Source organism: Nelumbo nucifera, chromosome 1 (genome assembly GCF_055504915.1).
Source record: "Nelumbo nucifera cultivar China Antique chromosome 1, China Antique-T2T, whole genome shotgun sequence".
In the NCBI taxonomy this organism is placed as follows: Eukaryota; Viridiplantae; Streptophyta; class Magnoliopsida; order Proteales; family Nelumbonaceae; genus Nelumbo; species Nelumbo nucifera.
The window spans coordinates 164,780,161-164,923,853 of record NC_142649.1 but is presented as its reverse complement, the minus strand read 5'-3'; the positions used below and the strand labels follow the sequence as shown (position 1 = coordinate 164,923,853).

The 143,693-nt window shown below is 41.0% G+C and overlaps 9 protein-coding genes and 1 long non-coding RNA gene across 10 annotated transcripts; 6 read left to right on the top strand and 4 right to left on the bottom strand.

The window, feature by feature from the left end:
* Window positions 1-11,164: 11,164 nt before the first annotated feature.
* On the top strand, window positions 11,165-14,177 carry LOC104612447 (auxin-responsive protein IAA16-like). The gene is made up of 5 exons (XM_010279863.2): window positions 11,165-11,679; window positions 12,573-12,796; window positions 12,998-13,133; window positions 13,360-13,421; window positions 13,885-14,177. Exons 1-5 carry the CDS (start codon window positions 11,384-11,386, stop codon window positions 13,920-13,922), a joined length of 756 nt encoding a protein of 251 aa, XP_010278165.1. The 5' UTR covers window positions 11,165-11,383; the 3' UTR covers window positions 13,923-14,177.
* Window positions 14,178-30,060: 15,883 nt separating this feature from the next.
* On the bottom strand, window positions 30,061-30,962 carry LOC148804104 (uncharacterized). The gene is made up of 2 exons (XM_088899488.1): window positions 30,895-30,962; window positions 30,061-30,784 (listed from the first exon to the last, which is right to left on the bottom strand). Exons 1-2 carry the CDS (start codon window positions 30,960-30,962, stop codon window positions 30,061-30,063), a joined length of 792 nt encoding a protein of 263 aa, XP_088755614.1.
* Window positions 30,963-33,999: 3,037 nt separating this feature from the next.
* Window positions 34,000-34,773, top strand: LOC104612446 (pathogenesis-related protein PR-4-like). The gene is made up of 2 exons (XM_010279862.3): window positions 34,000-34,345; window positions 34,435-34,773. The coding sequence occupies exons 1-2, from the start codon at window positions 34,040-34,042 to the stop codon at window positions 34,624-34,626; spliced, it is 498 nt and encodes a 165-aa protein (XP_010278164.1). The 5' UTR covers window positions 34,000-34,039; the 3' UTR covers window positions 34,627-34,773.
* A 4,248-nt stretch (window positions 34,774-39,021) lies between these two features.
* LOC104612444 (uncharacterized) lies at window positions 39,022-40,654 on the bottom strand. The gene is made up of 2 exons (XR_016084187.1): window positions 40,047-40,654; window positions 39,022-39,918 (listed from the first exon to the last, which is right to left on the bottom strand). It is a non-coding gene; the product is annotated as an uncharacterized LOC104612444 (long non-coding RNA).
* A 6,420-nt stretch (window positions 40,655-47,074) lies between these two features.
* LOC104612443 (pathogenesis-related protein PR-4-like) lies at window positions 47,075-48,753 on the top strand. The gene is made up of 2 exons (XM_010279861.3): window positions 47,075-47,396; window positions 48,465-48,753. Exons 1-2 carry the CDS (start codon window positions 47,121-47,123, stop codon window positions 48,633-48,635), a joined length of 447 nt encoding a protein of 148 aa, XP_010278163.1. The 5' UTR covers window positions 47,075-47,120; the 3' UTR covers window positions 48,636-48,753.
* A 13,072-nt stretch (window positions 48,754-61,825) lies between these two features.
* LOC104612442 (pathogenesis-related protein PR-4-like) lies at window positions 61,826-62,681 on the top strand. Its single transcript, XM_010279860.3, has 2 exons — window positions 61,826-62,142; window positions 62,275-62,681. The coding sequence occupies exons 1-2, from the start codon at window positions 61,876-61,878 to the stop codon at window positions 62,443-62,445; spliced, it is 438 nt and encodes a 145-aa protein (XP_010278162.1). The 5' UTR covers window positions 61,826-61,875; the 3' UTR covers window positions 62,446-62,681.
* A 1,628-nt stretch (window positions 62,682-64,309) lies between these two features.
* On the bottom strand, window positions 64,310-109,606 carry LOC104612441 (P-loop containing nucleoside triphosphate hydrolases superfamily protein). Its single transcript, XM_010279859.3, has 12 exons — window positions 109,448-109,606; window positions 109,051-109,184; window positions 108,925-108,968; window positions 92,242-92,319; window positions 80,421-80,613; window positions 80,065-80,095; window positions 79,923-79,981; window positions 79,648-79,721; window positions 66,017-66,103; window positions 65,354-65,415; window positions 64,782-64,810; window positions 64,310-64,675 (listed from the first exon to the last, which is right to left on the bottom strand). Exons 1-12 carry the CDS (start codon window positions 109,512-109,514, stop codon window positions 64,589-64,591), a joined length of 945 nt encoding a protein of 314 aa, XP_010278161.1. The 5' UTR covers window positions 109,515-109,606; the 3' UTR covers window positions 64,310-64,588.
* On the top strand, window positions 103,132-107,414 carry LOC148804103 (uncharacterized). Its single transcript, XM_088896253.1, has 4 exons — window positions 103,132-103,931; window positions 104,051-104,907; window positions 106,221-106,550; window positions 107,033-107,414. Exons 1-4 carry the CDS (start codon window positions 103,773-103,775, stop codon window positions 107,412-107,414), a joined length of 1,728 nt encoding a protein of 575 aa, XP_088752379.1. The 5' UTR covers window positions 103,132-103,772.
* Window positions 109,607-113,953: 4,347 nt separating the features above from the next.
* Window positions 113,954-118,647, bottom strand: LOC104612440 (F-box/LRR-repeat protein 17-like). Its single transcript, XM_010279858.3, has 11 exons — window positions 117,951-118,647; window positions 117,198-117,299; window positions 116,103-116,247; window positions 115,788-115,972; window positions 115,517-115,621; window positions 115,257-115,354; window positions 114,907-115,151; window positions 114,758-114,824; window positions 114,586-114,671; window positions 114,370-114,468; window positions 113,954-114,268 (listed from the first exon to the last, which is right to left on the bottom strand). The coding sequence occupies exons 1-11, from the start codon at window positions 118,541-118,543 to the stop codon at window positions 114,206-114,208; spliced, it is 1,788 nt and encodes a 595-aa protein (XP_010278160.1). The 5' UTR covers window positions 118,544-118,647; the 3' UTR covers window positions 113,954-114,205.
* A 5,777-nt stretch (window positions 118,648-124,424) lies between these two features.
* LOC104612439 (phospholipase A1-Igamma1, chloroplastic-like) lies at window positions 124,425-130,080 on the top strand. Its single transcript, XM_010279857.3, has 2 exons — window positions 124,425-125,842; window positions 129,581-130,080. Exons 1-2 carry the CDS (start codon window positions 124,509-124,511, stop codon window positions 129,822-129,824), a joined length of 1,578 nt encoding a protein of 525 aa, XP_010278159.1. The 5' UTR covers window positions 124,425-124,508; the 3' UTR covers window positions 129,825-130,080.
* Window positions 130,081-143,693: the final 13,613 nt, after the last annotated feature.

The window sequence follows — 143,693 nt, the reverse complement described above, 5'->3', positions numbered from 1 at the left end:
ACCGTACATATTATACAATACACGCAGATACATTGCAATAACTTGAACAGATATGTACATCAACCCAAGGTTCAAAGTATCTGGATCTAGGGTGATATGCCAGTATGGTTTATCATCCTCTATTGGTACTCTTTTTTTTTGTTTTTTGTTTTATTTTTTTTCAAATCTGGTTTATTAGGGCCGATTTAAGGCTGATCTACCCCCTGAACCACTTTCTAACTTAAAACACCCTTTATAGGGAGATATCAGAAAGGTTCCGATACGATACATATATCAATACTTTAAACCTTGCATCAACCAACACATAATAGCTAGCAAATTAATAAAGGTAGTTGAGGTGAGAGGAGGAGGAGGTCAAGAAAGATGGATGACATAACCACATGACAAAAGAAGAGGGAAAAATAGATGAAAAAGATAGCTCAAATACTTGACAAACATACTAGTAGTAGTAAAAACAAAAGGAATTTAGTCCAAAGTGATGGCTGTAAAAGCAAAAGGCTAAAAAGAGAAGGGAGTGCAAAAAGAAATGGGTGAGAATTGGGAAAGACCATAACAAGACATTCTATTTCTAACAAACAACTACTGGACAAAAGTAAAATGAGAAAGTTAGGTTTGATCATGTGACACCAACACCAAACACGTGGTACAAGGCTTAATTGGGCCCATGATAAACTCAAAAGCTTCTCACCATCTAAACTAGGCAGAATGAATGAAAATGAAGCTTAACAGAGACCAACTCTAGGCTATAGCTAATGTTGAATTTTATCAAATCTGGTGAGGATTAAACGAGTTAAATTAATGAGCCCACTCAACAAATGCTTACAAAAATTCAATTTAGGGTTTCTGTACACTAGCTAGCTAATAGCCTCTTGTCTTGCAGAGTTGCACTCATGGGACCAAAGGGAGTCCTTGATTTTTAATTTTCATGGGAGAATTGAACACTGGAGTTTTAATGGATACATGGAATATGGAGCCCAACATGGATGCCTAAACCCTACACACAGAGATATCCCTATTTAGAGGGTCACTGACTCACCCATTTGAAGAAATAGTTCGCCCATGTCATTCCTCTCAAGGCTTTAAATCTCGGAAACTTGACTCTCTTCTAACGGTGCTGCTGATAGTCACTGACTCTTTACTCGGAAACTTTAGTATATGTTTGGCATCAATACTTCAGATACCACACTGTTTTCTAACGATGCTGCTGATGTGTGGGTTGGAAGTATCAAAATGGTGTCTTTTTTTGTTTGAAAATGTTGTTGTCAGGTAGAATGTTTCTTGGAGCAACAGCAATGCTTTCTGTTTAGTACCAATGCTCCAGAAAATATTTTCAGCACTGGTACCTATTATCTAGTGCCATGTCATGCCCTTGTCACTACCACCTCATGTCCCTGATGGCAGCAACAAGCTGTAGCTCCAAAAAATGCCAAATTCGACGTTTCTCCAAGCCACAACTTCCCGATTTCCACGACATGGCTTGGAGCACTGTTTTTTATGGAAAAACGGTTCCAAACAAACAAACGTTTCTTAGAGCACTGTTTTTTCTGATGTGGTGTTGATGTGTCGTCGTTTTCTGGAGCAACGACATCGATGCCAAACATACGCTAATTTGCTCCATGATTAATTATGCTTTTTTATTTTGAATAATTTTTTCAATAAATTTTGTAATTTTTAATATGTATAGTTACTAATATCTAATATTATTTTAGTAATATTTCAAAAATTTTGGCTGGAATAAATGGTCAACATCCTGAGATTTTTGGCCAAAAATAAATTCACCCGAAAATTTTCAGGTGTTATATATCTAATTGTATCCAAAAAGGAAATTTGGCAAAATTTCACCGACATTTAAAACCACAAATATCAGAGAGGGATTGCTTAGTGAGGTCGATAATGACTTAGTCCTATAGAAATAGGATGCTAAATAAAGTAGAAAGATGCAATTTATCAACACCTTGTTAGGACAAAACCATCTTTTCCTTTTCCTTACCTTTTTTTTTCTTTTCTTTTTCAACAAGTCTGTGTTGTATGGCCTAGAAGGAGTACATGACCCTCAAAGCACAAAATGGTGAATTCTTTTATTACAAACTAACTCTAGCCAAATAAATTAATTTCAATGGTGAATTCATCAACACACTTATCAACTTTTGTTTTTTGTGCTTTAGGCTGAGTTTGGAAGGAGTACAAATGCAAATATGTAGAATGTAAAAATCTTATATTTTGTATTATTTTGTATGTATTTATGCTGTACATATTTGCATTTGTACTGCTTCCAAACTGAGCCTTAGTTTTTCGCCTTTCTGACATTTTTCTTTTTGGCTTTTACAAAACCCAGTTCATGGAAAGCCAAACGGGCCCTTAATGATAATCAAAGACCTTTTTTTTTTTCAAAATTTCCTATCAAAGAAAATAAGAAAAATAGATAGAAAGAAGGAAGATTACATAAAAGCAAAGAAGAAAAGTCATTTAATGAAAAAGAAGGAAAAAATCTTTATCTTTGAACCGATGACCCGGTAATTGAGATGGTCACTCGCATCCCTTCGATTATAAAGGCATGAGATCAAACCCGAATAAATGCAGACTCTCCGTGGTAAGGCCAATGGAGCTCACATGCACCCTACTATCCCTGCACCTTAATCCTCTTATTATTTGTAATATGTAATACCCTAGAAAAAAAGGGATTTTTGAAATCCCCTCAGAAATCTTTATTGCAGCTCCCTACTAGTCTTCAAGTAGCCCCCCACCCTATAAATCGCATCCTACCCGTAAATTTGACATCAATCCATGGTCAGGATTCAATCCACCCTAAAATGGAGCTCTAGGGTTCTAGGAGTGGACTGACCTATAAACCCCACCCCACCCCCGCCCCCCAAAAAAAAATAGAGACCTGGCCCAGTGAAGGTGAAAGCCTCTTGAATCACAAAAGGACATGATCTAACACCCAAATAACTGTGTACTTGCACAAAACTCCTTATTTATGCTTGTCCTCTTGTAATTTAAAGCTCTCCATGGGCCATGGCTAGGGACATTCCTTTGTAAACAAACTACTTGCCGGTGGAATTAAAAGGAAAGCTTTCTCTCCTCTACTTCTAATTAAAGCTTTGAAAAAAGCCCTAAATTTCATATACTGGTTCTCATATTTGTTACCAAGGAAAGAGTGTAGTAGTTGGATGGAAAGTTCATATAGGTAGGACAATTAACTTGTGCCAACCCAAATAAATATATAAATCTCTAAAAGGAAAAAAAGAGAAGCTCCTTTTTTATGAGTATTTTAACATATAATTAAAAAATTGTGAAAACCATTATTAATATCAACATGCCTTTATGAAAAAATTAAAAAAAAAAGAAATTTTTAATTGGATCGGATCATCAAAAAGCCATCTTGGAGTAAGCACTTCTGATTTCTGCGTGCAAAGTTGAAAAAGTAGAGCTAGGGTGGCTGGGTATTGCTAAAAGATTGTTTTCCCAAAAGGCAATCCACATCGTGGGCCAAACCTTTTGAGTCCACCCATTACTGCTCATGGACAATGTCTAACCGTCTAATAAATGGATCTTTATGGATCCGCTATTGATTTTTGTCTTGCCAATTGAAACCAACTCGATTCACTGCAACGGTTTATTGGACTGCTCAGTTTTGCACCATTCATTAAACATATATATGGGGATTATTCTTTTTCAAGTTGCAGTGCTAATCATGACCCTTGTCCTTAGAATTGTTTGGGTCAAGAGTGGCAAAGGGTCGATCGGGTACCATTGCCAACCCGACCGGCCCGACCTGGATTGAGCTGGTTCAGATGCTAGGGTTTAGTCATTGTTTTTGAATTTTAAAGAAACCCACTTAAGGAGGGATGGGATTATTCTTGGGTGCAGCCTGCTTTAGACAAAAGTTTGTACGGTTCTATTGGTAATACTAAGCCAATTAAGATATACTATATGTCAGCTCCGCACATGTGGCTCTTAATGCCCGTTTGGGAGGGTTGAGTTAAACATTCAACTGAGCTAGTTCAGTTTTTGATATCCCAAAAAACAATGACCGATTAACATCCGGTTTGCTCTCTCTCTCTCTGAATTTTTTCATTAAACATAGCTTAAAAACTATTTATGTAGAACCCACGTTGGAAAGCCAAACCCAAAAGCCGCTGAGCTTTAGCCCTTCCAAACAGACTCTTAATGTGTACCCAAAAGCCGCTGAGCTTTAGCCCTTGCCAATGTTATCCGATTTTCTAGGCAGCTAAGCCAGCTGAACCAAAGCTTAGCTTCAGCTCAGCCCTCCCATACGGGCCCTATATGTCAGTCTGATCAAATCATAAAAGATCCTCCAAATTGGCGCCATATGATCTGGATTCTGGACCAAACCGGAGCAACGGTCCAGCATGTAGGCGTGTAGTAGTAGTACCAAACTGCCTATTTACAATTGATTGACGGTTGGCGAAATAGGGACCGAATTGGTTGGAGTCAAAACCATATACAGTGGATTGAGCAACCTATCACAAGTGAACACGTCAGTCTTAATATGTATAAAATGTGACTCCCACGTGGCCTAATATATGCACATTATTGACGTATTCACTCCTGATAGATGCATGATTTTGTCATCAGCCAATCCGGGTTCAGCCAAACGGTTCAGAATAGTGATTTTTTTTCGGTTAAAGAAGCTCGGACAGACTTCAATCATTTAAGACACCAAGTTATAAGGTTTACTTTATTGCTTAATAATTACGATGTAACGTTTGACGAATCGGACTGACCCACCCATGAAACAAGTTGTTAGGTGTGTTGTAGACTTGTAGTGTGGGACACGTCTAATCCATTTTGGTTGGACCAAAACCAAGCTTGAGCCGAGAGAGAGAAGCCCTTGGTTTGGTGGCTGACCTGCCTGCCGGGCAAGGGGCAAGGACTAACAAGGTCTAGATTCGGGTCGGGTCGACAGTTGCCAATGCCAACGCGTCCACCATTCCAATCCCTTTACATAGAAAATTTTAATAATATGGACACAAACCGCGTGGATTAGAAAGAAGGAGAATGATGGGTGGGGCCGGAGTCAGGAGGGGGTCAGTCCAATCTTGTAATTAAACATTGGAATTTGGGTGGGCCGGTCAGCCCCCACCGGCCGGGCTCCATTGTCCCATTTTCACCCAACATCTGGAATATTATCAGTTTGGTAAGCTTGGTCCCAAGATTCTCAGCCCATTGCCTATTGGTGGGACCCCGCCCAACTAACCTTGTTTAATTATAATCAACACCCAGATCCCCATTTAATTAATGCGGCATGCACCCCCCTTAACTAGAAGGAGAATATACAATAAGTCAGAACAAGAAACGATGTTGGAAATATGATTAATTAATTAATTTCGGTGAACCGGACTACGATATATAGATGCTTTTCTTCATAACATCTGATAGTGATGGTGTATGGGCTTTATTATTTGGTTTGGTAGTTCAAGGGCATGATCAACTGTGGGACCACCATCAGATTAAACTATAGGGGTCACTTGGATTTTTTCGGGAGATGATTCTTTCATTTTTATGCCACGTGGAAAGATGATGTGGTCAATCCAGACAGACTATCAGATAGGGGGACCATCTTGATTGTTATTTTCACTCACCACAGTCCACATCCCCACGATGTTTTGGACCTTTTTGAAATTAACCTAGACCCTTGAAAATTCAAATATTCTCAATTTCAAAAGAAAAAACAAATTGGGGTTCTATCAAACTTTGGTTAAAACTTGCTCTTGATAGATGGTGATGTGGGAAACACGCGTAGCCCTTCCGAGCAGCCACGTAAGCTGCCACCTGGTGATGGGATCTGCTGTGACAACATTGGTCAGCAATGCTTATCTTTATTGGGGTTTTATTAGAATTACGTGTAATTAAGACCTCAAATTACATGGCTCAAGCTATCGCCAGCTAGGTGATGACCAAGTAGTTGAGATGGTCAATCAGCATCCCTCCAAAGCAATCGTCAATTCATGGAACTGTAGATTCTCTATGGTATGGTCAGTGGGCCTCACGTGCACTCTATTTTGTTCTTATCCCCGATTTTCCTGTAAGTTGAATTATATTTCACAAAAAATAAAGAAAAAAAAAATACAATGACTAACTAGAAAAATATAAACTCTTAATTAAGATACTTAATTTGTTGTGATTTTATTAGGCTTAATTAGTGGGGATTAACATCCCAAATTGCATGGCTCAATTGCCAGTCAGATATTCACAGAATGATCATCACAATGTGATTGACAGAAATGCTAATTATGGTCTTTTAATCACAGTCACTAGGCCCACAAAGCAACTACTAAACCTAAAGTCTTTATAATGATAACAGCCAGATTCTTAGTGTCAGTCACTTTCATTCGAGATTAGCAGTCGTTTGGTTTTCCAAAATATTTGTTGTGTTTACATGTTTGTCCTTTGAATTTTTGACTCAAGGTCCAAACAAACAGTTGAAGAAGAAGAAGAAAAGACATTTTTGTGCAAGCATAATTCCTTTGAATGCTGAGGTCTGATTTCATTAGGAGGAATTTGGCTTGATGGGTTTATGCAGTTAAGGCTGGAAGCTAATCCAGAATGGGGATATTGACAGGGGCGGGGCACAGCTAGGGTTGGGGATGTTTCCTTCTAGTGGATGTGACTTCTGACCTGCTTTTTAGTATCCACCTTGGCCTATAAAAAGCTAAGCTTAATGAGTTGTGATAATTTTGGTGGTAAGTTTGCTTGGGCAATATCCAGAAATTGTTGATGGGATAACTATTTATCATGCTCTAATAATAATACAAGTGGTTGGCATATTATAAGCCGTTTGATTATATATCTAGCAATTGAAACAGGTGTGTTCTTGATGAAGTCTGTTAGTTGCATGGCCCCCACAATGTGGGTTGGTCCTGATAGAATCAATCCTTAATTGATTAGCTTCATTCTTTTTCGTAAAAAAAAAATGATTTAAGCGTTTATAAGTTGACAATAAATAGAAGAGAATGACAAAACAGGATTCAACGTAGCCCATCTGTATCTGTTATACTGGAAACAAGACTTAGATGATAATGATGGTGATTCTTTTCATTACCTTTTGATTGAAAATCAAGATTATTGGCATTGTTAATCAAATGAATTGGTTCATGGTTGGTGATATAATAATGCAAGTCAATGTGGGCATTTCATATCCATAATTAATAAGTGTGATTTGATCTTGATTGAATTTACATGGTTATCGAAATGTCCTCAAAAGTACTTACAACGTGGGCTTTTCATCTCATACCTAGGCAAAGATCAAACGGTATTTATTTTCGGTGTTGGAATCTACTGTAAACACAAATGTATATAGCGGGTTAATATAATAGTGAACATGCCATGCCAATCTTTAAAATCTTGTTTTTGCTTTCTAAATTAGATAACAATTGTGGCCAGGGTTATGTTAAATGGATGGTGAAGACCCAATTTTGGCGAGAAAGGCTTTGTCTGACCTTGATGGGAGCATAAAGTGGCATTACCCATGTCGGCCAACTACTTGAAAAGCTAGAACTTAAGATCAAAATTTTTTTCCTTTTTTTATGTCAAGGCCTCACTCCAACCTTTATACAGGCCCTCCGACTAGTAATTTCTTGCCCAAACCCTAAGAACTAACACCCTTGTTTAATCCACATGCCCTGTTCATTCGAACGTGAATAACCAGCCCACAGAGAATACTTGCGTGACAGGGGTGATAGCGCCAGCACCACCCAATTCACAACCCATCGATAGTGATAAGGCTCTACAGTCCCCACGTCCAAACAATGTTTTTAAAAAGAACAATTGATTGAAAATTCCAGTTCCAAAATTGATCATTTACCAAATTAAAACCAAGTTGAATCATGCAGAATAGCTGATAACTAAACCAAATCAAGGGGCAGTCTTTTCTTAATTCTCCTTTTCTCATTGTGCTAGTCATTGGTTTGACCCAATCAACCCACCGACTGATTTATCTTTAAATGGGGTTTCAAGCAAGGGTTAAAGTATCGATACCACACCATATCATATTCAAAGCTCTATATATTCATCAAGGAGAACAAAGATTTCAAATCTGGTTCTGAAATGGTGTCATTCTAGGCAATTCTTACGTCAGCGCCCGTTTCGATACTTTGATCCTTGGTCCCAAGTCATTGCATCATAAACTATTGATCCAATAATGAAGATCATGACCGTAAGATCTGTTCTTCCTCCACCATGGCCCATAATTGCAAGCATGGTTGACAAGTTATGACAGCTTTAGGGGGTTTAAAACTCACAGATTTGCAATTTTATAACCCTCGTTGATAGGACATCTGTCATGACAAGTGTTTGGCCAGTAGTAGTGAGTCTAGTGATGACTTAGCCCCTTTAATGCTAAGATTTTGGCAGCTTCACTTAATTTCCTATTGAATGTTCTTTTCTTGGATCCCTTGGACCTAGTAAAGATATGATCTCTAAGATGCCAAGCTTTTTTTTTCTTTCATTGATTACTTCATCTCCTTCTGCTTCAACAAATCTCTTCAGTTTCTGTTTCTGATACTAAATTTTGCTTCCCTAGTGTTACTAGACATAGAATTGAAGATATGAATTGTCCGGCACCGTACTCTTAATGCAGAGGAATGTGATATGTTGAAAACATCTAATAATACATATTGCAGACAAGGATGAAACCTCAATCACAGATTACAGAATGAGAGCTTTTAAGAGCTTGCTAGAATAATGTACCAGATTGTGCTTTTAATAATGTACCGGATTGTGTACAACCGTGTTTAGTGCAAAATTGACTGGTTTTGGTGCTGTGTTTCTGCATTATTTTTTTATGGGTTTTATCCAAAATTTCTCCATCCGGATCCAGTTATAAAATGGGTTGAGTTTGCCAATCCAAACCCAGATACTCAAATTGGAAATTATTGCTAGAAGCCTATAGGCGAGAAGATAGGCTCTAGAATGATAGAAACCTTTTAGAGAAGCCTGCCCATAGTCATTTGATCTTGTGGGCTCTTTCAAGAGTGTTTCAATAGAAAATTATGGAGAACTCATGTCTGCTTTATTTTGACTAACTGTCATGAATTTATCTTAATAAGAAAGAAAGAAAGAAAGAAAGAAAATTTTTAATTAGAGTAAAAACTTTATCCTTGTTAATTTATGCAGACAAATCTTGATCATATTAATAGATTCATAGAAGGTTCTCGTTAAAAATGTAGGACTATGTTAAAGTATTTTAATTGAATAATCAATAGGTAAAAAGCATAAAATTACTCTTTCAGTTTTGGTTTTGGGTTTTGCCTCCGACCACCGACGCCATTAATTGAGAAGTAGGGACATTGTATGTGTTCACACTGGTTCCAAGGGGAGGTAACATTGAACAGAGACACCAAGGGCGTTTTCGTCCATTAACTCCATAACTGTAAGTCTGTAATAAATTAGGAGAAAATGCCATCTTTATTTAGTACTAGTACTGGTCAATATTGTACATATTGCAATTTCCTAACATTGCTGATGAGTTTATCCACATGACACGTGGCAATGTATGGGCTGTATAGATGGAAATGACCAAAATGTCCCTGTTGGGGTTGGGTTCCATCCTGATTGCACAATTAAGCGTGAATAGACTGGGCCACGTGGTGATTAGGGGGGAGGTATTAAGGAGTGTAGACTGTAGAGGGGTTGTATTAATTAAACTAAATATAAGTTAAATTAATTAAGAGAGAGAGAGAGAGAGAGAGAGTAGACTCCCTGAAGCGGCGCACATGGGAGAGGGGTTAGACGCTAGACGACATGCCAACAAAGTCACATGGAGTTGATGGGCCCCAACATCTCTCTCGAGTCTCGCCCCCAATGAATCTCAGCACATGCTTCCAACCGGTTGACTTGTCCGACCCCTCCAACACCTGGGCCCCACTCCTACTTCCCTCCATGGGCCTCAGCAAACAAAAGCACACAATCCACATTAAAAAAAAATTAAATTAAACTAAACTAAAAATAGTGGAGTGATCTGGGCACATCCCATTTTTTGATAAGATGACAAATTAACCCCTCCAAGCTCCCACTGCAAATGCAAAGCAATATAATGCTCACTCTTGCCCATCTTTTCCTACTTTTGAATCTCCAAAATTACTTCTAACAGCTTTCTTATAAAGATTATTTCAACTAAAATTGTTTTTATTATAAAGAAAAAGAAAAGCTTTATTGTTAATGATCATGAAAATATTAAAAGGATGAGAGAGAGAGGGGACATGTTACCTGACCTTCAAAGAGCAGAAAGCTCTATTCACTAGCTTATAATTAGAAATGAAGATTTTTCAAGAAGAATAATGAGGGTGAAAACCATTTCAACTAGAATGGCATAATTGTTTCAATCATACATTCTTTAATCAAGACTAATGGACAAAATAAAAAGCTTTTTTCCACAAGAAAATGAGAAAGAATAGCCAAAATTTCCTCTATTTTTCCAAACTGAATCATTATTGTTTAGAAAGTGAATTGGGGCAAGCATTAGGTCCAACCATTTTCTTTGGGCTCAAAAATGTTGCTTGATTATGATTAGGGAATCATGGGGAACCAGTTCAAGTAGTTACTTCAACTTCTTTCAAATGATTCAGAAAACTAATAAACAGGAATTATGATACAAGAAATTAAGAGACGGTGGTTCAATAGGGCCCCTTCATTACAGTTCATTCTTATTATAAAATTTAATAATTCACAAAAATTCTCATCTTAATTAAGTGAAGTTCAAACTCATCAACTTACCATTAGAGAGAGAGACAAGCAAATTAATTTTTTTTTTTAAATAATTCAAGAAACTGTGAATGTTGAAAATAATTTATGTATGAAAAAGGGTTATGGTTTAGTTGGCGATTAAGAAAGAGAAGACTTATCAAAAAAAAAAAGAGATTAAGAAAGAGATGGGTGGGACTGATGAGAGAGAGAGAGTACAGAACTACTGAAGGACTAAGGCCAGAAAGGGAGAAGGGTACAGAAGACAACTGGGCTGTCCACTGGCTTCACCACAATCATTCGCGTACTGACGTAAACATGTTGTCAGCTTCCCAAGGCCACGCTTCAGAAGATCCAGCTAACATTATATGTCCACGTGTCAGGATCTGCTCGGTGGAAACCCAATAGGACAGTGCGCACTCATACTCATCCATATATTAATTCACACTAAGCCAAATACACCTTCTTCCGAAGTTTTATTTCACTTCTCTTTCTCTCTCCATCTACACTTATCCACGTTTCTTACTCTGCTTCTATTCTCTCTTCATCCCTTTATAGACCTCTCCTTATATCCATCTCTCTCAACCACACCACCCCACCCAGTAGACGAAAAGGTAGAAAAAAACCAAAGAAAGTAGAGAAGACGCCAAAGTTGAGGCTTCATTGACGGAATATTTTCATGGAAGTTTGCCGGAAAATGGCGAACATGCTCGGCGCGGAGCGCGACGAGTATAGCCTGAATTTTGAAGAGACTGAGCTCCGTCTCGGGCTGCCTGGTGGCGGAGGCGGAAGTGAAGGCGAGTCGACTCCCTCCCCGACTAAGAATGGTGGCAAGAGAGGCTTCTGTGAGACTGTTGATCTCAAGCTTAACCTTCCCTCTAAGGAGTCGGTTATGGACCCATCCGAGAAGAAGAATTCACCCAAGGAGAAGAACCTTCTTCCATGCACTAACGACCTAGCTAAGCCCCCGGCCAAGTTAGCTCGCTCGCTCGCTCTCTCTCTCTCTCTCTCTCTCTCTCTCTCTGTCTCTTGTTGTGTTTGTGTTCAATGAATTTTTATCTATTATTTCCTTCTCTTAACAGTATTTCCTATTTCGTGTTCTTGTGGTGGTGAATATTGAGGCCAAACATCTTTTTCCCTCCAAAAGAATATCTTCTTTTTCTTTTTGCGGTTTTTTATAAACATTAAAAATTAGAAAAAAAAAATAAAACATATACTTTTCACTTCCCTTTTGAATTGGAAAGCTAGTGCCTAGTGGCGATGATTCAAAAAGGAACTAGATCTTAACATAATAATAATGATACTTATCATCATCATCATCTCAACTCTACTTGAAACCAAACTAATTAAAACAGAAAAAGAAAACTCAACATGTTTCTTAAAAATTATCACTTTTTTCTCTTGTATTTCTTAATGAAGTTGAAGATACATGGAAGTCAGGAAGGTGACTGACCACATTCTTTGCCTTGCAAAAGTTTCTGATAATTTTAAACAATGAAAATTGTTAAAATTTGAGTAAATATCAACCACAGGAAAATACAAGAAGACAAAAGAGAACATATTAAAAGTACAGTCTAAACAAAGAAACTTTTTTCCAACCATGAATATGTAGAATTAATTGAAACACATTCCATCCTCTAAGCCTAAAATTTACATTTTTCCTACACATTCCAAGAATAATTTGTTTTCTTTCTTCCAAATTCCAATACCATAAGCTTTTATATTGATTTACAATACATGGGAAGCATCTTATCTTATCAAAGTTTTTCTGTTTTTTTCCCCATTTTTCTATAGTTTTAATTAATTTGCATAAAGAGTAGAGCTGTATAGAAATCAGTATTATCTTAACGTGAAAATGGGGATTTCAGGGCACAGGTGGTGGGTTGGCCACCAGTCCGATCGTTCCGTAAGAACATACTTTCTGTCCAGAAAAGCAGCACAGAGGAAGGTGAGAAGGTTAGCAGCAGCGCAGCGTTTGTTAAGGTTAGCATGGACGGCGCACCTTACCTACGTAAGGTGGACTTGAAGATGTACAAGAGCTACCAGGAGCTCTCTGATGCTCTAGGAAAGATGTTCAGCTCCTTCACCATTGGTACGCAATTAGCATTTATTATGATATATTAATTAATTCCTTTTAATTCATTTTTCTTTAAATCAAATCATTTTTTTTTTCTTTCTTTCTTTCTTCCTATATATAGCTTTACGCTGTAATTCTTTCTCTTACTGTTGTTTTATCAAGACAAGTAATCCCTGCTGGTTCTTGCTCTTCTGTGTGTGCTGTTGTTGGGTGAAGGTAACTGCGGGCCCCAGGGAATGAAGGATTTCATGAATGAGAGCAAGTTGATGGATCTGCTGAACGGCTCAGAGTACGTGCCCACGTATGAAGACAAAGATGGTGATTGGATGCTTGTTGGCGATGTCCCTTGGGAGTAAGTTCCATCTTTGTGTTCTTCTTCCAACTGTTACAGAACTAAAAATGGTAGAATCCAATTCTCAGGTGCTCTAGTCACAGCTTTGTGCCAGTGAGCTCTCTAGCTAACACAGTCTTGTGGCCATGGCTACCAGAAGTTGATGCAGAATTGCAGATCCAATTCAATAGATCTCCTTAGAAATTAAGCAAATTTTGCTAACTTTGATCTCTTTGGTTTCAACCAGGATGTTTGTGGATTCATGCAAGCGTTTGCGAATAATGAAAGGATCTGAGGCAATTGGACTTGGTGAGTTCCTTAATACACAAGCATGGGTAACCATAGATCAAACAAAGGTTTTGGTTTTGGGCTTTCTGTCATCATTTCCATCAGAGGAATTTTGTTTTATTTTTCTTTCTCCTATTCCATCTTTAAGATGAAATTAAGGACCAAAAACATTCAGACCTCGAGCTATTTATTTACCATATTAAAATAGCTTAAGAGGTGGAAGCTAGCTAAGCCTCCTTCTGTCACAAAAGCTGAAAACGAGACATTTGTTTGCAAGTCAGCTCCAATTACAAGCAGCAGACAGTGGTAAATACCCTTTCTCAGATCAGTATTGTTTCTACCACTAGAAACAAAGTTACAACAGTAGTACCATTATTTTCACAGTAGGGCACTGTATACTTTAAACTATTTCACCTCTGTCATGGAGGGTTCTGTCCAGACACAATATTCCTTTCCATTGATCTCTGTCATTTAAAATTTTCAGCGCCAAGAGCTGTGGAGAAATGCAAGAAGAGAAGCTGAAGAGCCCCACACCAGAGCCTACTGATCTGATCTCCCAGTTTCTACGAGGAACAATCAACAGAAGAAAATGGGTGAGATGGGTGGAGCAGGATGCTTTGGTGTCTGTGTAGTACTGTGGTTTGTTTTATGAATATATAGAAAGACGGGATATTTGTTATGAACATGAAGCAATAACATTTGAGACCTGGCTATGTCTAGCTTGTTTGTTATTAATGGTGTGCTTAATAATCAAAACCTTATTGTCGTTGTTGTTGCTGTTTTTGTCGTTGCTTCTGCTGCTGCTGTAGTTGTAGTTGTTGTTGCTGTGTGTGTTTTTAATTATTCCTTCAATTTTAATTAATGCTACTTTTCTCAAGGGATTCTTTGCATCATGCCTTATTTTTTTAATTAATTAATTATTATTATTTTTTTTTTAAAAAGAGGGATAGATATAATTAACAACCTCAATGACCCAAGAGAAGTAGGGAGCATGGCCATGTGCATGCTGATGGGGCATTTATTCATCCCATTAGCTTGTTTTGTTTGTTTATTAGTTAGTTCAGTTATTGTTGAATAATCAATTTGATATTCCATTAGTGATCATGGTCCTGTGTGTTGAGCAGATGGGTCTTTACTCTTTTTAATGGGGCTGGAATTCTATATTGCGCTTGGTGGTTAGGAACACATCTAGCTAGCTTCCGTATGCTGTTTAATTTATGCCAAACATGAATATATAATTAAATGCTGTATTTGGGTCTACTAGCATTCAACTTGGGCCGGGTAACTGAAGATTATCAAATTCAGAAAATTAAGGGGGTGTGTGTTGGATCTGACACTCTAGGAAATTAAACGATTATCTTTATAACAAGTTGGTTAGTTAAAAAGAATCATGCCTTGAAGAAGCAAAAGGTCTTTGAAAGATATCCAAAGAAATTGGAACCGTCAAAGTAGCTAGCAAATTAAATGACATGATGATGCTTTCATTTTCGTAAGGGTTGGGTTTATGTGAACAAACCGAGAATATTCTATGTTTTAAACCTTTGAGGCTTTGACAAGGAAAGAAAGGCTTTTATAGTAGAGTTTCTTAATTACCAATCTTCTGTTTCAAATCAGGGAAAATACATGTTAACCCCCTTGAGGCCTTGATCATTTGGGGGGTGTTCTCCAAATGTATACAACCACATCAGCACAAACAATATAATTTTGCTGATGTGGCAACAAAAAATACATGTGGACGAATACCCTTTTAGGCCATATTTGGTTTGATAGGAAATAAGAGAGAAACAGAAGATCTTATCAAAATTCCTTTAACAACTTTCCTAGAGGGATGTCATTGGGTTGGGTTACGTGGTAAACTTGCACTGGCCCAACCCTATCGGGTAGGGTAGGGTCAGCCTCAATCGGATTTTAGGTTTGGTTCATTTTGAGGTGGACCCAGTGGATCTATAGGCTTTATTTGTTGAATGTGAACCTATTCCAAATTGAACCTGTCCCATTGATATCCCTATTTCCCTCAATTTTATATCCCTTAAGGCCACGTAAGGATTACCGCACTAGTACTGCAATGCATTGAGATTAACAACCAAATTCAATTAGTTTTTGTTTTGGAGTTTTTATTGATTCCTCCACCATATAAATTTTTATGAATTTGTAAAGTTGAGAGTAGTAACAGATGGGGGGAATCAATCATGACTCAAGGGGGTACTGTAGCTAGACCTATTCACGGGCCACCAGGCTGAGCCGATCCTGAGCCTGAGCCCAACCAACATTAAAAAAATGACTTTTATCTTTTTCATTCAATAAAAAACTATTTTATTTATATTAAAAAACCTCAAAACTCAAAAAAGAGAATAGAAATGAAGAAAAAATATTATATATATCATATATTATCAGTCGAGCTTAGGTGCAGGCCGGGTTTTTTTGAGAAAGCCCAAGCCCGACCCATAAAAAGGTTGAGCCCAATGTTTTAGGCCCGAGCCCGAGTCCATGGGCCTAAAATCATGTCCAAGCCCGACTTAGAATGGACCGGGCTAGGCTAGTTGGTCCATCAGGCTACCCGGCCCATGAATAGATCTAACTATAGCATAGGTGGGGATTTGAAAACAATACATTCAGTAAACCAATAAAAATTTTCGAGTGGGAACAAACCATAAATATCCCTTTTGTTTTTTGTTTTTTGTTTTTTTTTTTTCTATTGAGATCCTGAATTAAAATAAAGTGAAGGAAATAGTGCAAACAGAGTATTAATACACAATCTAATGTGGTTTAGGCATGTACATAAACCCTCCTCCGTCAACCATGCGAATGGGGGACTCAATCCCAGGTCTCCGCTACAACTAGCTAGAGACTTTACCAAGCTAGTTGGCACCTCCCCCTTTTAAATGCAAGACACTTTCATAAGATCCAAATACATAGATCATATTTTAATTTATTCATTTATTTTCAAGTTTTAGTATTGTACTAACGGGGACCCATGCGATACACGGGATTTGTTAAGCGAAAGCTAAACAATAGAAACACAAAAGATTATACAATTGTCTTATATTTTCAATTTTTTAATAATTAATATTTATTTATATTTTGAGTTCGACTATGATATGGGAAAGATATGATATCCGAAATTTTTTTACCAATCAATTAGTATCATAAATGTGGTAGCCAATCATGTGTTATTTATCAAAATTCATGGGCGGATTTTGATTCGTCAAAACTCTTCTGATACCATATCTTTCTCGCATCATAGATTTTCCCTTATATTTTATATACTACTTTTAATAATTTTTTTACAAAACAAAAATAACAATAATTAATTTTGGCTAGGGTTGTTCATCAAACTAATGAAACCGGCTAAGCTGATCAACTCGACTTGAGTTGGTCAATTTCTAGTATTTTCCAATCTGCTTTGGTTCAACAATTTCCAAACTTGATCAACTTGGATCAATTTCACTTTGGCCATTTGTAAATCGACCAAAATCGAATGGCCTGACCATAGATATATATTAATATTTTATATTTTTAATATAATCTTTTAATACGGGAAAGTGGAAAAGTTCCCACATTTCTTAGTCCAAAATATTTTATATCACAAATTTATGTTTTAATGATTCCATCATAGATTTTTTTAATTTAAATATAATTTTTTAAGTTTAAATATTTTGAACTAACCAACCAAACCAAAAATTGACCCAAACCGATACAACCCGAGTTGGATGATTTTCACTAATGGTCAATTGATTTTGAGTGACCAACTCCCCAACCCAACCAGGTCGCTTTGGTTGGCCTAACAGCCTACAATTGAACCGAACCAACTCATGAACACTCCTAATTTTATCTAAATTAATAGTATAATCTCTAATAATTAACAATAGCTTAATATCTAATAATTATTGAAAATTTATAGAGAAAATACATAATTATTGAAAATATGTTGATAATGAAAATAAAAAATACAATAATTACAAAATTACAATTAATACTTAAAATATATATTAAATTAATCAATAAATAGTGTAATATCTAATAATAGTTTAATCTTTAATAAATATTAATAAATAAATTATAACAAAAATACAATAAATATAATAAATTAAATTTAAAAAGTTAAATAATAGTAGTTTAATATCTAATAATTATTGATTTTTTTGTTAAATAACAAAACAAAAATAGATTTATAAATAATTATTAAAAATACAATAAATATTAATTTTAGTATAAAAATATATATAATAAATATAGATTAAGATATATATTATTAATAATAAATATTTATTTTTTATGAAAGTTAGTTTCTAGATTATTAAATACTACCATTATTTAAAATTTTAAATATTAATTATTTATTGAATTTAATAATCTGTAAAATTATAATTTATATTATTATTACATGATTTTGTTATTAATTTTGTAAAATATTAAATTATTATTACTTTTAATATTATGTTATAATTGTTTTTTCTAGTTTTAAGATTTTTTTTTTAAATTTATTACATAATTTCATTAATTTAACTATTTAAATCTAGTTATTTTAAATATTTTGTTAGTTAAAATATTTAGTTATTTAAATATTGCAATAATATATAAAATACTTAAAATTTTATGTTATTTGAAATTTATTTTAAAGTTAATACATAATATTAAATATTTTTCTATGTAAATATTTAGCTACTTTTAATATTTTGTTATTTAAGATATTTAGTTATTGAAATTTTTAAATAATATTTTATTTTTTTAATGTTAATTTTTTATTATTTAAATTGAATGATCCAGAAAACCATAATTTATATTGTTAGTACATAATTATTAAATCTATTATAACTATTTTTTTATGTTTTTAATAAATATTTTAAAGTTATTATATAATTTTGTTAGAATATTTAAATAACTATTAAAATTTTTTAATTCAAAATTTTGGTAGAAATAGATAAAAAGTGGGGGAATTAGAAATAATTAAGGAGATAAATAGGAATTAGAGATAATTAAGGAGACAAATAGGACTTAGAGATAATTTAGGAGAAAGTGGGGGAGATAGTTTAAAAGAAATTTTAGAAGATGATACTATTTAGGTTATTAGGAACGTGTGGTGAGGAGAGAGAGAGAGAGATTTTAGGTAAATTTTTATGAGTCTGGATCTCCTGCCCACAAGAACTCTGCCAACGTTTATCGGAACCATACATGGAGAACATCTCATCATCTACATAGTATTATGCAAGGGGAAATGTTTCCAATTCACGGGGGGTAGTGTATTGTGGATAGGCATGGGTAGAGTTCTTGTGGGCAGGTGATCCGGACTCAATTTTTATGGGGAAGGAGAGCATTTCATTGGGTGGGTTTTAGGTAATCTTTTATATAGATTATCCAACTTCATCTTTCAATTATGATAGTCATGATTTTAAATATTTCCAGTACTTTTCTTGTTTATTTGTATATATGCAAAATTTTGTAAAAAAAAAAAGGAACCATTGTCTCCAATAAAACCCACCCAGTTTCCCTTGATAATGCTCTTCTATGTGCTATTCAATCTGTAGTTTGTTGATTCCATATGATGAAGATGGCATTTTCCTTTTTTATTTTTTTGAAAAACAATAGGGAGGGAGAGAGAGAAAGAGGACTATCATCGAAATAATAAAGACCAAGGCTTTTGTCCAATCAAGATAAGACACCAGATAGAAACCTATTCAATCTCCCAATCCGACTTAGCCTCAGAGTTCACCATTACTGGAGCTTTGGGCATGTAATAAGAGTTCTGAGATTTTAACCACATTGCCTAGGTTCTCAAGTTAATATTTAAACTATGAAGTATAATATAATATGTAAAGAGTAATTGAAAAATATTAGTCAACCCTATTTAGGTTAGGTTAATTCGTGAATACAGAGAGCTGCATAGTACACAAATACTTCATTTCGTACTAGATAACCTTACTGAGAAGCAATGCAACAGTACTATGATAACCTACGCAATAGAGATGATGGGTCAAAGTCATTACCTTAAGATAGAGATGATGATACCTTGACCCATCCTAGAACTTCATGTCGCATTGAAAGAGAACTATCAATAGGCAGAAACCCTACTTGCCTGAAGGAAAATGAAATTGGGATAATAAGGGAGATTACTTTATAGTAGTTTTTCCTTGGGAGAGAGATGTAAAATTTCATATTTTTATTTATATATTTTTTGTATTTTTATCTTTTTCCAATGTTTATAATTTAATTATAACACCAAAGGTTGACACCTCTAATCTAGTTGCCACTAAATAAAAAAACGACTTCATTTTGGGTCAATATCAATTTTTTTATTTCATTTCTATTATCAATAAAAATAATTATTATTTATCACACATATTTTCTTTAACATGATTAATATAATTAAAGTATCAGAGATACCTAAATTCTTTACACTTTTTATTGTTTTTATTTATTTATATTATAAAGTTTTATTATTTAACTATGACATCATAGGTTGACCCATTTGACTTGGATGGTTGAATTCCTTATCTACTGTCTAGATGGAAGAATAGTTTTGTTTTTTGTCAATTTAAAACAAAAAACATGCATGGGTTTTATATTTAATATAGATCTAATTAATAAAATTTATTGGTGAGAAAAAAATACCTTAAATATAGGATTTAATGAGAGAAAATGAAAGTTAATACTTCAAATATAAGACTCAATGATAGAGAATTGAATGAGGTGAAAGGTAGTAATTCAAATTACATTTTTTGTCATCACAATTAGAGTGTGACTAAAATAAAAAATAGGGTTAGTTTAGTTAAGAAAAGTTTCATATGTTCATAAGTCATACTTTTAATCATAGAATATATATATATATATATAATCAGAGGTGAAACTTGGGTCAGCTTGAGTTAGGAATTTGCTAAATTTGCAATGGGCCCAAATCCTAACACAAGCCCAATTAATTGAAATTCTTCAAATTGGACAACTCGACTTATAGCCTTGTGCATAAAATCACATTTATTTATTTATTTATTTGTCTGTTTTGTTTGGGACTACACAATGGAGATAGTCCATCCCCTAGACCCACAACCCCCAACCCTGGTACCAACTGGATTTGATACCAAGTCTCCACTTCGACCAACAAGAGACTACCAATTGGGCCTGTTGGCACCGTCGCATAAGATCACCTTTAAATGGGATTACTATACCTTTATACTGGCCATACAATCATAAAATCTATCAAATCTTTTTTACTGATCCAAACTGTCTAGATTTTTGTCCATATATTGAATATTTTTTTCAAGAAATCCAATATAATTTAATAAATCAATCAAATACATGATTATTTGGAATATCCAATCAAGCTGGTTTTTCAGCTCAGATATCACCTGCAGAGGAAGGCATTATTTGCACCTTTTTCTTTAGTTTTCTTTTGGTTTTTCCCCCCCAACATAAGGCTCAGTTTGGGAAAAATGCAAATACAAGGCTTATTAGAAATACTGTACACAAGGTTTTGAAACTCAATTTATAAATATGTAGAGCATAAAACATTGTATTCTGAATTATTTTATATATATTTGTACTATATATATTTTGCATTTGTGCTCCTTTTAATCTGAGCCTAAAAACCTAAATCATCAATAAAAATACAAATTTTTAATGCAATTGGAGACTTAAAAAGCCATTACCAATGATGAGGCAAAACTAGAAATATCCATATTTCCTTCATATTCTGTGAATATAAATAATCGCAGGAATAGGGGTGTTTGTCAATGTGGATGCTTTTATTTTCTGAATCAAAAACAATTGCCATGTGATAAAATTGAAAACATTTTCTGGTGTTGCAGTTGTTCTTTTTTTTTTTTTCAAAATACAAAATCATTCAATTTGGCAAACACCCCCTTAATAATCCATGGACTTAAAGTGGTTTTGGTAGCGATTGAGATGGTCTCTGGGTCCTGATGGGTACACTGGGCTTCGTATATGTTTGTTAAGCTGGGCTTTGGTGTAATTTCTAACGCCCATCTTCGAATTAGATCAATGCCCTGAATCCTGGCTGAGAAAATTGGTCCATTGGCCCTCATTATGTGTTCCCCTAACAAGCTTATATTCACGCGTATATGTATAGGTCTCCTAATTGGACTAAGTAGGCAAGCATGAGCGCACGTATGGGCTTTTTCTATGCACATCCAACCCATACATTGGATGGGGCCCCACTGGACATGGGCCGGATAGAAACAACCAAAAGTTTCAGTACCGGTTCGGGAGGTTTTTTAGAGATTGATACCTTAATTTAGCTTTGCAAAAGCTTTTATAAGAAACGTTGGCAAAAATCGTGGCTGTTTGACATCGTTGCTGTTTTCTGGAACAATGGCGCAATATCAGCGCCATGTAGAAAAAACGGTGCTCTAGGAAATAACTATCTGTTTGGAATTGTTTTTTTATAGAAAACGGTGCTCTGAGCCATGTCTTGGAAATCGGGAAGGCATGACTTGGAGCAACATCAAATTTGGTGTTTCCTAGAACTGCAGCTCCTTGTTGTCAACAGGGTAATGATGTGGCACTGGATAATAGGTAGAATTGCAGAAAACGTTTCCTGTAGCATTAGTACTAAACAGAAAAAATTATTGTTGCTTCAGGAAATGTCCTATTTGGCAACAACAATTCCAAACAAAAATAGGCAAAAAACAGTACTTCCAACCACACATCAGCTTTACCGTTTTCTGACTGCAACTGCAGCATCAACGCCAAACACTAGCCTAGATAGCCCAAACTGACTATTTTCAAGCCACCTACACAACTCTCTCTGGTGGCTTCTCAAGAGCACCTTAGCAAAAGCAACTCAACTAAAGCTTGAGCCCTCCCAAAAAAAAGCATAGCCATTTGCTCATATTGTTTCTCTTGCGCTGTTCATAATTTTTTTTTTTTTCTTTTTTCGTAGGAATCAGTATTACAACAGCAAAGAAATATAGAAACAGAAAAACAGAAAACAAGAAAAAACCAAAAACCACAGACAAAGAAAGAAAAGAAAAGAAACTAACAAACTAAAACCTAGATCATTAAGGAGGTCTTGGACCTTCCCACTACAACTCATGGGCTGCAGTGTTAAAAACCCTGTTCACAAACACCACAGAAATCATCCAAAGCAAACAATTCATGCATTAAAGGCCAGACATCTGGAGAGCAATAAAAGACTTTTCGGTTTATAGCATTCACCAGAACTACTGAATCACTAAACAAAGTTGATCTCTGGATGCCAAAGGTTTTAGTAGTAATACAGCAAACCAAAATAGCTCAAGTTTCTACATATTCTGCTGAAACGGCTTTACAAGGACTACAAAAAAATCTTTTGTTGTCATCTACTCAGACTGAAAAGACGATTGATTCTTGAGGGGAAGGCAATGCTTAGAGTTATAACTAGGTTCGGCATAGAACCTTCAAAAATTTCTGGCCTTCCAAATAACAATGACTGCAAACTCGAGCATAGACAAATATGATTCTGTTAAATTTGAAACTTGATTTAACTACCAAATTAACCCACCAATCAGCAAAAGAATTAAAAGAAGCCATATTTTCAACATAAAAGCTTAGACTACAACAACACCCGGTAGCTCTAGCATGGTCACAAAAGAAAAGAGAATGCAGGATATTTTCACTCTCTTTTTCACAGATTGAACATTTCTCCTGTCTTTATCTTCCTTCTAATCAGAATTTGATTCACAGCAATACTATCATGACAAGACAACAACGCCAAATTAAATGTTTTAGCTTTGCAGGAACTTTAATGGCCCAAGATTTTCTTCATAGTGGGCCTGATAATGGAGAGGAGGAATCTTCTTCATGTAAGTAGAGATTTTTGCTAACAGCTAAATGTTAGGCAGACTTAATAGAAAAGATTCCTTTTGAGTCAGGGGTCCATATGAGTTTATCAACACCACCAGCCCTAGGTAGGTCCATCTTATTGATTAAGCTTGTCGTGGCTTGGTCAAAAAGGCTCTGGATTTTTGCAATATCCCAACATTTGCAATCAAGTCACTAACCAACCTTCCTTGGTCTTGACTAGATCTAGGGCCTATGGGTTTAAAATACGGCAACCCTAGAACCCAAGGGTTCTCCCAAATGTCTTAAGTTTTCCCCGTTTGCCGCACTCCAGCAAATCCCCTCCTTTAAAATATCCCTTCGCATCTCTGTCCCACAACACATCCCTGCTGTGTATTGAGAACATCTCCCAAAGATAGTACCAGTCCCGATGATATCATCATCAGGAGATGTTTCTAATACAAGACGGGGATGTGCTGTGGAACGGATATGTGATCTCCCTTTAAAACCCTAAGAGCTATTGGGGGGCTTCTTAAGTACCTTTCTTGAATAACTTTAATCCACAGGTTATCTTTATCTAAGCAAAACCTCTACGCGAAATTTGCCAAGAAGGCTAAGTGAAGATCCCAAAAACCTAGTCCTCACATGGACTTGCTTTTGCAAATATTGGTCCACCTGATCCAATTGATTATTCTTTTGTTTTTTGATTCTCCCCATAAAAATTTCCTTTGATATCCCGCTAATTGTTTACAAATTCCTACTGGTAACAAAAAAACATAACATTGCATAGGAAGGAATGGTCGAGAGAACAACTTTAATCATTACCTCTTTTCCTATTGATGATAGGAAAGCAGATTTCCACCCATTAGTTTTGCTCTTCATTCTCTCATTCAGGTAATTAAAGATGCTTTTCTTTGATTTACCCAAAGATGATGGGGGGCCAAGTTGAAAGTTTTGAGACCTTCTTTATGCCCATTACTCTTGAAATAATTTTCTGATGTTTTTTATGAAGTTTTGGATTAAAGAAAATTTTAGATTTAGAGAAGTTCACCTTCTGACTAGATGTCTCCCCATATTGCTCCAGAATTTCCATGACTACTCCTCCTACATTGTTGGCCTTTGAGAAGATATAGGAATCATCTACAAAAAATAACTGAGTAATTGCAAGGCAATTTTGATTCATTTTAATTTCGGAGAGAGCCAGATGAATTAGCATGATACAAAGCAAGGGATAATACTTCAAACACAATTAAAAATAGGTAACGAGATAGAGGACCCCCTTTCCTAGGCCCCGAGAGGGATAGAATTTAGGACTAGGGCTTTCATTCATAAGTAATTGGTATGATACAAAGGAGATGCGCTGCATAACCCATTTGATGAATTTATATCCAAATCTCATTTTTCCTATCACATTTTTAATAAAAACCCATTCCACTCTATCATATGCTTTGTTCATATCTAACTTAACTTCCATGAAGTTTTGTTTTTTTTTTTCTATGTAGTTTTCATGTAATGAATTATTTCATTGGAGATTAGGACATTATTAGATATCAGCCTGTCGGAATAAAAGCATTTTGGTTTTGGATAATGATATTTGCGATGATGGGTTTTAGCCTATTCACAATGATCTTGGCTATGGTTTTATATATGTATCGCAAAAGCTAATGGTACGGAATTAGGAAGCATTCTTAGGGTTTCTGCATTTTGAAATTAAAGCAATGAAAATCATGTTTATGTCACTATGAAGGGAACCCTTTTGAAATTCTTTTATTGCTTCCTTGAAATTTGTGCCAATCTCACAACAATACCTTTAAAAAAAAGAGTTCAGATAATCATCAGGTCCTGGGGCTTTGTGGAAGCTCATTTGAAAGAGGGCTTCCTTACAAGGTGTTTGGTTCTGTGGACATTTACTCAATAAACACTACCATATAGGCACCACTTCAGCAATTCACTCTCATGCTCTTCCATACACATCGAGAATAGCAAAAATAGACTTCGGTTTCTATGCACGCCTACCACTTGGGGAAGTTATTTTTTAAAGCTTCCTCAAACGGTTAGGTGTTTTTTCTCTATTACGCTGATGTAATGCCTAGTGGCATCTAGTTGTCATAAACGGTTGTAATTATTACATTTCTCAGTTTTACAAACAAATAAAGCACAAACGTTGAATGAAAAAACATAAATGAAACCAAACAACTACTTAATCTCTTCATCTTCAACATATTTTTGCAAATCTATGTTATCTTCCTCACTAACCACCTTCTTACTTGGGCTAAGATTCCTTCTCCAGTTCTAAGGTCAGAGGTTTTGAACAAATCCTCAAAATGATTAACTAATAGCTTATTAATTTGTTCATGATCCGTAATCCAACTTTCATTCTCATCCTTCAACATTACAATTATATTCATTGCTCTCCTTATACAGGTTGCTTGGTGAAAGAATATAGTATTCTTGCCCCCCAAGGCCCCAACTATAATCAAGCTTGCCTTGACTTCTATGCCCATAGAATCTCCTCCCTTTTCAGTTCTTCATCCAATTTCTACTCTAACTTAGGGTATGTTTGGTTCAAGGAAATATGAGCCTGGAATCAGAATTGGAATGGCCCATTCCCATTCCAAGTGTTTGGTTGATCGGAATGGGAATCCCATTCACATTCTAGGTGGAATGGGAATCCCTCATATGGGGGAATGGCCATTCCCGACCCCTTCTAGGTAATGTGATTCCAAATCTAGTTTATGATTTCCTTTTTTGTTTTTTAGACAAGAATGCCCTCTCGTCGAACAGAGATTGCGAGTATAACTCGAACCCATCTTCCATCACCGAACAAAGAGCCGAATCAACCTCCGACGAGGTAAGACTGCTACTGAACCATTCTCCTCTACCTCTTCTTCCTCCTCTCCTTCAAAATTAACCGCCCATTTTAACCAAATTCATCTTCTTCTTCATTGATCTTCTGATCTGGCGTTATTGCTCGAGGGAGTTACATATCCCTTTCTATCTGTGAAAAGGGCATGTAACAGTTGGTATCAGATCCGATTGATCTTATAGACTCAAGAAGAGCAAATCTAGAAGCTCATCTCAGTCGTATCAAGAAGAACCATGAACAGATCCTAGCACGAATGGCAAAGATCGAAGACAAGTTGAAACAGATTTTGCTTCTCGTGGATAAAGCAACTGCAGCAAAGACTCCCCTTGGAGGATTGTTGAAAGGGGTAGATGTTGTGAATCCAATATCGAGCTCAGCAAGTCCCGTTAGTGAAGCAGCAACTGATATTCGGATGAGTAGAGTGAAGACTTTTGCATCTTAGGCAAAAGTTCACTTGGAGTGTTCCATGGTCAAAGTCACACCCGATGAACAACAAAATCCCCATGCCATAACCACCATCTCTCTTCACTTTCTCTCTCCTTCACCATTCCCAGTCCCTTCCTTGCCTCACCAATGGCTTCCTCTAAAACCCAAACCCTAATCACTACTTCTCTTGTCTCTTCACAATCTTGGCTTTCTCGCCCCGTCAATGGCTCATGATTCATTCAAGTTCACGCCAGGGAAGCAAGTTGGGATGAGTGACATTTGTGTTGAATATTTTGCAATTATAACAAATGGAAGGGAAATCTTTATTGAATTATAGAATTGGCTTTAAATAGCCTCACAATTGGAGATAACAGAAGAGAAACATGCAAATCCCATGAATAACAAACACTACGATCATGGGATTTTCCTAAGATAATGTTGAACAGAAAAGACTTTCAAACTCTAACTAATTCCCTAAAACTCAGGGATTATTCAACTAAACACAAAATTAAATAAACTAACAATACTTTTAACATCCTCCCCTAAACTGAACATGGTTCAGTTTACAAATGGGTTTAATTTGACTTCGAGCATATTGCGCATCTTCAAGAAAGTCTCCAGCTTCAATGGTTTGGTAAAAATATCTGCTACCTACTCCTAACTTTGACAATGAACCAACTCCACCACACCATTTTTAGTAAGATCACAAAGAAAGTGAAATCTGATGGCGATATGTTTGCTCCTTCCATGTAGCACAGGGTTCTTTGATAAATTGATAGTGGAGCTATTGTCACAAAATATCTTAGTAGCCTCCCTCTGTGTACAACATAATACTTCAAGTATTCTCCTCATCCAAATAACTTGACAAGCACAAGAAGCTGCAGCTATGAACTCAGCTTCAGTTGTTGTTAATGTGACAATAGGTTGTTTTTTAGAGAACCAAGCAACAGCAACAGAACTCAGTATGAAAACATATCCAGATGTGCTTTTCCTGTCCTCCAAATCTTCACCATAATCATTGTCACTAAATCCCATTAGACTTGATTCTGAATTTTTCTGATAAAATAGACCATAATCTACAGTTCCTTTTATGTACCTCAAGACCCTTTTTGCTGCCTGAAAATGAAGCTCCGTAGGGGACTCCATAAATCTGCTAATCAAGCTTACCACAAACATTAAATTAGGTCGTGTGGAAGTTAGGTACATCAAACTTCCTACTATTTGCTTGAAATATGTACTGTCAACCTTTGTTCCATTGACATCTTTAATCAACTTAGTTCCTGGAACAATAGGATTTTGGACTGAATTGCAATCATTCATTTGAAATCTCACAAGTACTTCCTGAGCATACTTCTTTTGTCCAACAAAAATCCCATCAGTTGTTTGTTTAACCTCCATGCCTAGGAAATAATGCATCTTTCCCATATCTGTCATCTCAAACTCAACCATCATAGACTTCTTAAATTCAAGAAACATTGCCTCACCATTTCCAGTATATATGAGATCATCTACATAAAGACATACAATTAAAATTGTACCTTATTTTCCATGCTTGATGAATAAGGTATGCTCATAAGAACACTTCTTGAAACCCACCTTTGTGAAGTAGGACTCAATACGACTGTACCAAGCTCTAGGAGCTTGTTTCAGTCCATATAAGGCCCTCTTTAATTTGTACACCTTCTGTTCTTCTCCTTTCTTGACATACCCTGGTGGTTGCTCCACAAAAACTTTTTCATTCAAGTCTCCATGCAAGAAAGCTGACTTTACATCATGTTGATAAATTAGCCAACTGTTTTGGGCTGCCAATGACACCACCAATCGAATTGTAGCATGCCTAGCCACAGGTGCAAAAACTTCAGCATAGTCTACCCCATATTCTTGTGTGTAGCCCTTAGCTACTAGCCTAGTTTTATACTTGTCAATTTCTCCATTTTCCTTGAGCTTTTTCTTGTAGAATCCATTTGACTCCGATAGTTTTTTCTCCTGTTGGTAGCTCAACAAGTTCCCAAGTATTATTTTTCACAATGGCTTCAATTTCTAAGTCCATAGATTTCCTCCATTTCAAACTTTTCATGGCGTCATCAAAAGTGATTGGATCACTGTCAACAAATAAGGTTATTTGAGCAGTATTTTCATTATCAGATAACTCATCCCCATTCACATAATCTGTCATCCAAACAGGAGGTCTTCTTAATCTTGGTTCTCAGATTCTGTGCTCCTCCAAATTGTCTCTAGTTGATTCATTTTTCGAAGATTCATTTTCACCAACTAAGTCTTTTGAACTAGTGTCCACCACTGAGTTCTCCTCATTTCCTTCAAGATTCATAGTTATCTTTTCTTCTCCTTTATCTGTCCAATTTGAACATGCTTTTTTGTCAAAAATTACATCCCTGCTGATTATGATTCTTTTAGTGAGTGGATTATACAGCCTATAGGCCTTAGACTCCTCACTAATCCCAAGCAAAACACATGGCACACTATTGTCTTCAAGTTTGCTTCTTAGCTTATCATTAACATGAGCATAAGCTAAGTAACCAAACACTTTGAAATGAGCAACTCCTGGTTTGTTCCCACTCCAAGCTTCTTCTGGAGTCATATCTTTCACAGCAAATGTTGGACATCTATTCAAGATATGAACACTCCAACACACAGCTTCAGGCCAAAAGGTCTTAGGCACCTTTGTTCTTGTGAGCATACAGCATACCATATTCATAATGGTACGATTTTTCCTTTCTGAAATCCCATTTTGTTGTGGAGTGTAGGCTGTTGTTAACTGTCTACGTACACCATTTTCTTCACAAAAGGTAGTGAATTCATGTGAAGTTAATTCTCCTCCGCGATCACTATGGAATGCTTTATTAAGTACCCCTGCTTCTTTCTTAACCATAATTTTAATCTTCTTGAAAACAGTTAGAGCCTCAGATTTTTCGAATAAGAAATACACCTAAGTCTTCCTACTAAAATCATCAGTAAGAGTCAAAAAGTACCTCTTGCCACTGTTGGAGATAGGATTAATAGGTCCACATATGTCTGAGTGAACTAGTTGAAGAATTTGTGATGATTTCTAGATGCTTTGTTGAGGAAATGACTCACGGTGTTGCTTCCCAATCATGCATTCTTCACAAATTTTTTAGGGAGCTTGCAGCATTGGTAATCCAGTAATCATTTGCTTCTGTTGCAAAGTTTTCAAACCATTGAAACTTAGATGTCCATACCTATAATGCCACAGCCAGCTTGCATCCTCTTGAGTAGTAGATTTGAAGCACTTAGGATCACAAGATGAGGCATTTGTTTGCAATGCAAACATTCTGTTTGGAGTCATCTCAGCTTGTAACAACAAACCTTTCTCAGAATGATGTATTTGACACACATTCTTTTGAATATGAATTGCAAATCCCTTTTCTTGTAATTGACCAATAATTATCAGATTGCTCTTCAATCCACCCCATTTACTTTAATGTTGATGTCTCCTTTCCCTTTGACACACATGCTAGAGTTGTTTCCCAGCTTTACATTCTCTCTGAAGCTTTCATCAAGTTTTGCAAAAAGCTCCTTGTCTCCACTCATGTGGTTACTACATCCAGAATCAAGATATCACAGCTTGTCAACGGTATCTTCTTGCATAGTCACATAAGCCATAAGCAACATTTCTTCTTTAGCTTCAGCAAAATTTGCTATGTTACCTTGCTCTTTGTTAGGGCACTCATACTGAAAATGCCCAATTTCATGGCAATGGTAACACTCAACAGTAGACTTATCAAATGAGCCTTGTCTCCCTCTTCCTCTTCCTCTACCACGACCTCTATAGCTTCCACGACCTCTTCCTCTACTAGGTGAGTTGTTTTCTTGACTCACTTTCAGCACTTGTTCCTCCATTACATGACCAATAATTCTTTGCTCATGCACAAACAGGTTGCTTTGCAATTCATCAATGGAAAGGTAATCTATCTCATTAGATTCCTCAATGGAACAAACCACATAATCAAATTTAGGTGTCATAGATCTCAGAATCTTTTCAATTACTATGACATCATCCATATTTTCTCCATGGATTCTCATCTTGTTGACTACTGTAAGCACTCTTGCAAAGTAGTCATTAACTGATTCTCCCACCTTCATGTGAAGCATCCCAAACTCTTTACGAAGAGCCTGCAACTGTGTATGTTTGACTCTAGTTGTGCCTTGATACTTCTTTTTCATCGAATCCCATATGTCTTTTGCAGTATCCTTTTTCAAGATTGTCTCCAAAATGGCTCGATCTATGGCTTGGAAGAGGTAATTCTTGGCTTCAAGTCCTTCAGTTTTTGATCTTCCAGAACTTTGTTTTGAGCATCACTTAGAACAGTTCCTTCAGGATATTTTGTGATCCTATTCTCTACCAGGTTCCAGTATTCTTTAGAGTGCAAGAAATTTTCCATGAGAATGAACCAATGATCATAGTGTCCGTCGAAATGTGGAATAGCTAGTTGCACAAAATTATTTCCTTCTCCTACCATTGACTCTTGCTGTTGCAAGTCAGAAAGCTACTGCTTTGTTGAGTATTCAAGCCCTAGTGAGGAGCTCTGATACCATATGTTGAATATTCTGCAATTATATCAAATGGAAGGGAAATCTTTATTGAATAATAGAATTGGCTTTAAATAGCCTCACATGAATAACAAACACTACGATCATGGGATTTTCCTAAGATAATGCTCAATAGAAAAGACTCTTTCAAACTCTAACTAATTCCTTAAAACTCAGGGATTATTCAACTAAACGCAAAATTAAATAAACTAACAATACTTTTAACAATTTGTTACTCTAGGAATATTTTTAATGTATGCTATTGTACCACCAAGGAATCGACTAAAGCTATGATGGCTGAATTGTGGTTGTTTGATGAATTGCCACCAACCAACCCACGCCAGGGAAGCTAGTAACATTAACATATTTTGCCACTTGGCACCTCCAATCATGGCTGAATTGTGGTTGTTTGATGAATTGCCAACTAGAAGGAAGAATTTAGTTCTTCATGGGTTAGGTCAATTAACTCAGACAAATAAGGCGACAAGACTCAACTTGGGGGCAAAATCAAGTAATGGGATTGAGCCACCTAGTTTTATTTTCTACTATTTGATATACACGTAGTGTTTTTGTGATTTTTGTTTGTTTATGTGTTTTTCTTTTTTTTTTCATATTTTCTCCTGCACTTGGTAGCAGGTTGCTAATGTGTGTATAAGTTGAAAATATATAATTAGATGTTTTTGATGTTCTTTTAACAGGGGAAAATTGAAAACTTTGGCTGATTTCAATTCCAACTTCTAGTTGAACCAAACAGTGACAATCGGAATCTGATTCTGATTTCTGACTAAACCAAACAGATGTCAGGAATAGGTGGTTTCAATTCCGGTCCTGTCCACGAACCAAACACACCCTTATTAACTTTGCTGCTGAAAAGAACATTCTGGAGCACTTCTCTCTAGGCTTATCTCCTCTTGCAAAGATTTTATTTTATCTTATACCTTCCCAAAATACTTTCTTATTCCATTTTCTTAATTCAACTTTCAGATTTCTACACTTCTTTTTTATGGAATCTTAGGAATTGCTTTCACTGGTTGAACTCCACATTTCCTTAATCATCTTTGAGCAATCTTCATGGGTAGACCAAATATTTTCAAACCTGAAAGGCCTTCTCAACTTCTTTTGCTCTGGAGAGGTGTCCATAACAATAGGGATATGATCAGAGCCACTCAACAACAGATGCAAGACCCCCTGGATTCTTGGAATAGATTGAGCCAATCCTCATTTGTTACAGTTATATCTATCCTCTCTTACATTGTCTTGACCCTCCCTCTTGTTATTCCAAGTGAACTTCCAGCCATGACTGATCAGAATTTTGCATCCAATTTTCCTGAGAGATTTTCTATTTCTTGCAAGAACTGAATTGCCGATCTGCTTTCCACCAATCTTGTCATCCTTAGTAAAGTTTAAATTTATGTCTCCTATACACACCCAAGGTCCTGAAACTTTCTGAGCTAAACACTTCCACTGGTGAAAGAAAAAAAAAAGAAGTTAATGACCCTAATTATTTAACTTATTCTGAGGACTGTTTTACATACCCCAAAAAGAGGCCCATTCTGGTGCACCACTTTAAACCAGTTGGTTCAACCTCACAACTGGTTGGTTCAGGTGATTTTCATTTAATTGGCCAATCGATCCAGTTTTTTATAGAAACGGATTATGAGAGTCACCTTTGACCCTTCTTTAATTTTGCCTGTATAAACTAAGGGTCCGTTTGGTTCACAGTTAGAATCGGAATCAGAATGGTCTATTCCCATAGTCTGTTTGGTTCAGACAGGAATGGGAATGATAATTGGAATAAAAAAGAATGGGATTTAATTCCCAAGAGAAGGGCAGAGAATGATCATTCCCTCAAATGGAAGAATGTCATTCCAGCAGGAATATTGAAAATGGGATTTCAATTCCACTCAACCAAACAATTGGTTCAGCTGATTCCAATTTCAGACCCCAATTCCCATGAACCAAGCGGAGCCTAATATCATTCTTATGAAATATATAGTTGATCTTGCCCCTAGACGACCTCTCTTAAACCTCCTTTAGCTAGATTGTCCTTTCATTCATTTTGATCATTTCAGAAACGAGGGCTCTTATTTTAAACGGGTGGACGATCTTCCACTGAGAAGAAGGTTGTGTACATTTTAATTGAAAAAAAAACATAAAATAAAAAATTGATAATTCAAGTAAGAAAGTTCATATTTTTCAAAAACAAATCAAATCCCTTTACCCAAAAGAAAATACAACAACAGATCGAATTTTGTTTCAGTTTCCCAACTCAAATATAAAAACGCAGCTTCTAGATGTTGTATTAGTGTGAGTCTCATTCTTCTAGATAAAGTAGGTTATCCAATTACATATTAAATTTAATTTTTAGGCTTGTTTGGTTTACCAGAAAATAAGAGAGAAAGAGAAAGTAAAAGAAAGTTCCCAAGAAGTTTTATGAAGTTTCTTGAACTTCCCCTCAACATTTTGTTTCTCTCATATTATCTGGTAAACCAAACATGTCCTAATCAAAATTCAGCCTGAATTCAAGCCTCACCTCTTATATAATGGTTTTCAAACCAATTAAGTACATACCTATAAGAGTTTTTGCTCTGGCTTTTGCTATGTGCCAAGCGGCTCTATGCTGAAATCTGCCTTTGGCAATAGACCTTGTGGGCCCTAAATTATATTGCCCGTCAGAAACTTCCTTCATAGTATGTACTTCTTACTTAGCAAAAAAAAAAAAAAAGTTTATAATTCATCACCAAACGACCCTTAACAGATAAGGAGCTTTTGAGCTTGACCAGTGGAAAACATGGCCACATCATCCATGTCGTCATGTGAACCTGTGAAGCTAAAAGATTCACCCAAACACGCAACTCATCCAGCCAGGTCCCACCCCACCCATCCTCAAATAAAAAATGTTTCCTTGTGTAAGTACATTTGATTTAGGCCTCCGCCCTCCAGTGCTCTCTCTCTCTAGATCTATATATTTATATATAGATAAATCAGAGCTTTCCAAAACCATTTTATGGAGGTGGATCGAAGAAAAAAAATGAAAATGGGGAGTTCAAATATGAGAACTGGGTTAGTCATGCTGCTATTGTGCTGCCTGACGGGTGGTGTGAGTGTGAGCGCCCAGAGCGCAAACAACGTGTATGCATCGTACCACTACTACAACCCCCAGCAGAACGGCTGGGACCTGAACGCAGTTAGCGCCTACTGTTCCACATGGGATGCCAACAAGCCCTTCTCATGGCGAAGCAAATATGGGTGGACTGCCTTCTGCGGCCCCGTCGGTCCCAGAGGCCAGGCCGCCTGTGGCAAGTGCTTGCTGGTAAGTCCCATTTAACATTAATTATATATTCTGCATGCATCTAAACAATTAAACTTAATTAGGATGAATGGATGGATGGATGGATGCAGGTCACAAACGTGAGAACAGGCGCTCGGGTAACAGTGAGGATCGTGGATCAGTGTGGCAATGGTGGTTTGGACTTGGACTGGGGTGTGTTCCAGCAAATTGACACCGATGGCAGCGGCTACAACGCCGGCCACCTCACTGTGAATTACCAGTTCGTCAACTGCGGCGATGGTTATTATGCTACTGATGAATGAGGCCACACTCTTCCATGTAATAAAATTGCATCTATATATTTATATGTATGTATGTATTTGATCCTTACTGCAAATCTGCAAATCTGTATGATTTGAACCCCTCCCCCTTACTGAAATAAAAGAGTGGATCAATCTGATGTGTGCATACATTTACTCTCTCTCTCTCTCATTAATTAAGATAAGCCAAAAATCATGAAGATAATAAGTGGGATGACGTTGATTCCCTTTTCTTTGACTTTTGGATTGATTACTTTAGACTTTGGAAAAAAAAATAATAATCAATTGCTTACAGATAAAAAGAAGAAAAAGAGTCCGGCCGGCCATCATTTTGATTAGCAAGTTCATAGCATTTAAGCCATCCGATGCATTCATCAATTAAAATTGGATGGTAGGGACCAAAACGGGCTTAATTACAGTAACTAAGCAATTATCATTATCATCCAAGCCTTATCTCAACCGGCTTCATGAATCTTGTTCCTTTGTTTAATTTTTGTGATCAGTTTCTAAATGGAAGCAATGGCAGTAGGATGAAAGAAATTGAAGGACGTCATATCATATAATTAACAAGTTATCACTATGTCATTGATCCATGCATGCTCATCAGAATTAATTCTATTTCATTAATTCCTACTATTGGTTCTCCAAAGCAATATCTCCTACATGGAAAGCAAGTAGAAACAATAAAGATATTGAGCCCGTGATTTTGTCTTTGAGGCCTGTCCCAGTTGTTTTCAATTTTAGACTCTTGGGTAGTTGGGTATCTCTGGATGAGTAGATATTCAGGTTGTCACTGAATGTATCCGGATCCATGTCCGATTGCCTAAACAATTGACTGTCAACCATTTCTTGTGTGAATAAGTATTTAAAATTAGAAGGATATTTTCTGAAACTCCAAACTCCTCTTACTTTGCCATCTCTCTCTTTCTTCTGAGGTATCACCTCTTTTAATTTTATTTCATCATGATTTTTCATTTTTTTGGCATCCGTTAGGAAACACATTCAGTGAGTACTTTATTTGATAAAAGTTGTCTTCAATCTTTTTCAATGGTAGGTTGGAAGTATTTGAAGGGACAGGTGTCAAAAAAAAATTGAAAGTATTCATTTAACATACTTACAATGACGTACTCATTTATGTGGTTTGTTCTTATTCATGCCACTTAGCAAATTATGAGGACCTCACATGGCAACCTGCTATCTGTCCTTGTAGTCGAGCTGTTTTTCATAAGAAAATAAAGGGATCGGATCCAATAGGCACAACATAATAAGCACATTCAGTGACCAATTTTGATGAATAAAATGCATGTCTAGAGATCCATAATGAAAGCTTAGAAATTTGCTTAGGTTTTTTTCTTAACTATGCACCAATTTATATTTTTACAGGAGATGATTGTGTATCCATACAAACTGGGTGTTCCAATGTTTATATTCACCACATCAACTGTGCCCTGGACATGGTATTAGGTAATAAGTTACATACATACTGTGAAGGAACCATCCAACCAAAAAGCTTAAGTTGTTATGTGAGGTCCTAAATAGGTTTTTATTCTCTAATACACCCCCTCACACAAAAAATACATCGGAATTTAAGCATGGACAAGCACAAGCCCACTCATACCTTGTGCTGATAAAATTTAATTAATTATAATGGGGGCAATGGGGATTGACTACTTGGTCATATAGGCTCTGATCCTGTGCATACATACCTTTATGAAGACCATAACTAGACCATTTGGTTTGGGAAATAAGGGTCTGGAATCAGAATCAAAATGGGCTATTCTGGTTCCAAATGTATGGTTGAGTGGAATCGGAATCTCATTCCCATTCTTGCTAGAATGGCATTTTCCCATTTGAAGGAATGACCATTCCCTACCCTTCCCTTGTCCCTTGGGAATGAAATTCCATTCCTACTAATTCTAATTCCCATTTCCATTCTTGTCTTGAACCAAATAGACTATGGTAATAAACCATTCTAATTCCGATTCTGATTATGACTGCGAACCAAATGGACCCAGATATACAACTGAATTTCATTTTCATTTTTCTTAAATTAATGAGGTGAAATATATCTGATTATATATTAATAATCTTGTCTATTACTGTCATTTTCACTCTCTTTACAGCTTAGAAGGGCTAGGGAAAGATAAAGCATGTCATGTGTATCCGGTATCATTGTAGAAAACATTAATGTGCAAAATGCTTTATATGGAGTTAGGATAAAAACTTGGCAGGTAGAAAATTGTCAAAGCCTAAATAGAAATTAATAACCAATTAGAAAAATAAAATAAAACTTTAATTGACATACTCAAATTTTGAAAACTATATTATTTGTATTGTTTCCATGTGTACAATACAAATTTATAAAAATATAAGGTTTTGCACTATACATAACTATATTTGTACTCCTAAACTGAGCCTTGAGTGCAAAACCCAGATGCTATTCCAATATGATTAGAACCGCATTTGATATCTCATTTACTTTACATTCTCTAACAATTTATATGTTATTATTTGCAAGTTCAACCATTATGTTAAGTGGATTTGCATTGGAAGATGTGTTACGTTATTCAAGAAGTTGATTTTTTTAAATTCCCTATACTTTTTATATGTCAATTGGATATTATATTTAAGCAATTTGTTTTGGATGTTATAATAATTAATAATTCAATTTAAAGATTTTATTTTTAAATTTCATTTTTTTTATTTAAATTGATTTTTATATATTAATTGCCACGAGATTTGTATTTAATAGGTAAAAAATGTTGAAATCAACTTGATATAAATAAAAAAAAAAGCAAAATCGGTGGATGTATGACTGCCACCTTAGACATAAAAAGCACCTAACACGGCAGTCCAAAGGATATAAGGCAGGGGTCTAAAGAGGTCTAAGCCGCTAGTTCAGACTGCCACCTAAAAATGGAAGTAACATCCCAATTAACCTAAGGTGGCGATCCAAAGATATTTACCCAATGGTTTAGACCGCCACCTTCATTAATTCTAAGCTGGTGGTTCTGATATACCGCCGCTTTAGGGATGATAGAACCGCCTTGGACCAGTCCTCAAAGGCAAGTCTTTTCTATCTAAGTCGATGGTCCTAATCTAGGCTGGCAGCGGTTTAGGGGGTGAACTCATGACTGTCGGTAGATTTATTCATGGGCCGGGCCGGGCCAGGCTTTGACTCTTTATTAATAGAAAAATGTTAGGCCTGAGCCCGAGCTCGAGCCCGGTCCGACCAACGGGCCTACAACTTGGGCCCGAGCCCAGCCCTGATAAAAAGCCCGAAGCCCGAGCCTGAGTCCGAGCTCGAAGCCCGACCTAATAAAAGAAATTCAAAATTTTCCCTATTCAAATGGACATTTTCTATTTTAATTTAGATGTTTTTTTCCCATATTTAAATGAACAATGGGCCTACAAGTGAATCAACAACATTCTCAAATCAAAAAATTTATTCAAATGGACATCACATAGGGTTTTTTACTTAGGTTTAACTATAGGTTGAGCCGGGCCGGGCTATTTTGACAAAGTCCGAGCCCGGCTCGAATTTTATACGGACCGAGCTTTTTGGCCCGAGGTTAAGCCTACGGGCCAAAAAGCCTGTTCAAACCCATCCGAAGGTCGGGCCGGGCCAGGCCAGGCCGACCCATCGGGCCACCTGGCCCATGAACAGGTCTAACTGCCGGTTTACCTCTGAAGCGGTGGTCTAAAGGCCTAAGCCAGTGGTGGTTCTAATCTAGGTCGTCATACCACCGCCACCTTAAATTATTTTTCTTGTAAGGCTGAGTTTAGAAGGAATACAAATGCAAATATGTAGAGTAAAAAATCTTATATTTGCATTTGTACTACTTCCAAACTGAACCTAAAATTAAGTGAACAAGATCTGTCACTTTGTGTAATTGTGAATTGGCTGAACTTGATGGCTGTGTCATGGATGTGGGACCAATCATAATGCCTCATGCAAGCCAATAAAATGCATATCGTCATAATTATTCAATCTCTCACTTTGCATTTATGGCTGGCACGGCACGGGAAGTTATTATCGGACCCACAGCTACAAACACAGCCATCTACTCCCATCAAAAACTGCTTCACGTTCCAACATGATATGACACTGCACATTTCAAATGATACATGATCTCCTCCCCACAAAAACCTTGTACGCATCCCGAGAGTTTTGGCATCCATCCGCACATCGGAAACAATGTTTCAGGGTGCATGCAGAGTTTTTATGGGGATGGAACCCAGACCCATCTCAAACATGATAGGCCGTGATCTTTTAGTGAGATGTGTGGTACCAGATCATGTTGAAGTGATTTTTTGTTGGGAGTAGATGCGGTCTCAGCCATCTAGTTCAGTTAATCATCCGCTCTCTTTCAAGTGACTCAATATAACAAGATAAGATAAGCCATGGTCCACAAAATAGATTAATTATTTAGGCAATTGACCCAGATACATCCAGTGATAATTAACGAGAACATCTACTTATCCAGTCTGATAGCCAAAGTCTCAAAAAAAAATGAAAACAGTAGTCAAGCCTCCTTGTTTCTATTTCCTTCTCATGTTTGAGACATTGCTTTTGAGAACCAATAGAATGAATGAGACAGTTATTGCTCTTTAATTTTCGTTCATCCGACTTCCATTGCTTCCATTCAAAAAGCACAAAATGAGAGGCAGGAATGAGTACTATTCATCCATACATGGCGAATTACATTAATGGAATTAATGCTTACTGTTAAGCCCATCCTGAGAACCATCTTCTTCTTGGCTAAAAAAATATCCAATTGTGAATCCTGATGAATGTATTGGATGGTTGGACTTTTTTTACCTGTAAGCAATTGATTGGATGGTTTAATTCTAACTCTATAGTATTCAAGCCAAAAGTCAAAGAAGAGAAAACCAATTCCATCCCACATGCCATCATCTTCATGAGAGAGAGAGAGAGAGAGAGATGAGGTTGATGATGCATTAATCCCTTCTTTTAATTTATTTCAGTAATTAAGACTATAATTAAGAGGGTTCAAATGAAACAGCTAGATGGATCATGTTTGCAGTAGGGATGAATATATATAGATGCAGGTTTATTAGGGAAGATTGCTTCTTATTGGGCACTAGCATTAGCATAAGCATCATTATTGCCGCAGTTGACGAACTGGTACTTGACAGTAAGGTGGCCAGCGTTGTAGCCGCTGCCATCGGTGTCAATTTTCTTGAACACACCCCAGTCAAGTCCAAACCACCATTGGAGCACTGATCCACGATCCTCACTGTTACCTTAGCGCCGGTTTTCATGTTTGTGACCTGCATGCATGGATCATGTTTCATGTCATCCAATTAATTTTCAATCAGTAGTAAATTACACTTATTGTTGAAATTAAAAGATAGAGGATCGAGATCGAGGAGGGTTCTGTTTGTTGGGACTTAATTACCAACAAGCACTTGCCGCAGGCAGCTCGGCCTCTGGGACCGACAGGGCCGCAGAAGGCAGTCCATCCATATTTGCTTCGCCAAGAGAGGGGTTTGTTGGCATCCCATGTAGAACAGTAGGCGCTAACTGCGTTCAGGTCCCAGGTCCCAGCCGTGCTGCTTGGGGTTGTAGTAGTGGTACGATGCAATACACGTTGGAAGCGCTCTGCCCGCTCCCGCTCACGCTCACACCACCCGTCAGGCAGAACAATAGCAGCATGAGTAACACGCTGCTCAAATTTCTTGAACTCACCATTTTCATTTTTTCTCTTCCATCTCCAACACCACCTGGATTTATAGCGTACCGGAGGACTCCTAATTAAACGCGCGTAAACTACTAAATAAACTAACTTTTTTTTTTTCAGAGTGGGACAAGGCGGCGGAGGCCGGAGGAGTTGCGTGTATGCATCGACTTGTCTGAGAGAGCTGTAGTTCAGCTGCTTTGAAGCACTCCCGGATAAACTATTAGTATCCATTTGAGAGGGTTTTCATATAGTGGTGTAAACGGTATCCGAAAATTCGAATTCAAGATTCAACTTAAACAAATCGAATTCGAATTATTCGAATTGAATAAATGGTCGAATTCAAATATGATTTTTATACCGAATTATTTAATCGGATCGAATTCAAATATATATATTCAAATATATGATTTTGATCCGATAAATATTCGAATTCGATAATATATATTATTTTAAAATTTTAGTTCAAGTTACACTCTTTTACACGATACCCAAAGTGTCCAACTGTTCATTTGTTATTACAAAGACAAATAAAAGTTATCTGACTGACGGATAAGACTAAACTATGGCGGTTACTTTTCAGACTTCAGCTTTTTGCAGTTACTTTTTCAGGTTTCAGCCTTTTAATTTATCGAGAGAGGCTTTTCTTCTCCCGTTTCTCCTCTTCCTCTTCCTCTTCCTCTTCCTCTTCCCGTATTCTAAACTTTCTAACCTTTGCAAGTACGGCAATTCATTTTAGCTCTCAAGAGAATCGGTTGCTGCCTGCTATTGAAGTTAACTTCTGTCGATGGTTCAAATATTCTTGTTCTCTCTTTACTTCTCTCTCTCGTCTTTTTCTATGTTTTTGTTTTGGATTTTAGATTTAGGGTTTTTTTCTATAAAATCGAATTAAATTGATTATTCAAAATTTTAGTCAAAATCGAGACTTTTGCATATCTGACGGATCTTAAATCGAATTCGAATCACTTGTTTTATAATAGGAATCGAATTCGAATATGGCTTGATTCGATTTGAATTCACTCCGATTTTATATGATCAGATTCATTTGCTTCTGTACGACCATGATTGAAAAAGAATCATAATGTAAGCTAAAAATAGTTTGAAATAATAATATAAAACAATAACGAATAAAATAAAAGGTGAATGACTAATCAACCTAGATCAGAATTTTAATCCCTTAGTACAGGGGGAATGCATCTTGATCATGAATTGATGCCAAATTCACGGGGAGGATGTGGTTTATAGGGGGGAGAGGGCTACTAGTAGGGGGGGTTGGAATTCAGAATTTTGCATCAGGTGTTTTCGTACTTCTCCGTAAAATAAAACACCAATCCATAATTATTAATAAATATAAAATAAATATATTTGTCATCATAATATTATCTTCAATAATAAATAATTTAAAAAATAATTTTTATATAAATTAAATTATATTAAAAGATTAAATAAAATGATAGTAGTTCGACCAATGTAACACAAGTGCATTATATCGAATCTCTTTTACAAATTGTCCATGTCATAGTATGGGCCATCCACGAGAAAATATTGTAGACGATGGATTGAGATGTAACCAGTCGGCTATTTTTACACTATCAAACACCTTCTTAGGCTCTCCAAATTTTTCATCTATAATGTCGGTGCACTCAACCCACCACAACAGGCAAATGAGTGAAGTTGTCAACATATGGCAAAAGTGGATTTACTAAATTATAATGGTTGTGAAATCATTAATAAAGAAATTGGATTTTACCCACACAAGACGTCCTCACAGTCCATCGTACTTGTGTATTGGGAATATCTCTCTCCCTCAAAGAAAAAACAGACAAGTATTGAAATGTTCTCAATGCACAGTTACAAAAAGGCTATAAGGAAAGTGTGAGGAAGGTTCCGTGAGGATCAAATCTGAACTCATTAATAAAACCCCACCCCAGCCAAAAATAAGGCAATGGGATATCCTCCAAGTAAACTCTACACTCTAAATGGAGGCAGGGCATCCAATCACATATTGGCAATATCTCCCTATAAATTTAACATACATGTAAGGAGATATTCCCAATAGATGTTGTGGGTCATATACACTTTTTAGTTGGTTTGGGATGTTATCATTGGTCTCACAACCGAAATAAGGAGGATTAGTTGAACTTGATGGTTGTGGGCCCAAATTCCCTTCCCAAATAGTTCTTCATGCTGTTTGAAACATTGGCATCCACCTTCTATCCATACAATGGAAATATCTCCGGTACATGTATGTTTTATTCAAAGGGAGATGTATGTGGCTAGATGCAAATGCTTTCAAGATGCCTACAAAGTTTTTGTGAGGAAAATTTGAATAATGGTTGCACTTTTTGCTTAAAACTCTAAATTCCCTTTGTTCTGCATTTTCTATTAAAAGAGAAAATTTCTTAAACTACTCTTATAGTTTAGTTAATTGACTAATTATATCCTTATTGTTTATATATTGTCTTAAGTAACAACAGAAAAAAAGGAAATGTCAAATTTACCCCTCAATTATTCTTCAAAATTTTTAAATAAATCCCAACTTATAAAAATTTTCAAAAACTATAATTTGCTCCGCATTCGCCAAACTACTACCAGAAGTTGCATTCGACGATCGGTTTATTTACTTCCAATGGCCGGGAAACATTGTTGTCCAAATCAACCTGTTTAATCCTTCTTGTTTGGTTAGGGGTTGGGTCGGTCTTAAAAATCTCCTTCTTCCTTTGTGTATAGGAGCAAATAACTAAGAGCCATCCTTATAAACATCGATTGCTTTGTCGTTTCCAAATTAATGGCCAGATTTCTTGTTGTTAACAATTTAACATGCTGTGGGAAATCACGGCTAAGATGTGAACCACCATTGTACTTGTCCCAGCTAAGAAAGCCCTTAGGCTCAGTACAAATGTAAATTTGTAAAATGTGAAACCTTATATTCTATATTATTTTGTATAATTGTACGTATTTACATTGTTGTACATATTTGTATTTGCAACCTTAGATTTTTTTGACACAAATCAAAAAGCTACTCCTGTTTACATTCTGCCTTTTTCTGAGTTAAATTATGGAAACCATCCTATGTAGTCAATGAAACAAATGTCCCAAAGCCATACCATAAACACCCTTGACAAAGAAAGATTAATCATGAACGGCAGTGGATTGATGTAGCTCAGCTTGAACATCTCATCTGATTGTTCCATCAAGCTATCGAGATACCGAAGCCCAAACCATCACCCAAAGTAGTACTAATTTGTATAAGGCAACGCAGAATAAACGGTTTCCTACGATAAATTGAATCAATCTTTGGCAGATTGTAATTTGTTAAAGAATCTGCCTCGGACGTGCTAAGTTCGAGTATGTAACCAGAATACTTCGTAAATGTATTGATATCCTGATTATTCCCCAACAGCAGCTGAAACACGCCATTTCTTGGAGCGCCGAAATTGATAAATCACCAGAATCCTAAAAGGTTTGCGGCAGAAACTGCAAAGTGTAGTTGAAGAGAGAAGAGACTCAGAGCTGTTAGATTTGGAATTGGCCCGGAGTGGAGGCGAAAATGGCGGGAGGAGTATCATTACTGAGAAAGCCTAGAATGTCGTAAAAACCAGAGCTGCAACGCAATTACAATGGACGTTAAGACTCTACAAAGATTCAAGTATTTTAAGTTCCTGTAGAAGCCCATAAGATATACAAGAAGAGAATCATAAAGGCAACAATTGCAGGGTCAAAGATCACCGCGTAAAGCATTGGAGATGGAGACGAAGCCCCGAGACACAGATGGAGACGGAGCAGTAATCTGTTTCCTCATCTGCAGGTTTTGGGCATTTTTTAGGGCATATTAGGAATTTTTGAAAAATATAACAGTCATATAATGTCACATGTGAACGATTTACGACAAAAAATTTGCGGCAGGGAAAGTTTTAGGCAATTGTTAGAAACAATATGGGTGGTGCAAGACAATAATTAAACAACAGGGATATAATTAGTCAATTTGCTAAATCATAAGGGCAGTTTAAGAAATTTGTCCTTAAAAAATAAAGGGTCATTTACTAGAATACCCCTTATAGTTTCACGAATTTATTTAAACATATTCCATAGTTTTCATTTTACTAAAACACCCATATAATTTGCACTCTACTTGCTTAATCCACCTTTCAAGAACGACTATTTGTTTCGCCATCTAAAAATAGTAACATGAACACCTAAACTAAGAGGAAAATGTTCAAGGGCATGGGCTCATAGTTGTTTATTCCAAAAATACCCCTAAACTGAATGGAACATATTCATGGGTATGAACCCATATTTCTTTATTCCAAAAGTACACCTAATACTTCTTCCTATAGAAAATAAAATTGATCAAATAGGGTAAAATAGAGTGGTTGTTTGTGTCTTGTTAGGGATAAAAATGATATTTTCAATTTTAGTTTCTTTTGATTAAATTTATTTGAATGAAAGTTAGAGTTAAAATTGTCATTTTCAACTTTCATCTAATAAAAGATTGATTAAGTAAATTAATTGCGAACTATAAGAAATTTTTTAGTAAAATGCAAATTATAGGATAAGTTGTTTTAGTAAATCCATGACCCAAAATTAAACGTTTTCAAGATTACAATAATGTCCCTCTATTTAACTCTATCCTCTCAATCACATTTTAAAAAATGGGCTTATCCGTTCATGCAGATTGAACCAGGTGGGTGAATTAAACAGTTGGTCGGTTAGTGTTAGTTTGACAGGGTAAGTTCAAGAAGATAGCATTCAACAAAATAAATTCTTAATATATAAAGGGTATGGAAAAAAATTGTAACAAGGACCTGGCTAGCATGACAATATACTATAGTCCAATAGTATTACAGGGTTGATGGTGAAAGTAAAATTTTGAAAATTATCAAATGATGAAAATAATCATTCTCAAGTTACTGTTAAGATGAACTTTGTTGAAAGCAAGAGAGAAAAAGATGTGAGAATTAGAATTTTAGGGAAGAAAACTAAATTAAAAGGACAAAATAGTCTCATAAAATAATATAAGGATAGTTTGAAGTTTTAGAAATGTTTAAAAGAATATTACAGATGGATTACTAATGACATATTGGAATCCAGAAATTCAGAGGGAGTGTTTTCTTGAAACGTGAAACGTGAAAGCCAAGCGGGTTTGCATGGACCTGAACAAGTCCAATAGATACAACTTACCCATAATCAGATGTCGCACAATCTGGAAGCTCCCTCGTGGTAGATGATTCAGACTCTAAAGTGGAGGTTCGTTAAGCCGAGGCTTGTTGAGTTGATATTGATGTGTTCGAGCTGAAATATACTGTAGATGACAGAGAGAGATGAGAGTGCCCGGGTATCTTCTACCCGGGAAGGGCACTCCGATGCTTAAGTCAGTAAATGTATGAAGATTTCTTTGAGAGTGTGAGGGAGCTCGAGAGTGTTAGTGTGTATACATTTCCAGGTGGATTTAGACATCTTTTATAGTCATCAAGGGCTCAAGGCCTCCTGGCAACAGCCCTGTGCTTCTGGCGGAGCTGTTTCCGCAATATTAGGCATATCAATTTGTCGGTTGCGAGTTCCATGCAACGGTTACAGTTCGTTCAAGTAAAATCTCGTGTGTGGTATGGCAAGCTGTTCTAGGGGTCACAACACCGGCACCCTTAGGTAAAGTGTTGGGAATGGTTAGTGAGCTCTCCCTTGCGGGTTGTCTTAACTCGCCTCAACTCGGCCAACTCCTTGGGCAGGTCGCCAGTAATCTTACGAGATCCGCCAATTCACCCTTACCGAGGTGGAGTTCGGATTGGGCAAGATGCTCCAAGCTAACTTACCTAGTTGGTCTGTTGACTCAGCACTAAGATGTTGATAAGGGCTACGTGTCGCAACTTGTTTGGAAAAACCAAATTACCCTTCATCAAAACCTATTTTACACCCATTAAGCTGCTGCTGAATCCTGAATGGTTGTGAGCCAGCCCATACCTAACCCAATCATCCATTGAATATGAGAAAAAAAAAATAACAGATTCTCTCTCTCTCCAGGTCTTATTAAGTTTGCAAGCTCCAACTTAAGGTATTTGCTCAATTGTTCATACTAAATTGACCCGGTCCAATTTTTAGATTTCCAATTCAACGTCCAAAATCATTCAAGTATTCATGACCAAACACTCAACATTTAAGAAAGCTGGATCCCACCGAGCAGATGAAGTGTGAAACCAATCGGCCAATCTGAAGCTTGGACAATAGTTCAAAACTTCAAACAAATATCGAACCCTCATCTAGCTAGGATTAGAAATGGAAAAACACGGAAACGTACGTGATGGATATAAATGATATTGGTAAGGCCAGGCTTTCCACTTGGCAAATTGCAGGGTCAATTCAAGCGTGTTGACCAGACTTTGGGTCTAAAAGTCTTCGGGGGGGGGGGTCCATCCTTGCAAATCTTAACTCCATCGTACAGATAGGTACGATGAATCTTGACCATGAATTGATATCAAATGTACAGGCAAAATGGTAGACTAGGTGGAACCTACAATTTCAGATTTCTGAAGTAGAATTCAGTCTACTTATCCCAAATTCTTTTATCAATTTTTTATTTTCTCTGATCCATTAATTCCTCTTCCCAAATCTCCATCGGATAGAGTCGTTCTTACAATTATTATATATCAATAAGCAGTAACTTCTGTCATGGATGATGCAAGTTCAAGTTTGCAAGACTACTTATTGCCAGCGCTATGGGCTATGGCCTCTGCTCTATAAATTCAAGGCTCCTGGGCTAAAACCATATATGTCTCAACATTAATTCTAGCTATTAGGAAAATGGGGAGTTGGAATGTGAGCTTTGTGTTGCTCCTGCTAGTCTTCTTCATTGCAGGTGCAGGTGTGTCCGTGTCTGCCCAGAGCGCATCCAATGTCTATGCATCCTACCACTACTACCAACCTGAGCAGCATGCCTGGGACTTGAACGCAGTCAGTGCTTACTGTTCCACATGGGATGCCGATAAGCCCCTTTCTTGGCGCAGCAAGTATGGGTGGACTGCCTTTTGTGGCCCTGTTGGACCCACTGCCCAGGACGCTTGTGGCAAGTGCCTCTTGGTAAGATTAAGATTTGAAAAATCTATGATGTCGGAAAGATATAATCGATCAATCAAAATTCATCCCTGAATTTTGATAAATTCCACCTAATTGATTAATATGTTTATATGTTGGTTGATTGGTCACAAATTTTTCAGATATCATATCTTTCTAGTATCATAGTCCAACCCTGATAGGATAGATGCCTACTAACGAGAGCGGGATTTCCTAGAAGCAAAAATCATGCAAACATCCTGAGAGATTGGCATTTAACATACATGTAGGGGAAACATTCCTAATGCACAGTTAGATCCGTGATCTCAAGAGTGTTCGTACAATTTTTTGCTTTGAAGATTCACTCTAAAGTCTAAACACAAAAACCTGACTATTTCAATAAGAAGGAACACTAAGCTCTCAAATGGTGCTCCACATCCACTGAGCTCAAGGCTACCCTTTGAAATTCTTTTTCCTCTGGAAGAGGGCGTCTGAATCTGTTAAGTGTTCAACTTTGGGCCAGGTTGGCTCGGGTTGAACTCAACCCTAGCCAACTCAATGTGTTCAAGGGCTTCATACCTCAACCCTAACCCAATTCAGTTTCATGTTTAAGTTGATATAGCCTAATAGCCCAATATTCAATCCAACCCAGCCCAACAGGTTACCTTTAAGTTTGCTTGGGAAACCCATCAAACACTTGGACCAATAACGCAACAATTTGCAACCAAAATATTGTTAATGTAAACAATGTTCTAAAATTCCATCTGGAACCAAAATTGCGTTGGCCATCAATTTCTGGGTCAGTGTTTTGACCATCTGATCTAAACACAACAGGCTAAAAAATTAGCCCAAAAACTATTGTTTGGGTTAAACAGGTAAATATTTCGATTACCCAGATCAGTGTGGGAAAATAATGGTTCAGGGTTAAAATGGAAGCGATACCCTGACCAATTTCTAAACTGAATAGTCTGAAAGGTCCAACCGTGAGGAGCAACTGCGATTTTAAAAGCTTGGATATGAAGAAGATTAGAGGAAGCTCCCAACCCAAAATATATAAATTCAACTGACTGGGTTTCCAATGAAACGATGATGCAGGTCACAAACACTGCAACAGACGCTCAGGCAACGGTGAGAATCGTGGATCAGTGCGGCAATGGAGGCTTGGATTTGGATTGGGGTGTATTCCAGCAACTGGACACTGATGGCAACGGCTACAATCAGGGCCACCTCACTGTAAACTACGACTTTGTCAACTGTGGCGATTGATATTCTACTAATACTTGCTAGTAATTGTTCCAGAATCCAAATCACTATCAATAGACACGAATAAAATGTATTTGGCTTCCCAAATAAAATGCATTAATCTAGATATCGATTTCCACAATCAAGGCCACCTTCTCAATAAACTTCACCGACCTTATTGGACTACCAGTTTTCTTCATTTGTTGATTGTTGATGAGGTAGGTAGGTATTCATTGGACTGTGTTGTCATCATAACTTGAGCGATGGAAGTATGAACATATTAGCTCTGCACGTTACATCACGTCTAACCTGAGAAACTGAATGGAAGGGGGGAGGGGTGTTTTTGAATGGTAAAACAAGTTTATTTTTATTTTTAAATTAAAATAAATTTTGTAATATAAAAATTATATAATTTATGTAACATGATCAAGTTTGGGAAATTTTCTCATTCAGGCCACGAGCAATTATGAATCTCAAAATTTCCCTTTTTCTTACAGTGAGGTTGCTACAGGGGGGATATAATGAATAAAAGAGATGGTAAATCGATCCCTTGTGTTTCCTTACTTTGTTTCATATATAAATTTTCTTTAGGGGTGTTCTTTTTTTAGATTTTGAGAGGGGGAAAGTTGGTCAATGAGATTTTGGTTCTCATTGACCAAGAATCCCATGTTTATTTTTCAGATTAATGTGGGGACTAGGGAAAGTTTATTTTTCTGGGTATCGCTTACCCAGGAAAATGATACCCATCTCCTAGGTGGGTAAATAACTTTCCCACCTAGGAAAAAACTTGCTAACACTTGAATGGGACAAAAATGCCCATTTTAATAATAGATTTTTATGACTAAAATGATTATTACCTTATTTACCTGAGAAATAAAAGAACATGGGTAAATGCACTTACCCGGGTAGGTGTTTCCCAGTAAAAACTTACCCAGGTAATTGCATTTACTTGGGTAAGTAACTTACCAAAAAGTGAACAAAGCCTTAAGGGTACATAATTTAACAATGGATAGTGTTTCACCGTTATTATGATTTAAACTTAACCTTCTATAATTATATTGTCCAAATTCAAATAGATAAATGATTCATTATTAAATACTGATGAAGGAAGATTTGGCCCGACCTCGCAAATCACGGCACGTGGCAAAAAAGGCAAGTAGCTCGGCACTCAAGACAGCATACCGAGGGTACAAACACCAAAGGGAAGGGACCAACAGGCCCGAACTCCCTACTTAGAGCTCGAACTCCCTACTTAGAGCTCGAACTCCCTACTTAGTGCCCGAGCTCCCTACTTAGAGTTCGAACTCCCTAGCAAGAGGCCCGAGCTCCCTACTTAGTGCCCGAGCTCCCTACTTAGTGGTCGAACTCTCTGCAAGGGCCCGAACTCCCTACTTAGTGGTCGAACTCTCTGCAAGGTGCCCGAGCTCCCTACTTAGTGATCGGACTCCCTACGAGGAGCTCGAACTCTCCCTTTTGACCCCGAGTCACACAAAGCAGAGACCCGAACTGGCCCGTCTTATGACAGTTCGGGGCCTCCCCTTATCCGAACTCGAGACTTTGCCTCACGCACCGCTCCAGGCACTTTGCTTCCGGAGCATTGAACTGGACGAACCACGCCGTACCTGACACCGAAGGAGTCCGTATCCAGGGGCAGCGCACCTGACTGACTTGGGATCTGACGCTAGATGGCCGCATTTCCAACGGCCACTTGCCACCGTCACCTGTCACCACTACCTCCAGTTACAAAGACGACTCTGACAAAAGGAGCAGTGACGGTTCTGCCCCAGCAAAGGGGATGACAGGAGTCTAGGAGTGAGAGTGCGAGGTGGTTACAAAAGGCTCTCCACCCCCAAAGAGGAGGTATGCAAACTTTGCGCTATCTGGTTTATCTTGCCTTTGAAGGATTCTAAGTTAAGCTTCGGAGCATTTACACCGGGCCCTCCCCGGAGCTTCCTCATCTCCTCCATTTCAGGTTCTCTGTTACTCGGTTCAGAGGCAAGATCGCTAACAGCTAAGACCGGCCGGATTGCGCATCATCAATTGGTGTCGTCTATGGGATAGCTTCAAAAAGCCTCCCTCCAAACTCTCATACCCCCTTTTCTTCTTCAAAAAACCCAACACTCATGGCCTCTTCCAGCAATGCCGGACGCGGCTCAGAGACAAACACCACGGGGGAACAGCTTCAAGTTCCCGTGGTGTGTGTTGGACAGTTCACCATCCCCCTTTCGGTGGATGGAATCCCCAGTTTGAATGCACCACAAGCAGTGGCGCCCGTAAACCTTCCTACCACAAGCATCCCCTTTCCTCCCCCTATTGAGACAACCTTTACTGAACCGACTGCCGTTCCCCTGGCAGACAGCCAAAACCGGTTGGACGACCTGATGCAGTGCATGCGGGCAATGCAAACCCAAATGCAACAGTTTCAGCAACACCAGCTTCACCAGCACCAAGTGCTGCACAACATCTCCCAGTATCACTATCAACAGTAGTTCCCCTAACTGCCACTGAACCAACCACTACTTCCACCTCGCCACCCTGCTCCGAAGCCGGCCAAGGCCTCCCCGCAGGATGGACGCCCCCACCAAGGCAAGGCCTCCAGGCCCCAGAACCCCCCTAATAGCCAGGCCTCGTCCCCAGGCCGAAGAGAAAAAAAATCATCCCCGCCTCGCAGCTCGCAGGTGGGTCGGGCACCTCGCCCGCGAGATCGGCACCTCGGCGCTCCAAGCCCGAGTTCCCACTCACGGAAAACCGATTCGGCGCACTGGCAGCAGCAGACTACCACCATTCCGGGCCCATCGAGCTCGGCAACACGGAGGCCAGCAGCGCAAGTACAAGGCCCATTCAACAACGAAGGTGCCGGCGAAGTCGCCGAACCGCCACCCGTGTCCTGTCAAAGCTCAGAGGCAAAGAAGAGACGAGCTCGGACGAGGTAGGAGTTACCCCGATTCTCTCAGTTCCCTCCCCCCTCGCCTCAGAACTCCTGGCGGTCCCCTTGCCCAGAGATTTCAAGCTCCCACCTCTGGGCAAGTATGACGGGTCCTTCAACCCCAACGATCACGTTGACGCTTTCCAGTCCCAAATGCACCTCGCCAGGGCCAGCGAATCATGCATGTGCATGGCCTTCACCACCACCCTCCGGGGGGTAGCCCACACTTGGTACAGGAACCTGGCCCCCGGGTCGATAAAGTGCTGGGCTCAGTTCGTGCAGGTCTTCACCGCACACTTTGTCACCAGCAAACGGTGCCCCAGAGCAGAGGAAAACATCTTCGGAGTAGTCCAAAGGGAAGGAGAATCCATACGGGGCTACATCAAGCGATTCAACGAAGCATGCTTGCAGATACCGCGGTTAGACCCCGCGGTGCAGCTCGCAGCAGCAAAAAGAGGGGTAACGCACAAAGAATTCAAATGGCACATGGTAGCTAACCAGCCCGCAACCGTGGCCGAATTCCTCAAGCTCGCGGACAAGTTCATGAGGACAGAAGAAGAAATCAACCAACGAACTAAGGGCGGAAACGAGAAAAGAAAGAGGGAAGACGAGCCCTCTAACCCAGTCGACCGAAAAAACCCGGCCCGAGAGCCGAAGCCGAACCAGTCGTTCCGAGCTCCCCTAGCAGTTCGGACGGATTACACGCCACTGAACACAAGGCAGACCGAGATCTTAATGACAATCAAGGACGCCCCATACGTGAAGTGGCCACCTCGCCTAAAGGGAAATCTGAATGAAAGAAATAAGAATTTGTATTGTAGTTTCCATAGAGACCATGGTCATAGTACCGAGCACTGTAATAATCTCCGGGACGAGATAGAGGGGCTCATCTGTCGCGGATACTTGAGAAACTTTGTACAGCACAACAATAATAACAATAAGGCAGATCGGCCAGGGGAGCACGAAAAGGTTGCCCCCGAATCTAGCAGCAGACCTACCGAACCATTGCAGCGACAGCCTTCGGTGGAGAGGCCAGTTCGGGGAACCATCCATGTAATTGTGGGAGGTTCGGTGGTAGCAGGGTGTACCTCAGCAGCAGCCCAGACTTCAGTTCGCGAAGCGGCCCTCGAGGAGCGGAACCCTCCAAAGAGACCAAAGACCGAAGAACCAATCTTCTTCACGGAGGATGACGCGCGAGGAGTCCGCTACCCCCACGATGACGCGCTTGTCATTAAGCTAAGGATCAGCGACTTCGAGGTTAGACGCGTACTCGTAGATTCGGGCAGCTCGGCAGACATCCTCTTTAAATCAGCATTTGACCAGCTACAGTTACAGAGGAGCGAACTGAAGCCCGCGAACACTCCCCTGGTGGGTTTCAGCGGAGAGGAAGTCAGGCCCCTCGGAAAAATAACAATACCTATGGAAGTTGGCACATGGCCTTGTGCGATCAGACTCAACCATGATTTCCTGGTGGTCGCGACCCCCTCCCCATACAATGCCATAATAGGGCGGCCGATCACGCATATCCTACGGGTGGTGGTCTCCACCTACTATTTGGCCATGAAGTTCCCTACGGACTTTGGTGTGGGGGTAGCGCGGGGCGACCAGCTCGAGTCCCGCAAGTGTTATGTTGCCGCCCTGAAGGGAAAAACCAAAGCAGCCGACAACCTCGAACTGGAGCGGCCTGCGGAGCAAGGCGAGGAACGAGCTTCGCCCACAGAAGAAACAGTCGCAATCCCGACTTCGGCTACGGACCCAGCTCGCACACTCCAGATCGGTGCTTCCGTCGAGGAACCCCTATGGACCGAAATGGTGAATTTTTTACTTCAAAATTTAGATATTTTTGCGTGGTCCGCGGCCGATATGCCCAGTATTGACCCTGGCCTTATAACTCACAAACTTAACACTGACCCTGTAGTCAGACCCGTTAGACAGAAGAAACGCAACTTAGCCCCAGAACGCTGGAGAGCGGTCGACGAGGAGGTCGAGAAGCTCCTCGCAGCAAACTTCATAAGGGAAGTCCATTACCCGAGCTGGGTGGCCAACCCTGTGCTAGTAAAAAAGGCGAATGGCAAGTGGCGCATGTGCTTCGACTACACCGAGCTTGCCCGAAAGATTGCTTCCCCCTCCCCAGAATTGACCGCCTAGTAGACACGACCTCGGGACATGAGTTGCTAAGCTTCCTGGACGCCTACTCAGGCTACAACCAAATCCGAATGGACCAGTCCGATGAGGAAAAAACCAGCATCATAACTGAGTTCGGCCTGTACTGTTACAAGGTCATGCCCTTCGGATTAAAAAATGTCGGGGCGACCTTCCAGAGACTTGTAAATAGGCTGTTTCGACCCCTAATTGGCACGAAGATAGAGTGTTATGTAGACGACATGGTCGTCAAGACACAATTTTCACAAGAATTAATACAAGACTTAGATTCTGTCTTCCAAATCCTACGTCTGTTTAGCATGAAATTGAACCCCAACAAATGTGTCTTTGGCGTCACCTCGGGCAAATTCCTAGGCTACATTATCAAACGGCGCGGTATTGAGGCCAACCCGGACAAGATAAAAGCCATCCTAGATATGAGACCACCTCGGAAAGTAAAAGAAGTTCAGAGGCTAAACGGCCGCATGGCCGCTCTAAGCCGCTTCATGTCCAAGTCAGCAGACCGCTGCCTACCTTTCTTCAAAGCAATCAAAGGCAAAGGGTTCGGGTAGACCCAAGACTGCCAGCTCGCGTTTGATGAGCTAAAAGGTTATCTCACCAGTGTGCCAACCTTAGCTCGGTCCGAGGAGGGCGAGGTCTTAGAACTGTACCTCTCAGCAAGCGACGAGGTGGTCAGTTCGGTACTAATAAAGGAAACAGACCGGGTCCAGTGATCCATATATTATGTTAGTAAAATTTTGCAGGGAGCAGAGACAAGGTACCCGCAGATAGAAAAGCTAGCATATGCACTGGTGATAGCAGCTCGGAAACTCTGCCCGTACTTCTAGGCTCACACCGTCATCGCCCTGACCGACAAACCTCTGAGACAAGTTTTACTCAAACCCGAGGTTTTCGGTCGACTAACGAAATGGGCCATCGAACTCAGCGAGTACGACCTCCAATACAAGCCAAGAACTGCTATTAAGGCTCAAGCCTTGGCAGATTTTATCGCAGAATGCACGTTTAGCCTCGAAGTCCCTGAGCCGGTCGAGCCCGAGATCCCTAGTTCGGGTGAGCTCAGATCTCCCAAGCCAATCGAGTCCGAACCCCGTGAAGTAGCAGCCAGTGTAGCATCTCTCCTGGTTAGACCAGGCGCGAACTGGGATGAGGAGCCCTGGATCCTTCACATAGATGGCTCCTCGAACCAGCAAGGCAGCGGGGCTGGAATAGTGCTACGTGGCCCGAGCGGAACAAAGTTGGAATACGCACTACGCTTTGAGTTCGCGGCATCCAACAACGAGGCGGAGTACGAGGCACTGATAGCCGGGCTGAACCTAGCGCACAAGGTTGGAGCAAAGCACGTAGTTATCTGCAATGATTCCTAGCTCGTGGTCAACCAAGTTACAGGCGAATACGAAGTGCGCGAGCTCACAATGATTGCATACTTGGCAAAGGTAAAGGAGGCTCTGCTCAACTTCCAGTCACACTTCATCAAGCAAATCCCGAGGTCAGAGAACACTGAGGCCGACGCCCTGTCCCGATTAGCCAGCACGAGCCACAACGCCATGAGAACCGTGTATGTTGAGGACTTACCTCGGCCCAGCATTCTCGGTGGGGCAGAAGAGGTCACTCTCATCTCTGAAGCAGAGCCGAGCTGGATCGACCCACTCGCGAGCTTCCTGCTAGACGAATCCCTCCCCGCGGACCGCAACGCAGCCAAGAGGGTGCAGCGCCAGGCAGCCAAATATGTCATAATAGACAAACAGTTGTACCGACGATCCTACACGCTCCCCTACCTGCGATGCTTGCGCCCTGCCGAAGCCGAGCTCGTACTCTGCGACACCCATGAAGGCTTGTGCGACGGACACCTGGGGGGCAGAGCCCTCGCCCAAAAAGCACTTCGACAAGGATACTACTGGCCAACGATGAAGACAGAGGCCATCGAGCTCGTCAGAAAATGCGACAAGTGTCAGAAGCATGCCAATATCCACCATCAGCCCGCTGCCGACCTCAAATACCTCACCAGTCCATGGCCCTTCGCCCAATGGGGCATCGACCTTCTGGGGCCATTCCCACCAGTGACAGGCGGGAGAAAATTCCTAGTGGTGGCAGTAGATTACTTCACAAAGTGGATAGAAGCTGAACCTCTGGCAATAGTTACAGCCCGAAACATACAGAACTTCTTTTGGAAGAACATAGTATGTCGTTTCGGGCTACCTTGGGTACTGATCTCCGACAACGGCAAACAGTTCGAGGATATCAAGTTCCAAGAATGGTGCCAAAGTATGGGAATTAGTCAGAACTTCACGTCGGTCGCACACCCGCAGGCAAATGGCCAAACAGAAGTAATGAACAGAGCCATCCTCCGCGGACTGAAAGCATGACTAGACCGAGCTAAAGGGTTGTGGGCAGATGAGCTACCAAGTGTTCTATGGGCTCACCGAACCATGGAAAAAATTGCCACAGGAGACACCCCCTTTAACCTCACCTACGGCACCGAGGCGGTAATCCCGACGGAAATCGAAGTACCTACGCTGCGACTAGAAGCATACGACGAACAGACAAATGAAGGCGAGTTACGCACCAACCTCGACCTACTGGACGAAGTGAGAGACCTCACGCACATCCGAACTACGGCCTACCAGCAAAAGGTAGCTCGGTACTATAATGCTAGAGTAAAGAAGAGGACCTTCCACGTCGGCGACCTGGTTCTCCGTAAGGTCATGGTGCCCGAACCCGAAGTAGGGAAACTTGGACCAAATTGGGAAGGACTTTACAAAGTAAAGAAAGCACTCGGGAGGGCATACGAGCTCGAAACCCTAGAGGGAAAACAAGTACCCCGAGCATGGAACATTGTCAACCTAAGGCGATACTACCTATAGACCGCCAAGCGAAATGGGTAAAATCACCACCAAAGCCTACGGGCTAGGATGCCGAGCTAACGAAGGAATCTCGGCACAAGCAAGCAAAGAAAACAGTCCGCGCGAGTGCGGTTAACTCAGGCAGAAAACAGACCGAACGAATAGTCAGTTCAGCAAATACATGAAGTTCGGCAAATATGCTCAGTTCGGGAGAGGATGCTCAGTTCAGCAAATATGCTCAGCACTTAAACAAATCCTTCCATTCCAAAAGGTAGAGCAGTACAAAAAAAAATGTTTACAAGCCAGGAGCTATTTCATCATCGTGAGAAGGCACTTCGACAAAACTCGAAGGCCCCGCCTCGCCCTCAAAGTCTGGCTCGGCGTCAGCAGCATTAGCCATCTCCTGAGTTATGCGCGAAGTGGATATGGCGCTAACATCGAGCTCGGGGTACGTATTCCGGATCATCCACCGACTTAGTTTAAAACCCCTCCTATATGAATCGACCATCAGATCATCAAAACTTGGCGAAGCGATGTACTCTTCGACGGCCTTCTTCTTGGCATCTTCGATACCTTGGGAAAAGATCTGCGTCCTCTCCCTGATGTCCTCCTAAAGATACTCGACTTGATGCTGCAGATCCAGCCTCAAGTCCGCCATGTGCTTCACCACCACTCCCATGGCCTCGGCATCTCTCTGAGACCTCGCCTGCCTGATCCGGGAAAAACGAGCAGTCTCTTCAACAGCACGAGCAGTCTCTTCAGCAGCACGAGGGACCACCATGGCATGGGTAACAGCACGGCAGGCCACTTGATGCAGAGGGAGATCAGTCCATGCCGCGACCTCCTCGGGGAAGATGGCCTCTTTACTCTTTTGAAGAGCATGGGTCGGCGTCAACACGCTCCTGAAATCCCCCGGGGCCCCCGAGCCCGAGGGACCAGCTCGCGTATGAGTAGACCCGGAGTATGTAGGAGCCCCTGTGTATGCAGTCTCAGCATAAGGGCCCCCCGCCGGCTCCTGCATTGGAGGGACCATCTCGGGCCCCCTAGGCGGATCTTCTGGCTGGTAGCCCGGCACCTCGGGCTCCGCATCCTGAGGCACCTCGGCGCGAGTTCGCTTGGCAACCCACTTTCTCCTCTTCATACCTTGAAACAAGTGCCCACCTCGGGTCCCTCGCGAATCCATCACACCTACGAAAAGAAGTTTGCCATCAGTAAAAAGCAAGAGATAGCAAGATAAGAGTCTCTAAGTGAAGGACCTACCCGAGCTCAGGCCGGCCGCAATGAGCTTGGCCTCCGTCAGATACTGTTCACACTTCAGCCCAAGCCACGCCCATTGCCGGAGGCCCTTTGCCGTCTCCTTGTCATGCATAACCCCGGAGTCGGGAGCGGCCATCCCCCACCCGGTCTGAAAAGGCCACCCCAGCACACTTCGCACCCCGAAATAGTCCCGCTTCCATGCTGGGACATTGTTGGGGAGCTCGTGTAAAAGCTTAAAACTCAGGCGAGGAGACAGGTAGTAAGCCCGCTTGCTTCTTGAGCATCAAGATTGAAGAAAAAATCTCCAAGTCCAACGGAAAGCTCTCGTCACAGAAAAGGGAGATTGTCCCCACCAAGTTTCGAATGGAGTTCGGGTGAAGCTGGCCGACTGTCACGCCAAAGTGGTTCAAGACTTCGACGAAGAGGGAGTGGAAAGGCAATCGCAGCCCCGCGGTGAGCTGCTCCCGGAATATTACGATCTCATCAAGACCGTGTTCCCAAGGAAAGCTACCCGAAGGTATGAAATAAGCATACTCCTCGGGCAAGTTATAGTAAGTAATGAGGGATTGGAGCCCCTCGGGCGTCATGGTCGAACGGCCGAACTTGTCTAACATCCGACCCCGGCAAGAGGAGGATGCCAAACTACCCGAAGCGCCACAGCCTACAGGCCCGAACTCTTCCTCGAGCTCTACCTCCGGCTCGCTAAGGCTATCGAGGGATGCAACTTGGTTCGTAGAACCTGCATCAAACCCGCTGAAATGACTATCTGAGCCATCCGAGCTAGACATTGGGAGTGATGAGACCTAGGAAAGTACTCACCCGGACGAAAGCTGTAGACCACAGGAGCTCGGACGAACGAAAGACCTTGAGCGCGAACTGAAAAAAACTTGGACGCGAACTGGATGCGAGCTGAAACTCAGACGCGAGCTCGAGAGAAATACAAAAGTGACAACACACCGGGGTCCCCCCCCCCCCCCCCGCTATTTATGCTCACAGTGACCAAAAGGCAACGGCTCAGATCAAAGCCAATCCGAGACGTGATTGGCGCACGTCTTTCTGAAATTGACAGCGACGGCGCGCATCTTTTCGAAACTGACGGAACGTCAGCACACGTCTCAGAAAAAACGGCAGCGGCACATCTTTTTCAAATTTGAAAAAACACCCGCTTTCGTGCCCCCAAGTGGCGTGCCCCTTTTTTTGAAATTTCGAAGCAACGCACGCGCACCGCCACATCTATCAGCATTTAGACAGGCCAACACGCTTCCCGCATAAATGAACACTCAAAGAAACCCAAGAAACCCTGACAACGCACCTCGCGCCAGCAGAACCAAGATTCAAAGTGCAGGACAAATCTACCTGACACCTTGCGAACTCCCCGCACCAAGGCAAGACCTTAGCACGAGGAGTGGCGGGCAATTGATGAAGGAAGATTTGGCCCGACCTCGCAAATCACGACACGTGGCAAAAAAGGCAAGTAGCTCGGCACTCAAGACAGCATACCGAGGGTACAAACACCAAAGGGAAGGGACCAACAGACCCGAAACTCCCTACTTAGAGCTCGAACTCCCTACTTAGTGCCCGAGCTCCCTACTTGGAGTTCGAACTCCCTAGCAGGAGGCGCGAGCTCCCTACTTAGTGGTCGAACTCTCTGCAAGGGCCCGAACTCCCTACTTAGTGGTCGAACTCTCTGCAAGGGCCCGAACTCCCTACTTAGTGGTCGAACTCTCTGCAAGGTGCCCGAGCTCCCTACTTAGTGATCGGACTCCCTGCGAGGAGCCCGAACTCTCCCTTTTGACCCCGTCACACAAAGCAAAGACCCGAACTGGCCCGTCTTATGACAGTTCGGGGCCTCCCCTTATCCGAACTCGAGACTTTGCCTCACGCACCGCTCCAGGAACTTCGCTTCCGAAGCATTGAACTAGACGAACCACGCCGTACCTGACACCAAAGGAGTCCGTATCCAGGGGCGGCACACCTGACTGACTTGGGATCTGACGCTTGACGGCCGCATTTCCAACGACCACCTGCCACCGTCACCTGTCACCACTACCTCCAGTTACAGAGACGGCTCCGACAAAAGGAGCAGTGACGGTTCTGCCCCAGCAGAGGCGATGACGCCCGAACTGGCAGAAGCACGAAAATACTCATTCCCGACCTGACAGGAGTCTAGGAGTGAGTGCGCGAGGTGGTTATAAAAGGCTCTCCACCCCCAAAGAGGAGGTATGCAAACTTTGCGCTATCTGGTTTATCTTGCCTTTGAAGGATTCTAACTTAAGCTTCGGAGCCTTTACACCGGGCCCTCCCCAGAGCTTCCTCATCTCCTCCGTTTCAGGTTCTCTGTTACTCGGTTCAGAGGCAAGATCGCTAACAGCTAAGACCGGTCGGATTGCGCATCATCAAATACAAAAATATTAAGGTTGAACAAACAAAGAAAAAATAAAAGGATCATTTACTAAGACATACTATATAGCTTTACATAATTATAGACAATAAATAGCACAAATGATAAAAATAATAAATTAAAATAGAAAATAAAGGAAAATAACAGAAAATAAAAAACAAAACTATTTAAAATAGACTAAAAATATTTTTCTATGATTGGTTATCTTATATTTTAATTTCTGTTATCTTTCTTTATTTTTTGTTTTTTTTTTTGTCTTTTATTAATAAAATAATATGGGGGTGGGTTTTGTTATCATATGAGACTTTTTAGGGGAATCTTTGGAATAAGAAAACATTCCTAGACAAATGTATAAATGATTACTAAGTAAGGTGCATTAAATAAAATTAGGGTGCAACTTGGACGAGTTGGATCGGCTGAAGGTCAACGCATGTCCAACCTTTGGATACCTCGGCCTAAGCCCAAGTTTATCAACCCAGGCCCAATGTGAGCTTAACCCTGTACAACTTGAGTTAGCTCAGGCTCGCGTTGAATTGGGCCAGGTTAGTCGAACTGATGGAAAAGTATGTGCATGTATATAATCATCTTTTATTGGGTTTTCTGGCCCAATTTAAATGTAGAAGTGATGGAAAATTATGTACAAATTATCTAAATTTTCAGGTGTAGATTCCACAGCCCAAAATCTTAGGCCCAATTCATGCAAAAACTCGGGTTGAATCGGATTGGGCTCACATTGGATCCGTCCAAGTTGCATCTTTCAGTAAAATGCAGTTAAGTAGGTAACACACAGACTATAGGATATGGGTCTAAGATCGTGTCTTGGTACATGACTCAAAACTAAAAACCGAAGAAAAAAAAAAAAAAAAAACGATTTCATCTCTAAAAGTCTAAATTGATGATGGATCTCCTCCCCCTTAACAATAAAGACAAGCAAGCCATTGGATGTCTAGAAATGAGGTGAAGTAGATGGATGTCAGCTTCGATAACTACGATCAAATATTCATCGCCGTCGCCACGTCTCATACCTTATTTTCCAAGACATCACCATCTACCTTTGGAAAAAAATTCTCACATCTTTCTCGGGCAGAAAACAAAGAAACCAATAAATGGCCAAACACATGGAAATTACAGGACAGAGTCGCCATGTGCCAATCTGCCAGCAGCCCAACTTGACACGGAACTCGAAACGCCCCATTAGGGTTTCTGTAATGTGTAATCCGTACGTAGACTAGATAGTATATATCACTCTTGTAATTTTCTTCCCTCTCACTCTCACCCATCACCCATGTGATGATTGACTAGACTTTTCAAATCTATATATCCAATCCACCATTGGTCTAGTTAATCATCATCTCAGCCAGGAATAGGATTTCCCATGTGGGCATGTATTGTTAAGCATAGAACTCCGATCAGTTCTGGTGAATTAGAGCAAATTCCATTATAAAAACGATCAAATCAACGTTTAATTACTTCCAAATCCCAGCTGATTCTAGATTGTCATAAGGTGCAGGAAGTAGGAAGGATGATTTGAAACTCCCCAACTGTTCAAAGGCTACATCAGTAATTAATTATTCTCATACAGCTAGGGCCTCCACTCAAGTACTCTATAAATTCAAGCCTTGTGGGTTGGATCCAACACCATCATATCTTAGCAAGAAGAAGAGAAAGAAAGAAAAAATGAGGAGGAGCTCTAATGTTTGCATTGCGTTTCTTCTACTCATCTGGCTGGTAGCAGGTGCAACAGCACAGAGCGCTTCCAACGTGCGAGCGACATACCACTACTACAACCCCCAGCAGAACAACTGGAACTTGAACGCAGTGAGCGCTTTCTGTTCCACATGGGACGCTAACAAGCCCCTCTCATGGCGTAGCAAGTATGGATGGACTGCCTTCTGTGGCCCCGTCGGACCCACCGGCCAGGCCGCCTGTGGCAGGTGCTTGCGGGTAAGGATTTACAAACAGACACAACCCTTTTTTTTTCTTTCTTTCTTTCTTTGTAGAGACTAGAGAGAATTAATATTGATGAAATGCTCACAAATTTATTCTAATGACTGATGATCAAATTAATGCATGCAGGTCACAAACACAAGAACCGGCGCTCAAGCAACAGTGAGGATAGTTGATCAGTGCTCCAACGGTGGTCTGGATTTGGACTGGGGTGTCTTCCAACAGATCGACACTGACGGCAATGGCTATAACCAGGGCCATCTCATTGTGAACTACCAGTTCGTCAACTGTGGCGATTAAAGAGCGTCATTCCTCATCGCCCTCCTTCTGCTGTGATCTAGCTAGTTCAAGTGCCAGATTAATTTTCTAGTTATAAATAATTAGAGTACTGAAGTAGACTATATATACCCAAATAAATAACAAGGAGATAAGAGCCTCCCTATGCTAATGGAGTTTTGTGTCATCAAATAAGGAAGGAGATAAATCTTCCCTAATAAATGAATAAAGATGCACCCAAATCTTCCTTTTTTTAAGAATTGCACATTAGTAGACCATCAGCGTTACAGCATAAGAGATCTTTATTCTGAGAAACAAAAGTAGACCATCACTAAACCTCTCCTTCCTAAAACAACAAGCTTAATTTTATCCTCTTCGATCTCTTGGTTAATATATATACGTTCCTCGTTTAAGAAAAGATGCATGCATGGTGACTATCTTTGATTTCAGTGTCGTTAAAACCAAGTAATATTGATTTTCAAAAGCTATGGTTTTAAAAGAATGGTTGTGTTAACAAGTGCATACCCTATAATCCAACCTAATATTTCTAATTTCCAGACTTATAGAATTAAAAAGAAACCCAGATCTTTTGTCTTCATTATTGTGAATAATAAATAGGAATTTCTTTCATCTTCTTATCACATTACACATGGCACATAACCCAATTTTGTCAAAAGCGAGTACAATGTACAAATCATCTAAAATTCTACTGGCCCAATCACACAGTATACCCCGTCAGCTCTAGACACATGGGACGGACCACCCACCATCAAGCTGCTGTTTATGAACATGGCAGTCACATCTCATGCTCTCACATGTTATTATGTATAGGAGATGTTTCCAATGCACAGATTTGTGGGTAGGTGTGCATAGAGTTCAAGTGGGTATGAGATCCGGAATCTTGTTTATCATATTCATTTGGTGAGTGGGCAGTACCTAGTATCCTCCGGTTTTCATGGAAGAAAAAGAAAAATGTGCCCCGCCAATTAGGCTGTGTTTGGTTTATTAGAATTTGAAATTAGAGAAATAGAAAGTTTAGGGAAAGTTGTCTTTCCCTACCTTTTCTTTCAATCTTAAGGAATCTTCCAAAGGCAAACGACCAACTTTTGCCACCTGTAGTTCTTTAATTCATTCGGTCTCGCAATTTCCCTATGTCTATCAACAAAACATCTTCCAACCCTCTACCAATTTCATCTAAGACAACACATCTCACCATGAGACTGGAACCTGCATGTATGAGATATACAGTGTGCGATCATGTTAGTATATGATATTATCTCTAATCTCCTGGAGTGGATAAGCCGATTCAGCCGTGATGACGAATCAATTAATATTTAGGGATGACGACCTCATTAATTGCTTCTAGTGTTCTGTTCTGTGTACTCATCTATCTTGTGCTTGTAGAGCCAGTGGCAGTTCCCCAGTTGTTCATGCTCATCTTCATCATCCCCAACCCCGAGTTTGCTTTGAAATTAACATTTATCACACGTCCATATCACTCCACGTGTTGATGTCGCGAGGCAAATTGCAACCGATACGATACGATATCAATTCTAATGGCAGGGGCAACTGGATAAGTGCAGCAACGGAGGTTTAGATCTGGACGAGGGTGTCTTCCGTCAACTGGATACTAATGGCAGGGGCAACGCCCAGGGCCACCTCATAGTAAACTACTAGACTAGTTCGTCAACTGCTGAATCTGAATGAACCTGCCTCTATCTACTTCGACGTCAAGTTGTAGAACCCTATTCTATGATCCATATGAATAGTGGAATTGGGTATAAATAAGGAGGCTTCCCTTAATAAGTTGCGTCCATCTTAGGCTTCACTTTCCAAGACATTGCAATATTATATAAATATTTATGCTAGAATCAACTAACAAGCAAACTTTCCAAATGAAAGGCATCAATCTTAACCTCAAATGCTCAGTCACAGGTTCCATTTCCAAGAACATTCTCAACACTTTGTGAATCCCTTGATTTAATTACAAGAAATAATTAATTTGGTGCATACGACATACATCAACCAAGACAATTTATTTCCTTTTTTGTTCTCTTACAAATTCCGTGCAGCCAATCCCCATTAGTTGGGACAAGTCGATGAAATTGATAATTAGGATAATGTTGAATCCTTTTTCCTTCTGATTAGAATCCAGCAGACAGGCTCTTTAGAAGTCCACTGACCTTATTATTAGGTCTGCATTCTTCTTTGACTTGTTGATAAGCTCTGCATTGGGTCGATCATTGTATGCTATCTGGACAATTGATTGGAAGTAGATGAGAACGATTTTGTGATTCAAGGCCTCGAGGATCGAAAAAATATAGTGAAAGTCATATGCATGAAAATCAGTTAAAACTTACCCGCCACTTGGCAATATCTGGAGGTTTTCCTGTAAATGAAAACAAACAAGAATGAGAGGATCAAAACCAAACGCCATTCTTTTATTTGCTTTTCCATTTTCTTTCTTCTTTCTTTATTTAATTTGGTTAAGGGGTTTTTTAGTTTCTCTTTTGTTGTGCTTCTTTTAAGATGGTCGTCAATACAATTCACTTTACCTTTAATAAAATTGCTTAGGTTCCCATTGTTTCCACTTTCCATGTAAAAGGAGAAGAATGTATGGTTGATCTTTGCCAATTTGGCATTCAAGCAAGCAGAGTGACGATGGATATATGATAAACACCCAATAGGTGTGAAACATCGCCTTCTTGCTGATGTTCATGGAGTTTCTACCCCCAAGGTCTTGTAGAACTACAATGTACTTTGGTTATATACCTTTTGAGGTGTGTGTGGGAGAGAGAGAGAGAGAGAGAAGAAGAAGAAGGAAACAAATTTCTTTCTATAAAAGGAGCAGAAATGTAACTGCAAAATTCTCAGATTGAGAAAATTTTCTGGTGGAACTTACAAGCATTAAGAAAATATCCAAAGATTTTACCTGTCGAGATATGCCTCTTCAAAACTCGGTTCATTGCTTTGCCAATGTCAACTTCAATAAACCTTCAGGAGGAAAGGAGAAAAATCCCCAGTTTTAAATGGCATGCAGAACAAACTCATTTTAACTAATACCATAAAAAATTAAATGTTTCTGCTCTCTCTCCTCTTTATGTTTGAGATAGTACTTTAATAACAGTTGGGTCTGCAAACGTTCATGAAATCAGATTATCCAGTTAAAAGTCCCTTTCAAGAGGATCTAGATACAGAGTCACCCCAATTTCAGTGATCATAAATATCTGATCAAACTGTATATGTTTGGAAGGTAAAATTACAAGTTAACAGTCAAGAAATAGTCATAAATGGTTAGAATTATTTGATCAGATAGACTTTTGATCTACAAGTTTTCACTTGCCACATATTAAGGGCCATTATTAATGAAGGTTCCCACTATCTCGGGTCTTTAGAGGGATAGACTGGGTATGGACCTATGGCATTTTATTTTTTTGGCACCAAGTGCCTGTTCTCAGAATCAAATTCCCATTCTCATGCTTGTCAGCCCAAGGTTTTACCATTGCACTCAACAATGACCATTCTTCACTTTCTACATGTCCAAACATAAAATTGGATTTTGTAAATTAACTTTCAAAAGAAACTTGGAAATTACCACTTTTTATCAAACATTGAAGAAACTTCCTTCCAGATCCCATCTTCCAAGAGCACATAGTTTCCTTCTACTATCACAACTTTGTGCCTGTAAAGTATCAGCAAACATAAGAAAATTAGGGGCTATCCCGGATGTACATGGAGTACTCCAACTACCAGTTCTACAAAAACAATCTATCTGACATGATAATAAAATGGAAATACCACAGAACACCATATCAGCATTCATTGTCACTTCTAATTTATCTTGTTTAAGGCCAGCTATGCTGTATGGAGCAGAGTGTTGGGCAGTCAAGAAACGTGTCCAAAAAATGAGTTGCAGAAATGTGTATCCTGAGATGAATGAGTGGAAAACTAGAAATGATATGATCAAAAATAAAATCATTCATTGGAACCTAGAAGCAAAGGTGATAAAATGAGAGAAAGTAGACTAAGATGGTTTGGTTGTGTGCATAGAAGACCATCAACAGCACCCGTGAGAAGAGGTCAGCTGTTGCAAGTTGAAGGGGATAGAAGGGCTAGAGGTAGACCAAAAAAGGACATGGGTAGTAGTAAGAAATGATTTAAGCACCAATGATTTAACAATGGACATCGCATTAAACAGAATAGAATTTTGAAACAGGATTATGTAGCCAACACCAGTGCTACAAAAAAGGCATTTCAGACTTACACCTTCCTGCATGTGAGAAAGTAAAGTTCAATGAGAGAAAGAAAGAAGCCCAAAACCCCAACGACCCACCCAAAATGTGAAGTCCAATTAAAGTGCATGCTTCACACCTTTAAGGCTCACCTTATGTCAAGGGCATACAATTCAGCTAGGATTATTGTTGCAGTACAGAGCCATACAAGACAATACTTTCCTCCTCTATTTTTGTCTTTTCCCCTTGATATTGTGATGACCATTTGATATGAAAGGTAAACTTTTCTAGAGGTTCTCTCTTGCCTTAGTTAAGGACGTTTATTTGTACATAAAGTTATAAAACAAACAAACATTAGTTCCATGTTCTTTTATTTATTAAGATTAAATTTATTGAAAAATACAAAAGATCAGGGAGTTTGGGGCTTAAGATCCATGTACTATGCACTGAATTGTCTCAATACATTGCCTAAAAACACTAATCACTTTCACAGTAGACCACTTACCTAAAAAACATTAAAGAGGGGGGCCTGGCCCTAATTTTCCTTTTATAGAGAACTAACTAATGTAAATTGTTTTGCTTATATCCAGCATTAAAACATCAGTATAAAGGGGCCTATCAAAAACATATATCATAGAAGCACTAAGACAAACACAGAAATGCTAAATAGAAGTATATTGTTATACATTGCATAAAGAATGTATGCACCAGTGCTTAAAAAACAACAAAAAAGGTACATCAGATGCAAATGCACCTACTTTAGCTACCCAATATTAACATATTTAGTGAGCAACACTTGGATAAAAAATATATATATATTTTTTTTTAAAGTAACCACAACAAAGGGTCAATTTAAATTTTGATGGAAGCTCCATGGGTAACCCTGGACCTTCAGGAGTTGGGGGAGTCTTTAGGGATGGGGAGGGCAGAATGGTGGCACTATATTCTGGTCCCATAGGAGTGGGAGACTCTATGAGAGCTGAAATTTTGGCTCTACTACAAGGTCTGAGATTTGCAAAACAATGGGAATTTCAGAACTTGGAGGTGGAAGGGGACTCTAAATTGATAATAGGGTGGCTGCATGCAAACAAAGAGTTTGGGTGTATGGAAGTTCAGACAGCAAATAAGGGAAATAATCTGCTTGGCAAGGGAAGTTGGAGTGACTTTCAAATAGGCAAGGAGATCAGCAAATTCTGTGGAAGATAGCTTGGCAAAACAAGGGACCTTCAGGGAAAACTTTTTTTGGGCTGTACTGTAATTTTTTATGTCATGTTTGGGGTCAACACTCTTTGTTTTGAGTGGCTGACAGTACAAGATGTAATTTGATATCCTTAATGAAAGTTACCGTTTCCAATAAAAATAAAAGTAAGCACTATATTCAGAAATGGTATCATCACCATCCAAACCGTATCCCATCTATATGGGATTGGATACATGAATCCTGTTTCACCACTCTATTCTGTTTAATGCCATATTCATTGTTAAAGTATTAGCGCTTAAATAATTTCTTACTACTTCAACCCATGCCCTTTTTGGTCTACCCCTACCACTTCCAGCCCCTTCAACTTGCGATAGATCACTTCTTATGGGTTCTGTCAAAGGTCTTCTATATTCAGAATGGTATGCTTATGTAAAAATTAAAAAATGAAAAAAAAAAAACAATGAGTTTATATCTATGAACTACAAAGCCTTTGCATGCATCCACCCAATTTTCCTATGTATTTTTTTTTTATCAATAACAGTAATTTTATTAAAAGAGATATGGAAATTACAACCAGATTGGAGGGGTAAAATGTCTTAACCCTCCCTTTCAAAACTGAAAACACATATTACAAGATAGCCAAAAAGAAATTAGTTCTTCCCACCCCCTGTTTAGCCAAAGTGTCAGCCATGGAGTTAGTACTCCTCTTGGCCCATTGAACCCTTATAATCATGTTCTGAGTTAGCTGCTTGATTTTCTTTCATTTGACAACTTCCACAGGCTGGCCTCTTCCTTCTGCAACCATCTAATAGTCAGTTGAGAGTCTCCTTCCACCAGCAGCTTACCAATATTCAATTGCTTAGCTCTTTTAACTCCTTCTAGAACTGCCAGGATTTCAGCTCTCAGTGAATCCCCCCAGCCTATAGGTCCTGAGAACATAGCAATAATTTGACCTTCTTCGTCCCTGAAAGGCTGAAAATACCACCTATGCCTGAAAGGCCTGGATTTCCTTCACTGCTACCATCAAAGTTCAATTTGATGAAACCCAAGTCTGGTGGAGTCCAAACAGGTCTAATAGCACTAGACATAAGAGCTGACTGAGCCACTTCTTCCCAGTTTCTAATGATGTCTCCTACTGAATAGACTTCAAAAAGCTTCAGAGACTTGACCCAGTGGGCCACCCTAACATATACAAGTTCTATGAGGGCTTCCTTGTTTTTTTCTTTTTCGTGAAATAATCTTTGATTTCTTTCTTCCCAGACCGTCCAGCAAACAGCAGCTCTAGCACATCTCCACAAGATTTTACTTCTCTTCTTTAAACCCCTCACTGAAGTGGAACTAAACAAGCTTTGCACACTTGAAGGGGAGGGCCACCTGCAACCAAATAGAGAAAAGAACCAACACCAAATATTTGAAACAAAAGGGAAAGAAACAAGCAAGTGATAACAGCTTTCACCATTCTTCTTACATAAGATGCACCAATGCAGGGATAAACACCAATTAGGCCTTTTCTTTTGAAGTAGGTCACAAGTGTTACACTTTTATAGGATTTCTTCCTAGCAAAAAGCACCTACCCTAGGAGGGATGGGGCTACCCCAAACTTCCCGGACTGGAAAAGGAGACCCAGGTACCGGACTAGACTGTGTCAGTGCTTTGAAAAAGGAGGAGCAGGAGAAGATACCCAAAGGAACAAGAGACCAAACCCTAGAGTCCACACTAGAAGGTTCAAGAACTACCTCATCCAATATTTTGAGGAAATTCAAAATGGGTTCCAACTCAGAATCTCTGAGAGCCCTTCTAAGACCCAAGTTCCAACTAATAGCAGAATTAGACAAGGTAGCAAAGGTTGCTACTAGTTCATTTTTAAACCTAGATAGAGCAAACAAAGAGGGAAACTGCTCTTTCAAGGGAAAATCCCCCACCCAAGTGTGTGTTCCCAAAAGTTTACAGACAAGCTAGAACCAAGATCATACCTGATGAAGGGAAGAAATGACTGTAGGATGGCATGAATCAACTTCCAAGGAGAGGCTCTTCAAGCCCTAGATGATAGTCCCGGATCCCAACCAGTTGCCTCTTGCCCATGAATACTTAGGATTATTTTAGCCCACAAATTCTCCCTTTCTTTGGACCATCTCCATAACCATTTCCCTAAAAGAGCTTCATTCTTCTTCTGCAGATTTCCCAACCCCATTCCCCCTTCACTTTTAGATCTTGTAACTAGATCCCACCTAACTCTATTGTCCCTTTTCTCCTCCCCGGGTTCCCATAAAAAGTCCCTCATTAGTTTTTCCAACTCCCTACAAACTCCTTCAGGGATTCTGAACACAGACAGGAAATAGACTGGAAGGTTTGCCAATGTTGACTTAATCAGGGTTATCCTACCCCCTAGAGACAAGTAGTTCTTCTTCCAAGAAGCTAGCCTTTTAGTGAACCTATCAATCACTAGATTCCAAAAACTCCTTTTTCTAGGATTATCCCCTAAAGGAAGCCCTAAATACTTCAGTGGCCATTAAGCTATCTCACAAGCTAACACTCGGGCCCTTTCCTCCACCTCTCCATCACTCATATTAATATCAATCACACGGCTCTTACCAAGATTTACTTTGAGGCTGGTCATTTGTTCAAACACCTTAACCACTAGCTTCAGATTGCTCACCCATCTAATCTCCTCTCCATCACAAAACAGAATTGTGTCATCTGCAAATTGTAGGTGAGTGGCCAGAACCCTATCCCTCCCCACTCTCCAACCACTAATCAGATTTCTGGAGTCTGCCCTCTCAATAAGTCTCCCTAACACTTCAGCAATTAGGGTAAAGAGGAAAGGGGAGAGAGGGTCCCCTTACCTAATACCCCGCACAGTTGGAAAGTGATCCACCACCTTGTCGTTTACTAACACAGAATAATGGCAAGTCCTAATGCACCTTTTTATCCACTTGCACGACCTCTGCCCAAAACCAAAAGACTCTAAAACTTCCAACAACAGAGACCAATCAAACAGATCATATGCCTTCTCCAAATCCAGCTTACACACCAGCCCTTTCTCACCTCTACTTCTGTAAATCTTCCACACTCTCATTTGCAATTAAGATTTGGTCCACAATTTGTCTATTCATCACAAAGGCACCTTGATTATGGGAGATAATTAAGGGGAGCACCTCTTTGATTCTTCTGGAAACACCTTAGCAATGATCTTGTAGAGGCTGTTAACCAGACTGATGGGTCTGAACTCTTTAAGGTGACAAGCCCCTACCTTATTCGGAATTAAAGCAATAAAAGTAGAATTCAGGCTTGGGTTTATCACACCTCTTTCAAAGAATTCCGAGAACACTGCTTGAATGTCAGCCTTAATTATCTCCCAGCAATCTTGATAGAAGGCCATCGTGAAACCATCAGGCCCGGGGCTTTAGATCTATCCATAGAGAAAATGGCTTCCCTGATTTCTTCCATGTCAAACTCTCTTTCTAGCCACAATATCAACTCATCAGGGAGCTTAGGCCAATCTAACCCTTCAATCCTTAATCTCTTCTGCAGAGGCTTTCTAAAGATGGATTTAAAGTGCTCCACAAAAGCCCCGGCAATCTCTTGCTGTTGAGTTAAAACTGTCCCATCAACTACCATCTTAGATATGGTGTTTTTCTTTCTTCTTCCATTGGCTATTGCATGGAAAAATTTTGTATTCCTATCTCCTTCCTTCACCCATTTGTGTCTAGATTTCTGTCTCCAACTTACTTCTTCTTTGAAGATTGTGTCCTCCAGGCTCTTCCTTAACTCCCACCTCAGTTCTTTATCCCGATCCCCAAAACATCATCTTTTTTCCTTAGCATTTAACTCCTCTATCTGGCTTATCAACTGCTGCTTCCTCTCTTCTAACCTACCAAAGTGGAGAGAATTCCATTCCTTAATTTTGACTTTCAGCTCTTTTAGCTTCCAATGGAATTTCAATTTCATCCCTACCCAATTGACTTTATGGTTACTTTCATTCCACCAAATTTTCACTTTGTCTTTGAAGTCCAGGCGAAGTAACCACATATTTTCAAACCTGAAGGGAGAAGGCCCACTGCCACCAAGATCAGACTTACATATCATTATTGGCCAATGATCAGAAGTAACTCTAGGTAAAGCCCTTGACACCAAATCTCCCCAATCACATTGAACCTAATCACAGTGAAATCCCCTCCTACACACCATGGCCCCTCCCACAGACCTCTAATATCTTCCAGTTCCTTCCACAACTCCTTCCTTTCTTCGTAACCATTGGGGCCATAAACATTGGTAAGGACCCATTCAAACCCATCTGACACCTGCTTAAATTTGACAGAAATTGAGAACCTTCCCACTAATTCTTCCACTCCCTCCACTACTTCATCCTTCCACAAAGTAACAAACCCTCCAGATGAGCCCCGGGAGCGGCTCATAGCCAGCTTAGTCCATTCACTCTCCACACACTCCTATCCCACCTTTTGTCAAATGTCATAAGTTCAGATTCCTGAATCGAACCGGTCGGGTCAGAATGTGTGGTGAGTAACTCGAGCTTGGACCTGAATCGAACCCCCCCCTGATCTGACCGGGTTTCTCCTTTTACCAAATCCGCATAGGACAAACCAGTTGTAAAGTTGTTTTTGTTTTCAAAAAAATTTGAAAACTTTTCTGTTAGAATGCTCGAGTCAGGGGTATTTTGGTCATACTGGTGTATCTTATTGAAAGTGAAATGTCTATTGTATCTGAGTTTAAGTTATGTGTCCCATCTTCTATGAGGGACAAAATTGTCTTTCTTGTAACTCAAGTATTTCATGAATAAAAGTCAAGTGGGTCGACTAGGAGAGTGACTTTTGAACATCCTCTCCTCTAGTCTGGTCGAACACTCTTCTCCTCTCCTTCTTTCTCTTTTCTTTCTTCTTTTTTCTTCTCTACTTTGACCTAGAAACAACTAGGGTTTATTCCCATGGTATCAGAGCATTAAGGTATGGTGTTCGTTTTCTTACTGTTGTCTTCTTCCTGGGTTCACCGCCAGCTTCACAATAGGTTTCATCATCCTACAACTGATCTGATTGAAGACTCGATAAAGGGCTGAAAAGGAGTTGTCGTTTTGAGGGTCTGGAGGTGAGAATGCCTCTGGCCGGTGCTGTGGTGGTCGTTGAAGTGGTATACTAGACCCTCTATTCAGTGTACGAAGAGGGCTGGTCGTATACAGAGTGGTAGACAGCTGATGTCCACGACAGCAGTGGTGTGGTGTTGATTGTGTTGTGGTGGCTGACATATCTATGTTTTTTAAATGCTTAAAAGTGAACCCCTAGACCTTGTGTGTAATCAGTTCTGCAGTATGCAGAACAAGTGTTCGATGAAATGACTGAGTAATTTCAGTAGTGGTGTGTTGGTGGTAAATGGTCCTGCAGTGTGCAGTCCAAGTGTTTGATGTGTTGACTGAATGATTTCAGCTTTAGAGTGTAGTGTGTAATGTGCAGTTGAAGAAAGTGGGTTGGTGGTATTGTAAGTGAGATAAGTCTTGTGACAAGTGTGAGATTGTGGTGTATATTCAGAGGAGACATAATTGAGATGGCTTCAACTGTAGTTGGGAATGACAACAAAATAGGCATCATGCTCTCTTCAAATTATCTAAGTGTTCAAATGGCATCCATCAAGTTGAATGGTGAGAACTATGTACCATGGGCAAAGTCTGTGGAGGTGTTCTTGAAGGCCAAGAGGAAAGTAAAACATGTGAGGGAGGAGAAACCTTCCTCTGATTCTCCTGGGTTCAGTGATTGGGAACAAGATGATGCACAGATAATGACATGGCTTTGGAACAGCATGGAACCAAAGATTAGTGTGAACTTCATGTTCCTAGATACAACCAAAGAGATCTGGGATCATGCTAAAAAGTTGTACTCTGGACAAGACAACACAACTAGGGTATATCAGTTATACCAAGAGTACTTCAATTTGAAACAAGGAAGTCAAAGCTTAGAAGAGTATTCTGCAAGTTTGAGAAACATCTGCAATGAACTAAATGTGTATCACCCTCTAACATCAGATGTCCAGATCCAACAACAGCAACGTGAACAGCTTGATGTGACTAGGTTTCTTATGGGCTTGAAGGCCGAGTATGAGCCTGTCAGAGCACAGATATTGGGGGGATCAGCTCTCCCCTCACTTGAAGAAGTTTTTGCCCGTCTTGAGAGGACATCCATTGAGCCAGTGGAACATTCTTCCTTCTCTGATAGATCTGGTTTGGTAGTGACCAAAGGGAGTAGTCGTGGAAGTAGAAGTGGTGGTGGCAGCAGTGGTCCTCCAAGCAACCGTGGTGGACACATGTTTGACCGGGCCAGTGGCCAGACTGGAGGTCGTGAGTCAGGGGGAGGCCGTGGAAAAGGAAGGGGTAATGCTCAGAGAAAATGTACACATTGTGGCTTAGAGGGGCACACAGTTAATTTCTGCTATGATTTGCGTGGTCCACCCAACACTTGGGCTAACCATGTTACATCTAAGAGTAGTAGCACAATTACTGAAAGCCAGCAAACTGCACCAACCCCCTCCACACCCACTTGTGCTTCTAGGCAGGAAATGGTGAGTGTACCACGAGCAATATATGAGCAGTTCCTTCAAACATCTCAGCAGAACACAGCTACACTTGCCCATTCAGGTATGACTTGTTTAGCTTCCAAAGCCTCACCCTGGATCATTGATTCTGGCGCCTCGGATCATATGTCTGGGACTCCTGATGTATTTTCTTCCCTTTTTCGCACCTCCACATCTCAGACAGTTACACTTGCTAATGGTTCTACATCTCCTATTTGTGGTGTTGGTGATGTTGATCTCTCCTCATTGTCTTTAGCATCTGTTTTATATGTTCCTAAGTTCCCTTTTAACCTTATGTCTGTTAGTAGATTAACCAAGTCCCTTAATTGTTCTGTAACCTTCTATCCTTCTTCTTGTGTGTTTCAGGATCTCAAGACAGGGACGAAGATTGGTGGAGGCCATGAAGCCGGTGGTTTGTATTACCTTGATGGTGGTGGCCCTCCAGTGGCTTTTCAATCGTCTCTTACTCCTCTCCAATGGCATTGCAGATTTGGTCATCCCTCTCTCAAGGCTTTGAAGCTGCTAGTTCCTTCCTTGAGTCATCTTTAATCATTAGATTGTGAGTCATGTCAGTTGGGAAAACAACATCGAGTCTCATTTAGTCCAAAAACTGATAGTCGTGTCTCAAGTCCTTTTGCTTTAGTTCATTCTGATGTATGGGGTCCAATTAAAGTGGTGTCATACAATGGGTTTAAGTATTTTGTATCTTTGTTGATGACTTTTCAAGGATGACATGGATCTATCTTATGAAAGACCGTAGTGAATTGTTCTCTATTTTTCAGAAATTTCATGCTGAAATACGCACTCAGTTTGGTGTTCATAAGAAAATACTTCGCTCCGATAATGCCAAAGAATACATCTCCTCATCATTTCAGCAATACCTAGAACATCATTGAATAATTCATCAAACTTCTTGTGCCTACACCCCGCAACAAAACGGTGTAGCCGAATGGAAAAATAGACTTCTTGAAACTGCTCGGTCCTTGATGATCAATATGCATGTCCCAAAGCACTTTTGGAGTGATGTTGTTCTTACATCCTGTTTTTTAATAAATCAGATGCCCATGTCAATCCTTGGAAGTCAATCCCCTTTCTTCGTGTTGTTCCCCACTTTGTCTCCCTTTCCTCTAACCCCAAGAGTCTTTGGTTGTGTTTGTTTTGTTCAGCACTTGGGGCCTGGAGTAGACAAGCTAGATGCTCGGGCTACGAAGTGCATTTTTCTTGGCTACTCAAGGACTCAGAAAGGGTACAAGTGTTATAACCCTAAGTTTCATAAATCGTTTGTGTGCCCTGATGTCACCTTCTTTGAGTCAGTTCCTTTTTTCTCCAAAGTCGGGGTCTCTTCTTCTCCCTCTGTGGTTCCTCTTCCTGTTCCGGTTGTGGACCCCCTTCCCGTAGCTCCCACTCCTACTGCAGATGCACATCATATGCCAGTTACTACAGAGAGGCCGCCAATTACTCAAGTGTATACTCGCAGAAGTGCTTCGGCTCCTCCTCCACTTCAGCACCCGCCAACAGATCCTGCTACTGCTCCTTCTCCCTCAGATCTTCATCTCCCTATTGCTTTGCGGAAAGGTAAATGTACTTGTACTTCTCATCCCATTTCAGACTATGTTTCCACTGCTCACCTTTCTGCTTCTCATTGCAAGTTTATATCATTACTCTCATCGGTTCCCATTTCCAAGACTGTACAGGAAGCCCTTGCCTCTCCAGGGTGGCGGCAAGCCATGGAAGAAGAACTCTCTGCTCTACAACATAATCATACGTGGGAACTCACCACCCTTCCTCCTGGTAAGCACACTGTTGGGTGTAAATGGGTCTATACAGTGAAGCATCTTCCCGATGACAGTGTGGAACGATTGAAGGCACGGCTAGTGGCCAAGGGCTATTCTCAGTTATATGGTGTGGACAATATGGAGACATTCTCTCCTGGGGCTAAAATTGGTTCAGTTCGGGTGTTGATCTCATTGGCTACTATGTATGATTGGCTTCTCCTACAACTTGACATCAAAAATGCCTTCCTACATGGTGATCTTGTTGAGGTGTATACGGAGCAACCACCAGGGTTTATTGCTCAGGGGGAGGCTGGTAAGGTGTGCAGGCTCAAAAAGGCAATCTATGGACTGAAACAATCTCCTCGTGCATGGTTCGGTAGGTTCAGTGAAGTGGTGAAGGCCTTTGGGATGAAACAGTGTCAGGTTGATCATTCCGTGTTTAGCTATAACTCAAAAGATGGAAAAATCTTGCTAGTCGTGTATGTGGATGATATTGTCATAACTGGAAGTGACAGCAATGGAATTGGCAGGCTAAAAAAATTCTTACAGGACCACTTCAATACGAAAGATCTGGGGAAGCTAAAGTATTTCTTAGGAATAGAAGTTGCGAGGTCAAAACAGGGGATCAACCTATGTCAGAGGAAATATGTTCTTGATCTACTTGAAGAAACAGGGTTGTTAGGTGCTAAACCAGCAGAGACTCCTATGGAACTCAATGCCAAGTTAAGTGTGGATGCAGGTGAAGAGTTTGATGATCCTGGAAGATACAGAAGGTTGGTGGGAAAGTTGAACTACCTGACCATTACCCGACCAAATATATCATTTGTTGTGAGTGTGGTGAGTCAGTTTATGCAACATCCCCGGGTTCCTCACTGGGAAGCTGTTCTAAGAATTGTTAGGTACCTGAAGGGTGCTCCAGGTCGTGGTTTGTTATACCAAAAAGGAGGACCTCTTGAGATAGTAGGGTACACAGATGCTGATTGGGCTGGCTCTATATCAGACAGGAGATCAACCACAGGGTATTGTACCTTCCTGGGTGGCAATCTTGTAACTTGGAAGAGCAAGAAGCAAACAGTGGTGGCAAGAAGTAGTGCAGAAGCAGAGTACAGGGCTATGGCCCATACCACATGTGAACTAGTATGGCTGAAGAACCTACTACAAGAGATGGGTTTCTCAATTGACAAACCCATGAAACTATACTGTGATAACCAAGCTGCTGTTCACATCTCATCCAATCCTGTCTTCCATGAAAGAAGTAAACACATTGAGGTGGATTGTCACTTTGTGAGAGAGAAAGTGATAAGTGGGGTAATAACTACATCTCATGTGAGCTCAGGAAATCAGTGGGCAGATATCTTCACAAAAGGATTGTCTCGGGGAAGAATAGATTACATTTGTAACAAGCTGGGACTATATGATATATACTCTCCAGCTTGAGGGGGAGTGTTAGAATGCTCGAGTCAGGGGTATTTTGGTCATTCTGGTGCATCTTATTGAAAGTGAAATGTCTATTGTATCTGAGTTTAAGTTATGTGTCCCATCTTCTATGAGGGACAAAATTGTCTTTCTTGTAACTCAAGTATTTCATGAATAAAAGTCAAGTGGGTCGGCTAGGAGAGTGACTTTTGAACATCCTCTCTTCTAGTCTGGCCGAACACTCTTCTCCTCTCCTTCTTCTTCTTTCTCTTTTCTTTCTTCTTTCTTCTTCTCTACTTTGACCTAGAAACAACTAGGGTTTATTCACATTTTCCAAAAATGCCTTTTACTTTTGTCATTCGACTTTTCAGCTTCCAGATTTGAAGAAAACTTCACTCCAGCAGCTGCTACATGTCCAAACTTCTTTTGCTCAGTCCCGCCAACTGTAACCCATCTAGCCACGTCATCATCTCCCTCAAGCTTCAACCTCCCCATCCACTGCAACGTTTCAACTTCCGAATTCACCCAGACCTTACACCAGTAACTTTCTGCACATAGTTGTAATACCCTTGGAACTTCCTCAGGCTTCATTCCAGCAACTCTCAAATGAACTGCTCTCAGATCTGTAGTTTTGTACAACAGGAGAACACCACCCATCGCCCGCACCAGTTTATCCAGGGTTAATTTTTGCCAGAGATGAAAAAGTAGTCCAGCTTCACCGTCACCTCCTCTAACAGCCCCTTCCAGTCCTTCACCTCCTCCTACGCAGATAAAATGAGTTTCTTCTTCCAAGCTCCCTTCTCCCCAGCCAAAGCAATTTTTGGTTCTGGTATTGTAAACGCCACTGTTTGCTTTCCTTGGTTTTCCACTGTCTTCTAAGCCCAACCCCTCCAGTCTCTTTCTTCTTTCTGTCATCTCTTCTTTCTTACTCTGTCCGCCAACTACTCTCTCTGCCTGAACCTTCACTGCCCCTGATCCCTTACTGACTAATCTCCTGTGTAGAGCATTAGCCACCACTGACCATCCCTGCTGCCGAGCACCTTCAGGGATAACTATTGTTTGCCTTTTTCCTTTTGTCGAACTTTTCTTCCAAAGTAACAAACCATCCTCTGTTGTTCTTTCTTCTCTCTACTACATATTCTCTCCTTACCTGTTTGAGTGTACATTTCCACACTTCACTCCAGCTCACCTGGGCAGCTCCATCTACAAAACATTGAAACCAAGGAAAAGCATCTCCCACTAACAGAACCGTTCCTCTCTTTCCTTCTCTAATCTTAATCATAAAGTACTTTTGGTAGAATATCTCCTCCAGCAATATTTCTTTTCTTTCTATTCTCAAAGCTTCTCTCCACTTACCGGCTGGTGAGAACCCTTCGTGTCCTTCAAACTCCATAGCCTAAAACTATGTTTTAGCTCTGGAATCAATCTTCACAGTCCAAAAGTCAAGTAGAACATCTGAAAAACCTCTCCATCATAAAAAATTCATTGATACAACATTTCAATGATTCTTTCGTTTCCATGCTTCTTGACATCCAAAGGTTCTTGCAATTTGTCTATTATTCTCTTCATTCTAAAGTATTCATAATTTCAATTTCAACATCTCATGGTCCGTGTTTTGATCAAGTACACCATCGCTTCAACTTCAACAGTTTTCATGTAGGATTTTTATACCTGCTTAAAGACAATTTCCCCTGCACCAATCCCTAATGACAAGCCAATAGCAATATCAAAACAAATCTAAATAGAAAAGGTGAAGCAAACCAAAACTACAATTATATTTTCACAACTACAATACACATGAAAAAAACACAAGATACAGTCTTTCTGTGGTTGGTATGGAGAAAACATTATGACTTCATTATACCATTGGAATGGACAAGTAGACAATAACCACTGATTCCATGAAAAAACAAATAGTTCAGAATATGAAAATTTCCTAGAACTATATATTTCTCATATAAGAATCACCAAAATCAGCAACCATTTCCAAGTGTCAAGATAAGCCAAGAGAATATAAACAATTACTTACTGAATATTCACAAAAATATCATCTTCTACAGGATCTCCAACACCATGGTCAAATGATGGTACATAAACTGATCCCTAAGTCAACAATTGAACATTAGGTACAATATATAATAAGGTGCACCAAACTGATCCATGGTCAACAACTGTCCCAGCATCAGATGCAATTACTAAAAAAATCATGCATAGAAAATAGGTTTTAGAAATAAGCTAAAACGTCCAAGATTATTCAGTTTTCAGAAAGACCATAAAAATAAGGCATGTTAGCAGCAAAATTACCTGACTCCTCAGAGCCTTGAGGCATGCTAGTAAACGTGCTGGGTCAAAAGTCCATGGAGCTGAAATTATTTATAAAGGATCAATGCATTTTATTGTTCCTAAGGTAACTAGACTGTGGTGACTAAATAACAAAATTTTTTACCTCCCCTCCTTGCATGAGCTTCCTCTGGATCCTGACAATGAATAAAGAAAATAAAAGATGATTAATGATCCAGTAGAGTTATATCTCTGGTACCAAGTTGTTTAATCAATAAAGTAAGTTCAGCAATTAAACGAGGAAATAAAGTAGAAGAAAGAGAAGAAAAGGGAGCAGTTTGAGAGAGAAGGAAAAACATTGGGGCATCCCCCACTATTTGAAATATATGATCACTTTAAGTTACAGATAAATTACCAGAATACCCCTGGTCAAGTGGTCATACAATACAGCATAAATAATGTATAAACTAGACAAATAAATGTGTTGTATTCCTTCTAACACATACAAACTAAAAAAGCTACCTCCATTGCATCCAGCTGGTGACGATAAAGATGGAACCCATCCATGGGAAGAATTATAGCAACATCTTGAGGCTTAACTTGGGAATCCATTGAAGGAGCTTTTTGGGGCCATCGCATGTTTACCCGACGAACTACTTCCAATGCCAGAGTGGTCTTTCCAGCACCAGGTGGACCAGCTAAACCCACAATAAATCTGCAAGGCAGAACATGCAAACCATTTAGTGTTAATAAATCATGTGAAACACTACTTGCAATTAAAGGGAAGAGGAACAAATCCCTGCAGTCCAAGCAGTGCCAAAGAGAGTAAAGGATTTGAACCATTGGTAGACAAGTAGTAGAACCAGTAGTAGAACAAAAGTTGACACTCCATGAAACTGTAGACAAGTTTATATATCCTCTACCTACTAGAAGTTGGGATAAGAATTAATTTTTTATATATTGGGATAAGACTTCATTGAGTTGAGAATTATGTGCAAGATAACTGCAGACTTTATAAGGGCTTATTAAGACCTTGTATTAGTCAACTCAGCTGAGGTCTCAGTATCCAAGTGAGTCATCAGATTGCCAGAACACATTCTGTTTTTTCAGTATTATCTAATTAGACATACCTAACACATTTTAGTATCAAAGTCCTTGTTAGTTTCGAACACTTCGGAATTATTAATGAAAAGTTAAGAATAATAAACAAAAGGATTTACTTGTACAGGAAGGACGTGCTAAATTGAACTTTTTCATATTTACCAAAAATAAAAAAATGTGCCACAATGACCTATGTTTCCCAAGTACAAAATTGAACTAACTAAAGCTAACTAGTAGCACACTGGCACAGAAAACATTCTTCATGATCTGGATGGTGTCCAAGGGCTGCTGATGAGTCTGAGGTCTGCTACAGTCGATGGCCTATAAGTCCGAACTGTAGAGGAAGAAGCACGTCAGAGGCCCCAGGTGTTACCCCAGGGGCGGAGACTCTGCCGGCCAAGTTAGCAAGGGCGTAACAAGGAGGGCGGACGAGGCCTGAGTAAGGTATCTCAGATGAGGTCACTAGGAAGCTAGAGAGCTGAGAGCAATAAATTCCAAGATGCCTTACCTCATGGTGATGCCACCTATTTATACTTGAACCTGCCTGGAGTTAGTTACGAACGGATAGCTAGGATGCAACCTACCCTATGCCGCGAGTTGCCATCTGAGGGTGCCACATATGCGCGTGCCATTGGGCCTGCCATGTGTGCCTACATCATTTGCCCCCCACTCTCAAGGTCATGGTGGTCTGTTGGGGTGACCCCCGGCTTCAGCCAAAGAGAGTGCATCATCCACTGGGAGGCGTTAAGTGGTTTGTATCGGCGAGGACCTCGACTTCGGCTTCGGCTTAGCCAGGGAGACCTTTGTCTTTAAGCGCGGAGGCATTGGCTTCAGCTTTGGAGACATCGGAGATAGCTTGACTTAGAAGTGGGGAGACGTCAGCTCTGCATTTGACTCGACTGAGTATAACGCTAGCTCGGGAGTGTGGAAACGTCAGTCTTGACTTCGGAGGGCTTCTCTTGTCTTGGTGGCAGCTACTTTTGTGGGTAGGCCTCACCTGTGGCTTTGGCTCTGAGGGTTTCCCTTAGTTGTTTTGATAACAACTGCTTCTTGGGTTCTGCCTCTTGGGAGAGTTGTGGAGGACCGGTTGACTCGCTTGGCATCGTTTCGTCTTCCCGAGCCCAGCGACACGTGTCGGGCGTCAGTTTGGACCATTAAGGCGGTCGCTCTATGGCCGTTGGATCGGAGATGATCTAAGCCATCCATTTTCCTTTAAATAGGGCACTTAGTCGAGACACAGACTTCACCATTTACCTTCAAGAGCTTGAACTTTCAAAGACCTCGGCCTTCAACTTCGCTCACCCTTAGACTTTCCAAGACTTCGTCCTTTAGGTAAAACACTTCAACCAGTAGCCATGTCTTATTCAAACTCTGGTCCCAAGTGCTATGACCTCCTTGACTCCTCGGGAGCGAACTTGTCCCGTGACACTACCCCGACTAGTAGTAACGAAAGCTACCCTAGTGAGTCTAAGGGCCCTACTACAAGGCTTGGGATCCACGTACTGAGGGAGAGGACTGCCTCTGTAGGCACCGAGTGCAACCGATGGGGCGATGATTCTCCCTGGGAGAGTGCTGGGCTGACAAGGCCAAGAGATGTCGAGGGCGCTTTGGACAGTGGCCGAGTACGTGGCCTAGGGGGTAGTTGTGGAGCGTCTTGCACGTTCCAAACTGGATAGCGTTCTTAGCATAGAGAAATTGAAGGCTCTTGCTAAGAAATACCATATACCGAAGAACTTTAGGCTTAGGGTCCCCGACACCAGTGATCGGCCGTGGCTACCAGAGGAGGGCGAGATCCATGTCCACCAGCATTACCTTGAGTTTGGCCTTAGGTTTCCACTTCCTCCCCTCATCCCCGAGCTACTGAGGTGGTACGACGTCACCTTAAGCTAGCTGACCCCCAACGCCATCAAAACCATAATCGCTATATTGGTTAGTGATGGCTCGGCTCCGAGGTGTCAAGCTAACTGAGAAAATCTTCCGTGGGATACTCGTGTCGAGGCCACACCCCAACGAGACGGGAATATATTATTTCCAAGCCCACCATGGTAGAGTAGTCGACAACCCATCATCTGTGCATAACTAGAAGTACTTCTTCGCATCTTACCCCAAGGGTTGGTCGTTCATGTAAGACTGGGGGAGGTTGAACCTGGTAGTCAAGAGGGCATCCCCTATCTTTGGGACGAGGAGGCCGAGGTCATTACCCGTATCCGGGTGTTGGGGAAGATCCGGGCCAAGCCCTTGGTGGAGGAGGAAGCAGCTCTAGTACTGGCTAGTCTCAGCCCCGCTCGCCTTGGTAGAACTCCTGCTGTTAGCTTAACACGTTGGTTTACTTTCTTACACACAAGTACTGATCATGGTTGCTCTTTTTGTAGAAATGCCTCTCAACGCTAAAGAAATGCTTTTGGAGAAAGCCAAGTCGCTGAAGAGGACGCCAGGTGACGATCTATCATAGAGACAGGCACCAAGGGATGTGGTGCCAGCTGAGAGGACACCTCGGCCGCCGGTGCCTACTGGTGTTGGTGCAGACCGAGGGAAGCGGCCGGTCAAGGGAGATCGGCATAGAAAGACTGGCCAAAAGAGGCTAGCTGACCCACCTCAGCCCCCGATGGGCAAGAGGTTGGCCACCAAGGACCGCCCAGCCGAGGGCGGTAATAAAGGCGGAAGCACGCCAAGAGGGTGCTTGGTCGAGGGTGTTGTTGCGGGGACTTGGCCTTCGGGGCCTCATGCGTCGTCCAAGCTGTGGGACGATGCGCAGCTAGTTGCACGGTGCACGTTCCGACCCTAGTGGAACGTGAGGGACGAAGACTCCATGAACAAGAAAGGGGTCGGTCGTGCCCTGGTTACCGAGATGATCCCTTAGGGAGATCGTCTCGCTATGACAAACATGGGGCTATAGGATGTTCGAGACGTTGCTATGGATCATCTGGCCGAGGTATGTTGCTTTTTTGCCTTGTCCTTTACCAAAACTTTGCTTTTTTGGTTCTATATTGCTGACGAAGGCATTTTTGTTGCAATTGTCCCGCTATGCCGTCAGCCTGTGTAACAATATGGAGGTTCTTCTGGCACAACTAAAGACTTTCGAGGAGAAAAGGGAGCAACTCGAGGTTCAGGTTTCCGAGGCAGAGAGCGGTGGGGAGGCAATTGTCTCGACCATGCACGAAGAGAGGGACCTGAGGAAGGTCCTCGATGATGAGCTCGCGGCCGAGAAGGCCCTCACAACCGAGCTAAAGAACTTGCTGAAGAAGGCCGATGAAACTCTGATGGCATCGGAGGTGAGGAGGGTTCAGCTCGAAGAGGAGCTTGAGGCTGCAAATAAGTAGGCAACAGAGGCCGTGGAGATCTGGAAGACGACGACCGAGTACTCCCATGCGCTAACTACGGGGCAGCGTCATACCTTGAGGGCATTGAGGACACAAAGACCCAAGTGCTGCAATTGATGCCTGATTTCCCTATCGGCAAGCTGGGGCTCTTCCCCGAGGCCCCTACGCCGGCCGAGGTTCCCGCACCTGCCAAGAACGTCAAGGAAGCCGCCTAAGTTGCACTTTCTTCTCCTTGCTTTTTTCTTTTTGTTTATACTTTTTGTAAGGGGCTAGGCCTCCCCCATTCAAGGCCAATTTTTTGTAAAGCTGAAAGATGATATTTTGAATGAAATACACTTTTTGCATCACTTATGCCTTTTTTGTACTTGCATTTTTTTTCTCTTAGGGGTCGATGCCCCCTTCCAAGAGGCTACAAGTAGAAAAGAAGTCAGTAGAAGTGGCTTATTACTTAGACATTTGCTTAGGAAACTAAGTTAAGGGAGTTCAGTCGAGGCCGAGCTATGCCGCCAAGGGCTTGGGGCCCCCTTCCTTAGCAAGAAGGAAAGGGAGGCAAATGGCTTAGCTCTCCTGGCTTTTTTCTCCACTCCCATCGAAAATTGCTAGGACGAGGCTGAACTATGCTGCCGAGGGCTCGTAACCCCTTTCCTTAGTAGGAAGGAAAGGGAGGCGAAAGCCTTAACTTTTTTAGCCTGTCCTCTATCCCTGTTGAGGTAGCTAAGCCAAAGCCGCGTTGTGCTGCCGAGGTGTTAGGGCGAGGAGCATGCCTTGGATGGCCTGGCTTGGCTTTCCTTAGAGATTCTGGGGTGTGAGCCTTCTAGCGGCCGAAGCTGTGAGACATGCCTGGCCGAGGTCACAGTGCACTTCTTGTTTTGGCGAAGTACTTAGTTTATTTTTAGTGTGTTTGTTCATGGTGGGCTGAAGTCTTTGGCCGATGCCATAGCTGAGGTCTCTGCCCTTCCTTGCCTTAATGAGAAGGTCAAGTAGGCGTATGGCTCACTAGGAATCGTGTGCCTTGGGTGTCGTCCAGTCCGAGCGTATAACCTTTGGAGGAGGTTGTGTGCTTCGGCTGTTGCATAGCTGAGGGGTCCTGGTAATTGTGCACAATAAGAACGTATACACTAAAATTGAAGTCGAGGGGGAGGAACTTTGCACTTTTTTCATTGATCAACCTTCAAAGATTACATTCATTGATAATACATATGGAGACTTTCTGAATTCCAAGTCCGAGGAACCGGTCTTCCATTCAAATATTTGAGCCAAAAGGTGTCAGGGCCAACGGCCTGCTTTATTCTGTAGGGACCTTCACCCGAGAGTTGTAGTAGTGGGCTACCCTCTGCTAATAGGCCGCAACCCTGAGTTGAGCTTGCTCTCAAACTCCTTCCATCCAACTTGCTTCTAAGTTCATCATTCTTAGCTTCATTGTATGCTTCGGTTCGAAGCGTCGGCTGGTCGATCTCTGCTGGAATGACGACCTCGGTGCAATAAGTTAAGTTGAATGGGGTCTCTCCCATAGCAGTTCGAGGTGTCATCCGGTAGGCCCATAGGATGTTGTATAGCTCGTCGGCCCAAAGGCCTTTGGCTCTGTCAAGTCTAGTCTTTAGCCCGTCCAAAATTGTCTTGTTGGTGACCTCGGCTAGGCTATTGATTTGGGGATAGCCTACCGAGGTGTACTACTGCTTGATGTCGAGGCTGGCACACCACTCTTTGAACCTAGCATCATCAAATTGCTTCCCGTTGTCAATGGCAAGCATGTGGGGGATGCCGAAGCGGCAAATGATGCTCTTCCAGAAGAAGTTCTTAATCATCTTGGCTGTGATAGTGGCCAGGAGCTCGGCTTCGACCCACTCGGTGAAGTAATCAATTGCAACAACAAGGTATTTTCTATTTCCTATGGCTTGAGGGAAGGGGCCAAGGAGATCCATTCCCTGTTTGGCGAAGGGCCATGGACTACTGAGGGCCAAGAGGGTTGTAGCTGGCCGATGGGAAATGTGGAGTGTCTCTGGCATCGGTCGCACTTTTGTACTAACTCGGTTGCATTCTTTTGAACTGTCAACCAAAAGTAACCTTGCCTTAATGCTTTTTGGGCCAAGGCTCTACCTCCGAGAAGGTTGTTACAAATGCCTTCATGGATTTCTCAAAGCACGTACTCGCCCTCCTCCTAACGGAGGCATCGAAGGTAGGCAATGATGTAACGGACTGCCTAACGTCGGACTCATCTAGCTTCATTCCTGTCAGTGGGCAGTTGCTCATGTAGCAGATAGGCAATGATGGGGTCCATCCAACAGGGCTCGGCTTACACAGGAAGCACTTGGACTTCTTCAATGCTAGGTTGCACTAGCTTCTCAACAGGGACAATGCGGCCGAGGGCTGGATCCGAAGTGCTTGCCAACTTGGATAGGATGTCGGCCCTCATATTCTCGGCCCATGGGACTTGTAGCAGGGCGAAGCACTGAAAGTGGCGAGCAAGTTCTTGTACTTTGGCCAAGTACTTGGCCATGTTGGGTTCTCTGGCCTCGTACTCGCCATTCACTTGGTTCACCACCAACTGGGAACCGCTGAAAACTTCAATGTGTTGGGCGCCGAGGTCTTTGGCAAGCTACAAACCGGCAAGCAGGGCTTCATACTCAGCTTCATTGTTGGATGTTGAGAAGCCAAATCTCAGCACATACTCTACTTCATTGTCGTTCGGGGTGAGGAGTATGAGGCTTGCTACACTTCCTTTTGCGTTGGAAGATCCATCCACGAATAGTCTCCAGGTCTATCGAGGTCCTTCTTCAAGGGCTTGGCCTACAGGTTATTTGGTTAGCCGACCCGAGGTCTCAGGTTTGGCGAGGACAGGCTAGAGGGGTTGGCTAGTCAAGACAATGATACTGTGGGCTTGGAAATACAGCCTGAGTTTCCTAGCCAAGACCACCAAGGTGAAGGCTAGCTTCTCCACCTCAAGGTAACGGGTATCGGCATCACAAAGGACCTTGTTGACATAGTGGATAGACCTCTGCACTCCACCTTCTCTCACCAAAACAGAACTGATAGCCTCGTCCCTAGCCGAAAGGTACAAGTACAGCATGTCTCCCAAAAGCGGTCGAGTGAGCAGAGGGGGCGAGGCAAGGTAAGACTTCAGCTCGTCAAAGGCACGCTGGCACTCTTCTGTCCACTGGAAGTCCTTTAGTTTTTTTATAGCTCGGAAGAAAGGTAGGCAGCGATCGATTGACTTCAACATGGAATAGCTAAGGGCAACCACTCGGCCGGTGAGTCTCTTGATTTCTTTGATCAACCGAGGTGGTTCCATGTCAAGGATAGCCTAAATATTTTCTGGATTAGCCTCAATACCCCGTTGCGTGACGATGAAGCCTAGAAATTTGCTTGAGGTGACGCCGAAGGCACACTTGTTGGGATTGAGCTTCATATTGTACTTCCGCAAAGTGGCAAAGGTCTCGGCTAGGTCCGAGGTGTGTTGGTCAGCTTTCAGGCTCTTCACAACCATGTCATCCATGTAGGCTTTGACGTTTCTCCCCACCTGGTGCTTGAAAACCTTGTTCACAAGTTGCTAGTAGGTGGCTCCAGCGTTCTTGAGGCCGAAGGACATGACTTTGTAGCAGTAGGTGCCATGCTCTATGATGAATGAGGTCTTCTCCTTGTCCTCAGGGTGCATCTTTATCTCATTGTATACACAGAAGGCATCCATGAAGTTGAGTAGCTCGTACCCTGTGGTGGCGTCAACGAGGTGGTCGATCCTCGGCAAAGGAAAGTTGTCCTTGGGGCAGGCTCGGTTGAGGTTTGTGAAGTCAATACAGATCTGCCATTTCCCATTAGCCTTCTTCACCATAACCACATTAGACAACCAGGTAGGGTAGTGTCCTCTCGGATGAAACCGGCATCAAGTAGCTTGTCAACTTCCTCTTCAATGGCTTTCCAGCGTTCCGGTGCAAAGTTCCTCTTTTTCTCCCAAACTGGCCTAGAGCTCGGGTCCACGCTCAGCCTGTGAGTAATGACCGAAGGGTCAATTCCGGGCATGTCAATGGCAGACCAAGCAAAGATGTCAACATTAGTTTTGAGGAAACTTACCAGCTCAGAAAGGCTATTTGGAGGAAGGTTGGACCCAATGTGTACCGTCTTCTCGAGCCATCCTCGTTTAGGGGTACTGACACGAGGTCCTCGGTCGGTTGGCCTCAGTTCGCTGGTTCGTCCCTGAGGTCGAGACCCTCCAACGGTAAAGCTTCCTTATTCTTTCCCTTCAGTGTGGCCACATAGCACTGTCGGGCTGCTTGCTGGTTTCCATGAACGACTCCGACGCTGTGCTCGGTGGGAAACTTCATGGCGAGGTGGTAGGAGATGGCTACCTTGAGCGTGTGAAGAGACGACCTCCCGTTTATGGCATTGTAGGGGGACCCAATCCTCACAACCAACGACCAGGAACTCAATCATTCTCATCACCTGTCGAGGCTCTATCCCTACAGTGAGAGGTATGGTGATCTTTCCTTCCGGTCTGGCAACATTCCGGAAGAAGCCGACAAGTGGCACATCGGCCGGATGGAGGCGCTTTGGCCCTAGCTTCATCTTCTCGAAAGATTCGTAGAAGAGGATGTCTGTTGATAGCCACTATCGACCAATATCCTCTTCACCATATAGTTGGCGATGGTCATCAACACCACCAATGCATCATCATGGGGAACTGACACCCCCTTCAGGTCCTCGTTCGTGAGGGTGAGGGCTTCATTCTGCTTTGGCTTCTTGGGAGTCGCCCCCTAGATGTTAAGTTGCCTAGCGTAGGCCTTGCAGGCCAAGGCCGAGGCCGAGCCCCCGGTAATGACGTTGATGACTCCAGCAAGTTGTTGCGGCTGCTACTGCTGTTGCGAGGATGAGGCGTTGGCGTCACCCCCACGTACTCCTTTAAGTGAGCATGGCGGATGAGGGACTCGATCTCATTCCTGAGATCATAATAGTCCTCAATATCGCGGTCGGTGCCGTGGTGGTACTTGCAATATTTTTTAGGGTTACCCCTCTTGGGGATCCTCTTCATCTTCTCCAACCACTTCATGTACTCCTTTTTCCCTACTTGCATGAGGATTTGCATTCGGGTGGAGTTGAGTGGTGTGCACTTGTTGTAGGTTAAGGCCAGCGGCTTCTTGTTGCCATCTTTGTTATTGTTGTTGTTGTGTTGCCGCGGCCATCTCCATTCTTCCTCTTCTTCTTTGACCCTCCGCGATTGTGGTCGGCCTCTCCATCTTGGCGCTCGCCAGCTGAGGCCACCTCGGCGGTGATGTACTTCTAAGCCTTCTTTAGGAATTTTGCCTTTGTCTTGGGCGGTGTCTTGGCAATGGAGCCCTTAAGGACCGACCCCGACAGGAGGTCGTTGATTGTTGCATGCATGGAGACCATGGGGTTGAGGTCTTAGACCTCGAGCTCTTCTTTCTTAAAGCGGTCGATGTATGACCGCAAACTCTCGCCTCTCTTCTTTTGAATGGACATTAGTGAAACAACACTCTCCTAGCACCGTCGGATGCTGATGAAATGGGCAAGGAAAAGACTTGTGAATTGCTTCCATGAGCTGATGGAGCGTGGTGGGAGTCCAGAGAACCATTGGCAGGCTGCCCCGTTGAAAGTCGTCTGGAAATCCTGGCACGTCAAGGCGTCAAAATACCCGTAAAGGAGCATGAGCACTCGAAAGCTTTCCAGGTGGTCATCCGGATCAGAGGTTACGTCCTACAGTTCTAAGGTGGGTGCTTTGAAGTGGGTCTCCAAAGCGATGGCGTCTGTGAAGATGTCGATCTTGTTGGTTGTGGGATTCTAGCTTGCAGAGGCATCACCTCGGCCCTCCTTAACCTGCCGAAGTTCGTCTTGCATGGCGCCAATCTAGGCCTCGAGGTCAACAATTCTTCAATCAATGGGAGCCTAGGCCTCGTCCTGGTTTTCTCGAACACAAAACGGGTCAGCCCGGTTCCCTCAGTATTCTGATGCGGGCGCATCTTGAATCCTTTTGGTCCGTTGGTCGTTGAGGATATCTCGAAGGTGGATACTTGAGAGGGAGAGGCGCGGCGTCGGCCCCCAGCCCTCAAATGGTTCTGGTGGTCATCGTGGGACACAGCAGGGTTTCTTCCACGTTGGCTGGGAAGGCAGGAGGTCCTTGACGGCTGACTACCATGTCGGCTGCTATCGTTGGACCCTGAGGGGTCGGCCGTGTTGGATCTGACTAGGTGATAAACCAGCGGAGCTTGGGAAGAGCGTCCACTGTGGCACCCAAGCCCCCAACAGGGCGGCCACCCTGTGGGCGGCCTCCTGCCGGTCACCCCACCCCGTCCAGTCTTTGAGTTATGTTGTCGAGTCGGTCAAGGACCATTCGAAATTGGTCCATGGTGATGAGGTTCTAAGCATTTTGCATGTTGTCTTGGTTACCAATCATTGTGTTGGAAGCTTAGTAGTTGAGTTTGGTTTAGTGTTTAGTTTGGGGAAGTCTTAGAAGTTGCTTCCCACAAACGGCGCCAATTGTTGTTGCCTGGAATGGGCCGAGGGCAACAATGTAAATTCACTTCCGAGACGAGGGTTGGCTGATGAGTCTGAGAGCTGCTAGAGCTGATGGCCCATAAGTCCAACCTATAGAGGAAGAAGCATGTCAAAGGCCCCGGGTGTTATCCCAGGGGCAGAGACTCCGGCGGTCAAGTTAGCAAGGGCGTAACAAGGAGGGCAAACAAGGCCTGAGTAAGGTAGCTCGAACAAGGTCACCAGGAAGCTAGAGAGCTTAGAGCAATAAATGCCAAGATGCCTTACCTCATGGTGACACCACCTATTTATACTTGAACCTGCCTGGAGTTAGTTACGAGCGGACGGCCAAGATGCAACCTACCTTGTGCCGCATGTCGCCATCTGAGGGTGCCGTGTGTGTGCACGCCATTGGGTCTGCCATGTGCGCCTACACCAGTGTCCATGATCCCTCTCCTATATATTCCACGACCATGTCATGTTGCAAAGTGTCACTGGTGCTTTGGGATAAAATGAAATGCTAGATATCCAGACACTTGTACATGGATAATGTATTGTGTTGGATACTTCAATTTTTAGTGCAAATTTCATATCCAATACAATATCCAGCCATGCCCTTGCCATATCCAGGTAACATAGATGAAATGTGCATGCATCATACCCAAGCTCTCATTTTCTAGTTTTATTTTCAAATAACACAATCCAAACTTGCTACAACATCCACTTCGTGCTCAGCTACCTGAGCATCTAGCACAAGCTTATAGCCTTAAACTAAACTTCATTTAACTAGCTCAAACATCATCAAAACCCACAAAATGAATTTCCATATCATAAAGAATTTGATGATCCATAGCCCTAAAGGCTTTATGATTCTTTTAATGCTCCTGAAAGTGTACTCTTTAATTTAGTATCTCAACTCAACAAAGCCTTATCCCATCATATGAGGTCAGCTGCATTAATCCCACTCCACCATTCTGATATACCCAGTGATATATCCATTTTTAAGTTATAGGCCCTCAACTCATTTATTACTATTCAACCAATACCCATTTTGCATGCCCCTATCTCTTCTAAATCCTTCAATTTGCAGCAGACCACACCTTGTAGGTGTTGTAGATGGTCTTCACAAATGACTAAACCATCTGCTTTTCCTCAATTCTCTCTTGTGCAGAATGTGTGTAAGTTTGGACCTTTTTGGAATATATATCTTTTTCACAAAAAAAAACTTTTTGGAATCTACATGGGGAAAGTGGACATACGGTGTTATGGACATATGAGCCCAAATATAATTTAATGTATTTGGGTAAATGCCTCCTGATAGCAAAAGAAGCCCAAGACTTGTAAGTTACAATGAATGGTCATAAATTTTGTAGAAAAGCAATTCTCAGATGTGCAGATAAAACAAATTTTTTTTATACAAGAAGAACAAAGATGCTAGAACTTACTTTGAATTTGGATTTGAAGCCACTGCCGCTGTAGGAAGAAGTTGTTCAGCTAAAGAATCATATACCTCATCAATAGAACTGTAGAGAACCAGAGATCACAATTATGCACAGATACAAGAACATAAACAACCTAAATAGAAACATAAATAAGATGATAGGATTCAGAAGCTTCTAGAGCATATGAAAAGTACAAAGCGAGGATAATGAACAGAATAAAGGATCTAATGGGAACTCTATGTTCATATACATTATACAGTTCCGTTATCAGTTAAAAGCTATGCATTCTGGCATTCAAATTGTTATTGAAATTCTTTGCGGGCAAACTTCAGATTATAATTCTAGGGGATTGATTTGGGTAGACCCACTTTTTGATAAAACGGACATATCCCTAGCTAATGAGAAAATGTACCCCTGTTTCTAAACAAGTTACTATGCAGGAGACATGACCCATTTATCAGAAAGGAAATGTTCCCAAAACACGCATTGCTCCATTTTTCAATATCTTCCTTTTCCTACCAATACATCTAGTTATGTCATTCAGAAAGTCTCTCTAAATAACACAAGAATCTTCCGCATGGCAACAAGGTTTGGGGCTGTTAGAGTGAGCCGAATAGGGGTAGTTTAGTAATCTCATGTCAGTTAAGTACTTTGCTTATGTGGCTGTTTTATTAGAGTACTCTGCCCCACACTTAAGTGAGGGCAGTTTAGTCTTTGTAAGAGTAATTAGAACCTAATAAACATTAGGGGGTCGACTGAATGGGCAACTAATCAGTTTCGACTAAACCCTCCTGTTCTCTCTTTCTCTTGTCTTCTTCCTCATCTTCTTCTTCCTTCTTCACTGGTTCGGGTTACTGTAGCTGCTCCAAAACATGGTATCAGAGCCTGGTTTCTGACCTGCTTCTGCTTGGAAAGCATCTCAGCTGTGTTCGTGACACCTTCTTCTTCGTTTCTGGTTAGTTAATGGAGAGAGCTGGTTCGCCCTAGGTCTGAGACATCACAGCTCGTTGCTCTCTGCTGCGCACAGTTTTCTTCATCAAGGAAGGTGATTTCAGTAGTGAATGGTTGGCTGATACTCTCAAAGGAAGGTTGGTTATTTAGCCCTTTTGTGTTGCTGATATTTCTGGGTAGGAACCCTTCAAGAATCAGTTAGTACTGATTAGAACCTAGAGAACTAGGTTCATTATTGCCCTAGGAAGGGCTGTGTGTGCAGTAGCCGAATGGTGTAGGGCTGCTGTGAGTTGTTGAGTGGTGTTAGGGCTGCTGTAGGTGGCCGAGTGGTGTAAGGTAGAATGCAGTGACCTTGCCAAGCTCCTTGTGGTTGTGTAATGCCCTCTTAAGTGTGTTAAACAAGTCTGAACTGGGTGTAGCAATTTGACTGTGTTGTGGTGCTTGTGATGCACAATTTTTTTTTTGAGTGGTTGTAAGAGGGCCTACTGTTGTGTTGTGGTGCTTGTGATGCTTATGTGGGTCGTAGATGTGTGAAGTCAGCAGTAGTGTGAAGAAGAACAAGTGTGTGCTCCCACTGTTGTGTTTAGGGGCTGCAATAGGTGCTGAAGTATCAAACTGTGAACAACATCAATTAGCTTGTAGCTGAGAAGTAAGGTTAGAGGCAACTGTGAAAGAGTACAATGGCAGCAATAGGAGATGGCTACAATGATCAGAAACCTAGTGTGGTAATTTCCTCCGACTACCTAGGGGTACAAATGACCTCAATTAAGCTGAATGGGGAGAACTATGTTCCACGGGCTAAATCAGTGGAAGTGTTTCTCAAGGCAAAGAAGAAAGTAAAGCATGTAAGAGATGAGAAACCACCAGAGGACTCTCCAGGGTTTGATGATTGGGAACAAGAAGATGCTCAAATCATGACTTGGCTGTGGAATAGTATGGAACCCAAAATTAGTGCCAACTTCATGTTCCTTGATACGGCTAAGGATATATGAGAGCATGCTAAGAAGCTATATTCTGGACAAGATAACACAACAAGAGTGTATCAGCTTTATCAGGAGTATTTTGATATACAACAAGGAACCAAAACACTAGAAGAGTACTATGCCTGCATGAAGAATATAAGGAATGAACTCAATGTCTATCACCCCCTTACTGCAAATATTAAAGTTCAGAAACAGCAAAGGGAGCAACTAGATGTTACAAGATTTTTAGTGGGGCTGAAGTCGGAATATGAACCAGTTAGAGCCCAAATATTGGGGGGCTCTACTCTTCCTACACTTGAGGAAGTATTCTCAAGGCTTCGTAGAATTTCTTTTAGACAGACAGAGAACACACAATCTGATAGATCAGCACTTGTGACAGCTAGAGGGGTTGGACATAGTACAAGAGGGGGAGGTCATGCTCCCCGAGGAGGCCGTGGCAGTTCCATGATTAGTCGGGGTGGTCGTGACTCAGGGGGAGGCCGTGGCAGAGGGAAGAATAACTCTACAAGGAAATGTACTCATTGTGGTAGAGAGGGACACACAGTGAATTTCTGTTATGATCTACATGGCCCTCCCTCTAAATGGGCTAATCATGCTGTAGCAGGTGAGGTTGATATCAGTGACAGTAAACCGGCAGACCGAACTCCTCCCACATCTACATCTACCTCTGGGAGGGAGATGGTGAGCGTACCGCGTGATGAGAATGAACGGTTCCTTCAAACTACTTCACAGCATACCACTGCCACACTTGCCCAATCAGGTATTGCTTGCATGTCATCTAAAACCTCTCCCTGGATTATTGACTCTGGAGCCTCAGATCATATGACCGGGACTCCAGGTGTGTTCTCTTCTCTTTCTGAAACCTCCACATCACAAACTGTTACACTTGCCAATGGGTCCTCATCCCCCATATGTGGTGTTGGTAATGTTGACATGGCTTATGTGCCCTTATCATCTGTTTTATATGTCCCTAAATTTCCATTCAATCTTATGTTTGTTAGTAAAATAACCAAAGCTCTTAATTGTTTTGTTACCTTCTTTCCTTCCACTTGTGTTTTCCAGGATCTCAAGACGGGGAAGAAGATTGGTGGGGGGCATGAAGCTGGTGGATTGTATTATCTTGACGGTGGTGGATCTTCAATTGCTCTTCAGACTTCACTTACTCCTCTACAATGGCATTGCCGACTGGGACATCCATCTCTCAAGGCTCTCAAAATTTTGGTCCCGTCATTGAGTCATTTGTCAGTTTTGCAATATGAATCATGTCAGTTTGGGAAACATCGTCATATGTCCTTCAGTCCAAGAGTTACGAGTCGTATGTTGAGTCATTTTTCTTTGGTTCATTCAGATGTTTGGGGTCCAATCAAAATAGAGTCTTATAATGGGTACAAGTATTTTGTCTCATTTATTGATGATTGTTCAAGAATGACATGGATTTACTTAATGAAAGAAATAAGTGAATTGTTTTCCATTTTTCAAAAATTTCATGCTGAAATACGCACACAATTTGGTGTTCCAGTCAAAATTCTCCGTTCAGATAATGGTCGTGAATACTTTCTTACTTCATTTCAACAGTATTTAGAACAGCATGGCATTATTCATCAGACATCATGTGCATTCACCCCTCAACAAAATGGGGTAGCTGAACAGAAGAACCATCAGCTTCTTGAAACTGCTCGGTCTATTCTTCACCACATGAATGTTCCTAAACAGTTTTGGAGTGATGCTGTACTCACTGCATGTTTTCTCATTAATCGGATGCCCTCCTTCATCCTTCATGGTCGGTCCCCCTTCTCTATCTTGTTTCCCACTTTATCTCCATTCCCATTAATTCCTCGTGTCTTTGGTTGTGTGTGCTTTGTCCACAATCTGAGCCCTGGAATAGACAAGCTAGATGCACGCTCAATTAAATGTGTCTTCCTTGGCTACTCACGGACTCAAAAAGGGTACAAGTGTTATAATCCCATTACCCGGAAGTGCTATGTCTGCCCTGATGTCACCTTTTTTGAGTCAGTCCCCTTCTTCTCAAGTCCTGAAGCGCCTTCGTCTCCACCTGTCCTTCCTCTTCCTCTTCCTGTCAGTGATCCAGTTCCAGATGTTGTTGTTGGAGTAGACTCATCACCTCATCCCGTGCAGATCACCACCGAACGTCCACCAATCCAGCAAGTGTATACACGTCGAACGACGCCGACCCCTCCTCCAGCTTCTACCTCATCTGCGGATCCTCTCATGGCTCCTATTGTTGAACCTTCAGACCTTGACCTACCCATTGCCTTAAGGAAAGGTAAACGCAGTTCTACCCTCCATCCCATTTCCAATTTTGTTTCATTATCTCGTCTTTCTACCTCACATTGCCAGTTTGTTTCCCTTTTATCCTCTATTTCCATACCTAACAATGTTCAAGAAGCTCTCAGTTCACTTGATTGGCGGCAGGCAATGGAAGAGGAACTTTCTGCTCTTCAACATACTTAAACGTGGGAACTTACTACTCTCCCACCTAGTAAGCATGCTGTGGGCTGTAAATGGGTGTATACTGTGAAATACTTGCCAGATGGTAGTGTGGAGTGTCTGAAGGCCAGACTTGTTGCTAAAGGTTACTCACAGTTGTATGGAGTGGACTACATGGAGACATTCTCTCCGGTGGCTAAGATTGGTTCTGTTCGTGTACTAATTTCCCTGGCAGTTATGTATGATTGGCCTCTATTTCAGCTTGATATAAAGAATGCCTTTCTCCATGGTGATCTTGTGGAGGAGGTATATATGGAGCAACCACCTGGGTTTGTTGCTCAGGGGGAGGATGGTAAGGTATGCAGATTGAAGAGAGCAATTTATGAGTTGAAACAATCGCCGCGTGCTTGGTTTGGGAAGTTCAGTGAAGTGGTGAAGAGTTTTGGAATGAAGCAGTGCCAAGTAGTCACTCAGTATTCAGCTATGACTCAGAAGCTGGGAAGATTCTATTAGTGGTCTATGTGGATGATATTGTCATTACTGGCAGTGATAAATTGGGGATTGGCAAATTAAAGGTATTTCTGCAAAATCATTTCCAAACAAAAGATCTTGGAACATTGAAGTATTTCTTGGGAATAGAGGTTGCCAGGTCAAAACAAAGTGTAAATCTGTGCCAAAGAAAATATGTTCTTAATCTATTGGAAGAAACAGGACTGTTAGGTGCAAAACCGGCTGAGACCCCTATGGAACCAAATGTTAAGTTGAGCAGTGATACAGGAGAAGTATTTGAAGATCTTGGAAGGTAGAGACGACTAGTGGGGAAGCTGAACTATCTGACTATCACGAGACCCGACATATCCTTTGCAATCAGTGTGGTGAGCCAATTCATGCAGAACCCTCGTATACCTCACTGGGATGCAATTCTTAGAATTGTGAGGTATCTGAAAGGAGCTCCAGGCCGTGGACTATTGTATAAACCAGGAGGAAAACTTGAAGTAGTGGGGTATACAGATGCAGACTGGGCAGGCTCAGTGAATGATAGAAGATCTACTACGGGCTATTGCACATTTCTTGGAGGAAATCTTGTGACGTGGAAGAGTAAAAAGCAGACGGTTGTGGCCAGAAGTAGTGTTAAAGCTGAGTATAGGGCCATGGCACATACTACCTGTGAGTTAGTGTGGTTGAGGAATCTTCTACAAGAAATTGGGCTTCGCATGGATAAACCTATGAGACTGTATTGTGACAACCAAGCTGCACTCCATATCTCATCCAATCCTGTATTTCATGAGAGAACAAAGCACATAGAGGTTGATTGCCACTTTGTGAGGGAGAAGGTCCTTGCTGGAGAGATAAACACAGAACATGTGGGCTCGAATGATCAATGGGCAGATTTGTTTACAAAAGCTCTAAACTCAGGGAAAGTGAACTATCTATGTAACAAGCTGGGATTATATGACATATATTCTCCAGCTTGAAGGGGAATGTTAGAGTGAGCCGAATAGGGGTAGTTTAGTAATCTCATGTCAGTTAAGTACTTTGCTTATGTGGCTGTTTTGTTAGAGTACTCTACCCCACACTTAAGTGAGGGCAGTTTAGTCTTTGTAAGAGTAATTAGAACCTAATAAACATTAGGGGGTCGACTGAATGGGCGACTAATCAGTTTCGACTAAACCCTCCTGTTCTCTCTTTCTCTTGTCTTCTTCCTCATCTTCTTCTTCCTTCTTCACTGGTTCGGGTTACTGTAGCTGCTCCAAAACAGGGGCCAAAAATGGTCCCTTGTAGTCACTCCACTCACTAGTCATGAAATGAATTTGAAAAAAGCCCTTGCAGTGTTTCCAAAATAAGCCACTTCACCGCAGGCAGTGTTTAAATGAAAGGGGGAAAACATTGAATGTTAAAAATAGCCAGAGGAAAATGCAAACACAAAGATGGTGAATGAAAAAAGTACAATGATATAAGGCTTTGGTTGAGTTGGAGGAGGATTCCTCCACATTCATAACATTCCTTGGACCTTGACTATTTTGCTTTTTCATCCTCTTTGTGTTTTTGCTTGTGTTCAAGTTCTTTTTTTTTCTATTGTCAGCATCAGGAGCCTTTTTTTCCTTTTCTTCTTTCCTTTGTTTTCAAGTTGAATCAAATTAACAAAAAAAAAATAAGGCAGAAGAAACATATACAAGTGAGGATTTCCATTTATGGTACACAAGCATGTCTTCTCACAGAAAAAGGAGGAAAGAAAAGGACAGCAAAATAAAAAGAACAAAGTGACAATTTGGGAAGTGTCAGCAGTCTTCAGATGCATTAGTGGTCCTTGAATAAGGAATGGAGGGGGAGTTTTGAAAATTGAACCACTACAAAAATAAAATAAAATAGAGCCATGTCTTCTTTGGGTTTTTAGGTATGCCTAGGGTCAAGTCTACACTTGGGTCCTCTAGCAATGCTTGAATTGGTATAGATGTGTAAAGGACAACATTACTTTTCTAAACCTGGCATGGCCGGCATTTCTGAAACAAATTTGTTGTCTACGCTACATCCTTCCTCAATCACATTGTGCACAGCCGCAAGCTTTAATACCACTTGTTGTCCAGAAGCACACTGAAGGCATCTTGCCAAACCATGTAAGTTTTAATACCACTTGTTGTCTAGGGTCAAGTTTACACTTGGGCCCTCTAGCAATGCTTGAATTGGTATAGATGTGTAAAGGACAACATTACTTTTCTAAACCTGGCATGGCCGGCATTTCTGAAACAAATTTGTTGTCTACACTACATCCTTCCTCAATCACATTGTGCACAGCTGCAAGCTTTAATACCACTTGTTGTCCAGAAGCACACTGAAGGCATCTTGCCAAACCATGTAAGTTCTTTTTGTTATGGTTTCTATGTTTTACTTATTGCCATCATGGATGTCTTTAGGAGGCAATGCTCTATTCCTTTAAATAGATAACCACCGTATACAGCGTATTTTGGGCTACTTCATAGAATACACAAATGTATTGGTTCCATTTCTTTCACAATCTCAAGTTTATTACAAAACGGAGCAAATTCCATAGAATACAACCTATACAGATGAAACTGCTTGCTTGCCAAGCACCAATAATAGTTATTACCCAATATCAATAGAATCAATTCAAGAAATAGTCCCATTCTTTAAGGTGTAGTTCATAAGTATGAATAGAGAGTGTATATACATTCTTCATGCAGAAGAAGCAGAAATAAAGGAAATATTTCATAAAATGAGGTTGTTCACTAAGCTATGTAATTCAGATACAGAAAGGACACATCTGGATTGGGCATAGAAGTGTAAATCAGATCAGGTCGTGCCGCGGCACGGCACAGCACGATGGCATGCGGGTCGTGTCAGGCCTGGCATGATGGTCCAGGTCGTGCTGGGCCTGGGGTTCCAGGTCCACAGGCCGGCACGGCACGACACAACTATGTGTACCGTGCCGCCCACAGCCTAGCATGCGACACGGCCCGTAGCGGGCCACGCTCGACCTGCCTGATGAACTAGCCGTTGGGGGGTCCCCAGCAGCTAGTTTCAGATTTTTGGGATTTTTTTATAGAACAACAACTATATAGGGGGTATTTATGTATTTTGGTTTTGGGAGGGAGAAAGAATGACACAAATGCCCCTCGACAATTATATAACAGCTAGTTTGGGGGGTATTTTGGGTAAAGTGATAAATAACTTCACAATGACCAAAATATCCCTCCCAACAACTAAAAAACAGTTAGTTTTTAGGGTATTTTGGGGAATTGAATTATTTTCAATTCCTATAAATAGTCATATCCTCCACCATTCTCATCACACCAATTCAACAATTCTCTTAATCTCTTCTCTAGTTCTCATACTCTCTCAATCTCTCAATCTCTCAATCTCGCATACATTCTCCGATTCTCCAATTCTCAACTTTATTGAAGTTTCAACAGGAAGAAGAATTGCTCAACAACTCAAGTATCTCATCAAGTTAGCAATTTCGGAGGCTTGGACTCTTGGAGTTGAAAGGCTTAATCAAGTTGGGATTCCGAACCAGCAATTTGGGTAAGTGCAATTAAATTAATTTTTATTTTTTCAGAATTTAAAAAAAATGGACATCTTCTCCCGAAACCAACTCCCCAGCATGTTCAATTTTGATGATATTCAGTCGCAGCATGGTAGTATTTGCACCGATATGGATGCTATTGATATTGATGGAACTTCCACCCCTAGTATTGATATTAGGGGAAAGAAAAAGGCCACTAAGTTGACTAGCCTGGTTTGAAAAATATTTAAAGTAAAGGAGGTTTAGGGGAAGGGAAAAAGAGTTTTTTGCCAAAAATGTAGGAAAGACTATAGCTATTGTACAAAGGGTGGTATTGGCTATTTGGATAGACACTTGCTCACTCATGAGAAAGAAGAAGAAGAAGAAGAAGAAGAAGAAGAAGAAGAAGGGAGAGAAACAACACAAACACAAATTGGGTTGGAGTTTTGGTACTTTTAAATATTCTAAAGAAAAAATGAGGCAAGAATTAGCAAAATACATTGTACATGTTGAACAACCATTTTTGTTAGCTGAAGATACTAAACTTGAAAATGGTTATGTAATTCCATAAATCCACAATTTAAAAAGTTTCTAGGAATACTATTAGATCAGATGTTTTAAAAATTTCTTATTCATATAAACAAAATTCAATTAATATGTTATCAAATCTTAATTCTAAAGTTGCAATTACTTCTGATATTTGGACTTCTAAATTTAACATAAGTTATATTTTTGTTATCGATCATTTTATTGATGAAAATTGGATTTTAAATAAAAGAATTTTAAGTTTTACTAGGCTTGAATGGCCACACAGTGGCCCAGCTATTGCTGCAAGTACTTCAAATACTTTACATGCTTATGGAATTGACAATAAATTATTTTCTATTAGTTTTGATAATGCTAGTAATAATGATTCAGCAATAAATATTTTAAAATCTCAATTAAAACCATGTTTAAATGGTAAATTATTTCATAACAAATGTGCATGTCACATCTTAAATTTATGCATTCAGGATGCTTTAAATATTATTTCTACTCATATTTCTAAAATTAGAAGTTGTATTATATATATTAAAAGTTCAGGAGCAAGAAAACAAGAATTTAAATATTTATGCCGAAATTATGGTTTAAAATATAAACATTTTATATTAAATGTTAAATATAGATGAAATTCTACCTAGGCTATGTTAGAAAGTTGTATTTCTCACAAACATATTCTTAGTGATTTTTATCAATTAATGATGATTAGTGATTGTTATGCAAAATATAGAAAGAATCCACAATTTAAAAGTATTGTTGAAATAATGGAAAATAAATTTAAAAAATATTGAAAGAATCCACAATATTAGATCCGAGGATTAGGAAAAATGGTTTAGACATTTTACTTGAAACATATTGTGAAAATATGAATATTGAAATTGGAAATAAAAAAGAAGAAATTAATAGTTTATTATTTAAAATGTATAGTTTATATAAATCTGAAGTAACAAGGAATAATAAAAATTCTACAACTTGTATAGCTGCATCTTCCACTGCCTCGACAACAAGTTCATTTACTAAACTTAATTTCTGCTATGATTTGCGTGGTCCACCCAACACTTGGGCTAACCATGTTACATCTAAGAGTAGTAGCACAATTACTGAAAGCCAGCAAACTGCACCAACCCCCTCCACACCCACTTGTGCTTCCGGGCAGCAAATGGTGAGTGTACCACGGGCAATATATGAGCAGTTCCTTCAAACATCTCAGCAGAACACAGCTACACTTGCCCATTCAGGTATGACTTGTTTAGCTTCCAAAGCCTCAACCTGGATCATTGATTCTGGCGCCTCAGATCATATGTCTGGGACTCCTGATGTATTTTCTTCCCTTTTTCGCACCTCCACATCTCAGACAATTACACTTGCTAATGGTTCTACATCTCCTATTTGTGGTGTTGGTGATGTTGATCTCTCCTCATTGTCTTTAGCATTTGTTTTATATGTTCCTAAGTTCCCTTTTAACCTTATGTCTGTTAGTAGATTAACCAAGTCCCTTAATTGTTCTGTAACCTTCTATCCTTCTTCTTGTGTGTTTCAGGATCTCAAGACAGGGACGAAGATTGGTGGAGGCCATGAAGCCGGTGGTTTGTATTACCTTGATGGTGGTGGCCCTCCAGTGGCTTTTCAGCCGTCTCTTACTCCTCTCCAATGGCACTGCAGACTTGGTCATCCCTCTCTCAAGGCTTTGAAGCTGCTAGTTCCTTCCTTGAGTCATCTTTCATCATTAGATTGTGAGTCATGTCAGATGGGAAAACATCATCGAGTCTCATTTAGTCCAAAAACCGATAGTCGTGTCTCAAGTCCTTTTGCTTTAGTTCATTCTGATGTATGGGGTCCAGTTAAAGTGATGTCATACAATGGGTTTAAATATTTTGTAATCTTTGTTGATGACTTTTCAAGGATGACATTGATCTATCTTATGAAAGACCGTAGTGAATTGTTCTCTATTTTTCAGAAATTTCATGCTGAAATACGCACTCAGTTTGGTGTTCATAAGAAAATACTTCGCTCCGATAATGCCAAAGAATACATCTCCTCATCATTTCAGCAATACCTAGAACATCATTGAATAATTCATCAAACTTCTTGTGCCTACACCCCGCAACAAAACGGTGTAGCCGAATGGAAAAATAGACTTCTTGAAACTGCTCGGTCCTTGATGATCAATATGCATGTCCCAAAGCACTTTTGGAGTGATGTTGTTCTTACATCCTGTTTTTTAATAAATCGGATGCCCATGTCAATCCTTGGAAGTCAATCCCCTTTCTTCGTGTTGTTCCCCACTTTGTCTCCCTTTCCTCTAACCCCAAGAGTCTTTGGTTGTGTTTGTTTTGTTCAGCACTTGGGGCCTGGAGTAGACAAGCTAGATGCTCGGGCTACGAAGTGCATTTTTCTTGGCTACTCAAGGACTCAGAAAGGGTACAAGTGTTATAACCCTAAGTTTCATAAATCGTTTGTGTGCCCTGATGTCACCTTCTTTGAGTCAGTTCCTTTTTTCTCCAAAGTCGGGGTCTCTTCTTCTCCCTCTGTGGTTCCTCTTCCTGTTCCGGTTGTGGACCCCCTTCCCGTAGCTCCCACTCCTACTGCAGATGCACATCATATGCCAGTTACTACAGAGAGGCCGCCAATTACTCAAGTGTATACTCGCAGAAGTGCTTCGGCTCCTCCTCCACTTCAGCACCCGCCAACAGATCCTGCTACTGCTCCTTCTCCCTCAGATCTTCATCTCCCTATTGCTTTGCGGAAAGGTAAACGTACTTGTACTTCTCATCCCATTTCAGACTATGTTTCCACTGCTCACCTTTCTGCTTCTCATTGCAAGTTTATATCATTACTCTCATCGGTTCCCATTTCCAAGACTGTACAGGAAGCCCTTGCCTCTCCAGGGTGGCGGCAAGCCATGGAAGAAGAACTCTCTGCTCTACAACATAATCATACGTGGGAACTCACCACCCTTCCTCCTGGTAAGCACACTGTTGGGTGTAAATGGGTCTATACAGTGAAGCATCTTCCTGATGGCAGTGTGGAACGATTGAAGGCACGGTTAGTGGCCAAGGGCTATTCTCAGTTATATGGTGTGGACAATATGGAGACATTCTCTCCTGTGGCTAAAATTGGTTCAGTTCGGGTGTTGATCTCATTGGCTACTATGTATGATTGGCCTCTCCTACAAATTGACATCAAAAATGCCTTCCTACATGGTGATCTTGTTGAGGAGGTGTATATGGAGCAACCACCAGGGTTTGTTGCTCAGGAGGAGGCTGGTAAGGTGTGCAGGCTCAAAAAGGCAATCTATGGACTGAAACAATCTCCTCGTGCATGGTTCGGCAGGTTCAGTGAAGTGGTGAAGGCCTTTGGGATGAAACAGTGTCAGGTTGATCATTCCGTGTTTAGCTATAACTCAAAAGATGGAAAAATCTTGCTAGTCGTGTATGTGGATGATATTGTCATAACTGGAAGTGACAGCAATGGAATTGGCAGGCTAAAAAAATTCTTACAGGACCACTTCAATACGAAAGATCTGGGGAAGCTAAAGTATTTCTTAGGAATAGAAGTTGCGAGGTCAAAACAGGGGATCAACCTATGTCAGAGGAAATATATTCTTGATCTACTTGAAGAAACAGGGTTGTTAGGTGCTAAACTAGCAAAGACTCCTATGGAACTCAATGCTAAGTTAAGTGTGGATGCAGGTGAAGAGTTTGATGATCCTGGAAGATACAAAAGGTTGGTGGGAAAGTTGAACTACCTGACCATTACCCGACCAGATATATCATTTGCTGTGAGTGTGGTGAGTCAGTTTATGCAACATCCCCGAGTTCCTCACTGGGAAGTTGTTCTGAGAATTGTTAGGTACCTAAAGGGTGCTCCAGGTCGTGGTTTGTTATACCATAAAGGAGAACCTCTTGAGATAGTAGGGTACACAGATGCTGATTGGGCTGGCTCTATATCAGACAGGAGATCAACCACAGGGTATTGTACCTTCCTGGGTGGCAATCTTGTAACTTGGAAGAGCAAGAAGCAAACAGTAGTGGCAAGAAGTAGTGCGGAAGCAGAGTAGAGGGCTATGGCCCATACCACATGTGAACTAGTATGGCTGAAGAACCTACTACAAGAGATGGGTTTCTCAATTGACAAACCCATGAAACTATACTGTGATAACCAAGCTGCTGTTCACATCTCATCCAATCCTGTCTTCCATGAAAGAACTAAACATATTGAGGTGGATTGCCACTTTGTGAGAGAGAAAGTGATAAGTGAGGTAATAACTACATCTCATGTGAGCTCAGGAAATCAGTGGGCAGATATCTTCACAAAAGGATTGTCTCGGGGAAGGATAGATTACATTTGTAACAAGCTGGGACTATATGATATATACTCTCCAGCTTGAGGGGGAGTGTTAGAATGCTCGAGTCAGGGGTATTTTGGTCATTCCGGTGTATCTTATTGAAAGTGAAATGTCTATTGTATCTGAGTTTAAGTTATGTGTCCCATCTTCTATGAGGGACAAAATTGTCTTTCTTGTAACTCAAGTTTTTCATGAATAAAAGTCAAGTGGGTCGGCTAGGAGAGTGACTTTTGAGCATCCTCTCTTCTAGTCTGGCCGAACACTCTTCTCCTCTCCTTCTTCTTCTTTCTCTTTTCTTTCTTCTTTCTTCTTCTCTACTTTGACCTAGAAACAACTAGGGTTTATTCACAGCACCTTATATCAAGTTACACAAAGCACATGTGTACTAAGCACCTTATCAAGTCAGGTTGGGTCGGGGCGGGTTGATGCTTGGGTTAGGGTTAGGGTTGAAATTCATGAACCCGGCTTTATTTCGGGTTGGGTTATGGTTGACCCTTTGGGCAACCTGACCCAACCCAAACCCGATTGTCATATATAAATATATGTTATATGTATTATATCATACATTGATTTGTTTGAGAAAGTGGAAAGAAATTGCTACCTCGGCTCAGTGGAAAAGGACCTCTAGACCTTCTTACCCCCCCCCCCTCCCTCCTTCAGGATTCATGAAACTGAATTTTGATGGTTGTAGTTTAAGGAATCCTAGGCCTTCTGGGATTGGGGGAGTTTTCAGAAATGAGGCTGGGATTATTTTTGCTATGTTCTCTGGCCCTATTGGTGAGGGTGACTCTCTTAGGGCAGAGATTTTAGCAGCTTTGGAAGGAATCAAAAGAGCAAGAGAATTAAACATTCGGTGCTTGATCATTGAAGGGGACTCGGAGGTGGTAATTAGGTGGTTGAAGGAAGACAGCAATGGTTGGTGGAGCTACAGAAATGAAAAGAAAAAATTTAAATGGCTGAGTAGGGAAATTGAGGTGAAGTATAGTTGGTTGAAGAGAAGTATTAATTCCATGGCTGATGGGTTAGCCAAGCAAGGGGTGCTTAAGGATTCTTTGTTTTGGGCCACTTTTTAGTTTTCTTTCTTGTTCTCTGTTGTGGGGGAGTTAAGATATTTTACCTCCCCTCTCTTGTACTCAAGGTTCCACAATTTTTATAATCTAATAAAGCATTCTGTTATTGATAAAAAAAAAAATTAGTTGTATAGCCCTCACTACATACTATGATGTCTTTCCTTTAAGATAATCACTTCACTTAATCCCAAATGAAAAGACTAAAACCTTAATAACATATTTTATGTTTTTTGAATATTTTATTCTTCATCTCCCCTCTAATGTTTGGCGCCCATAAAAGATCTATCATAAATCACAATTCATAATAAACTATAGTCATTTCAGACACTTATTTTTCCGAATTTTGTACTAAAAGAACCAATAAAAACATCAACAAACAAATACTAATAAAACATAGGATTAATATTAAGTTAAAATTGAGTTAAGATTTCAGCATTGGGAATCTAGGGCTATCATGTATTGGGGGAATTTTCAAAAATGAGGAAGGGGATGCCTTAGCCCTTTTCTCTGGCCTGATTGGTGAGGATGACTCTCTTAGGGCTGAGATTTTAGCAGCCTTGGAAGGGATTCAAAGGGCAAGAGAACTGACTATTAGGAGACTAATTATTGAAGGTGATTTGGAGGTAGTGGTAAATTGGTTAAAGGAAGATAAGACTGGAATGTGGAAATACAACAATGAGAGGAAAAAGTTCAACTGGTTGGCAAGGGATGTTGAAATAAAGTACAGCTGGGTGAAAAGAACTGCAAATTCCTCCACTGATGGGCTAGCTAACCAAGGGGTGAATAGGGATTCTTTGTTTTGGGCTTATTTCTAACTTTGTACTTCTTCTTTTCTTTGTTTTGGGGGAGTTAAGATAGTTTACCTCCCTCTGTAACTTATTTCTTAATTGAATTCAATAAAGATTTCTGTTATTGATCAATAAAATTGAGATTAAATAGTTTTATGAAATTTTTTAAGGGATGGGAAGAAGGTTGGGTTGGGCCCAACCCGAAGTTGACTTCGGATTGGGTTGGGTTGGGTTAGGGTTAAAGGAATTTAGTTAGGGTTAGGGTTGGGTAGATCAGGTTGACGGTCGAATTGGGTTAGGGTTAGGGTTGGGGGTTTAGAACTTAGGGTTGGGCTAGGGTTGGCCTCAACATAACCTAACCCGGCCCAACTTGCAGCCTTAATGTGTAGGGGTGCCTTAGAAGGAATCTTGGGCACCCAATAAGCCTCCTATAAAAATACCTTCTTCCAAGCCCACCCAAAACATAATGGCTTAACCAAGAATTTGCCTTCGACGCGAGACTTCAGAATCTATATCATCTTCTAAGAAAATAGGCATCGATTCAAGTGTGGAGAACAAACTTAAAACATCATGAGCATGCCTTCTCAACCTTGGGCCCACTTGAATCACATTCATAGCACCTGCTAAACTTGTAGCCTTGGATGTCAAATGATAAATAACCGGGAACTCATGCTTAAAAAGCAGGCCAGACATCCTTCCCTCCCCTGCTTTCTGCCATTTTAAAAGATAAATTTGCTGAATTTCTCAACCACTTTGACAATTTCTTTCTCAACATTACTGTAATAGGTCAAAAATACTTCTACCCGTTCTCACTCATGTTCATTGCATCTCTACTTGCATGCTATAGCCAATAACTATAAGTTTCCCTGCTCTGTAACAACCAAAACCACTCAGAAAATAGCAACTGATTCACAACCCAACAAGGTCTTAGACCCTAACCCCCTTTTATCTTATATGATACATCTAGACTTTAAGTACCTGCAGATGTTCTAGAACTCTTACAAGAGTACCTAAACTTAGCATTTTCGACACCTTCGGTTCTCTCCCAGTAAAGATAGTTTTGGTACTAGGGTAAAGCTTTGTTTTTGAAACTGATAAGTCTAGATATTCTTTAGAGGGAAAATGCAAAGAGAGCTGTTGGCAAATAAAAGTTTTCTAGCTATACCCGTTCTTCCTTTCTTCAACACTGATTCACAAATTATATCCCAAATTCTCTTCTTGCATGACCTTTTACTATCTAATTTTCTGTCTATCCGACCTAATTCTCACCTGCTAAATACGATCCAAGATGTTCTTATAATCCTAATTAGTACATATCATTGTTCGAAGCTGAAGCTTGTAGCGCACAAAGAAACTGAAAATGTCATATGAGAGTAAAGAAACTGTGATGGTTTTAAGCTTTAATGTCCGTGCACAGAATTTAAAAATAAAAATTTGCAATTGTAATCAAGCTGAAGAGGTCTTATACTTTCTTTTCCAGCTTGAATAAATAAAATAAATTCACACTTTCACAGTGCAACAGACAAAGATAGCATACCTTCCCTCTACAACAGGAATTTCATTCCTTTGAATTGATAAAACCTAAAAGAAAAGGTTAAAATCATCAGAATACAGGAAAGCGATCGATTTTTTAAAACAAAGAAGAAGAGGAACCCATGTTAACCTTGAAGTGTGTTTTCTTGGGAGAAAGAAATCTAGAACGACACAATAGAGGCTGCGGAGTTATTTTGGTTGGAGAAATCGACAAAGAAAACCACTGACTACTAGGATGCCTTCCCTTTCCGAGCAACGAGGATTCTGCGGAGTTCAAAATAGACACATCGAGATCAGTTACAGGCATAACCAACAACTATTAAAAGCAGGATCATGTAACAGACTTCAACTTCAATCAACAATTAATTCGTTATGAGGATCGTTCGCTGTCCTTAATAAGATAAGTCAATTTTGGGAAACCAAATTTCTTTTCCTTCTTTAAGTGTGTTGTTAATGTGTCTTAATGAATGCTTGAATGTACAGAATGCGAAGCCACTATAGTATTGTCGAGGTTTAGAGAGAGAGACCTGCAGAACACCAAAACCGTCTTTTGGATTCAGGAAACACAGAGACTTCCATGTTGAAGCCAGACATACACACGAGACTACGAGAGAGAGAAACTTATGCAACTTGAACAGACAGTGATGAAGTGTATGTTTGGTTGCGTTTACGTTTATTCATTAAACGTTGATTGCCACATAAGCGCCATCTCACATTTTCTCTCTTATTTTCATGCTTAGAAAATATAAAAAGTGAATTTTGATTTATGTGGCGTCTAATTGTCATAAATGATTGCAATTATTTCACAAATATGTGTTTCATTCCATTTATGTTTATTGAATAAATGTTGCCACATAGGCGCCCTATCACAATTTGCCCCATTAATTTCATCCATATATATCAATTTCTGTGCACCTTTCCTGTTTCACGAAACTTAATTTTGGAATTCCTGAAATGGATAAGCGTTTATTGGCACTTTGTCCATGGGTGCTTAATGGCACCTATGTGTCATAAATGTCTTTATTAATTACTTTTCTCGATTTTGTAACTACACAAGTACAAAATGTTTATTCAATAAACGGAAGCGGAACCAAACACCCAAGAAGCCAAACCAAATGTTCGATAGTTCGAGTATAATAAATCTCTGTCTTCACAAGACTCCCGAGCCTATCGTGATCCTAATTGAGCTTTTAATATATGCATATACATAATACATGTATATGTATTATTTATTGATAAAATATTATATATGTATATAAATATATATTTAATACATATATGATGATGTGGAACGGTCTAAATTGTTCAGCTCGACCGGTCGAACCAGTGACTTACGACCCAAAGGCAAAAATGGTTCAACTTTCAAATTGGTTTTTAAAACATTAATAATAACTGATTCTTGTATAATTTTTTAAATATCAAATAAATAAATTTATATATATATATATATATATTATTTTTATAAAACATTTGGCTCATAATCAAGTTAGCTTTTGACTCAAGCCTCATACTTTCTTGATGAATTGAGCTGGAATAGCTAAATATTCAGCTTGGCTCAAGAACTCGAATCCCCTCCCAACAGACACTGTACCACGTTCCAATATTACCCGTGATGGCCCCACAAGTGCCCCATACCTATATTAGGAGTTCGGATCTTCTCCTGCTCCTCACAAAGCGTGTCTCACATTGATCTCACAATAAAAAGTAATATTTTTATAAAATAATTAAAATACGATAATTTTTTAAAAAATATAAAAAAAAAGAACAATAATACTGTTCATCGTCTTCCTCTGCCGCTCTCTCCAAAACCAGCTAGGAAATCCAAGTTCCTCAGTCTTGAGAGTGAACTTTTACAGGAATAATCACCGGAATCCTACGAAATGAGCCATCCCCAACTCAACCTTTTTTCCATTACACCCAGAAAATCTCTTACAAGAGAAAAACGTTCCTGATCAAGACAACGTGAATTATTTCTTCCACGGCAACAATGGAGGCGGAGCAACCTTGAACGGTCTCCTTGGCGGGTGTGCCGGGGATGGGAGTAGCGTGGTGTTGTCCTCTGATGAGGACTCCTTGTCCCCATCCTCCCTAACCTACGCCTATAGCCATGGGACACATAATAGCGATGAGGGAGCGAGTTCGCTTGCTCGCATGGCATTGAGGCATCATCAGGGTAGGAATGCTAGCGAGGAGAGGTGGGTATTCTATTCAGAGGTGGTGGAGATTAAGGACGAAGAAGTTAGTAGCTGTGCCGCCGCTGCTGACCTACAACCATGGGCGTATCACCATCAGAATCAGCCGCTGCAAGGCCGCCTGTCGTTGAAGCCTGATTATCTGTAGATCTTGAATGCTTGGTCAAACAAAGGTCCACTTTAATCGACGGAGAGTGTCCACAGACTGTTCCCGACGTCACCGACAACGTGAGATTTTCTATTACCTCCTGTTTCTCAAATTTACATTTTTTTTGCCGTTGTGCTCGTCAAAAATTTTCCAAATCTCAGCACTGTCGGATTCATCGTCTTCTTTAATTAGACATGAATAAATCCGACGTGTTGGATTCTCCACTGCAAATCTGTAGTTAGTAAAGTAGTAAAAGCTCCATATAAACAGGACTCAGGAGTCAGGAGGAAATGTTATTAATTAGGTGTGTGGTAGTCTAATACCGACGATGTCCGGAGTCCTGACTCCTGAGTCCTCATGTAATTGGAATATGGATCAGCCGATGTTCCATCAGCGACAGACATTAAAGTTTTCTTTTTTGGTTACAACCAGAACTCTGCAACTAAAAGGGCATCCATCCATCCAGCCTTTCTCTCCTCTTGCAGAGGCGGATAGAGTCGTTCCGTCCATCACTTATTCACTCATAGTCATGGTCTCATGGATAATGTAATGGGTTTGTAACAGATAAGGGCAACTTTTTGTCCTTATTCAGGAAAAAATATCATTCCATCGTCTTCCTCTTGAGAGAGCATGAACAGTATTATTGTTCTTTTTTTTATATTTTTCTAAAAAAATTATTCTATTTTAATTATTTTATAAAAATATTACTTTTTATTCATATTCAAGACAAAAAGTTGTCGTTATCTGATATAACCCCTTCCTTAAACTACCCTATTGTTTAGCTAATTGACTACATATACTTCTACTGCTTAACTATTATCTTGGAGTACCTCCTAAGTTTTTTGATAATTGACTACCTCTACCCCTACGGTTAGGATCTGTTAATGTTTTGTCACAATCCATACACATGTTCTAGGTTATGAATTAAGTTTCTTGATATTAAGGTTATTGATATTACCCTTTTCAAAACCCACGTGACTACCTCTACCCCCTAAGTTTATGAAGGTTATTGATATTCTGTGCACCTTTCCTGTTATGAATTAACTCTGCCACATCGGTGTCACATACACCTTTCCACTATCTAGGAATAGAGCCGAGGTGGACTGGAGCAGTTCTGCTTGCAGAAGCTGGAAATCCTAGATTTCACCGTTCATTGAGAATGAACAATGAAGATCACTCTGGTGAAGGTTTCACCGTTCACCTCAGGGGATCTTCTTGGGTGCACCTCAGGGGTCCGGTCACAAACGATAATGGGGGTGAGCCCATGCCAGCCGCAATTATTTTCACCGGCGACGGTGACTAACAACCAATGACAATTCAATCAGTGCCAAAACCCATCACTGACCCGATCTCTCTCTCTCCTCTTCCCTCTCTCTTTCCCCTCTTCTTTTCTTCTTGACGATGAACAGAGAACTGCCGCTACAACTTCTAGCAGCAGCGGCGGCTCAAATCTCTTCTCTCGTTCTTCCTCTCCCTCTCTCTCTCATTCTTCCCCTCCACCTCCAGCCCCTCTCTCTCTCCTCCCCTTCTTCTCTCTTGTCATAGTTGGTCCGCTGCTGCTACAATGAAAATGAGCGCAGCGGTGACGAACCAGCATTGACCCTCTCCACCTCCAACCAGGTCTCTCTCTCTCTCCTCCTTCCTTCATCTTCATCTCTGCCTTGATGATAAATAGAGAACTGCTGCTACAATGAAAATGGGCGCAGCGGTGACGAACCAGCATTGACCCTCTCCACCTCCAACCAGGTCCCTCTCTCTCTCTCCTTCTCTTTCTCCTTCCTCTTCTTCCTTCATCTTCATCTCTGCCTTGATGATGAATAGAGAACCGCCACTACAACTTCTAGCACCAACAGCTCAGATGCATCTCTCTTCTCTCATTCTTCCTCTCCCTCTCCCTCTCTTGTTCTTCCCCTCCACCTCCAGCCTCTCTCTCTCTCCCCTTCTTTCTTGTCACAGTCAATCCACCGCTACTGTAACAAAAATGGGCAGTGGCGACAAACCGACATTGATAGTGAAACCTTCACTAGAGTGAACAATGAACGGACAAAGTGAAAAGACCGGCTTGACAGATTCCATGAAAGCCAACATGGTGCTCAAAAGTTGCAACAGCCACCGTCACCTACAACGATGATGGTGCTCGATCTCTATTTTCGAGCGTTCAAACTCATCAGAAGCTCCTTGTTTTCGGAGAGAGAAAATTACCCAAGGGTAAAATGGACATTTCCATTATGATTTAACAACCATGGTAATTGTTCAAAACAGCAAGGGTAACGTAAGACAATAATTAAACAATAGGGTAGTTTAAGAAAATTGCCCTATTTATTAATTAGAAGAATGTTCCCAATACAACGTGGGATGTGGGCGTGAGGTCAGTGTGAGGTGCGCTCAGTGAGAAATAGATCCCAATTCCATTAGGAGATGTTCCAAATTCAAGATGTGGTGTGGGGTGCCTGTGGCCTGTGGGACCCCACCACCCATCCCCTCTGTATATTGGGAATATCTCCACATCACAAGCACGGGAGATGTTCCAAGTGCACTGAGGGATGGGCTGTGGGCGGACGGATCCAATCACCCACCATTATCTGTGATGCACGGATACAAATATTACTATTAGGCCCATTCCACAACGAGAGATGTTCCAAATGCACTCCGTGGGGAGCCCTTACAGCCACAATACAAGGTTTAAACACAGATATGAACAAAAAACTATATACTTTTATTGCTCAACGCTGAGAAGGGTGCATGGACTTGAAGCCTGCTATATAAAGTTCGTTACCTGCATTGTTTTTGCTTTAAACATAAGCCAGATTAATTTGTGGCATGTAGTATGGCTACTTCAAGCATTGCCACCAATACAATCACTATGAGTGGTTATAGAAATTGGGGCTTTACAAGGCAGAAGCCCCAAATTTTACAGTAAAAGCAAAAGAAAGAATTTATTCTGATTAGTTCACATGCACAGTACACTGCAGTCTTCGAACTCTCTTCCTCTTCTCATCTTCCGATGGCTACAAAAGAAATTGAAAGCTTATATAAGATATTATACTATTGAAAACAAATACCATCTGAAGCAATTTGTAACTCTCCATTCTAATCTGCTTCATTCTACCTGTGGAGAGAGATGATGTGGGACTCGGACCCTCTTGGAACCATCAGCCAAACGCTTGCATGGGAAGTGATCTTCTGCAGCACTAGAATTCTTACAAGCCTGCAAGATACAGATAAGAACCTAAAATATTTTTCTTTCAACCTCCAACAAAGCTGAATCAGTCAGTTTATAAACTCTAGTCTAATCTAATATTCATGAACTGTAAATTGCAGCTACCTGGCTCTTAATAGCTTCAATTAGAACATCTTCACATCCTGAAGCATGAACACTTTGCAGCTGTGGACATTGAAGTAGCAATCTCTCTGCATATAAAAGCAAACCGTGGGTCTAATAGAAATTTGTAAAAGTTTAAGTGCATGTGATGCAAAGGAATCTTGGGATGACTAACCTGGATGCAAATTTGTACAAGAATTCAGATTCAGATCATTGAGCTCTGGACAGTTCAGATACAAGGCCTGCAAGTCAGAACAAAGATTAAACAACACAACCACACAAAGAGACAAAAAACTTGTTTTGTTTCTTTAGGTTGAAACTCACATCTAAACCAGAACAACCCCACAGGCTGAGTTTCTTCAACCTCCAATGTTTGATGATAAGCTTCTGATAAATATGGTGCAGCTTGCTATTGGGTGACTTCTGTATGCACGTAGGTTCACAACCACTGCTGTGATGGGGCTCATTTTCCTTTGAGGATTCACTTTTTGTATTAGGATCACATATGGTCATGCCACAATCCATAAGTTCCAGACTGGGCAACTGTGCAGTAGCAAATTGAATGCCACCTAAATTGGAGAGAAAAGGCAGATGGAGAAAATCCATTAGAAATAACACCTGCATGATCTAAAGCGGAGTATTTAAAGATATTAGGAGCTTGAATGAAGGATTACTTGAGGTGATATTAGGGCAAAGTGCAACAAGGAGCCTTGATAAAGTTTCAGGGAACACATTGCAGATCATCCCAATGCCACTGTCACTGATGCTGGACCTGTGATCAGAGATTCAGAATGAGCCTACTGAGACTCGTAAATACAAAAAGACTGATTGAAACTAAGAGGCATTCAACTTGTCAAATATAGGGTCCACAATTGGTAATAATGTTTATTGTGTAAAATACTAAATGGAACTGGAGAAGGTTATAAATGCATACCCACTCAAATCAAGCAATTCTAGATTTTCATAGGTTGAAGCAATGGCAGCAACAGATGCATCAGTGATTTCTGAACCAAGTACAAGTGAGAGCATACGCAAACACCTGAATATAGAAGCAACCAAAACAGCATTTATGGCACTTCAATGGTCACATACAATAGCTACTTCAGAAAAATGGAAAGCTAGTTGAACAAGCTAAATAGATTTGATGATTCAACTCCAATCAATAGAAGAAAATATCAGTATAGCAAGCAAAGAAATTAACCAACCTCAAATTTGCGGCAGTAAGAGCAAGCACAACAGCATGAGAAAGTTTAACAGATGCAATGTGAATGTTTCGCAACCTTGGACAACTCCTTCCCCAACCATCTACCATGGCAACAAGATCGGTACAATCATTTTCTTGTCGAGAAAAATCCAAGGAAATCTCCTTCAAGTTGAGACAATTAAAAACCTGTGAAAATCCAAAATAAAGAACTGGAGATTAACTAAATGCTTAATCAAAAATAACAAAGAGAATATATGGAGATGGTAACTAAAACTCCACCTCAAGATAAAAGAAAAAAAAAAGTAAAGAAAATCACCATCTTAGAGAGGGAATAGAGATCAGAAAGCCAAAGAGTTGACAGACTTGATGAACTGAGGTTGACACAACCAAGGTTAGAGCAACCTTCCATTTTAAGGCTCGAAAGGCACCGCTTGTCAGAAACAAACCGACCTAATTCATCCCTGTAATGAAGCTATGTAAATATACATTGAACAAAGCATAATTATGCAGTGGACATAAATTTTCCTCTCCTATTGCAATCAGACTATATCATGAACCTGACCAACCAAACACTAAGGGAGGGAAAATGGGAGGCAAATTATGCCAGTACTATAGTATTAAAATTAAAGCCTCAACGGCAGTTCATTCATAGTGTTAAAGAAGTACAGATCAACAAGGTAAAGGTCAAACCTAGTTTCATGTGATTATGCACCCATTTAGTCTTCAAAGAGAAATAAATAAAATGTTTCAGACAGCACCACTTGATCAAACTAAACAAAATTAGCCCTAGGAAAATAGGAATCCAAATTAAAGTATGTTACAGTAGCAATAACACTCTGAAGTAACAAGAATTCAAGGTACTACATTTTGAAAATGAATGCATTTCAAAAGGCCCAAGAAAAATGAGGAAAAAGCAATATTCCTTATTTTGTATAAATGAAATCTTGACCAAACATGAGCAGACGAGAGAGAAGAAGCAATGATACTGTAAGGAAACTAGGTATTTATATCTGGATGCTAGTTGAAATTAAATCCTTTCGTTTTGGATTTTATATTGTAATGCACAAGATTATCATCTAAAAGTCATTTCAAGTTGATATGAGATATTGGAAATGAGTTCATCTCCTGAAAACCTAAAACGACATCACCCTAATATTTTATTAGCAGCCAGAAATGGATCCATTTTTAATGGTGAACTTGTACCCTAAAATTCAAAGTATAATTACAATGAAATCAATTCATTTTAATTATGGCAACAGAGTGTCTTTTACTCTATTCATCAAACAACACAAGGAAATCTACTCTACTAATAGAAAATTACAACCACGATTTGAGTAAGAAACTAAGCAAACAGGAAGCCTCCATAACAATGATGTAAGAGGATGAAAAAGATAAAAGAAGCGGGGTATACCCAGATATCCGATTGATGGCAGTATCAGATACATTGATCTCCATGGATTCTAGGTTAGGGCATGAAAATGCAATGCAGGCCAACATTGTTGCATCCACGTCACTGCAAAACCAAGTAAGGAAATTACATAAAATAAATGAATAAAAACACTAATAAGGCATGCTAATCCCGTTTCAAATTTTGCTTTCAACATTCCAGACTAATTCATCGTTGATGAACAGAATAAAGTAAATCAAAAACCAAAAACCAAATTCCATAAACAAGGTGAAAGTAGATCTGTAGATATAAAGTTGACCAAAACCAGCTCCTTCCATATGTTTTTCTTTGTCATCTTTGTTTTACAAAGCAGATTTCCCCTATTGGTTTCTAAGTAAAATCAGATCAATGAAGATAAACAGCAAAACCAAAAATCAATAAATATACTAAATCCGAGAAAAAACGGCCCATGACCTCCAATTTGTGTTCTACATATTTATTTCCAAGCGTTCGATGTACAAAACTCCGCAAAAACATACAGAAATTAAGACAATAACCAAGGAAAATCCCCCCGAACAATTCAGTTGTTGTTCTTATCATTAAAATTAATAAAATTAAAACGATTATTATTATTATTGGTATTATAATTATTATTATTATTATTAAAACACAGAGAATTTCCATTTTTCTCAATCTCATTTCCATAGATCTAGTTTCTGATCTCAAAAATACAGTAGATCTGCAAAAGCATCTTGAGAAACCCGAGAAAAATCTAACCTTTCCATCCTCAGGGAGAGCCTAACAAGCCCAGAGCACTTCTGCAACATCGATCCAACAAACCCAACTTGAGCCTTGGCAGGAACCCTAAGCCTGAGCTCCTCCGCCACCCGCCAAAGTCTCCTAGAACAGTCTCTCCACCCTTTACAAACCTTAGCTGCCGACAACAGCGCTGGCGGCGGCAACCTCCGCAGCACCTCCCACAAACAGCTCCAAGGAAGTCGAGATCCACCGTAATCGGACCCCATCTCCAGGGACATGCCGGTTTCATCCTCATCATCTGATACAACCGATTCGTCGACCTCGTGATCGTCAAAGGAGAGAGCGCGGCGGAGGTGCGAGTAGGGTTGGCGTGGCGGGAGAGGAGGAGGGGTGGGGAATGGAGGAGAAGAGGTGACGATGGAAGAAGAATCAGCGGTGGGCGTCGTGGAGGCAATGCTGATGTTACAGGAGTGTCCCTTCTTCGGGAGGCCACATCGGCCACAGTTATAGTTCCCGCGCTTTTTGCCACGCTTTGGATCGGCAGCGTCAGTAGTGACGACGCTGCCGACCGGAGTGGTGGCAGTGGAGGGCGGGCGGTGGTGGCGCTGCATTTGCTTTTGCTTGACGAGTAGAGAGAATCAGGGAGAGTGAGAGAGTGATAGGAGCAAAGAAATAGATGGAGATACGGTCGGAAAGACGCGGGAGATTAGAGTTGCTTTCGCGCCTTTTTGTTTTGAAGAGATGTGAAGGAGGAGCGCGGCGTGGTGGCCCTTTTACGAAACGCTACGTGAGTCATGCTGTCGGGGCATCCGTATTTACGAAAATAACCCTATCAATAAATGAAACCTTCCACCTGCTCCTGAATGGATTTAAGAATTTGCGCATTTTGGCTTATATCTGTTTTTGGCTTTTCGCCCTGGACACATAAAATCCAAAACCACTCTCCATTGGTAAGTGATAACAAAGCTGAATTCCTGTTTGATTTAGGGTTGCCGATCTCCTTGTCTTGATTAAGAAATAGCCCGCAACCAAACATGTCCATCACCACCACCTCCACCACATGTGAATTAGAGGTAGGGTTGTAATCGGATCGAATTCAGCAAAAATTCGAATCCGATCCGATTATTAAAAACTTCCATCCAAATCCAATCCGGAATCTAAACAGATTTCAAATACCTCGGTTAGAATTCAAATACAGACAAACTTGTATTGGATTGGATTTAATTTGATCCCGCTTTGATTTTTTAAATACGAACAAAAAAATTAAAAAGTTGATTGCTTTTTCATCTTTTATATGTAATAAATTAATTATAAACATACATATTGAATTTATTATATATATATATATATATATATTCATATGTAATATAATATAAAAAATATATTTTATGATTTTAAATATAATTATATAAAATTTATATATTTAAATCAATAATTATTATAATATAACTAAATTCGTATTTTAATCAAATCGGATGAAATTAAATCCAAATCCAAGCCGATTTGTTAATCAAATGCATAATACAAAATCCAAATGTAATCCAATTACATGAATACATCATTTGAAGCATAAAGCAAAATCCAAATGTAATTCAATTACATTAATACATCATCCTCAAATTTTTTGATATCATCGACGTGCCTAATTACTTGTTGTAAGTAGATGTAGCTTAGTACCGTAGAGATTAAGATAATAACCTTGAACTGCAAACAAGGAATCCAAGTAGCAATGAGAACTATAATGGCACAAGGCACAATGATAAAGCATCTGCGATAAGCAACACGCCAACCAACAATATGATAATAATGAGTCGCCATAGACCTCCTGATGGCCGATAAACGATCCAGGAAGTAAATGCAAGTCACTAGCACTTGTGATGAGTTGAATACGTTGCCGGGGAACGTATTTATCCTTATCACATGGTTGATACTAGCACTTGCGATGAACTACAAATGATTCCCTCCGTTGCAGGTGGCATGTCACTTAGATAGGCTAAAGAAGTTTGTCCTTATCACATGGTTAATAAAAAACCTGATGTAACGGTTTTTGGTCATATATCATTTTTTCGTGATGTATTAATTTTTTGGTTAAGTACCTCGTCATCTCGTCTGCTCCCAAGTGGCCTGTGACTCAGAGATTAAAGTGGAGCTCCCTAGTGGCAAACTGTCTAGTGGCGAACTACCTAGTGGCGAACTGCCTGCTGCTGAACTGCATGGTGGTGAACTGCCTAGTGGTGAACTACCTTGATGAGTTACTTGGAGGTGAGCTACCCTAATGAGCTGCTTGTAGGTGAGCTACCTTGATGAGCTGCCTGGAGGTGAGCTACCTTGATGAGCTACCTACGGGTGAGCTACCTCGATGAGCTTTGTTGCTCTTTTAGAGGCTTGCAAGTAAACATATGTTAAAGGACCCGGGGATGTTTACCCGGTGAGGTCACTCCGATGGCTTAGTTAGCACAATATAGTAGTAGAGAGCTTGAAGACGATATATGAGAATGGGAGAGCTAGAGAGCAGAGATTACCATCTATTTCGCCTCTCCCTTCGCCCCTGGGGGGTGAGGTCCTTATATACTGGAGTCCTCATGGGTTAGGTAGAGCAGTTCCTGGATTCCCGCTGTGATGGGACATGTTTTCATGTTAGGTGGGAATAAAGCCATCGACTGGTAAGGTTGCCCATTTTCACCTGACTGGGGGAGTGGGTGAGCTAATATAGCCGTTACAAGTCACAATCTCGTAAAATGTGGGGTACGATGGTGAGCTCCTCGAGGTTGTCAGGTTTGGCGCCTGTGTCAGGCCGCTAGCTTGTGCCAGGGCCAGGTCGCCAGCTCGTGCCAGGGCCAGGTAGCCAGCTCGTGCTAGCGCCAGGTCGCGCCAGGGCCAGGCTGCCAGCTCGTGCCAGGAACGAGTCGCGCCAGGGCCAGGCTGCCAGCTCGTGCCAGGGCCAGGTCGCGCTAGGGCCAAGATGCCAGCTCGTACCAGGGGCCAGGTCGCGTCTGTGAGACACCATCATCTTAGAAAATGCAAGTTGTTGCCAAAGTGGTCTCGGGTGTCACCTAGTTGTTCTGAGGTGCCAGGATACATGAGGGTGAGCTACCTGTGGCGAGTTGCTTGTGGCGAGCTGCCTGTGGCGAGCTACCTGTGGCGAGCTGCCTGTGGCGAGCTACCTGTGGCGAGCTGCCTGTAGTGAGCTGCCTATGGCGAGCTGCCTAGTTGTCAAGAGGCTGCACTTAGTTGTCAAGAGGCTGTTAGGTGTCATAATGTCATTGGAGGGCCAAATGGCACTTAGTTGTCAAGAGGCTGCCAGGCAGCCAGCTCGTGCTAGGGCCAGGTCGCGCCAGGACCAGGCTGCCAGCTCGTGTAGAGTCGGGTCGCGCCAGGGCCAGGCTGCCAGCTCGTGCCAGGGCCAAGTCGCGCTAGGGCCAAGATGCCAGCTCGTACCAGGGGCCAAGTCGCGCCAGGGACAGGCCACCAGGTCGCGTCTGTGGGACACCATCATCTTAGAAAAGGCAAGTTGTTGCCAAAGTGGTCTCAGGTGTCACCTAGTTGTTCTGAGGTGCCAGGATACATGAGGGTGAACTACCTGTGGCGAGTTGCTTGTGGCGAGCTGCCTGTGGCGAGCTGCCTGTAGCGAGTTGCCTGTAGCGAGCTGCCTGTAGTGAGCTGCCTGTGGCGAGCTGCCTAGTTGTCAAGAGGCTGCACTTAGTTGTCAAGAGGCTGTCAGGTGTCATAATGTCATTGGAGGGCCAAATCCACCCTCATCATTTGTCCCCACTCCCGAGCTGAAAGTAACTCGGTGAAGGGAGTAGATTTCTCTTTTTGGCCCGTAAGTCGACGAGCTCGTAAGCGCTGATTCAGTTTCTTAGGCTCTGGGAGCTACTTGGAAGCAAGCTGCCCGTAAGGTGCTGAGGTCTTTGCCAGTTTGGTACTTTAGCCCTTAGGCTCTGGGAGTGACATAGTCCACTCTTGTTGACTTTGTCCATGCCGACAAGGCGGCTAGCTCTTGTGCAGTATTGTGGCCTTTAGGCTTTGGGAGCGACTCATGGTCCACTCCTGAACTTTGCCCATGCCGAAGAGGCAACTAGGTCTTGTTGTAGCATCGAGGTCTCTACCTGTGAGGTGCCGAGCTGGATTGATGAGCTTCGTTGCTCTTTAGAGACCTGCAAGGAACTAAATGTTAGAGGACCAGGGGTGGCTAACCCGGTGAGGTCACTCCGATGGTTAAGTTAGTACTCTCATAGTAGATTGCGACCTAGAAATCACAATCTGAGAGCTAGAGCTTGCTTACTTGTTTCTGAGGCTGGTGCCTTTTCAGTTCGTAAGTTCGCGCCTGGACCGGGCCACCATGTCGGCGCCCATGCTGGGTCACGCCAAGTCAACGCATGTGCCAGGCTGCCAGGCCGCTGGGGGGGGCGCCTTAGAGCTATGAAGCGAGAGCTTCAGTTTCGAAAAAAAGGTGAGGACTTAGCTTTTTGTAAGATAAGAACTTAGCTTTTTGTAGCGTTTTCCCATAGATGGTGCCAATTGATGTAACGGTTTCTGGTCACATATCATTTTTTCGTGATGTATCAATTTTTTGGCTAAGTAACTCGTCATCTCATATGCTCCCGAGTGGCCTATGACTCAGAGGCTAAAGTGGAGCTCCCTGGTGGCGAGCTACCTAGTGGCGAACTTCCTGGTGGTGAGCTATTTGGTGGCGAACTGCCTAGTGGTGAACTACCTTGATGAGCTGCTTGGAGGTGAACTACCTTGATGAGTTGCTTATAGGTGAGCTACCTTGATGAGGTGCCTGAAGGTGAGCTACCTTGATGAGGTGCCTGGAGGTGAGCTACCTTGATGAGCTTTGTTGCTCTTTTAGAGGCCTGCAAGGAACCAAATGTCAAAGGACCTGGGGGTGTTTACCCAGTGAGGTCACTCCGATTGTTGAGTTAGCACAATATAGTAGTAGAGAGCTTGAAGATGATATATGAGAATGAGAGAGCTAGAGAGCAAAGATTACCATCTATTTCGCCTCTCCCTTTGCCCCTAGGGGGTGAGGTCCTTATATACTAGAGTCCTCGTGGGTTAGGTGGAGCAGTTCTTGTATTCCCACTGTGATGGGACCTGTTTTCATGTTAGGTGGGGATAAAGCCACCAACTGGTAAGGTTGCCCATTTCCGCCTGACTGGGGGAGTGGGTGAGCAAATATAGCCGTTATAAGTCACAATCCCGTAAAATGTGGAGTACGGTGGTGAGCTCCTCAAGGTTGTCAAGTTTGGCGCCTGTGTCAGGCTGCCAGGTCGGTGCCTGCCAGGCTGCCAGCTCGTGCCAGGGGCCAGGTTGCGCCTGTGCTAGGCCGCACCTGTGGGACACCATCATCTTAGCAAAGGCAAATTGATGCCAAAGTGATCTCGGGTGTCACCTAGTTGTTCTGAGGTGCCAGGCTACATGAGGGTGAGCTAGTTGTGGTGAATTGCCTGTAGCGAGCTGCCTGTGGCGAGTTTCCTAGTGGCGAGCTGCCTAGTTGTCAAGAGGCTGCACTTAGTTGTCAAGAGGCTGCCAGGTGTCATAATGTCATTGGAGGGCCAAATCCGACCTCATCAAAACCCATAATGGGTTGTAGCCAAAATTTACCACCTGACAATCGTAAGGGAGGGGGAAATCCTAATCCCAGAATATTCCCACTAGATACATGGCGAAACCCCAATATGGTTTTCCCAATCTGAACTGGATAATCCTAATCTCTTATTTATCAAGGAAAAGTCCTTATTTGGAAGTTTTTCCTTATAGCATATGGATCTTCTCCACAAAAAGGGAGAGACTCGAGAGCCCATGCACGAAACTTGTCTTTAGATTCTTGGCCTCCAGACTTTCCTAGCCTTTCTACTCCCTGCCTTCTGACATTCTCCCTTTTCTCCCTAATTGATCCTCAGTCATCTTCACCTTTCGAGGAGCTCAATCCTTTGTTTGCCTTGACACCACGGTCACACAGAGCAACCCCTCTCTTCTCTCACTGACTTGATTGAGGCCTAGTTGGTGACTTACGTGATGTGGTGACCAACTTTCGCTTCATGCGACTTATCATCTTTGAATCCTTCGGTATCACATCGCTTCATTTATGGGGTTGACTCCTGCGCTGCCCGCTTCGAAGGTAACCGGATAAGATCTGTCACTTTACACGAAAATTGTCTTTGAGCATGAAACCACCTCCGAGTGAGGTGGACCGATAAGCCACATCCTTAAAGAGATCTGTGATGTGCTACATGAAGCTCAATTACCTACGCCTATATAAAGGCATCCCCTCAAATAGAGAAGGTATGTAAGATTTAACTCTCAGAACTCTTTTGCTCTCTCACTTTCTACCTCTCTCAAAATTCTTCACTAACTTAACATGGGAGTGCCCACCCCAGGTAAAACACACCGGGTCTCGGAACTGTTCTCCACGGAGCACCAGATCACGCACCATAAGCACCCACTAAAATATTTAATTAATATCAACTTCTTTTGCTCCCAGCACCCACCTAACATCCCACCCTTCTGGCTGCTTACTTCTATTTGAATCCAATCAATTAGTTTATCTTTATCCAACCAGAAAACTCCATGGCCCTTCCACTTTCCAACTTGGTTTTGAGTCTTTTGACCTTCAATGGGTACAGTTGCCGTATGTTTCCGTCAAGAACAGCCGCCCTTGCACCGATCTCCGGCAATAAATCACGATTTCCAGGCCTTGATCCGGCTGGGGAGCTCGCTACAAGAAAGATGGTGATAGCTGGGGTGCTGTCTAAATCGAACCAAGACTCCATGTCATCGATCCTCACCGAGCTCGAAAGAGAAAATGTGCAACAAGAAGAAGAAGATGATGCTGATGATAGTGACACAACGGCCAAACAACCCAAGAAGCGCATAGCCGATTGCTGGCGCGAGATCCAGGGCCAAGATGACTGGGCTGGCCTGCTCGACCCCATGGATCCTCTCCTCCGCTCGGAGCTAATACGCTACGGCGATATGGCACAAGCTTGCTACGACGCCTTCGATTTCGATTCCTTCTCCAAGTACTGTGGCAGCTGCCGCTTCACACGTCGCAAATTCTTCGACTGTCTGGGCTTGACCAGCCTGGGCTACGACGTGTCCCGCTACCTCTATTCCACCGCCAACATCAACCTCCCCAACTTCTTCAAGAAATCTAGGTGGCCCAAGGTCTGGAGCCGGAACGCCAATTGGATGGGCTACGTCGCTGTGTCCAACGACGACACTTCGGCCCGCCTAGGCCGCCGTGACATTGCCGTCGCTTGGCGGGGCACGGTGACACGACTCGAGTGGGTCGCAGACTTGATGGACTTCCTTAGACCGGTCTCCGCTGATAAGATACCGTGCCCTGATCCGAATGCGAAGGTCGAATCCGGATTCCTCGATCTCTACACTGACAAGGACGACAAGTGCCGTTTCTGCAAGTTCTCTGCCAGGGAGCAAGTCTTAACCGAAATCAAACGATCCATACAGCAGTACCCGAATGAGGAGCTGAGCATAACCGTCACGGGTCACAGCCTGGGGAGCGCCCTTGCCATTCTGAGTGCGTATGACATTGAGGAGACGGGTCTGAACGTGACGGCAGACGGTCGGATCATACCCGTAACCGTGTTCTCGTTCTCGGGTCCGAGGGTTGGGAACGTGAGGTTCAAGGAGCGGGTGGAGGGATTAGGGGTGAAGGTGCTGAGGGTGTTCAACGTTCATGACTCGGTGCCCAAGGTTCCGGGGATAGTATTCAATGAGCACGTGCCGGAGATGGTACAGAAGATGCTAGAGTGGCTGCCGTGGAATTACTCGCACGTGGGAGTGGAGCTGTGTCTAGATCACAAGAAATCTCCCTTCCTGAACGACACCAGCGATCCAGGCTGCTTCCACAACCTGGAGGCTCTCCTGCATTTGATTGACGGGTGAGTAGTTTCCTAATTCCTACTTTCCTTCCTCCTTTTTTTTTTCCAAGGTTATTTTTGACATTTCGATTATCCGGTATTGATTTTCTACGCCAAAACAAAACCATCGCAATGGCTGAAATTTTCTTAGCCTGAAAATTTGGTGTTGATATGATACACTGTGTCACCCCACACTGAATACAGTTTCCGATATAAGAAGGGATCATTGACGTCATCGAAACATCATCATCATGATGCGGTTGACGGTGACGTGTAACCGTGGGCCCTTCATAATAATCGCTGGAAATGTGTTCTCGGAAATAGTACGCACATAGTTGCAGCTGCAGTGTATCAATGATTTAACACGACGTAACGAGGATGGAGTGTATCACTACTCCATCCTCTTACTAGAAAAGATTGGATAGACCTATCCTTTATATCACAGACGGCCAACCCTTACGGATAGAACTGAGTGAGATGAGGTCAACTCAGCCCAACATGATAGTTTCCGGCAACATTTCACAGCACATCCTCGTCGTTATGTATTGAGAACATCTTCCGATGATAATATTAGAAATGATGAAGTATTATTGAAAGATGTTTTCAATACATGATAGGGATGTGCTATGAGACGTTGTAGAAAATTATCTTGTGGAGGGCTGATTTCAACTCAGATGAGATAGAACCTTGATCAATCAGGATTTTTCATGAATTTTTTAATTTTTTTCTGATATAAAAATTAGGCTCAATGTGGAAAGAGTATATATACAATACTTAGAAATATGATTTACTTAGAGTATATATTTGTATTATATTTTTCCCAATTTGGGAAGGGTGTAAATGCAAATATGTTCAGTGCTTGTATTTACATTGTATATGTTTGTATTTCTATTCTTCCCAATTTAGCAAAGTGGGCTTAGTTTGGAAAGAGTACAAATGTACAATGCAAAACACCTTATATTTTGCGCTGTTTTATATTCTTCTCAAGCTAATCCTTACCCTCACTTGTGTTTGTTCTGTATATATTTCTTCTGTATATATTTTCCATTTGCATTATTTTTAAATTGAACCTTAGGTTGCATTTGGAAATGATGCAAATGGAGTGTAAATCCCAATTTAGGGTAAATTGCACTTTGGTTCACTTTTGCCTGTGTTTGGCAACATTACATTTACAAATGACAGACTATTGCAGATTTACATGTTTGCATCCATTACAACTAAAAGTCAGTTTGGTGCATTATTTCCAAATGCAGCTTTAGGCTCAGTTTGGAAGGAACACAAATACAAATATGTAAAATATAAAACTGTGTTTTGTATTATTTTGTATATATTTGCATTGTACATATTTGTATTTGTATTTTTTTTCAAACTGAGCTTTGGAAGGAGTACAAATATAAATATATAGAATGCAAAACCTTGTATTTTATATTATTTTATATATATATATATTTATATTTATACTCTCTTTAGTTTAGAAAGAGTACAAATATAAAGATGTAGAATGCAAAACCTTGTATTTTGTATTTATTTGTATTGTTCACATTGTATTTGAACTCTTTTCAAACTAAGCTTAATTAGGCTCAATTTATATTTGCCCTATATATATTTATATTTATATTTATACTCTTCCCAAACTAATTTTTAGGCTCATTAAAAATACAAATATATATATAATATAAATACATACAAAATAATACAAGATACAAAGTTTTACACTATATATTTATGTTTGTATTTGTACTCATTCCAAGATGAGCCTAAGGTTGCATTTGGAAACGGTGCAAATAAGTGCGAATGCAAATGTGTAGTGTAAAATGGTTCATATAAATTGTAAAGTTGTGTTAGTTTTGCACTAACAAATTTACCATCTTACCAAAATTTAGCTTTAATGGATGCAAACATGAATTTTAATAAAACATTTTTTTATCAAAAGCCCACTTGAATGCAAATTTACTTCTCTTTTATTGATGTACTTTCACATCTTATTATCAATGTAAATATGCATTGGTCTGTCATTTGTCAATGCATAAATGTAATATTGCCAAACACATGCAAAAGTGAACCATAATGTAAATTTACCCTAAACCGGAATTTACACTCCATTTGCATCTAATGAATTAATTAAGAGTTGGGACAAACAAAATTTAAAATATCCTAATGTTTGGCTGTACATAATAATACAAATACACTGATAATAATTGTTTGTTTCAATTATTTGAAAAGTTGGTAGTTGATGTGATCTCTTCACTCAAAACCAAAAAGCTGAGGTCAGAATTTATAGGTTCAAAGTACATTTGGGGTAGGTGTCAACTCAGAATTGATGAGGTATGAGTGCATAGAGTGTGGCGTTTTGACCTTTTAAATATTTATACCTCTGCAGTGGAAATCAAAAATCTGCATTGGGCCTATCCGTACTTCTCTGAAAAACAAAAAGGAGAATGACTAATCAATTCTGATCAGAATTTTGTAGCCCCACCATACAGGGGGTGCATCCTGACCGTGAATTGATGCCAAATTCATGGGCAGGATGCGATTTACAGGAGACTAATAGTAAACTATGGGGGACTATCATTCAGAATTCTGCATTGGGTTGCCGACTACTGAACCCAAAATATAAAAACCAATTATAAGGGCCTGTTTAGTGATTTGGAATCGGACCAACTGTTTAGTTGGGCGGAATTTAAATCTCATTCTCATTTTTGTTAAACTTTCTAATGTGAGGAAATGGCTATTTCCTGCTGTCCTTTCGAAATGGCATCCAATGTTTTGGAATGACTGTTGATTCGGATGATCGAACCATTTGGTCTGGAAACTGTTTAGGTAATTGGTTCTGTTTTATTTTTAACTGGGTTTTTAATAAAAAATCGTTAATTTAGTCAACGACCTATTAATTTAGCTAGGTAGTTGAACCATTGATCCCTTCAATGGCTTTTTATCATTTTTTATTTTTAAGTTGGAATGAGCCATTCGTTCAAATTAGATGGCTACATTGTCAACCCAGAAATCAATGATCAGAATGGTTCCAGTTTTGGGTCGTTTTTTAAACTATGATGACATCCCGTTCCAGCTTATTTCAATTCTATTTTCCTGTCTAAGCCAACTAGACTTTGAGAATAGACCATTCCTGTCTAAGCCAACTCTATTCTAACTTCAATTCCATTAATTCTGAATAAAAACCAAATGGATCCTGAGTTTATGCAAATCATATTCTTCGCCCCACTTGTTGAAATTAGGATGTACTCCTTATAAAGCGCTCCTCACATCGACCTCACAACCACACTCCACTCCACCACCGCCGTATATTAAAAAACATCACCCCATAAATAATAAATATACATACGGAAGATGTTTCTGATTTGCGGCCAAGATCCGGATCGGACTCCACGTATCCATCATACCCATGAAAATGAATCTGTAGCAACTGCACTTAATGGCAATTTTAGGGCCTCTTTCATATGTATGGTTGACGTGGGGTATACATATGGAGGCCCTATACCTAATTTGAAGGGTAAAACGAGCCCTTAACCCATCCGATTATTGTTGTTTTGGCTCCCAAAATAAGCATTACTCAAATCATTATTGTTGTTGATTGGTTGGGCTTTTGCTTTAGAATTAATTAAGGAATTCTTCGTTTTATAAATAATGAATATAAATGAGTTGATAGAGTCAACTCACTAGTACTCAATAAAGCACCAGAATCTCTGGTAGGTAACTACACAATATCCTAATAATATTATTTGGTTTTAAACTGAAATACAGGTACCATGGGAAGGGCCAAAGATTTGTGCTTTCAAGCAGAAGGGATCCAGCACTGGTGAACAAGGCCTCTGATTTCTTGAAAGATCACTACCTGGTGCCACCTTACTGGAGGCAACACGAGAACAAAGGAATGGTGAGAAACCAGGAAGGACGGTGGGTACAGCCGGAAAGGCCAAAGCTTGAAGAACATCCTCCAGACATTCACCTTCTCCTCCTACAGTTGGGTCTAACTTCTGATATATAGATTTCTTTTAACTAATATAAATTATATACGCTATATATAAACCGGATACTTTGATTTCACTTCTTTACAATTTATAAAAGTTAAATCCAAATACTATATATCATATATGAATCAACGCACATAATATGCATACTTATATTAATAATATATATATATATATATATATATATATTTTTTTTTTTCATATTCATGTCATCAACGTTGTGATTCTGTGGAGCTAATTAATTAAATAAATTATGTATAAATTGGGTTGATCGAATTAGAAGGATGTATAAGATCTGAATATGAAAGCTGTTGTAAACTTACTCTATGAATGAGAAAAAATCATTAACTAGCCAGGAACCTTGGGATCTTCCTTACTTCGTCTCTTAATTGTTCAGGCAAAATTCAAGCTGCAATCCTATGCTATCAAGTGTCATATATTATATGCATAGGCGCCTACAAAACCCTTTTTTTTACGGAAAAGTACGGCCTAATGCAGATTTCTGTATACTTATAAATATTCAAAATATTAAATACCCCCACTTTATATATTAATATCCAAGTAAATTGGCATCAATTCCTAATTAACACTTACTTCCATCATTATCTGAGCTAAACCGTCATCATCATTATCTACTGAATCTGGGCTAACCATACATGTGAGTAGATAGTCAAAATTGGAGTCATCATCATTATCTACTGAAGCTGAAGATTATTTATTCTTATCTGAATTCCTTCTTTACTTTAACCATTTTACTGATTTTTGACATTAAGATCGACCCACATCAGTGTCGAGAAGAATAAAACCATCTGTCAGCAATCAAAGGGAGAGAACTATAACCTTAGTTGGATGGACTGAGAACTCAATCGTCTAAGCCCATATTTCAGTTCAAGGGTTGCTTGATAACAGCTGAAATTGCCAAATTGAATGACTGATAGTTATGCCTTTAAATAGATAAAATAATATATGAACAAAGTATCTGGGGGCATATTAATTATCAATCTAACTTACAGCTTCAACTATTTATAAAGGGTTAACAACCTCTTTGATAATTGATCTGGTGTAATTTGGCTGCTCCTTATTGGATAAGATTTGGTTCCAGCAACGACGAGAACTAAGGTTTTTGTAGTAAATGATTTAGAGATTCCGGGGTGATTTACCTGGCGGGGACACTCCGGTGGCTAAGTTAGCACTGTAATAATAGAAAGCTTGAAAATGATATCAGAGAATTAGAGGGCTGGAAAGCAAGATTACGCATTACCTTCGCCTCTGGGGGGTGAGATCTTTATATACTAGAGTCCTAATGGGTTTGGTGGAGTAGGTCCTGAATTTCCGCTGCGTCAGGTCCCGTTATCGTGTTAGTTGGGAGTAACGTCTCCCGCTGTGAGGTCGGCCATCCCCGTCTGAATCGAGGAGTGGGTGAACTAATGTAGCCGCTACAAAGTACGGTCCCGTGGGATGTGTGATACGGAGGTGCGTTCCACGAGGTTGCCATGCGAAGGTCGACCAGACTAGGTAGCGAGCTGCTTGTGAAGTGTCGAGCTGCTTGGCGGCGAGCTACTTGAGCTCACGTTCCATAGACTTGATCTGCTCCGAATGCCGACGTGCCTTAGTACCGAGGTGGTTCATCTGTCCGAGCTCAACCCGTAGCGGACTCGGCATTGCTGTCCTGGCCGCGAACTGATACTGGGACGATCTTAACCTGAAGTAACTTTAGTTCGGGGTACCAGCGTACCTGAGGTCGCTTTGTAGCGAGTGATTTATGCTAAGCTGTCACCTGTGTTGAGTCATGTCCACGTGCCGATCTGATCATGTTGAGTTGTCACTTATGCTGAGTCACGTCCACGTGTCTCCTGATTATGAGGTCGGGCCAAATTCCCCTTCATCAATTGCCCCCCACTCCCCGAGCCGGGGGTCCTGACCTGGTGCGGGGGAGTTCATGATGTGATAAGTGGATTTGGCTCGAAGTCCAAGCTGTTCTGTCAGATAGATTGCATGCGATTTACGCGCGGACATCACACGATCTATAAATTCTGCGGACGCCAAAAAACACGCTAAACTATTTTCGATCTCGAGGGTCGTGCAACCAGTTTTCTTAGGAGCCGTCGGATTGCTTTGATCTTGACCGTTGCTTCTTTGGTACAGTGGCTATAAATAGGGGGGTCGTGACCCATTCTTCTCGCCGTATACTCTGTGATTAAGCTCTCCCGAGGTCGCGTCAGATTCTTAGCTCGCTCCTTCCTTCTGTTTCTAGAGTCGTCTTTTCCTTCTATGAGTCTTCATTCTTTAGTTTAATTCCTACTTTTCAATCAGGTCGAGTTCTAGCATAGATAGGCTTTTAGGTAGTGCTAGTGAGGTGGAGGGTGCCGCTACTCTTGCCGGGGAAGTCAGCTCGCGACAGGGTGCCTCCCCTCTTCTGCCTTTAGAGGGAACCTCTAACCCTGAAGTCGAACCATCTCGGTTCAGGGAGATCGAAGCTCAGGAAGATGGTCCGTCCTCCAGATCGGAGGCCCCATCTTCTTCCCGAGGTCGGGATCCCGATGACTTCAGTCCTTCCAAACTATCTTCGGACAGATTAATGTACTTAGTGTCCCGCTATCGTCTCCCTGATAACTTGGTCTTTAGCCTACCCTTATTGCAGTACCCTTGGGCTCATGATCACAATGAGCTCGCTGTTTTTGAGGAGCAGCTCGCGGTAGGGCTGCACTTCCCACTTCACCCTTTCCTAATAGAACTAGTTAGGTTCGACAATATTACTATTGACCAGCTTCATCCGAACTCTATTCGGAACATCATTGGTACTATTTCTTTGTTCCACGCCTATAACCGACCTCTGACCCTTAACATCTTCAGCTTGATCTACGCGATCAAGCGAAACTCAACCTATCTACGCACTACTATATCTCTCCCAGGCCCGGATTCAAAATCCTGCTCGGCTGCCCGAACAAGGTTCCGGCCTGGAAAAGACGGTATCTCATCATTCGTAACCCGGAAGGGTGGTCTTTTCCAACCCACTGGAGGGTGGCTACTCAGGACCCCGGGGTGAGCTTGGATGCAGAGACCAGGGCGGTGATTAACTCTTGGAGTGACCTTGGCCTCGAGATGAACAGCTTCTTGGCCGAGGAGGTGCTGGTACGAGCTGGTCTGAGCCCTCCCGGTAGGCTTCTTTTCAGGTATTTATTTGAAAAATATTTTAAGTTCTTTGGCTGACCGTCTTATTTGTGCAGTTACGATGCCGGTCAATGTAGAGAGTCTCTTGAGGAGTTCCCAGAAGGGGAAGAAGCGGAGGGCTGCAAAGAGACTCCGTTAGGAGGCCTGGCTTTCAACCGAGGTGCCTTCAACTGAGGTCTTAGCCGCGAAGCCGATCTCCATTGAGCCCCCCAGGGAGGAGGCACGATCAGTGGCTCCCGAAGTGGTAATGGGCGAGGACCACGAGGGGGGAGCTCATCCCTAGGAGCCGGGATGCTCGTCTGTGCTTGAGGAGGCGGACGCCGATCCGGAGAGAACTCCCGCAAGCGCGCAAGAAAGTATACTAGATCGCATGCTTGCGGTGCATAAGAGTCGGGATGCCGTCTTCCAAGACGAGGTTGCGAAATGGGCTGACATGCCTACAACTCGGCTCTTGGGACTAGCCGCTAGCCATGGTATGGTGGTAAGTATCCTGCCTTCAATTCTGTTTGTTTTTTTTTTTTTTTACTGACCTCGGTCTTCTTTTGCTAGGCCAACTCTGCTATTCATGCACTGGCCTGCCAATCTGCGATCCGTTCGAAGGAAGCTCGGGATGCCAAAGCGGAGGTGCGGAAGCTTCACTGCGAGTTGGACCTGGTTCGGGGTGAAGCACTTCAAGCCAAAAAGGGAGATGAGGGCTAGAAGCAGCTGATCTTGGCCCAAGAAGGGCAGATCTCTGCGTTGACTGAGGAGAAGGCACGACTTCAGCGAGAGGTCACAAACCTTGAGGCCACGGTCAAAGAACGCGCCGAAATCTTCGAGACCGCCATCCGGGAGGCGCACGCAGAAGAAAAGAAATAGGCCATCGAGCGCTTCAAAGAGTCCCCGGAGTTCGAGGCCCTGTAGGTTGAATATAGCTCGAGCTCCTACCGCTCCGGGTTCAAGCTGTGCAGGTACCTGGTCCGGCAGAAGTTCCCCGATCTCGACCTTGGTGGCATCACGATGTCAGCCTTAGCCTCCTGAGTGTCCCAGGCAGTGGACGAGGAGCCTGACTTGTTAGGGGAGGATAGTGATGATGAGGTCGAAGTGGTGGACCCCTCGAATGTGGTTGGCAGTCCTCTTGCATGATAACTTCTTTTTTTTTTTGAATCGTGGATGTATACCTCGAAGCCATTGAGCTCGGGTCATCACAAAATTCTATACTTACTTTTTCTTTCATTAATGAAATATACTATTTCTGAGTAACCTAAGTGCAAAAATAATTCTAAGTGTGAGTGAGCCCCGAACTTGGCAATTTAATGTATAGGTTACCCGAATTGTCGAGTTACCGAGTAGGATAACCAATAAGGATAGCCAAAATAAAAATTTTCCCAAGTGTTTGTTACTCCAATTTGTGTGGGTTACCCCGAACTGTCGAGTTACCGAGCTTGGTAACAAGTAAGGGTAACCAAAGTGGAATTTTTCCAAGTGTTTGTCACCCTGAGCTGCCTACTAGGGCTATTAGTAGGGGCTACTTGCTTGAATGCTGGTTTGTCCTTTGCAAGCCCGACTTGCCGAGGTCTTCGTCAATTCGGTGTTTTTAGCCCTTAGGCTCTGGGAGTGACTTAAGGTCCACTCTCCTTGGGTTTGCCCAGGCCGAAGAGGCGACTGGGTCTTGTAGTATTTTAACCCTTAGGCTCTGGGAGCGACTTAAGGTCCACTCTTGATTTTTTGGGAGTGACTTTCAGTCCGCTCCCCTAGTTTGACGATTACAAGTAGTATCGTCTTAGATTGCTGATGTTCCAAGCTCAAGGTACCTACACCGGGCTCAGGCACCATAACTTTCCGAAGGACCAGGTCGCTGACACAGAAGTGCCGCTTCCTGACTCGGGCGTTATAGTACTGAGCTACTCTTTGCTGGTAGGTTATGGTACGGATGTATGCGAGGTCCCGTACTTCTTCCACAAGGTCGAGGTTGGTACGGAGCTCGTTACCGTTTTCTTCATCGTCGTAAGCCTCCAGGTGTAACATAGGTACTTCGATTTCGGCTGGAATTACTGCTTCCATGTCGTACGTGAGGTTAAAGTGGGTTTCACCTGTGGCGGTCTTGACGGTAGTTCGATAGGCCCATAGTAGGCTGGGCAGCTCGTCCACCCATAGTTCTTTAGCTCGGGCTAAGCGGGCTTTTAGTCCACGGAGTATGGCTCTATTCGTGACTTCTGCTTGCCCATTTGCTTGAGGGTGTGCCACCGAAGTGAAGCTCTGTTGTATCCTCATCTCGGCACACCGGTTTTTCTTGTCGAGATAATACTCGGGGTAGTCCGAAGCGGCATACTATGCTCTTCCAGAAGAAGTTTTGTAAAGTTCAAGTTGTGATTGTTGCTAAGGGTTTTGCCTCTACCCACTTTGTTAAGTAATCCACTGCTACTATTAGAAATCTCCTCTGTCCTATTGTTGGAGGGAATGGTCTAAGGATGTTGATTCCCCATTGTGTGAAGGGCCATGGGCTAGTGAGGTACTTCAGGTCGGAAGCAGGTTGATGATGGATGTTGGCGTGCCTCTGGCATTTATTACATTTCTCGACGAGCTCGAATGCATCTGCCTTCATCGTGGACCAGTAATATCCTTGCCGTAGTGCTTTCTTGGCGAGAGCCCTGTCCCCCAAGTGTCCGCCACACAACCCTTCATGAGTGTCGCGGAGAACGAGCTCGGCCTCAGAGGGTCACAAGCAGCGCAAGTAGGGGAAAGTGTAGGATGTTCGGTACAGCCATCCGTCTATAATGACATACTTGGCTACCTGCCGCACTACCCTTCTAGCTGCGTTGCGGTCTACAGGGAGGGTCCCGTGAAGCTGGTAGCTCACGAATGGGTCAATCCAGCTCGGCTCTGCTTGGCAGCGAGCTACTTGAGCTCGCGTTCCACAAACTTGATCTGCTCTGAATGCCGACGTGCCTTAGTATCGAGGTGATCTTGCACTGAGGTAGACCTGTTCCGAGGTGGTTCATCTGTCCGAGCTCGACCTATAGCAGACTCGGCATTGCTGTCCTAGTCGCGAACTAATACTAGGACAATCTTAACCTGAAGTAACTTTAGTTCGGGGTACCAGCGTACCCGAGGTCACTTTGCAGCGAGCTGATTTATGCTGAGCTGTCACCTGTCTTGAGTCATGTCCATGTGCCGATCTGATCATGTTGAGTTGTCACTTATGCCGAGTCACGTCCACGTGCCTCTTGATTATGAGATCGGGCCAAATTCCCCTTCATCAATAATGTATAAACCAAGTAAGGGAGGGTTTTCGTAACACACGACTTCTCGCATTGCAATGCAGGCCCCACATGAAAAATCATGAAGTCATATTTGAAGAAAAACCCTGAAAGTTAAGCATATTCTTACATGAGTCATGAAATCATGTTTCTAGTAAAGTCATGATTAGCACCTTCTCCAAAACAACTCAACCAATACCGAAACCCTCCCAAACGGGCTCTAAAATGATAAGGCAATAAGCTATGCGTTGATTTCAAACATTCAAATGTTTATTAAATAAATCCTTTTAAAGATATTGGTAAATGTAAAAATGCATGCTTTGATATATTATTTTGCAACAACAGTTTGTTTCCATAATATATATATATAGATAGATAGATAGATATATTGCGGGGTGTTTGGCAAATCTTTTTAGAAAGATTTTTTGGTAGCTTTAGCTTTTGTATTAAGATCTGATCAGCTTAAAGTCCATTTGGTTAAGGTGTGTCTCTATGCAAAGACGAATAGAAAAAAAAAACATGTAAAAGTTCCATTTGAAATTTCCTGAAAATTGCCTATTTTAGATTTCTTGCATGTTTTTGACATTTTGATTTTGGATAACTAAATCTACCATAAACCAAACGGAAAAAGATCAAATCATAGTCTATCAAACTTATAATCAACAGACCACTCGAAAAAACACGCCAAACAGGGCCTGCATTTTTTTGGTATCATAGCTTTAGGCTAAGGTTTAATTAATAGTGACGTTGATATCATATATGGGATTTCTTCTTTTCTTTATTGGTTAGTTTATGATCGAATTATTTGTTGTGGATAGGATAGATTTGGACCCATGTATCAAATATCGATTAATGGATAATGGAACGGATATCACTTGAACAGCAGTATAGAAGACTAACATGCATATTCATTACTTCTCATTAATTGGTGATTCTAGCCTGATATATATATATATATATATATATATATTATTTTTTTAATTTTTACTTCTTATTTGACTTGATATACTATATCTAATGTTTGGATTTGAAGTAATACATTAGTCGCTTAGAATGTGATTGATATGAATGCACCATTATCCAATAATTTTGAACTTGCTCCTTTTGTCTTTGTCTGGACAAGTAGCTTGGTCTAGAATGTCTATTAATCTAAAATCATAAATAACAAAACCAATAGCTTACATACTAATGTAGCAGCATCATCCTGCCTAAAGCTAAAATTTGGCTACTAAACATTGGTCTGGAATGTATAGTTCACATGCCCACAAAAACATACTTGTAGCACATGATACTCAAGTCATTATATATGTCATGAACTAAAATTATTCAGCCTAAAGCTAAAACCCGGGTCGCGATTAACTGAATTATGAATTTAAGACATACAAAATTATATTTTATTGGCTCAAGACAAACCACGAACTCAAAATGGAAATCACAAGTATACATTCTAAAAGAAAAAAAAAGCTTTTCAATAGTGGATTCCCTTCGAACGAACTCAAAATCTGTATTTAAAGGATTTTGAATGACCCAAAAGTGGATTTCCGTAACTATGACCCATGTGTGGATCCATATACTAATATATACCATGTACCATGATCATGATCAAAGTAGCAAACTTTGGAAACATATGACATGTGTTTTAATTGAACATTAGATATTAGATTGTTATTAGATATCACTAAGGTAGCGTTTGATAAATCTGAAATCTGAAAAGTTAAAAAGATATTAAAATAGACACCACATGTGTTTTTCTACTTTTTAGAGGCTCTGAATATTAACCTTGTTTGTGTTGGACCAAACCTTTAACATCTGAAATGTCTTCATTTTACTATTTTACCCCTAAAATAGATTATTTGGTAAATTTGAGCTCAATTTGTACTATTTCATATAAATAAATTATTAAATTCAAAAATAATATAAAAAATATGAATAGATTATAAAAATAAAAAATAATTTATTAAAATAAGAATAAAATTGAAAAAATACATATAAACTTATGAATTAAAAATTAAATAATTAAAAGTTAAAATAATAACGAAAATAGTAATAAAGTCCATGAATCAATGAGAAATTATTTAATAATTAACAAATTAATATCTTAATACTATTAAGATATTTAATAATTAATAAAAATTAAAAGAGTTAATAATTAATACAAATATAAATATAAAAATAATAAATAATTTATTAAAATAAGAATAAAATTGGAAAATATGTATAAATTTATAAATTATTAAGAATTAAAATAATAATAAATAGTAATAAAGTCTATGAAACAATTTAAAAAATTTTAATAATTAGAAAATTAATATCTTAAAAACTATTAAAATATTTAATAATTAATTAAAATTGAAATAATTAATTTTACATATTTTGGCTTACATTACTTGTAGAGGTAGCGAATGGGACGGAGAAGATAGTGGGCAGAGTGGAGAAGAGATGGAGAGAGAGAGGGAGGGAGAGAGGGTGTTAACCGCCGCTGCTGAGAGTTGCAGCAACGGTGGCAGGATTTCACAACTCCTCCTCTTGCAACAGAGATCTACGGCGACAAAGCCAAATGGGGCGGAGAAAGTGGTCGGGAGTGAAGAGATGGAGAGGGAGAGAGGGAGGGTATTAACCACCGCTGTTGAGAGTTGCAGCGGTGGTGGCGGGATTTCACAGTGAGGCCTCTTGCATCAGAACTTGAAGCGAACTCGAAGCCAAATGGGGCGAAGAACTCAAAGCCATTAGAGTCGAATTTCCGCCAAAGATTCACGGCAAAGGACATGCCAATAGAGGTGGAGATCGACGATTTTTTCTCTGTAGTAGAGAAACATAATAGAAATGATCGTGAAGGACCAGAACCCTTTCTTCGAGTTCTCAGAGAAACTTGCATAAGAGAAATTTGAATAGAGGCGGAGATCGAAGCTACCGAAACCCTTTCTTCGAGTTCTTAGAGAGAAAGATAGAGGGAAGAATGGGATTTGAGAGATTTCCGGTGACATCTCCATGCAGGGTTTCTTCAAGTTCTCTCAATCGCCCTCTCCCTTCTCGTTCGATTGCAATGAAATATGAAGGATATGATTTATCATTATTAAAATTATAAAGGATATTTTAGACTTATGGCCAGGTCTGAAACGCATCTGACCGTGCTCAGTGCCTAGCCTGGGTCTTAAAGTTTAAGATCTGAAAGTGGCATTCAGATAACTTTTAAGACATGACTCCAAACGCCTATTACCTCTGAAAAATAAAAAATTCAGCATTATCAAACGTGGCCTAAGGCCTAAGTTACTTGTGCAAAAGCCAAAAATAATCATAAATCTCTAGCCTAAGGATTAAATTCTAAATAAAAAGCTTAACCAATCTACTGTATAGCTAAAAAATCAACTGCACAGCCTAATCTATCCATATGTTACAGCAGAGCATACATAACCCAACTCTATAAGTCCATACAATTTGTATAGAGATGGATTTACCAAAATATAATAATCAATGGTGTGACTTTTACTTTTATTACACATCCATTTGTATATCTTCTTCCTTTTTTCAAAGGAATTCCTAGTTGGATGCAAAATTCTGGTAGGCTAAACATTGCTTGTTGTTCACCCCCATCTGATAGAATTACTTCCTGGTTATTAGTTTTTGGTTTCCCTATTCTGCGTTTCTTTTATTTGGATCAGGAAATAAACAGAAAACAACTAATGTATATGAGTATCTATTATAAGTAACAACATATAAGATTATATAATATGTTCCCCTTTTGATGCATACAAAAAATACAGATGTATATCTTTTGTTTGGAAAGATAATAAAGATGATATATAATGAGTCACCATTTTAATCGCTGATAATGAGTGAGAGAGAGAGTAAGAGAGTTAAAAGAAAAGTTCTAAAAACATGTTCATCATCATTCTTGTAAACTAAAGAGAGGTATACAAATTATAGGGAGTAACAAATAAAATAAATTAAAAAAATACAGAGACGGAAAGGAGAAAGAAGCCTTCTCAGTTGATTAGGTGGTGCCTTCGTTCAATGTGAGGTCCCATCCTTTGAATAAGAAGAACTCTTCATGAAGTAACAATTGGATATTGTCAACGCCACAAATACGAAACAAAATTCTTAAATATAACGTAAACAAAATATCTATATGCTCTATAGATATAAACAAAACATACAACGAAAAGGATAGATCTTACTTTTAAGAATAGATTATCCAAAATGAAAAATTTAAAAACATGATGTGATTATGAAAGACCAAAACAACCAGCCAAAACATTCCACTTGCGACTCAATTAATCTACAGTTAAAACATCATCCTTATATAACTTGCATTTGCTCTCCCTCTTCCCTCCTATGAATCTAAAACCAGACAAATGCTTTTGTCATAACAATACATCACAGTATCACAACTTGCATCACATGACTGAAAAGCACCAGGGTTTTCGATTCAGAGAACCTCCCATGTTTCTCTAAATGGTGGAAAAGCTAGCCGCCATCACAAAGAAGAAGAACATAAGGCAGAGCCCCCCTGTTTCAGCCTCAAGCAAGAAGCAAAAAGAGAAGGAAATAAAGAAAGAAAGAAAAAAAAAAACATGCTTCTGCAGTAGAAAAAAAAAACAAAAAGCAACAATAAAACTTTGACGGGCCTAAGTTGTGTTAGATAGTGTATACCCTTAGCTCCAATCAAAATGATGTGCATTATGACATTTAATAACATTTATGGTGTGTTTCTGTGTAATATCCTTAAACTGGACACATATGAGACTCGTGTTAGTTTAGAATCTTCACAACTGTTGGATAGATCTGGGGAGATTTATCCTGCCAAGGCTGACACTGATGTGCCGCCAAGTTGGTTGGGGTGGCTTGTCTCAGCTCCCAGGGTGAGACTTGAGGTACTTGCAGTGTGGGTTCTCTTGAAACCCTGAACCGGGCCAGAATTCCAGTATTGCCCTGCACCTTGGAGATAGATGGGAAAAACTGGAATATTACACTTGACCCCTAGATTCGATTATGATACTACACTAGGTATCGGATTGGGTTGTCTTTGATATGTCAATCACTGAGATCCTTAGAGGGGGTCAAAACCAGGGTATGTTGGGACAATTCGAGAATTCACCTGAGTGGGTGATCATAGTGAAAGGATCAACACCTTTGTCGGACAAAGTGAATGATCGGGGATGCACTCTCTTTGATGGAAACCAAAACTGCCAGCAGTCGATTTCAACCGTTGAAATTTGTTTTGCGAAATATATTTATATAGATATATATTATGGTTTCAAAATGTTTGCAAAATGTTTTAATTCCCGGGATCCATGTGAGTAAAGAGTGCAACACTGTACCTTGCAGCCGAGGGAGAGGTCCTCTCTTGTCGGGCAGTGTTTGATCATTATGAGCTAAGAGGTTAAGTGTAAGACCATTGAGGGTAATACCTGATGGGCTAATCTCGCGTCTGTCCACAGTCCTTGGGTTTTTATAAGGTGCCTTGACCTAGGGACCATTTAGTGTAAATGTTGGGCCCAATAAGAACTTATGGTGATGGACTCAGGGGTTCACTGTCTCCTATAGTGAATTCAGTCAAGCCTTGTAACAAAGGCTGGGCTGAACCCATGTGGCTGATGTGTAGATCAATGTTTGGGTCCCACGCAATACAAGGATATCCAACTGGGCAGTAGTTTGGAGGATAAGTGAGCACATAAACTTAATGGACCTAAAGCCCAATTCGAACTGGCTTAATGACATTAACTAAAGAGAGGCGGTTCTGGGATTTAGATCAGCAGATAGGATAAAGGATTGTCCCTATCCACTCAGAGAGTCCAGATCCAAATAAAGATTTGGATAAGAAAACTCCTAATTAGATTAAGAGGGCTGATCTTTATCTGTAGATAAGATAAGGGATTATCCTCATCTCTTAAAAAGAGTCCAAATCCAAATACAAGATTTGAATTAAGAAACTCTTAATGGGATTAGAAGAACCACTCTTTAAGGCTATAAATAGAGGAGCAGGGCGAACCTTTAGTTAATCCATCAGTCTGTTGATTTAAGAAAGAGGACAGCATACAGTTAGACTGCTTTTGTCTTCTGCTCTTGCCCTCTCTTGCTCCTGCCGCCATACCAGTTCGATCTCCACCTGTGGTAGCGATCAAGAAGAGTTCTTGATATTACCTTTTGGCAGAAAAGGTAATAAGAAGTCGTGCTCACTAACCCTCAATCAGATTTTTGCTGAGGAATCAGGTTCTTGCTGAAGAGCCATCCAAATGATTCTGCTTCATCCTGCACCGTGTCATCTTCATTGAGAGTAGTCTTTGGATCTTTCCTTGGGCGTGAACACCTTCATTGGAGGTTATTATTACTTCGTATCAGGTATAACCCTCCACTCCCTTTTGGTTTCAGATCTGGTCTGGTTTAGGTTCAAGATTGATCTTTGAAATTGCAATTTTCTAAAATAGGAAATGTGATTTCCACATGGGAGAGAGAAATTTTTGAAAATTCGCCCAACTTTCCTGCAGGGTTCGGCATCCATATGATGGATCTCTCATCCCTTCAGTAGTATCAGATCTGGAACTGCGCAAATGGGCAGACAGCGTTCTACCCGATTTGCGCAGATTAGCGATTTTTTGGGAAATCGGTTCCCAGATTTTTGGGCGATTGATCTGAAATTAAATTTTATAAATCTGAATTATATTTAGAATTGTTCTTTATATTTTTCTTGAAATTTGGGTTATTCGCATGGTGGAGATCGAAATCTTTTTATGGCGCAGGAAATTTGCGTTTTTGCTGTTCTTTTACATTCTTGGTCTGTAAATAATTATTTTATTTTATTTTTTAGACAGAATGTATAGGAATTCAAATTGATGTAATATTAATAGAAATTAGGTTTTCTATTTTATTCCATTCAAAGTTGAAGCAAAAAGCGCAAGGAGGAGATTTTCGCAAATTAGGGTGCACCCATCTGCGATTTGCAGTTTTGGAAACTGCAAGCTGCGTACTAACCTCTGTATTGCAGGGTAGCAGACCTATGAACAACCCCCCCTTTTCTGATTCTTGAATGTCTTGCATCAGTAATTTAATTTCATATCATAATCTTGAATTAAATCTTGAATTAAAGATCAAACCCTAGACCCATTCGAACTAGATTGGACCAAACTGGTTGGACCAAATCTGTGGTTTGATGGGGGCTGTTCTCAGCCCTAATTTTTCACTCTTGGGTCTAGGAGTTGATGGTTAATTGCAAGATGCAATTCAGCCCACACCTGTAAAACCCAGTTTTAATGTGTTAAAACTGCTTTAGCCCATTAACTACATAAAAGCTATATGGGACGAACTGCTCTTTACAATTCAGCCCAAATACCTAGATAATATTAATCAGTAATATTATGGATAATTATGGGCTTTAATTATGGGTTTTACAGATATTAATTGATTGGATCAATTTTGTTTTTCATGCATGTGATGTATGGATGTGTGATGTGCAACGTTCATGGACCATAAGTACTTGGC

Coding starts and splice junctions, on each gene's coding strand:
- LOC104612447 (XM_010279863.2), top strand. CDS start 11,384: ATGGAAGTTTGCCGGAAAATGGCGAACATGCTCGGCGCGGAGCGCGAC. Junction 12,797..12,997: donor GTTCAGCTCCTTCACCATTG/GTACGCAATTAG, acceptor TGTTGGGTGAAG/GTAACTGCGGGCCCCAGGGA. Junction 13,422..13,884: donor ATCTGAGGCAATTGGACTTG/GTGAGTTCCTTA, acceptor TAAAATTTTCAG/CGCCAAGAGCTGTGGAGAAA.
- LOC148804104 (XM_088899488.1), bottom strand. CDS start 30,962: ATGGTAGGAGAAGGAAATAATTTTGTGCAACTAGCTATTCCACATTTC. Junction 30,785..30,894: donor GACGGACACTATGATCATTG/GTTCATTCTCAT, acceptor CTCAAAACAAAG/TTCTGGAAGATCAAAAACTG.
- LOC104612446 (XM_010279862.3), top strand. CDS start 34,040: ATGGAGGTGGATCGAAGAAAAAAAATGAAAATGGGGAGTTCAAATATG. Junction 34,346..34,434: donor CCTGTGGCAAGTGCTTGCTG/GTAAGTCCCATT, acceptor GGATGGATGCAG/GTCACAAACGTGAGAACAGG.
- LOC104612443 (XM_010279861.3), top strand. CDS start 47,121: ATGGGGAGTTGGAATGTGAGCTTTGTGTTGCTCCTGCTAGTCTTCTTC. Junction 47,397..48,464: donor CTTGTGGCAAGTGCCTCTTG/GTAAGATTAAGA, acceptor ACGATGATGCAG/GTCACAAACACTGCAACAGA.
- LOC104612442 (XM_010279860.3), top strand. CDS start 61,876: ATGAGGAGGAGCTCTAATGTTTGCATTGCGTTTCTTCTACTCATCTGG. Junction 62,143..62,274: donor CCTGTGGCAGGTGCTTGCGG/GTAAGGATTTAC, acceptor TAATGCATGCAG/GTCACAAACACAAGAACCGG.
- LOC148804103 (XM_088896253.1), top strand. CDS start 103,773: ATGCACATCATATGCCAGTTACTACAGAGAGGCCGCCAATTACTCAAG. Junction 103,932..104,050: donor CCCTATTGCTTTGCGGAAAG/GTAAACGTACTT, acceptor AAGACTGTACAG/GAAGCCCTTGCCTCTCCAGG. Junction 104,908..106,220: donor GATCCTGGAAGATACAAAAG/GTTGGTGGGAAA, acceptor TGATGGTTGTAG/TTTAAGGAATCCTAGGCCTT.
- LOC104612441 (XM_010279859.3), bottom strand. CDS start 109,514: ATGTCTGGCTTCAACATGGAAGTCTCTGTGTTTCCTGAATCCAAAAGA. Junction 92,320..108,924: donor ATTCCTGTTGTAGAGGGAAG/GTATGCTATCTT, acceptor GGTTCTCTACAG/TTCTATTGATGAGGTATATG. Junction 66,104..79,647: donor GATATTTTTGTGAATATTCA/GTAAGTAATTGT, acceptor GATACTTTACAG/GCACAAAGTTGTGATAGTAG.
- LOC104612440 (XM_010279858.3), bottom strand. CDS start 118,543: ATGCAGCGCCACCACCGCCCGCCCTCCACTGCCACCACTCCGGTCGGC. Junction 115,973..116,102: donor TCTATTCCCTCTCTAAGATG/GTGATTTTCTTT, acceptor GGATTTTCACAG/GTTTTTAATTGTCTCAACTT. Junction 115,152..115,256: donor TTGCCCTAATATCACCTCAA/GTAATCCTTCAT, acceptor TCTCCAATTTAG/GTGGCATTCAATTTGCTACT.
- LOC104612439 (XM_010279857.3), top strand. CDS start 124,509: ATGGCCCTTCCACTTTCCAACTTGGTTTTGAGTCTTTTGACCTTCAAT. Junction 125,843..129,580: donor CTCCTGCATTTGATTGACGG/GTGAGTAGTTTC, acceptor ACTGAAATACAG/GTACCATGGGAAGGGCCAAA.